Genomic DNA, 144,179 nt, shown 5'->3' with positions numbered 1-144,179 from the left:
TTTTTACCAACCGCAAGTCTGATTATGTGGTCTATTTGTTAAAGTGTAAAGTGACAAGTTTTGGCTTTCTCTTTCTATTTCTGTTCGAAATTTTTCTGGTTGTCTTTAATTTTGCAAGAATCTTAAGACTTATTTGTTTAAGTGATTTGTGTCTTAAATTATTTGTTTAGTTTATTTTTGTTATGTATATCATAAGTTGCATTTTCTACTTTTTATTTGTTGTAAACCACTTTGAACCACTGATTCAGTGGGAGTTGGCGGGATTCCATGAGCTGTATTACATCACATCACAAATTATATATATATATATATATTTTTTTTTTTGTTACATTTGTACCCCTTGCTTTCCCACTCATGGCAGGCTCAATGCGGCTTACATGGGGCAATGGAGGGTTAAGTGACTTGCCCAGAGTCACAAGGAGCTGCCTGTGCCTGAAGTGGGAATCGAACTCAGTTCCTCAGTTCCCCAGAAACAAAGTCCACCACCCTAACCACTAGGCCACTCTATTCTATTTTTGGTATTTATATCCTGCTTATGTCAACAAGGAATCCAAGCTGGTTACAATAAGCTATGAAATACAAAGATCATTTGGTAAATTATCAGATCATATTTTAAAATGCATATAAAAATATCTTTTCAGAGCTGTACGAAATGAGAGATACTCCAGAAGAGTACAAATTTGTTCAGGAATAGAGTTCCAAAGTTTACTAGAATGATACACAGTTTATAGTTTATTAAAAACGTAATATACCGCTTATACAATGAGTTGGCTGAAGCAGTTTACAGCATAAAAACAATAATAAAAGAAATTGAAAAGAACACCATTAAAAAGATAGGAAAGTATTCAAACACACAAAGAAAAGGGTAGGAAATATACATATGGTGTCAACCTCTGTAGGAACAGGACATAATGGAGAAGTGCCCACCTGAAATATTGATGTCAGAGTGTCCAAAATGCTGCTAGAAAAAAAATAAGTTTTTAAGAGTTGTTTAAATTTTGAAAATGAAGGTTCTGCTCAAATAGAGGCTGGGAGACCATTCCACAGTTTTGAGACTAGATAGAAAAAAATGCAGCACAGCGCGTTGAATCATAATGAGCTAACTTGAGTGATGGTATAGACAAGCGATTAGCATCCAATGACCTCAGAGGACAATTGGGGGTGTAAGGAATGATTAGAGAAGAAAGATATGAGGGTACTCCTAAGTGCAAAGCTTTGTGGGTAAGGAAAAGGGTTTTAAAAAGAGGATGATAATGGAAAGGTAACCATTGTAATTTTGCTAGGAGGGGAGTAGCATGATCAGACTGACGGGCTCTACATAACAATCTAACGACTGAGTTCTGAAAGTTCTGGAGTCTGCAGGCTAACAATTTAGATATTCTGCAATAGACAGTGTTACAATACTCTATCCATGATATTAGAAAAGTATGCATCAGTATTTGTAAAGCTTTGGCATCAACAAAACTGTGAATAGATCTTAATCTTCGAAGAATAAAGAAACCTGAATCTTTTATATTGAACCTTCTTAATAGTTGGAAATCCAAGTAACAATGTAGAATGAAAACGAGAAGTTCTCTGAAAAACCAGAAAAATAATTGATTAGGTATGCAAATAGGGACAGTAACCATGCAGGATTTTAAATACTAAACAAGCAACTTTAAATTCTACTAATGCATGAATTGACAGCCAATATAAATTTCTCAACAATGGAGTCACATGATCAAATCTAAGGCATCCAAATATTAATTTTGCTGCAGCATTTTGTAAAAGCTGTAACCTGTTAAAAGTTTTGCATGCAGTCCCACATATACAACATTAGAGTTATCTAATCCTGCACCAACACTTAAACATGTTCAGGAAAAAAAAGCAGGTCTAATTACTTTCAATTGACGTAATTTATGAAATATCTTCTTACTTAAGGGGTCCTTTTTCTAAGCCACAATAAAAAGTGGATTGCAGTAGTGTAGGCGCGTGTTTTGGGCACACGCAGAAATATTTTTCAGCACACGTACCAAAAATGCCTTTAAAATTTTTTTTCCAAAAATGGACGTGCGGCAAAATCAAAATTGCCCCATGTCCATTTTGGGTGTCTGACCTTACCACGAGCCATAGACCTAGCAGTAAAGAATCTGTGCGGTAATGACCTACGTACGTCAGATGCCACTTGGTGTGCATCCACTACGTGCATCTGAAAATAAAAAATATTTTTTCAGAAGCGTAAGTACATAAGTAATGCCATACTGGGAAAAGACCAAAGGTCCATCAAGCCCAGCATCCTGTCCCCGACAGCGGCCAATCCAGGTCAAGGGCACCTGGCAAGCTACCCTAAACTTACAAATATTTTATACATGTTATTCCTGAAATTGTGGATTTTTCCCAAGTCCATTTAGTAGCGGTCTATGGACTTGTCCTTTAGGAAACCGTCCAACCACTTTTTAAACTCTGCCAAGCTAACCACCTTCACTACGTTCTCCGGCAACGAATTCCAGAATTTAATTATGCGTTGGGTGAAGAAACATTTTCTCCTATTTGTTTTAAATTTACTACACTGTAGTTTCATCGCATGCCCCCTAGTCCTAGACGCTTCACATCCACCTGTTCCACTCCACTCATTATTTTATATACCTCTATCATGTCTACTACTACTACTACTCAGCCGTCTCTTCTCCAAGCTGAAAAGCCCTAGCCTCCTTAGTCTTTCTTCATAGGGAAGTCGTCCCATCCCCGCTATCATTTTAGTCACCCTTCGCTGCACCTTTTCCAGTTCTACTATATCTTTCTTGAGATGCGGCGACCAGAATTGAACACAATACTCAAGGTGCGGTCGCACCATGGAGCGATACAACGGCATTATAACATCCTCACACCTGTTACCTTTCCTAATAATACCCAACATTCTATTTGCTTTCCTAGCCGCAGCAGCACACTGAGCAGAAGGTTTCAGTGAATTATCAATGACGAAACCCAGATCCCTTTCTTGGTCCGTAACTCCTAACGTGGAACCTTGCATGACGTAGCTATAATTCGGGTTCTTTTTTCCCACATGCATCACCTTACACTTGCTCACATTAAACGTCATCTGCCATTTAGCCTCCCAGTCTCGTAAGGTCCTTGTGTAATTTTTCACAATCCTGTCGCGAGATAACGACTTTGAATAACTTTGTGTCATCAGCAAATTTAATTACTTTGCTGGTTACTCCCATCTCTAAATCATTTATAAATATATTAAAAAGCAGTGGTCCTAGCACTGACCCCTGAGGAACCCCACTAACTACCCTTCTCCATTGTGAATACTGCCCATTTAACCCCACTCTCTGTTTCCTATCCTTCAATCAGCAGACGTGCACCAAAAATGAAATTACCGTAAGAGACATGCGGTAAGTTTATTTTGGTGCGCATTGAGTGCGTGTAGACGCTTACATGGCTTAGTAAAAGGGGCCCTAAATGATTTATCTGTGGTTCCAATGTCAATTGAGTATCCAAAATAACTCCCAAAACTCTGGAAGTTTTTTTCTATTTGTAATTGCTCACCAGAATACAATGCGACATAAGATGGAACGCTCAATAAATCATTACTAAAAAATAAAAACTTTGTCTTACATGCATTAAGCTTTTTGTTGACTTGCCCATGAATGAATCATAGACATGCAGTCTGAAATTGAGGTTTGCAAAGTCATAAAATCTGAAGTTGAAGGAATCAATACAAATATATCATTTGCATAAGATTAACCAGAAAAACCTTGGCAGATCCAAAACCAAACTCAGAGAATTCAGAAAATATTAAATAAAATCATAAAGAGTGGCAAACCCTGTGGAACACTGTATTTCAGACTCCAACTAAATGAAAAAGAATTGTCTTTTTTAACACAATATTGCCTATTTTTTTTTAGGAAACTCTCATTCTGACAATGAATTTCCTCAAAAGTATATCATGGTCAACTGTGTCGAATATGCCTGTGGTGATTAAATTCGCAGAAGACACAAAAACTATTCAAAGGTGTCAAAACACATGCAGATTGTGAAGACTTACAGGAAGACCTTAGGAAACTGGAATACTAGGCATCCAAATTGCAGATGAAATTTAATGTGGACAAATGCAAAGTGATGCACACTGGGAAGAATAATCCGAATTACAGTTATCTGATGCTAGGGTCCACCTTAGGAGTCAGCACTCAAGAAAAAGATCTAGGTGTCATTGTAGACAATATACTGAAATCTTCTGCCCAGTGTGTGGCGGCAGCCAAAACAGCACGCAGGATGTTAGGAATTATTAGGACAGGAATGCAAAATATGTTCAACAATATTTTAATGCCTCTGTATCGCTCCATACTGCGATCTCACCTTGAGTATTGTGTGCAATTCTGGTCACTGTATCTCAAAAAAGATATAGTGAAATTAGAAAAGGTACAGAGAAGGGCAACGAAAATGATTAAGGGGATGGGACGACTTCCCTATGAGGAAAGGCTGAAGTGTCTAGGGCTCTTCAACTTGGAGAAGAGATGGCTGAGAGGAGTTATAATAGATGTCTATAAAATACTGAGTAGAGTGGAATGGGTAGAGGTAAATCACTTGTTTACCTTTTCCAAAAATACTAGGACTAGAGGGTACACAATGAAGCTACTAAGTAGTAAATTTAAAACAAACTGTAAAAAAAAAGATTTCTTCACTCAACGTGTAATTAAACTCTGGAATTTGTTGCCAGAGAATGTGATAAAAGCAGTTAGCTTAGCAGGGTTTAAAAAAAGTTTGGACAGTTTCTTAAAAGTCCATAAGCCATTATTAAGATGAACATGAAATTCTACTGCTTATTTCTAGGATACGCAGCATGAAATCTGTTTTACAGTTCTGGGATCTTGCCATGTACTTGTGTCCTGGATTGGCCAGTGTTGGAAACAAGATACTGGGCTTGATGGACCCTCAGTCTGTCCCAGTATGACAATGCTTATGTTCTGATGAGATTAAGAGACAGAATCAGAGACAGATCAGAATATGGTTAGAAAGAGATGGGTTCTGAGGAGAGTCTTAAAATTGGTGTATGAGGTTTCTGTTCTGAGTGAAAGTGGGAGAGAGTTCCAAAGTTTGGGGCCTATATAGCTGAATGCAGTTCCACTGGAAATTTGTAAGCGCAGAGCAGAGGGAGATGGAAGATGAAGCAGCGACCCATTAAATCGTCAGCACTTATAATATTATTGTCCAATCAGTAAGCCGATACCATCTTTACGTAGTAGGAAGTGGATGGCACCGTAACACACAAGTGTAATGATTGACCTATTTAGCGTTGGCGTTTTTGACAAGTATTATCTCTCTCTCTGTTTTTGACAAGTATTGTCTCTCTCTGTGTCAGGTGTTCAGCGCTGCGTGCGTCTGGTAGCGCTATACAAATGCTAATAATAATTAGCACCATGTTGATCTGGGCATTCAGATGGGAAGAGCTGCTTTGAACTGTATGTGTAAGTTTACTAGCTTAGCTATTTTTGAGCATATTGCTTGTGTATATAATTAATTATTTCTATTTTTAGATTTAAATGAGCATGAATTGAAAATAAAAATCTTTTTGTACCTCGAAGAAGCTGGAGGGTGAAACAGTTGGCCTCTACTGGGACAACGTAAGAGCTTGTTTCATTGTATTTTTTAATATTGCACATAGAAGGGCTGTAATCACAGCAATAAAAATAAGGTTTTTCAGACCAATGAAAGATATGGGAGTCTAAATAACAGCAAGTACAGTTAATCACAGTGATTACATTGTGGTTGGATATATTGCATGCCATTGACTACTGAGGTCTTTTCCTCTTGAAAAATAGCTTTGCTAAGCCCGGGGTTTTCTTTTGGGCTTAGCAAAGCTATTTTTCAAGAGGAAAAGACAGGTTTGGGAATCACTGCCTTAGGCCCAAGCTACAGCAACACAATAACATAGTAAATGACCAGTTACCTCAACAAATCTGTCTACTTGAGGTTGTTTATCTTTGGCTATTGACCACCCTGGGGAGACAAGCACCTTAATTCCCATAACTAAGACAACACCAGCACATGACTACCACTTACTCCCCCAACCCTGCCTCCTGCACCTCCTAGCATCTATCCAAAGCATGTGCAAATGCTACCACTGCACTGCCCTCCATTGCCTCCACTGCCAGGGTCAGGGCAACAGTATAGGGCACTGTAGGCAAAACGTCAACCTGATGCCCTGCCTTTCAATTAACTTTTAGGCCCCCTGGATACCTCCCCCACTCAAGAACAGTCTTATAAAATACATAATTGGACCTCATATTTTATATTATACATTGTTTATTGTTATCTACAAACTGATTTCCTGGGTAAATGGGTATTTGAAAATTGCCAGTGCTCATCTTTCCTACAGATAAACATATGCTTTAATCTTGTGTGGCTGACAGGACCTTCCACCCCCCCCCTCCCCCACAAGAAGCTGCCACCCTAGGTCACCACCTAGTTTGCCTGATTGCAAAACTAGCCCCTGTCCCAGGCCTTCTCTTCCTCTTTGAGTCCCACAAGACCAACACCTGATCAAACACCACCCCCACCCCCACCCCCACCCCACCCCTTTTCCATACCCAGGGCTGGTTCTTTAATTAGGCAGATTATGCAATTCCAGGTGCTTTGCGTGCATTGTCAAACATGAGGCAGGCCCTATGTCTATACTAGTCAGTGTCCTGAATCTCAGGCAGCAGAAAACAGCCTCCTGTTTTGTGCTTCATCTTCTCCTCTGGTTCCTACTCTTGTCCTTTAAGGTCAAAGATATTGTCTTTTAGTAGAAAAACAGATGCTGCAATTTGGAGGTTAAAGGTTACTTTAGTTTCCTTGCATGGTGTTGAGGGAAATGGTTAGGGACTCTGAGGGAAACCCTGGTCCCCTAGAACAGCCATTGCCAACCCAGTTCTTGGGGCACACCTAATCCCATCGGGTTTTCAGGATATCTACAATGAATATGCATGAGTTACATTTGCATGCAATTGAGGTAGTACATACAAATCTCATGCATATTCATTGTACATATCCTGAAAACCCGATGAGACTAGGTGTGTCCTGAGGATTGGGGTTGGGAATGGTTGTCCTAGCATTTAGGTGCTGTGGCAGAGGATCCGAACCAAAGATGATACTCTCCTCCAGGGCTAGGTATTTAGAGGATCAGCAATAGTTCTTTCTGGAAACTGCAGGGGCTTTCCAAGTCAAAAGGTCACACACCTTACTGTAATAGGGGCACAGAGATTGGCTCTGAAACAGAATCTATATTCCCTTTACATGTATATGTAATCTCCTGTTAGGTTGGGATTACTTGGAGAGTATTTCCTTGTAGAGAGTCACTGTGGGGAGTACATAAGTACATAAGTACATAAGTAGTGCCATACTGGGAAAGACCAAAGGTCCATCTAGCCCAGCATCCTGTCACCGACAGTGGCCAATCCAGGTCAAGGGCACCTGGCACGCTCCCCAAACGTAAAAACATTCCAGACAAGTTATACCTAAAAATGCGGAATTTTTCTAAGTCCATTTAATAGCGGTCTATGGACTTGTCCTTTAGGAATCTATCTAACCCCTTTTTAAACTCCGTCAAGCTAACCGCCCGTACCACGTTCTCCGGCAACGAATTCCAGAGTCTAATTACACGTTGGGTGAAGAAAAAATTTTCTCCGATTCGTTTTAAATTTACCACACTGTAGCTTCAACTCATGCCCTCTAGTCCTAGTATTTTTGGATAGCGTGAACAGTCGCTTCACATCCACCCGATCCATTCCACTCATTATTTTATACACTTCTATCATATCTCCCCTCAGCCGTCTCTTCTCCAAGCTGAAAAGCCCTAGCCTTCTCAGCCTCTCTTCATAGGAAAGTCGTCCCATCCCCACTATCATTTTCGTCGCCCTTCGCTGTACCTTTTCCAATTCTACTATATCTTTTTTGAGATACGGAGACCAGTACTGAACACAATACTCCAGGTGCGGTCGCACCATGGAGCGATACAACGGCATTATAACATCCGCACACCTGGACTCCATACCCTTCCTAATAACACCCAACATTCTATTCGCTTTCCTAGCCGCAGCAGCACACTGAGCAGAAGGTTTCAGCGTATCATCGACGACGACACCCAGATCCTTTTCTTGATCCGTAACTCCTAATGCGGAACCTTGCAAGACGTAGCTATAATTCGGGCTCCTCTTACCCACATGCATCACTTTGCACTTGTCAACATTGAACTTCATCTGCCACTTGCACGCCCATTCTCCCAGTCTCGCAAGGTCCTCCTGTAATCGTTCACATTCCTCCTGCAACTTGACGACCCTGAATAATTTTGTGTCATCGGCGAATTTAATTACCTCACTAGTTATTCCCATCTCTAGGTCATTTATAAATACATTAAAAAGCAACGGACCCAGCCCAGACCCCTGCGGGACCCCACTAACTACCCTCCTCCACTGAGAATACTGGCCACGCAATCCTACTCTCTGCTTCCTATCTTTCAACCAGTTCTTAATCCATAATAATACCCTACCTCCGATTCCATGACTCTGCAATTTCTTCAGGAGTCTTTCGTGCGGCACTTTGTCAAACGCCTTCTGAAAATCCAGATATACAATGTCAACCGGCTCCCCATTGTCCACATGTTTGCTTACCCCCTCAAAAAAATGCATTAGATTGGTGAGGCAAGACTTCCCTTCACTAAATCCGTGCTGACTTTGTCTCATCAGTCCATGTTTTTGTATATGCTCTGCAATTTTATTCTTAATAATAGCCTCCACCATCTTGCCCGGCACCGACGTCAGACTCACCGGTCTATAATTTCCCGGATCTCCTCTGGAACCCTTCTTAAAAATCGGAGTAACATTGGCTACCCTCCAGTCTTCCGGTACTACACTCGATTTTAGGGACAGATTGCATATTTCTAACAGTAGCTCCGCAAGTTCATTTTTTAGTTCTATTAATACTCTGGGATGAATACCATCAGGTCCCGGTGATTTACTACTCTTCAGCTTGCTGAACTGACCCATTACATCCTCCAAGGTTACAGAGAATTTGTTTAGTTTCTCCGACTCCCCCGCTTCAAATATTCTTTCCGGCACCGGTGTCCCCCCCAAATCCTCCTCGGTGAAGACCGAAGCAAAGAATTAATTTAATTTCTCCGCTACGGCTTTGTCCTCCTTGATCGCCCCTTTAACACCATTTTCGTCCAGCGGCCCAACCGACTCTTTGGCCGGTTTCCTGCTTTTAATGTATCTAAAAAAATTTTTACTATGTATTTTTGCTTCCAACGCTAATTTCTTCTCAAAGTCCTTTTTTGCCCTCCTTATCTCCGCTTTGCATTTGGCTTGGCATTCCTTATGATCTATCCTGTTACTTTCAGTTGGTTCTCTTCTCCACTTTCTGAAGGATTGTTTTTTGGCTCTAATGATTTCCTTTATCTTACTGTTTAGCCACGCCGGCTGACGTTTAGTCTTTTTTCCCTTTTTTCTAATACGTGGAATATATTTGTCCTGAACCTCCAGGATGGTGTTTTTAAACAGCATCCACGCCTGATGCAAGTTTTTTACTCTGCGAGCTGCTCCTTTCAGTCTTTTTTTCACCATTTTTCTCATTTTGTCGTAATCACCTTTTCTATAGTTAAACGCTAGCGTACTTGATTTCCTAGTTTCACTTCCTTCAATGCCAATATCAAAACCGATCATATTATGATCACTGTTATCAAGCGGCCCTCGTATCGTTACCCCCTGCACTAGATCATGAGCACCACTAAGGACTAAGTCTAGTATTTTTCCTTCTCTTGTCGGCTCTTGAACTAGCTGTTCCATGAAGCTGTCCTTGATTTCATCAAGAAATCTTATGTCCCTTGCGTGTACAGATGTTACATTAACCCAGTCTATATGCGGGTAATTGAAATCCCCCATTATTATTGTGTTGCCCAGTTTGTTTGCGTCCCTGATTTCCTTTAACATTTCCGCATCCGTCTGTTCGTCCTGGCCAGGCGGACGGTAGTACACTCCTATCACTATCCTTTTCCCCTTTGCACATGGAATTTCAATCCACAGTGATTCCAAGGAGTGTTTTGTTTCCTGCAGAATTTTCAATCTATTTGATTCAAGGCTCTCGTTAATATACAATGCTACCCCTCCACCAATCCGATTCACCCTATCACTACGATATAATTTGTACCCCGGTATGACAGTGTCCCACTGGTTATCCTCCTTCCACCAGGTCTCAGAGATGCCTATTATATCTAATTTTTCATTTAGTGCAATATATTCCAACTCCCCCATCTTATTTCTTAGGCTCCTGGCATTCGCATATAGACATTTCAAACTATGTTTGTTGTTCCTAAGTACATCATGCTTAGTACTTGACAGTATTAATTGGCAATCTTTTGTCTGATTTTTATTGTTATTTAAAGATACCCGATCTACTACAATCTCTTTTGCAACCTCACTATCAGGATACTCTATCTTCCCTGTTATGGTGATATCTTTGAAAGATACCTTATCCCGAACCATGCTCTTTTGAGCGACTGTCGGCCTTCCCCCCATTTCTAGTTTAAAAGCTGCTCTATCTCCTTCTTAAACGCCGATGCCAGCAGCCTGGTCCCACTCTGGTTAAGATGGAGCCCATCCTTTCGGAATAGGCTCCCCCTTCCCCAGAATGTTGCCCAGTTCCTAACAAATCTAAAGCCCTCCTCCCTGTGACTGGGAGGTCCATGATTGGAAGGAAACCCAACCTAAGGGGAACAGTTTGGAATAAAATGCAGAGAAATAGTGCCCTAAGACTGAAGAGTGACGGGGGGGGGGGGGGGGGTCTAATGAATGTATTAACTGTGGGAACAGGCTGCACAAACCCCATAAATTTCTATGTAGAGATCATGGGGTCTTGCTTTAAGAGTATCCAAAGAGACACCCATTGGCTGTCCTAAGGAAAAATATAGTCCCTTAATTTTACCATGATATCACTTGTTGCAAGAGAGAAGGAGCTTCCACAGAGTGGAGTACAGGTATTATAATGAGGGCACCCAAATTTCTGTCATTGGCTCTTGCCTCCCTGGCTAAATGATGTGAGGGGGTTTATAGAACACTGCCCCTCACCCTTAAGGAAAGTCCCTCTCTAAGCTGCCTGAGCCACCTTAAGAGCACTGGTCCCGCCCTGGGAGGAAGTGTGCCAGGAGGGGTGTAGCCCATACCTCCATGTTTAAAAGACAGGGTCAGGCTGAGGTTAAGGAGGCCCAGGGAGGGAAGACTTGAATCCCCACTGTAAGCTGCTGTTCCAGTATCGCAACTGGCTGAGGTAAGCCATTGTTACTGTTGGACTGAATCTTGCAAATGTTGCTTTCAGGTCTGGCTGGAGCCAGACCTGGACCTCGGAGGCAACCTGAGAACTTATAGGCTATGTGTGGGGCATGGCAACCCCGGCAGTCACAGACTGTGTTAGGCCTGCCACTGGAGACCTGCTTAATACCGTGTTCTTCTGAACTGCAGAGATATTCCTGCCCTATATCTCAGCCCTGTGAAGGAACAGACTTGGGGATTCCTTTAAATAAATACTTACTTTTGTGTTCATCCCTTTTGTCCGGTTGTGTTATTCCACTGGCCCATTCCCAACCCTCGCTTGGTGTCACAATGACCTTCATGATAGGGGAGGGCGCTAGCAATCTAGTCACAAACAAGTGTGGAGAAGTAGTCTAATGGTTAGTGCATTGGACTGAGATCCTGGGGAGCTGGATTCAATTCCCATTGTAGCTCCTTGTAACCCTGGGCAAGTCACCCAACCCTCCATTATCCCAGGTACAAAATTTAGATTGGGAGCCCACTAGGGACAGAGAAAGTTCCTGCATATAATGTGTACAGTGCTGCATACATCTAGTAGTGCTATAGAAATGATTAGTAGATAGAGATACCCGGTAACCCTAGTCAGGACAATCTAAAAGGAAAAGTCTAGGAGCATTTACAGTGACTGAAGCTGGGACCGTGGGAACAGGGAATCTACTTCACCCACATGGAGTAGAGGAGAAGCTTGGTTAGGTTGTGTATTTCCAGCAGGGCAACCAGGACCCCCTATCATCTACACCACTTCCTGGAACAGCTCCAGAGGCTGAAGAAGAAACTACAAATCACTTGCAGCTATAGGTTTCCTGGGGACCATCAAGCATCTGACTAGGACCAAGCAATGTAAAACACAGCTTAGGAGCATTTGAATCTCTCAGCACCTCTAACAACTACTGTAACTGACCATCTTCTTTGAAACACACTTACACCACTTGCTACACTGTTATTAAGGAAAGTAAGAAGATAATATTACATTACATTACGTTCTGTTTTATATCCCACTATTACCACTAAGTTCTAAGCGGGTTACATATAACAAGAGAAGGCATTCTCCTAGGATATTATTAGCAAAAGATCATAATCAAGAGGTAAATTTTCTAAACAAAATAGTCTTTAGGTTTTTTTTTTCTAACAGAGAGATATGAATGAGAAAAAGAAAGTTGTACTACAAGATCCTTCCATAGATGTGCTACTTGAACGGCCAACAGTCTATCAAAAATTGAAAATCTCCTTATCCAGCTAGTTGATGAAAAAGTAAAAGAAAAACATTAATATAATATCACCTCTCTTGGCTCTTTGAAATGAGACAAAACAGAAACGAGTTAAGAGATAGCTAGGAAGTTGACCAATGCTTTATAAAGAAAACACAATTTACCCGAGCCTCTATAGGCTACCTTAAGAGCACACTGGCAACTGGAGCATCCTGCTGGCTTTCTCACTGCTCAGGTGGCACGGAGTGGGGGGGGGGGGGGGCTCTGGTGGTGAATCTCTTTGGCTGGCGTGGCTTCAGCATCCCCGCCAGCCAGGCATTCAGTGCTGCAATTTTGGAGGGCGCGTGAGTCCAAAGTGGAGAGCTCAGGACCCCAAGGCACCTCTTGGCTACACCCTTGATAGTCACGTATTCTCACAAGGAGGAGACATTAAAAGGAAACTAAAGAGACTTTGTAAATACTGTTTAATTATTGTCTCTGCAGAGTGTACTGCCTATGCTAATATGATTTACAGGACTGTTCTCAAGGTAGTGATGATGGGGTCATTTTGATTGTTGAGTTTAATTATCAAAATCTTGAGGCAGGGGAAGCGAAACATCTTTTTGGTTGCAGGTGCCAAATCAACCAATCTCTAGCCTAATCCCCAGCTCTTTTTTTTCCTACAATAACTTTTTATTAACATTTTACAAAGTACAATCATCACAAATCCTCCCCTGCCCACCAAACCATCCCTAATACATAGACAATGTTTAACAATAGGTTAGGCTTAAGACCTAAAAACAAAGAGAAAAACAATAGCAATAATTATAATAGCTACCTGACTGCATAAGTTACATTGCCCAGTGAGTAACCAAGCTGGCTGGGATGACAGCTGAAGACGTCAACAGGGAATGTCCTGCATGTGGGTGTCTCCTGTGCCCTAAATGTCCTTTGTGATTTTATCAAATCTCCTCAGCTCCCAGGTGGCCTGGTACCAGCCTGCCCAAGTAGGGGCATTACAGTCTTTTCAAGACCTGGCGATGGTCATCTTAGCATCCAGGATCAGCAAGTGTGAGACTCCCCCCTTCATTTCATCCCCCGGGGTCCAAGGGATCCCAATGCCCAAGAAACAGGTCAACTTATCATCCTCCACTGTGATATGTGCTTCCAAACCTTGGCCCAGAACTGTTGTATCACTGGACATTCCCACCGTAAATGTTCCAATGTCCTCTGTAACCCACATCTCCAATATACAGAAGAGCCGCCCCCCCCCCCCCCCACCCATCATCCCACTCTGTGAAGGAGTCCAGTAGGTAGGAGCTGGAACTGAAGTTGGTTATACTGAGTGATGTGAGAGATGCTTGTTCCCACCCCTTAGGACTAATCAGGATTCCCAACCATGCCTCCCACTTCCTTTCCACCGCTCTGCTTCGAGAGGGAAGAACAGACAATAGCTCCTTATAAATACAAGAAAGAAGTTTGCATCTAGAACCCGTTTTAAACAACACTATTTCAGTTTTGGTGGGCTCACAATGAAAATTCGCTCTGGCAGAAAAACCCTACCTTGAAAGTATTGGTAAAACGGGACCCCCAGCTCTTCAACTGCTGATGCAGTATTAGGCAAAATGTTAGTGGCGCTATGGCTCCTGTGTGGCCCATCCCATTCCACTGCCTATAGAGTTTACAGTTTATTTTTTTATTTTTTTATTTTTTGAAATATTTTTATTATTGTATGGTGCCATTAACATTACAACTTGTTCCATTTACATAAACATAACACTTTCATGGAAACAACATCTTCAAATACAGCTTGCCCCCTTCCCAGATAAAACCACAATGACCTCCACAACAATTTTATGTTTATATCCCCTCCCATCCCACCCCCCCTCTCCTCCCGCCCCCTATCCTCCCCTTTTCCCCCCCAAATGGATGTTTCTCTTATTTACAGGCTTACTCTAGGGACCTAAACCAGGACTCTTCTGGCAGAGCAGGGTACACGTTCTCCCCCACAGATCTCGATATTGACGATTCCTCAAGGAAACAGCAAATTTAAGTGATATGCCTACCCAATAACACATATCTAACATGCAGTTCTTCCACATTGCTAGGTCCGGGGGCTCCTCATCAACCCATTTTTTTTAATATGCATTTCTTCAGTATGATCATGGCCAACAGTACAAATTGGGACTGAGCACTTCCCAACCCTTGTTCTCGAAGAGATTCCCCACAGCCCATCAAAGTAACCGAATACTTCCACTCCACTGTACGTTGCAAAATTTCTTCTACCAATCCCAGCACCCCGACCCACAGAGCATGCAGTGAAGGACATTCCATAAATGAGTGCAGAAAAGTGCCCGCACTCCCCTTACACTTATTACACATGTCATCTTGCCACAACCCCAACACCCTCCCTCTGGATTTAGTAATGTGTACCCTATGGAGGATTCTATACTGTATATCCTGAAGGGAAGCGTTCGGGGTGATCCTTCTCAAGTTATTAAAGACTGCTCCCAGACGTTCCACTGTGATGTCTTCTACTACCTCCCTGCTCCATGTCTCCGCTAAATGTGTCATATGTGATGCTTTCTGATGATCTCTAATCATGTGATGCCACCTTGCCAGCCCATTACATGGCGAACTTATTTGTAGGAAAAGGTGATCTAGTTTAGTAAACCGAGCTACCGTCTGACTCCTGCGCTCCTCACTCAGCACATAGTCTCGCACCTGTAGGTATGCAAAGAATTGGGAGCCAGCAAGCTGCAGTTCAGTTTTAACTGTTTCAAACGTTTGGAAAACTCCATCCTCCTCTCTCCTAAGTTGGCCTATAAATCTACAGCCTTTTTCCCACCACCTGGTAAATACCGACATTCCCATTCCTGCCGGGAAGTCCATGTTCCCCACTAATGGCATAAATGGGCTAATCCCCTTGTCTGCATCCCCATGTCCTCTCCACCATCGCCAAGCCCGCTGTAACGCAGCCACATATGGGTTTTCTACTAACTTCCTCGCCCCCCGCAACGCCCAAGATTCTAAGACCGCAAAAGGATCGTTCGGCCTACACCAACTCTCCCAGAAACCTTGCAAGGCATAGTGTCCCTCTCCCGACATCAGTTCATGTATCCACCGCATTAACGCTGCTACGTTATATCTCCTCAAATCCGGAAGTCTAAGTCCTCCTTGTGCTCTGCCCTGTATCAACTTAGCAAAGGCAATCCTAGGACATTTGGCATGCCAGATAAAAGTACCAACAATACTGCGATACTTTTTTTCCTCTCCCCTTCGCACCCACAGCGGGAGCATTTGTAATGGGTATAAAAGCTTAGGCAATAGCACCATCTTAACCAGCGCTATCCTTCCCATGAAATTTAAAGGCAAGTCTCTCCATTTTTGACATAATTTTCCTATTTCTTCCAGCCGGCTTACCAGGTTTCTTTTGTACACCCAGGCCTGGTCCGCACTAAGATATACCCCTAAATATTTAATACCATCCGTGGCCCAGCATAATGGGAAGTTCTGCGAGGTTTGATATACTGTTATTAGTAAAAAAAAAAAAAAAAAAAGAAGTCGTTTCTTCTCTCTTTGTTTGCTTTATTTCACCCTAGTTCTCTTTCAGGCTCATTTTCAAAAGAGATGGACGTCCATCTTCCGACATAAATCGGCACTTGGACGTCCATATCTCAGAGACATCTAAATCGGTATAATCGAAACCCGATTTTGGACGTCTCTAGCGAATGTCCGTCGCAAGGACGTCCAAATCTGAGGGGGGGGGGGGGCGTATCAGAGGCATGGTGAAGGTGGGACTTGGGCGTTCCTAAGACTTGGACATCTTTGAGCCATAATGGAAAAAAAGCAGAGACGTCCAAGACTAAAACTTGGACGTTTTCACCCGGAAATGTTTTTATTGCAAATAAGGCAAAAAGAGGTGCCTGAAATGACCAGATGACCACCGGAGGGAATCGGGGATGACCTCCCCTTGCTCCCTCAGTGGTCACTAACCCCCTCCCATCCTCAAAAAACATCATTAAAAATATTGATTGCCAGCCTCAGATGTCATACTCAGGTCCATGACAGCGCATGCAGGTCCCTGGAGCAGTTTTAGTGGGTGCAGTGCACTTCGGACAGGTGGACCCAAGCCCATACCCCCCCTACCTGTTACATTTGTGGAGGAAACAGTGAGCCTTCCAGAAACCCTCTGTACCCATATATAGGTGCCCCCCTTCACCCGTAAGGACTATGATAGTGGTGTACAGTTGAGGGTAGTGGGGGGTTTTGGGGGGGGGGGTTGGGGGGCTCAGCACACAAGGTAAGGGAGCTATGTACCTGGTAGCATTTTATGAAGTCCACTGCAGTGCCCCCAAGGGTGCCCCATTGCTGTCCTGGTACGTCAGGGGGACCAGTGTACTACAAATGCTGGCTCCTCCCACATCCAAATGGCTTGCATTTGGACGTTTTAGACTTGGATGTCTTTGGTTTCGAAAATCACCGAAAATCCAAGATGTCTAAATCTAAGGATGTCCAAATCACAGGATGTCCTTGGTATTTTCGAAATGAAAGAGGGACGTCCATCTTTTTTTGAAAATGACCTTGTCCCCGCCTCCGAATTTGGACGTTTTACAAAGACGTCCAAATTCCAACTTAGACGTTTCTTTCAAAAATGCCCCTCTTTGTCTATCATGCAATGTATAATACATTGCAAACTGCTATTCCGGTCATTCCAATCATCTTTAGTAGAGAATAGAGTCAGAGTATTAAAATGTATAGGGCGCCATCTTGTGGTGTATTGCATTAAATGGATATTGATTTTATATTTTATATTATTTTATAATATTTAAAACGATTTAAACGGCCAGGAGAGGCTCCTGGCCGTTTAAATCACTGGTCTGGGGCTAACAGGGCATATTCAGTGGCACTTAACTGGAGAGTGCTGCTGAAAATGCCCTGTTAGCACCCAACATGGAAACCAGCTATTTTGGGAGGACTTCCAGGGGTTGGGGTGGGGTGGGGTGGTGGAGTCAGCACTTGACTGATTACGTGCCGATATTCAGCACTTAACCAGCTATGGTGAACCACATAAAGATAGGACTGACTTTTATGCGGGCTTATTTATACTGTTACTTTGGCTGGTTAAGTGCTGAACATTGCACTTAAGGTAAAATTATGTATAATCATACCTGATAATTTTCTTTCCATTAATCATAGCTGATCAATCCATAGACTGGTGGGTTGTGTCCATCTACCAGCAGGTGGAGATAGAGAGCAAACTTTTGCCTCCCTATATGTGGTCATGTGCTGCCGGAAACTCCTCAGTATGTCGATATCAAAGCTCCATCCGCAGGACTCAGCACTTAGAGAATTACACCCACGAAGGGACACTCTACCCAGCTCACCACCGCCGAAACGGGGGAGGGGAATTAACCCAGCTCATCCCCACACAAGTGGGGGAGGGGAATCCGTCCAGCTCATCCCCGCGGAGCGGGGGAGGGACACCACACCCGCCGATGCGGGGGGATCTGGCTTATCCTGCAACCGCAACCGCGGGAGGAGCTGACTGACCCTAACACCGCCGAAGCGAGAGGGGTACAAAGCTGCCCTACAGCTGCACGAAGCGGGAGGGAGTGCCGGCAGAATTTTAAGTCTCAATCCAGCCCCGTAAAACGGAGGGGAGAGGAATGCAGCAGCTCACTGTAACACAAACTCGTCTTAACTCTTGAAGAATCCAAGTGAAAAAACTTGAACACGAAGTCTTTCTGAAGTAACTGAAGACTAAACTTGAACCTGAAATGCAACCAGAATAAAAACAGTACAGATATCTGGGAGGGGCTATGGATTGATCAGCTATGATTAATGGAAAGAAAATTATCAGGTATGATTATACATAATTTTACCTTCCATATCATCAAGCTGATCAATCCATAGACTGGTGGGATGTACCGAAGCAGTACTCACCCAGGGCGGGACATAGAAATCCCTGACCTCAACACTGAAGCTCCAAACCGGGCCTCCGCCCGTGCAGCCACAGTCAACCGGTAATGCTTGGAGAATGTATGAGCCGAAGCCCAAGTTGCCGCCTTGCATATCTCTTCCAAGGAGACGGATCCGGCCTCTGCCATCGAGGCCGCCTGAGCTCTCGTGGAGTGAGCCTTCAGCTGGATAGGCGGCACCTTCCCCGCGGCCACATAAGCCGCTGCAATGGCTTCCTTGACCCATCTTGCCACTGTAGGCTTAGCAGCCTGCAGACCCTTACGAGGACCTGCAAACAGGACAAACAGATGATCCGATTTCTGGAAATCATTGGTCACTTCCAAGTATCTGATGATGACTGCTCTTAAATATCTGGATGTGAGACGAGAGTACTCCTCTGGGTAGTCCTCCCTACGAAAGGAAGGGAGACAGAGCTGCTGATTCACATGGAAGCGAGAAACAATCTTGGGCAGGAAGGAAGGCACTGTGCGGATAGTCACTCCTGCCTCAGTGAACTGCAGAAAAGGCTCTCGACATGAGAGCGCCTGGAGCTCGGAAACTCTTCTGGCTGAAGTGATAGCCACCAAAAAGACTGCTTTCAACGTCAGGTCCTTCAGAGATGCCCTTGACAAGGGTTCAAAAGGCGGCTTCTGCAATGCTCTTAGTACCAGGTTGAGATTCCACGCAGGCACCACTGAGTGCAGAGGAGGGCGCAGGTGATTAACTCCCTTGAGAAAGCGCACCACATCTGGCTGCGAAGCCAGGGAAGCACCCTTCAGGCGGCCCCTGAAGCAAGCCAGAGCCGCTACCTGGACTTTAAGGGAACTGAGCGACAGGCCTTTCTCCAGACCTTCTTGCAGGAACGCCAACACTGAAGAAATTGGAGCAGAGAAGGGAGAAAGTGAGCCTGCTTCACACCACGCTGCAAAGATACGCCAAACCCTGGCGTAAGCAGTAGAAGTAGAGCGCTTCCTCGCTCTCAGCATAGTGGCGATGACCTTGTCTGAGAAGCCCTTCTTCCTCAGACGCTGCCGCTCAATAGCCAGGCCATAAGACCAAAGGGGGAGGGATCCTCCATCACCACGGGACCCTGATGTAACAGGCCCTGCTCCACTGACAGCCGCAGAGGATCGTCGACTGAGAGCCTGATCAAGTCCGCATACCAGGGACGCCTGGGCCAAACCGGACCCACCAGGATTACCCTGCCGGGATGCTTTGCCACCCGGTCTAGCACCCTGCCCAACATGGGCCAGGGCGGGAACACATAGAGAAGCTCTTGTGTCGGCCACTGTTGGAGAAGAGCATCTACTCCCAGGGATCGAGGGTCCCGTCCTCTGCTGAAAAAGCGCGGCACTTGGCAATTGGCCGATGACGCCATCAGATCTAGGCTCGGCTGGCCCCAGCGCTTCGTGATGTCCAAGAACGCCTGAGCAGATAGCTGCCACTCTCCGGGCTCCAAGGTATGGCGACTGAGAAAGTCCGCCTTGACATTCATGACTCCGGCAATGTGGGCCGCTGAAAGCTGCTCCAGGTTCACTTCCGCCCACTGGCAAAGATTCATAGCCTCCTTGGCTAGAGGGGCGCTCTTGGTACCTCCCTGGCGGTTGACATAGGCCACAGCCGTGGCATTGTCCGACAGGACCCGTACAGGCTTCAACACCAGTACCGGGATGAACCCCAAAAGCGCCAACCGAATGGCTCTGAGTTCCAGGAGGTTGATAGACCACTTTGCCTCTGCAGGAGACCAGAGCCCCTGCGCTGTCCTTCCCAAGCAGTGGGCTCCCCAGCCCGACAACGAGGCGTCCGTCGTGACGACAATCCACTCTGGGGTCACCAGAGGCATTCCCGCAGACAACTTGTCTGTCTGCATCCACCAGCTCAGCGCCTTGCGCACTGCTGGGTCCAAGGGAAGGCGCACAGCATAATCCTCCGACATCGGAGTCCAGCGCTGCAGCAAAGAGTGTTGAAGCGGTCTCATATGAGCCCTGGCCCAGGGCACAACTTCCATCGTGGCCGTCATAGAGCCCAACAGCTGCACATAGTCCCAAGCCCGAAGGGGAGAGGCTACTAGGAACTGGTCCACCTGAGCCTGAAGTTTGACAATCCGATTGTCTGGCAGGAACACTCTGCCCACTTGGGTGTCGAATCGAACTCCCAGGTACTCCAGGGACTGAGTCGGGCGCAGCTGGCTTTTCTCCCAGTTGATGATCCATCCCAGGGAGCTCAAAAGAGCAACTACCCGGTCCACAGCTTTGCCGCACTCTGCATAAGAGGGGGCTCGGATCAACCAGTCGTCCAGATAAGGATGGACTTGTACCCCTTCCTTTCGTAGGAAGGCCGCGATGACCACCATTACTTTGGAAAAGGTCCGCGGAGCAGTAGCCAACCCGAAAGGGAGGGCTCTGAACTGGAAGTGTCGTCCCAGGACTGCAAAACACAGAAAGCGTTGATGAGGAGGCCAGATGGGAATATGCAGGTACGCTTCCTTGATGTCCAAGGATGCCAGGAACTCTCCTGCCTTCACTGCCGCTATAACAGAGCGGAGAGTCTCCATGCGAAAGTGCCGCACTTTCAAGGCCCGATTGACCCCTTTGAGGTCGAGGATAGGCCGGACAGAACCTCCTTTCTTTGGTACCACAAAGTAAATGGAGTAACGTCCCTTGCCAAGCTGACTTTCTGGCACCGGAACGACCGCGCCCAGGCGGATCAGATTGTACAAGGTCTGCTGCACTGCCACAGCTTTGACCGGAGACTTGCAGGGAGAGAGTACAAACCCGTCTTTTAAGGGTCGGCAGAACTCTAGTTTGTAGCCGTCTCTGATGACTTCCAGCACCCACGCGTCTGAAGTTATTGTGGTCCACTCGCCCAGAAACGAGGACAGCCGTCCTCCAATCTGCACTGGGGCGTGGACCAAGACCCCGTCATTGGGTACGAGACCCTGGGGGAGGACCGGAGGGAGCACCTCCGGGACGGCGGTCTCTGCGAAAGGAATGCTGCTTGGGGGAGAAATTCCTCTTGAAGGAAGAGGGGGCAGAGGAACCCGACTTGCCCGGGCGGTACCGACGGGCTTCCTGCAACCGTCCTCTGGAGGTACCGGGACGAGTACTAGCCCGAGCCCTGACCTCTGGTAATTTCTTGCCCTTAGACGTGCCGAGATCGGTCACGATTTTGTCCAGCTCGACCCCAAAGAGCAGCTTGCCTTTAAAAGGCAACCTAGCCAGGCGGGATTTAGAGGCGTGGTCAGCAGACCAATGTTTCAGCCAAAGCCACCGCCGCGCAGAGATTGTCTGAGCCATGCCTTTCGCTGAGGCCCTCAAGACATCATACAGCAAGTCTGCCAAATAGGCTAAGCCCGATTCCAGGGCCGGCCAATCAGCCCTCAAGGAATGATCCGAGGGGGAAGCCCGCTGCACCATAGTCAGGCACGCCCTGGCCACATAGGAGCCGCAAACTGAGGCCTGCAAACTTAAAGCAGCCGCCTCAAAGGACGACCTTAAGGCCGCCTCCAATCTTCTGTCTTGGGCGTCCTTTAGGGCCGTGCCACCTTCCACCGGCAACGCCGTTTTCTTAGTCACCGCAGTGATTAAAGAATCCACGGTAGGCCACAGATAGGCCTCACGTTCACTCACAGCCAAAGGATAGAGGCGGGACATAGCCCTAGCCACTTTAAGGCTCGCTTCTGGGACATCCCATTGAGCCGAAATTAAGGTGTGCATGGCATCATGCACGTGGAAGGTTCTAGGCGGGCGCTTCGTCCCCAGCATAATGGCAGAGCCAACAGGGGCTGAGGGAGAGACGTCCTCCGGAGAGGAAATCTTCAAAGTGTCCATGGCCTGTAACAACAGGTTGGGCAAATCCTCTGGGCTAAAAAGCCGCGCTGCAGAGGGGTCATCCGCTCCATCCGAGCGGGGATCCGTCTCCACCAAGGAATCCGCAAAGGACCGTTGGGAGACCTCAGACACGCTGCCCTCATCTACATCGGAGGAGACAAATTCCTCCAAGGCCTGGGAATCAACCCGAGGGCGTTTACCTCTGGGAACCTCAACCTCTTTACCAGACGAGGGAGCAGGGGCAGCGTTGTGCATGAGGAAGGCCTGATGCAGCAGCAAAACAAACTCGGGGGAGAAACCCCCCAGACTGTGCACTTCCGCAGTCTGGGCTACAGCCCTAGACGCACCCTCAACCGGCGCTCGCAACAGCGGGGGAGAGACATGCTGCGCATCCAAAATGGCGTCCGGCGCAAAACTCCGCGAAGGAGCCGCGCGGGAAGAACGGCTCTTAACTTTAGCCGCTTCTGTGCCGTCGCCCAAATTAAGGGCGTTCATGGCATTAATGTCTCCAACCTCAAGGGCGGCCCAAGAAGAAGCCGTCCGAGCCGCGTGGCCGGCCAAGATGGCGGAGGCGAGGAGCGGGGGATGGGCGTTTATGGCGGGAAAAACCGCCACGCCGGAGGAAGGACCGGGACATTCATCGGTCACGAAACTGTCACCCAACAAGGGCGAATCAGGCTTGAAGACCCCCGCATCCCCTCTAGAAGCGCTCAAGCGACCCGGGGAGCGACCCTTTGCGCCCTCGCCCTCCGACGCCATATGCCACGAGGAGAAGAATCGGGGAACCCCCTGCCCGCTATAAAAAGGTAAAAATTACCTGCTGTCCGCTCCGAGTTGTAACGACCTGGTGTCCCAGTGAGTAGCTGCAATAGACGCTTAAATAAACGTCGAAATAAACGCCATTAAGGACGTTCAAAATTTTTTTTTTTTTTTTTTTTAACGGAGCCAGCGGGAGGGGGGAGAAAAGGAGGGACCTGGCACCACCAGGTTTGCACTTGCTCAAAAGAGCCCTCAACCCCAGGCACTCAACAAAACCTAAAAATTAGGCTTGGAGGCCTAGCCAGAGCTGCTGCTGTGTGTGACCACCACCTGCTGAGATAGAGAACATACTGAGGAGTTTCCGGCAGCACATGACCACATATAGGGAGGCAAAAGTTTGCTCTCTATCTCCACCTGCTGGTAGATGGACACAACCCACCAGTCTATGGATTGATCAGCTTGATGATATGGAATTGGCTATGTTTTTGCCACCCCTGGAAATTCAATACAGGAGCCTGGACATGCTTAGCATTGAATTTCCAGGGATAACGCCAGAGGCGGGCAGAAAAATGCTAACCACTGCTGGATGAATATCGAATCCGATGATATTTTATTGTTTATGTCCTTTCAGGTTGATGATGTGTGGTCTTTAGGACTTTTGAAGCTATACTAAAAAGGTTATCGGGAAATGAGATGCGATTAATTGGCAGAACACTGAGGCTTTAATTGTGTATAGTGACCCCCTTCTGGATCAATTATTAAGGGATAAAGAGAGATTAATTATCTTGGGATGATTTTAGATTCTGCTCTTAGTATGTGCCCGCAGGTTGCAAGGGGGGGGGGGGGGGGAGGTGAAGGATTGTTTTTTAAGTGATGCTTGGTTGGTAGATTGAAAACTTTTCTGGAGACCCTGACTTTTAGGGCTCTGGTTCTAGCATGTATTCTACCTGTCTTGGACCACTGTAATATGTTGAACAAGGGTCTTCTGGTGTAGTTATACAGCCCCTTACTACTGGCACAGAACACGGCTGCTCATCTTACTAGTGGAAGGCAGAAATTTGGCCCTAGTACTCCAGTTTTGATGGATATTCACTGTTTGCCAGTGAAGTCCTGCCTTCAATTCACGTGTCTGTGTCTGGTTTTTAAGATTCTGCTGGGTTTATTGTTGTCACAATTATCACCTAATGATTTGATATCAGGACCATGGGCGATGCCTACGGCTTCCGTAATTGAGCTCCTACATTCATAGTGAATGGCTCTTCCCTTTGGAATTTGCTTCCAGAAAATGCAGTGAGAACAGGATTAGATGTTGTTTGAAAAAAATTAAAGACCTTTCTGTTTTCATTGGCATTTAGTGGGGCCCAGTGAGAAGATGAGATTTTGATATATTGTTGGGTTGCACTGTTTTGTTTAGTTCCGTTAAAAATATTAATAATAAAGTAAAATAAAAATACTTAGCTCATAATGTTGTGCCATTATGTCAATCACCCTGTCTTTGATCCATATGTATCCTTTAAACCACACCAATCAAACCAGATATTCTTGGGTTATGTCCACCAAACTGGGCATCTATAATGTTATCCACTCTCTTGTCCATTATTCACGCTATTGTGTAACTTAGTACAATGTTTTGAACCAAGGTTCTGCTTCATGGACAGTCCTCAACATACAGTTCCAACGTGCACTCCTCAGTATCTTCTACTACTGTGAAAAGGGAATGCAGCAACCACTCCATTTAACTTGAGTTGCATGATACCGCTCTACCAATGGATGGCACTGTTTCCTATGATTGGCTAAATCAGTCATGGTTCATGGGTACACAGAAAAGAAGGCTGAGCAGGCAAGAAAACCTAGCATGGATTAATGATCCTCAGGAAAAGATGGTGGTGGTGGTGGTGGTAGGGGGGAACTAGTACAAACTCTTACTTTAGAAGCCTCATTGTCTTGTTCCTGGAAACCATGTTTCTAACATTAGAAGAAACCCTGGGGGAAGGGCAGTAGAGAGTAAGACCCAAAGAGAGCTACCTACACAGGCTGTGTGGAAGCCAAGCCTGCTGCGAGTTGTAGGAACAACCACTTTCTATGCAGGAAAGCAGAGTATCTCATTAGTCACCATAAAAGTTGAGCTGAAAGTGTTCCCAAACGGAGTAGAGCAGAGCAATTCATTATCAGCCCTCACCAGCTGCGGAAAGGGGGAGGGGCTGAAACCTTGGGTTGGATATTGTATTCAGGACACTCTTCAAGTGGAGGTCACAGGTACCAAAGCAGTGGCAGAATTCAATTGTGCATGAAAGAAACACAAAGGGTCTTTAGAGGCAGGGGGAGGGGAAAGAGAGGAAGGGTGAGGGAAAGCTCCGTTACTGCACAGATTCTAATCAGTTTGCTTTAATAGATAAACACAGGGCTTTTTTTGAGGGGGTACTTGGGGGTATTGAGTACCGGCACCTTTTCCATTGTCTGCTAAAATTGACCCATGGTCCTCAAGTTTTAATGAAAGAGCTCAGGCTCCACACATCAATTCTGCCTTCTCATAGATTTTGTGACTGGTTGCAGGGGGCCTGGCTGCTATGGGGTGGGTCTCCCAGTGATCACCCCACCCCTGAAGGATGGCCTGGCATTAGAGTACCAGCACCTTTTTCACTAGAAAAAATGCACTGGATAAACATGTTCCAGAACCTCTAGTTTGTTCTGCATTGGTGCCTTGACTAGACTGCAAGCTCCACAAAGCAGGGATTGGCTATCTATACACTGCTGTGTACATCTTAATAGCACTAGAGAACATGGTAGATGGGATTGATTAACAGAAGGAAGACTCAGTGGGACACATGGTCCATATCTGCTGGCATTTTCCATGTATCTGTGAAAGAAGATGCATCTGCACATATTGATTATAAAAAGCTAAGGTTTATTATACAAAGCACTTTATAAATGTTTATTAGTACCATTCTGCTATACTCAGGTTGGTTAAATACAGGCTGGAGAGGGGAGGTTAGCTGTGCACGCCTACAATATGGCTAGCCGCTAATAGTCCTAGCTTGGTGAGAGTGTTGCTACTACTTGGGTTTCTGCCAGATACTTGTGACCTGGATTGGTCACTGTTCGAAGCAGGATACTGGGCTAGATTGACCACTGGTCTGATCCAGTAGGGCTATTCTTATGTTCTTAGTGTCTATTGCTAGAGATACAGGTGTTTGTTCATATTAGATGCTAATTTGCATTTTTACACTGTTAAAGATAACTGGAAGAGCCCTTGAGTTGGGTCTTCTGCATCCTGAGTTGGCTGGAAATTCTGTGGAGGCAGGGGAGAGGGAGTTATGATCATCTTTAAGGACAGTGCCTGGTGGCTGGGTCTAGATCCCATTATCCACCCCAGTGCTGATGCTCCAATAGTCTCAGCAGAGAATGCTGGGTGTGGATATTGTCTGGGCTACCAAATCGTAGTTCTGAGTAGATGCAACAACAGAAATTACAGAACTTTCATCGGGGAAGAGTGACCGGGGGTGGGGGGAGGTTGTGACACTGCTGACTTCAGGCATTCATACTAGCCATCATGGCAATCTCCTATGGCTATGGACTGAGATGTGAGGGAAATCTCAGAAAGAACGAAGTCAGACACAGAAAACCAAGAACTGAATGTGGAAATCCCTCATTCACGAGAAAAATGCAACTGTGCCGTGGCAGGTGCAGGAGTCATACAGTAACCTCACTCGAATGCATGCACACACATGCATGCATGCAAGCACATACATTAACACATGCATATACACTTATATTCTTCTGTATCCATTGCTAGCGCATTTGACGTTTGAAGAGTCTGAAATTCTGGAATTTTCCTTGATGTGACTCTCCCATGCCTTTTCTTTTAGGTATGTGCACAGGGAAAAATAATTCAGTTCATTTGGCCTTTTCCTCAATTTTCAAACTTTTTTTGGTTCATATTATATGTTTAAAGAAAAAACATTTTTACACATGTAAAACTTACTAACACATGTAATTGACTTAATGCTTATTAATTTGTAGGTTAACGCACATTAAATCAAAGTAGGGTGAACAAAATTTTTAAAGCACACTAACAAACCAAATACACATTAAAGAATGCACATCTCTACGCCCTTTCATTCTGTTCCCTTTAATTCCTTTGATCCCTTCTTCTTACTCATCCTTTCTTCTCTCACATCCTCGTTCCTTCTCTTTCTGGTCCCCATTCTCTGTTGTGGAAGGACATGACCGCTAGACCACAGTAGTGGATAAAACCTGGGGGCTGCCTGTCCATTCTGAGATTGATCTGAAGCCGCTGACTGCCATACTGCCCCAAGTCCTGCTGCATCCAAACAAGTTTTGGCCAAGGCTAGGTGTCAAATCCCTGCTGTGATCGGCTAGTGTGTGTGTGTGTGTGTGTTCATGCATGTGTGCGTATGCATTTCGGCAGTGCCTGCTTTTGCCAAAACAGGATGGTCATTCCTCAGAGGTCCAAGGAGACTAGGGTCATGTTGGAGGATCTTCAGCATTTTCTGTAAACACAAAGAAGAATTTATAATTCTGCTGCCTAACAGACTGAGTAAATAAAATTCTGTTTCTAGGGTTTTTTTCTATGTCCCTCGTTTGACAGAAGTTAATGCTTGTTTCAAACGTCAAGCTGTTCTAGGTACATTCCCAGTCACCCCATTGTCTATTTATTTAATTTACATGATCTTCCTATACTGCCAATCATGCAAGCACATCAAGGGAGTTTACCATAAAAAACAAAATCACAAGGATCAAATAAGGAAAAAAGTAACATAAGGGAAATTAACAGGAAAGAAAGGAGAAGGGAAACAAACAAAGGAAACGTCACTCAGGCTTAAAAATAAGTAAGAGGGGAAGAGGAACAAACACAGGAGTCAGAAAGAAAGTAAAATAAATAAGAGAATCAACTAAAAACTTGATTTAAAAGACAAGTTTTCACTGCCTTTTAAAAGTTTTTGTGTGAAGATTCAAGGTGAAGGTCTAATGGTAGTGAAATCAATACAGAAGGATCTAAATGACAAAGGGCTGAATCCTCAGTTGTATTGCAGTATGTACAAGACAGAGAGGGGAGAATGCGATGAATAGAGGAAGGGAGTGGGAGTATATGGGATCAAATGATTAGCTAAGTAATCATTTCTGTATGAGCATAAGTAATTTACAGTTGGTATGAACTGAAACGGGCAGCCTACGCTCTCCTCTCAGGGGGTCTTTTACTAAGCCGTGGTAGTGTTTTTAGCTCACAGTAGAAAGCAGCTGGCGGTAAACGCTGAGACGCCCATAGGAATATAATGGGCATTTCGGAGTTTACCGCCAGCTGATTTCTACTGCAAGCTAAAAATGCTACCGTGGCTCAGTAAAAGACTCTCTCAAAAAGGAGAAACATGATATCTCTGGCCCTTATGTCACAACTTAACTACAGTAGCTTGAATCATTTGAAGACACTTAACTGAGTATTGTGGAAGTCCATTTTATATAAGGCATTGCAGTAATCAATTTTTGAATTTACTAAAGCTAATAAAACTGATCAAATCATAGAAAAGGGCAAGCAAAATTTAACTGCTTGAATACGATGTAAAGCACAAAAAGATGACTTTACAGCAGCCCCAATCTGTTGTTTAAAAGACCATTTTAAGTCACGATTATACCACAAACACATACAGCCTCTTTGAAGAGCAATGAAAGTGCTTTAATAGTATGATCAGAGGACCTAAGAGAGTGAACACTAAGAAAATGGACAGTTTCACACTCTTTTTTTTTTAATTGTGCTTAATACATTAAGTATCAAACTTGAGAGTGAAAATACAATTCACCAACATAGGACAAGCATAGAAGAAAAATGATATAATATGATCTAATAAGTTCAGTGAAAGATATATAAACCATATTAAAGAAGAAAAATAAGGAAAATAGGGGAGGGGCACAAGGGAAAACAAGTCAGGAAAACAAAATAAGGAAAATTATTTCAAATGGAACTTCAGTTAGAAAATACAGCGAGGTATATTTACACATCTGATCTTACTGCCATTACAGGGGAAGAGATAGCTATTGGGACAAGTGGAGACCTTGTATCCAGAAAATTCCTGAAATGGTCCAGATCTGAGAAAAAAATTACCCTCAAACTTTACATGACACTTTCACGAAAATTGTAGGAAAATGATTTATAGGCCAAAAAGGCCTTACATCTCAATTGCATTGCTCTGGAGAAGTCAGAAAAAACTAAAACATTGTGACTCAGAAAAGATTTAGCTATACATTGAAAATATATCCTAAGGATCCATGATCAATCATGTTCCAAGACAAAGTTGCAATAAGGATTGCCATGGTCACCACTTCTCCAGAACTCTCTAGAAATCCAGAGAGATTTAAGCTATCTGATGATATTGGACCCTTTTTCAACTGTATTGGTCCAGTTAACATAGTGCGCTCTGGTGATACAAGGCATTGATTCCATTGGAACTTGAAACACTTCATTAAAGTATTTCTTGAGTGCATCCAGTGATGACAGGACTGGCAATTTATGGAAATTCATAAAACATACATTCAAACAACATTCAAAGTTCTCAAGAACTTCAGTCTTCCTCTGCATTAACAAATGTATTTATATTTGGACTGGCTGAGGGCAGAGCTGGGGCTAGCAAAGCTGGAGAGCCAGCTGATGGTCTATTCACTTGTCACACTTTGCTCAGTCAATAAAGCAGTCCACACACTCTGACATACACCACACTGTAAATGGTTTATTTCAACTCGGATAGTCAAATAACAGGCTTTAGGGGTAGTGAGTTGATTTGATGTGTTAAATAAAGCTCATGGTTGATTGTAGTTCCAGTGATGTGGAGACTCATTTTCAAAGAACTTAGTCTCGCAAAGTTACACAGGTTCCTATTAGGCTCATTTTCAAAAGAGAAAAACGTCCAAAAGGTGTCATAAAGCACCACTTGGACGGATTTCTTCTCAAAATGGCCAAACCAGTATTTTCAAAACCTGTTTTTCAGAAGTCTCTCTACGCATTCGTCTGCAATGCGTCCAAGTCACAAGGGGGCGTGTTGGGGCATTTCAAAGGCAAGATTAGGGTGTGCCTAACACTTGAACGTTTTGTAGCCATAATGGAACAAAATCAAAATGTCTGTGGTGAAAACTTCAACGTTATGGTCTAGACTTGTTGTTTAACGAATAAGACACAAAAAGTTGCCCTAAATGACCAGATGACACTTATTCATTGTGAAAATCCTGAAAACCAGGCTGGGGTGTGGACCTTGAGGACTGGATTTGAGGACCCCTACTGTAGGGAATGGTTCAGGAGTACTGGGTGTGGAGAGCTCATATTTCCTGCAGTCCCAGCAAGAGTCACTGTAGAAAATGCTGCAGGAGTGCTGGATGTGAAGGGGAGCTCACAACTCCTGCAATTCCAGCCTCTCCCAGAAGGAGTCACTGTAGCGAATGATGATACAAAAGCACTGGGTATGGGGGGGGGGGGGGGGGGGGGGGGGGAGGGGGAGTTCACAGCTCCTGCAGTTCCAGTCTCTCCAGCATGAGTCACTCTAAAGCAGTGTTTCCCAAGTCCAGTCCTGGAGTACCCTTTGCCGGTCAGGTTTTCAGGATATCCACAATGAAAACGGATGAACTTGATTTGCATACACTGTCTCCATTATATGCAAATCTCTTTCATGCATATTCATTGTGGATATCCTGAAAACCTGACTGGCAAGGGGTACTCCAGGACTGGACTTGGGAAACTGCTATAAAGAATAGTGTCATAATTTAATAAAAGTATCAGTTGTTGTAACATTACATAATGGGGCTCATTTACTCTAGCGTCTGTCACCGTAAGCTGATTAATGTTCAGGAATAAGTTGCTGCTGCACACGGTCACTAATTCTACAGAACCACTTTGTCACAGATTTCCAAAGTTTTGCCTCTCCAGGGTCTGATTCGTACCTGACGTTGCTTTAGTCCCTCCAGTGTCTGGTACTGTAAGCTTCACTTCTCCTGTATCTGAGGTTAAAGAGTACCTGGATCTGGAGCAGCGATCACCGGAGCGTGTCCGACGCAGCACAGGCTGAGAGACAGGGAGATGCTCTGTTACTATCACAGGCCAGTGAAAAGGCGAGACAAACATACCCCATTACTAAGTCAGGGCCGGTATTAGGGAAACAGGGTGACCCCCTCTTACTAACACATGGACAATGATAAGTTGTCCCTCCATCTCTCTGTCACCCCGCTACCAAATACAAGGCAACCGTCTTAAGTGCTGACTTCTGCTCATGGATCACCCACAAAGTAGCCAGTTCCGGTTTAGGTGCTAAACAGGCAATTTCTATGGCACTGTCCAGTTAAGCTGAATCAGGGGCGTAGCTACATGGGGCCACGGGGGCATGGGCCCCCGTAGATTTGACCCTGCCCCCCCTGTCGCCAACCCCTTCGATCTCCCCCTCCCGCTGCCAACCCTCCCCTGCCGCCGCTGTCAGGTACCTTTGCTGGCGGGGGTCCCCAACCCCCGCCAGCTGAGGTCCTCCAGCGCAGCCGCGTTGCTGATCTGCAAGGGCAGGCTTCTGTTTCTGTGAGTCTGACGTGGAGGACGTCAGACTCACAGAAACAGAAGCCTGCCCTTGCAGATCAGCAATGCGGCCGCGCCAGAGAAGAGGGCTTCTGCTGGTGGGGGTTGGGGACCCCTGCCAGCAAAGGTACCCAACAGCGGTGGTGGGTTGGTGGCAGCGGGAAGAGGTAGTCGAAAGGGTTGTCGCCGGCATGGTCAAAGGTGGTGGTGGCGGCAGGAGTGGTCAAAAATGGCAGGGGGGGGGTTAAAAATGGCGGGGCGGGGTGGCAGCACTGGGGGGGGGGAGGTTCAAATGTGCCCCCTCACCTCGGGATCTGTGCAAGAAGTTTTTGAAAGGCGCAAAAGAACAGGTGCCAATGTATGTTGGCACTTCCGGTTTCCTCTGGACATGCACACAAAGAAGTTGCGATTACTGGCACGCTCCCCCAAATTGCCACAAGTTTTCTACACATATAATTTGAATAAATTTAGTTTGAATATGGTTGCAGCAGTTCATCAACCATGTGATGAAACCTTCAGGTGAAAAAATGTCCGGGGTGATGAAGTGTCGTGTGATGAAAAGCCAGGTTTTTTATCTGAGTCAGTGATGAACTGCTGCAGGATGAAGTGACGTGGTAACGAAGTGGCTTGGAGATGAAGTGACATGGTGATGAACTGCTGTGTGATGAAGCGGCTCAGTGATAAAGTGATGTGGCGAAGAAATGGCTCGGTGATGAACTGTTGCATGATGAAGTGACATGGTGACAAACTGATCGTTATGCATCAGTTTGTCACCATGTCACTTCATCACGCAAGTGTAGAAAACTTGTGGCAATTTGGGGGAGCGTGCCAGTAATCGCAACTTCTTTGTGTGCATGTCCAGAGGAAACCGGAAGTGCCAACATACATTGGCACCTGTTCTTTTGCGCCTTTCAAAAACTTCTTGCACACAATGTTTTGTGAGGCTCATACTTAGACATAGAATGGCATTCTTCTACCTAAACCTAGGAGCTTCCTTCAAGAATTATTATCTTAGGGGTAATGTTATAAGGATTTTTCAAAAGCACAAACACTGTTTTATGCGCATAAAAGACCTAAAATAATTCCCCCTAGGGTTACATGAATAAAACTGAGCACTGTAACATGAAGGATCTTTGTTATGCAAGTGACATGGTGATGAACAGTCACATGAGGAAGTGGCTCGGTGATGAATTGTTGGTAATTAACTGCTATGTGATTACGTGATGTGGTGATGAACTGTTGTATGATGAAGTGGATTGGTGATGAACTGTTGGTGATGAACTACTGTGTGATGAACCGATGTGGTGATGAACTGTCGTGTGATGAAGTGGCTCAGAGATGAACTGTTGGTAATGAATTGCTGCGTGAAGTGACGTGGAGGGGCATAATCGAACGCGAATGCCCATCTCCATGGGTGTCTATCTCCAAGAACGGGTACGTGAAGGGGCGGGACAAACTGTATTTTCAAAAAAAAAATGGGCGTCCATCTTTGTTCCGATAATACGGTTTGTGCCAGCCAAATGCATCGGATTTGTGCGGATTTGAGCTGAGCGGTATCATTTTTCAGCGATAATGGAAACCGAAAGCGCCCAGCTCAAAAATGAACAAATCCAAGGCATTGGGTCGTGGGAGGGGCCAGGATTCGTAGTGCACGGGTCTCCCTGACATGCCAGGACACCAACCGGGCACCGTAGGGGGCACTTGTAACAAGTAAAAAAAAGTTAACTACCTCTGAAGTCCATAGCTCCCTTCCCTTGGGTGCTGTCCCCCAAATCCCCCCCCCCCAAAACCCACTGCCCACAACTCTACACCATTACCATAGCACTTATGGCTGAAGGGGGGCACCTAGATGTGGGTACAGTGGGTTTTGGGGGCGGTTTGGAGGGCTCCCATTTACCACCACAAGTGTAACAGGTAGAGGGGGTGGGCCTGGGTCCACCTGGCTGACGTCCACTGCACCCACTAACAACTGCTCCAGGGACCTGCATACTGCTGTGATGGAGCTGGGTATGACATTTGAGACTGGCATACAAGCTGCAAAAAAAAATTTTTTAAGTTGTTTTTTTTTGGGTGGGAGGGGGTTAGTGACCACTGGGGGAGTCAGGGGTGGTCATCCCCGATTCCCTCCGGTGGTCATCTGGTCATTTAGGGCACTTTTTTGGGACTTGTTTGGGGGAAAAAAGGGTCCAAAAAAAGGGACCCAACTTCTCGCTAAAAACGCCTTTCTTTTTTCGATTATTGGCCGAGGACGCCCATCTCTCCTCGGCCGATAACCACGCCCCAGTCCCGCCTTCACCACGCCTCCGAGACGCCCCCGTCAACTTTGGCCGTTTCCGCAACAGATTGCAGTTGAAGACGCCCAAAATCGGCTTTCGATTATACCGATTTGGGCGCCCACGGGAGAAAGACGCCCATCTCCCGATTTGGGTCGAAATATGGGCGTCTTTCTCTTTTGAAAATAAGGCGGATGGTGATGAACTGCTGCATGATGGAACTGCTATGTGATGTGAAATGTCTGTACACCGTAAGGGCAGTTTGGGAGCACTGTCTGGGTGGAGCTGGTTGTATCTGAAGACCAATGATAATCAGAGCCAGTATTCAGCAAAAATTCTGTCCTAAGTTATTTGGATAGTTCTCCAGATAATGGCACTATTGGCACTATCTAGGTAACGGTGGTAGTTTGCCACCATATCCAGATATTCAGCACTGTATATTTTTAAAAGCTGCAACTGGCGTATAAATATTGCACTTGTTACTAAGGGGGTCTTTTACTAAAGATTAGCTTGAGTTATCTGCAAAAGAGCCCATTTTATTCCTATGGACCCTACTGCAGATAACTCTAGCTAATCTTTAGTAAAAGACTCCCTCAGACAGGGCAAACATTAGGGCTATTACAGACATCTGTTAGTCTGCATTAGAATGTCAGAGACAGAGGGACCCTCTTAATTATCAGTGATAAAAATAAGTCCTAGGGGAAATGTTTCCAGAATGCTTCCTTGGGGTCCACCTTACTCTCCCCTTTTAAATGCTGTCTCTTAATCCCACCCCTCTGATGCTCACCTTCATGGGCAAGGGACTGCTGGGGGCTGAGGCACTGCTATACAGACTTAGGCTGGAGCTGGACCTGCTGGGAGGCATCACTTTGGGCTGGTTACCAGCACCTCTCAGTGTTGTTCTGGCAAAGGATTCAGGGGACAGGTATTTCTCATTAATCTTCAGGTTGGTTCTTCCTTTCACTGTTCAGAGACAGAACACAGACTTCAATCAATCAGCTTGACATGTATATCGGTCAATATTTATTCCAGGCAGTTAGCATTATTTTTAAATGCCAGCCACAGCATTTGAAGACCACGGGACCAATATTCAGCAGGAGATAACCAGGTAAGAGAACCTCCTACCCAGTTATTTCTGGCTTACTGAGGAGCTGATGAAGAAAGCTTCCCACATGGTTACCATGGGTTTAACTCAGTTTTAGCATGGGATAGCAATGCAGATAGGGTTTCAGCATGAAAACCCTACCGTAATTGCATTTTTTTTAAAGTTTACTTTCTTTTATTGATTTTCAATACCTTTGAGCTGGCAACCTAATGACAAGCAACAATTTACAATACAAGGCAAAGTAGGAGCTCACAGTCAAGAAACAGGAAACAATTCCAAAATTAGGATAGAGAAAGGAGGGAAGGAAAAAGGAGGAGAGGAAGAGGAAAGAAAAAAAGGAGGATAAACAACAGAACATGAAGCATGCATAAGCCATAAGATACACCAAGTTTAGTAATCATCACTTTATATCGTTAAAATAAGATACAAGTGGAAGCCATTTTTCCCTATACAAGGCAATACGAAATGATTTCTTTGCAAGGTATGTTTCGTATTTATAAGTCTGAAACAATAAGTTCCACCATTCTTGGTAAGTGACTTGATATAAGGACTTCCAATGCGAAAAGTTTACTTTCAGAGCTAAAGATATCATGGTGTTAACAAGGATACGTTGATTGGGATTCAGTAAGCTTTTAAAGCACTGATCTTTAAGTATCACAAATTTAAAAGTTATTGAGTCAGGAAGGTGGAAAATGTCTACCAGTTGTGACCAAATTTCTTTCCAATAATCTTGAATTCACACACAGTCAAATATAAGGTGCTTACCTATTTGAGATTGACAAGACCAACATAAGCTAGAGTTAGAGGGAACAATAACATGCATCCTATAAGGCGTCCACAAAGTTCTACGCATAAAGAACTACAAAGACTGTATCGTTGAAGAAGAGTTAGAGCATCTAAAGAGGGAATTCCATAACTGCTCCCATAGTTTATCTGAAATAGGCTGCTGAATGTCTTCCTCCCAACATTTACGTAAACCTGTACATTTAGTAGGGGATTTACTTAGTAAATATTTATAAGTGTGGGAAGCAGCATGGCCAGAATGTTGAAGCCACAAATTAAAATCAATAAGCTCTGGGGTTTGAGACAGTAGCTGAATTTGTAATTAATTTTTTTTTTTTTTTTAACATGGAGCTAATCTGTAGCCATTGATAAAATTGAGTATCTGGTAGCAAACATTCCACTTTCAAATCTGAGAAAGATTTCCATGTCTGGCTACTCAAATGAATCAAATCTTTCAGGGCCCAAATTCCAATACGTTGCCACTGAGACCAAGAGACTTATTTTTTATCAATTTTAAAGTTGGGATTATTCTATATAGGCACAGATGACGTAATGGTCCTACCGTAATTGCATTTAAATGAAAGCAAATGCAGTGCATTTGCTATCCTGCGGCATGCAAAATAATAATAAAAAAAGCTTTGCCCATGCAACTAATGTGATAATCTTTACATCAGGGTTTGGGGAACCATAGTAGGGTTGGTTGAGAGGAGTGAGTATCTACTGGCACCCTCTTTCTCACCCTAACCCAACTGCCTCAGATACCTGCATCAGCCCCCCCTCTCCTCTCCAACGACCTAACCTGAACCAAACACCCACCACCACCACCACAGTTCACAAGATGATTTCCCTGGTTGTCCTTCCTTCCATTTCCCTGGTAGTCTAGAGACTCAAACCCCTTTCCTCAAATAAAAAAAAATTGCTGTCTAGTGGCACCTTCCCACACCTGATCCCTCTCCTATACCACTCAAGCCCACTCGATGTACCTAACAGAAGAGGCAGGAGTGATCCCACTCACTCCTGCCTCCAGCACCACCATCCTGAAAAATGGTGCACTTAGCCCTGCATGGTGCATCCTGGGGATACATTATAAAGGGCCTGATGCCATATAAGATGGTGCCGGAGGCAGAAGCAAATGGGTATTACTCCTGCATCTCCTGTTAAGTACATTGTATGGGCCCAGATGGAATGGGGGGAGGGATCATGGGTGGGAGGGTGCCACTAGAAACCATGGGTTTAAATTTTTAATCTGAGGAAACGGGTTTGGGTCCGGGGTGGGGAAGGGCGCTAGACTACCAGGGAAATCTTTTAATTGTGGGTGGAGGTTGGAATGGGGAAGGAGGGTGGCCTCTACAAAGGACTGTAGGGTCAAGGAAGGGAGGGAGATGTCAGTATGGGTTCTTTTTGTTGTTTTTTTATGTCAACTTTCCTGTTTGTGCCTGAGCCAATCACCGCTCAGGCACTGACAGGAAAGGTGACATTTATAACTGAGCTGCGATTTTAATGCAGCAGCAATTTGCATGGTCACTGATTATAGAATGCCTCAGTATTTTTTTGTATGGTATTTTGTGGTACAGCCATGGCTCACTGCATCTCCTTAAGTGATCCCAAGATTTTTAGCAGCACAAAACTGGATAATGGCACTGAAAATCCGAGGAGACCGCCGTGGCACTATTCAGTTAGTGCTTGGTTGGTCCAAGAGTAGAGTCTGGTTGGAGCTGGGAGTTAACTGGCTTTCAGTCCGCTAATCATGTAACAACCCGGATAAAGTTAAGACAGCAAAATGTTTGTTCCTTCCTGAAAGGCAGAGTTGGGGCAGAGCGTGGGAGGTTATGCCAGCTATACATACAGCAGTCCTAAAGTAAACCGTATAGCTATATGAATATGGACAGGTCTATAACCTATACCCTTGCATTTATGCGTTCCTTAGGCACACAAATTAATATACCAGCAATTTTACGTGTATATGGACATTTATGCATGTAAGTGTTAGCATGGTGTCAACATAACAACAACATAAAAGTTGCCATACTGGGTCAGACTGAAGGTCCATCTTGCCCAGTAATCTGCTTCACAGCTCTTGCAGTCCCAGCCTTTCCCAGCAGGAGTCACTATAGGGAATGGAGAAGGAGTTTTGGGTATAGGGTATAGGGTACCAGGCGGAATCCCAAAGAGTAGCAAGATTCCATGCTACCGATTCCAGGGATAAGTAGTGGCTTTCCCCATGTCTATCTTAATAACAGATTATGAACTTTTCTTCGAGGAGCTTGTCCACACTAGAGTTGAATTTTGATTAAAATTTTAATCGCAATTAATCAAGCAGTTAAAGGTATTTTATTTATTTTTCTCCTACTGCAGCTTCCTTGTGACTCCATAGCCCAGAGTCACAAGGAACTACAATTGGGAAAAAATTAAATAAATAACGTACCTTTATTTGCGTGATTAATCGTGATTACAAATTTTAATTGAAATGCAGTCCTAAAAAAAAAAATTAAAGAAAACAAAGTAATGAAAAAATAAGAATTACAAAATACAAATTGAAAATTACAAATTAAAGAATCTAAAACAGCATGCAGAATAGCTATAAAGCAGATACTTACCTGTAGCAAGTATTCTCCGAGGACATCAGGCCATTAATTCTCACATGTGGGTGACATCATCCATGCCGCCCAGGGCAGAACGCTTTTATATCACATATATATTTAAGAGCCACACTCTAGCATCCCCACTGTTCATGGCCACCACGAGAGTGCAGGACCACCAGTACAGTATCACAGCAATGCACAAACAACTCCAAGGGGAAGTGGAAGGGTATGTAAGAATTAATGGCCTGCTGTTCTCGGAGAATACCTGCTACAGGTAAGTATCTGTGCTTTCTCCGAGGACAAGCAGGCCAGCACATGTGGGAATCCCTAGCTACCATGCTCACTGAAAACAACAATAATAGGACTATTGGAACTTGCAATGGGAAGTTCAAAATACTAATCAACTTGAAACTATATACAGACTGTGAGAGTGCAGCCTGAAACAGAACAAAATGGGCCTAGGAGGGTGCAGTTGAATTCTAGAACCCAAACAAATTCTGCAGAACTGCCTATTCAAACTGATCATTGCGTTAGGTATTTTGCTCAAGGCAATAGTGAGATGTTGAACGTGTGGATTGAAGACCACATTGCAGCCTTGCAATATTTCTTCTATAGAGGTTAACCCCATGTAGGATACCGATGGCTCTGACATTATGAGCCTTGACCCTCAAGAGTCAGACCAGCCTGGGCATAAGCAAGAGAAATGCAATCTACCAGCCAACTGGAGTTTGTGCGTTTACATAAGAACATAAGAGTAACCATACTGGGTCAGACCAATGGTTCATCTAGCCCAGTATCCTGTTTTCCAAACAGTGGCCAAACCAGGTCACAAGTACCTGGCAGAAACCCAAATCATGGCAAGCAGTTGCTTTTCCATGTTTGTCTCAATAACAGACTATGGAATTTTCCTCCAGGAATTTGTCCAAACCTTTTTAAAACCCAAATACACTAATCTTTTGAGGACTCCTAAAGAAGGCTGTTTTGCTGAAACACGGCCCGTGTAGGGTCTATCTGTAGACTGTACAGTCAGTTTGCCAAGACTGTGCCTACATTGGATTATTAAGCACTGCTTTTATTTTTGAGATTTCATGTTTGGAATAAAACTTTTTTTGATCTGATATCTTGGTATAGATTGACTGGTCATTTCCACCCTTTTTGATTTTTGTTTTGTTTGGACTATCTGTGTGAAATAAGCTAAAAACATTTTTATTTAAAAATTCTTGCTAGCTTATTTTTCCTTTTGGTATGTAAGTGTTAACACACACTTCACAAAATTACCCTATACATGCAAAAACACGTATAATAAACCAGCAAACTCATGCATGCCTGAGAACTGTTGCAAATGTGTGCGGGACTTTCCAAGTGGTAATTTTAAAAAGGGGAATAATTTGCATACTTTCCCTTTTAAAACTGGGGTAACTCATGCAGGTTCCTTTTATACAAAATGATCAGACACACACAGAGCACATCTCAGTATATCGTTTCCTGTCTGTATTACACCTTATTTATTCCAGAAGGAGGTTCTCTTTGGAGCAATGCAAGGATTAAAGCAAACAGCAGTTAATTTGAGAGACCAGTTATCTGTAACATACCCTGGAACAGGAGTGAGGGTCATTTCTGTCATAGTATGTGTAAAATTAGCTCATTTGGAAGCATTACCCTGAGGCATGGCCAATTTTCACTCACAGAGAACAGTATAATATTGCCACCTACTGCTAATTCTCAATCACAGAAGAGATTTGACCCAGCATTTCAGAGCACTGCAATTGTGTGCTCAAATCTGATGCTATTTACGTAGAGTGCATTGCAGTATGTAACACAACATTCAAGTCTGCAGTGAGGTACCAGAAGAATGCAGTTTTCAATAGAATGAGAAGCTCAAAGACCACAAATGTGAAATAAATGTGAGGAGAGGCACCAAAGGAAAGGAGAAATCAGGGTTTACCTGCTAATTTTCTTTCCTTTAGGCCCTCCAGACTGGTCCAGACGCTGATGCTTGGGTTATACTCACCTATCAGCAGATGGAGACTGAGAACACTAGAATTCTGAGACCTGTATAATAGCACTGTACCAACCCTCAGCAAACCAGTATTTGTCTAACAAAGCATATGGCCAAAAAAACAATATTCCCCCCCCGCCAATGGCTTTTTTCCCAATACACACACCGACCCAAATTACAAAGTGTGTGAGAGGTATGGACATCTGTTGGTTTTTTTTTTAAGCACATCCAACAGCAATCATAAGAAAGGGCAATACAACTGAACTATGTACAAATTTTCTGCTGTATAAATAAAGGCCTCCATATCCTGACTTTAGACTGTGAAATCATCTCTGGCACTCGCAACAATGTTCACAGGTGGGTTCTGAAATGGTCTGGAGGGCATAAAGGAAAGAAAATTAACAAGTAAGTTCTAATTTATCCTTCCTTGTCAGCGCTATAGACCAGTCTAGATGCTGATGCTTGAGAGTACCAGAGCAGTAAGGAACTATGGGCAGGAACCACATAAGCCTGAAGAAAACACTTCCATACCAAATGCCATGTCCTGTCTCGCATGTACATCAATCCGATACTGTGCAATAAAGGAATGCATGGATGACCAGACTTTTGCCTTGCAAATATCCAGAGGCAGAATCAAACTGCTTTTGGCTCAAGAAGCCACCATCCCCCTCGTAGAACATGCCTTAAGCAGTTGAGACACTGGGCAGCCTTTGAGACTATAGGCCAATGTTATTTTTTCCTTGAGCCAGTGGGCTTTAGACACCTTGGATGCCGCGGCTCCTTTGTTGTGCCCAATGACAAGGAGAAACAAATGGTCCAAACTCCAAAGTTCTCTTCAAGTGCATCAACAATACTTTCCGCACATCCAGATGAAAAAGATTCCTCTGGTCCTTATCTCCCTTGGGATCTCCCAAGACAGGAAGAGAAATGGATTGATTCACATGAAAAACTGAAACAACCTTAGGTATAAAGGAGGGTATCGAACGTAGCACCGCCTTCTCTTTCGACATCTGTAGGAAAGGCTCCCTACAGGACAGAGCCTGCAACTCTATTCGGTGTGTGGATGAAATAGCAACCAGGAACACTGCCTTTAGAGTGAGATCTTTCAGAGTACAGTCTGCCAGAGGCACAAAGGGCACAGAGATCAAGGCCAACAAAGCCAAATTGAGATCTCACTGCAGAACGATTGCCCTACAAGGAGGATACAGAATCTTCACCCCTCGAAGGAAGTGTCCCACATCAGGGAGAGAAGGCAAGGCCTTACCCCAAATAGGACCCTGAAAACAAACTAGGGCCACCATCTGAACCTTCAGTGATGCCAAGGCCAAGCCTTTCTCCAGACCTCCCTGCAGAAAGTGCAAAATCACCCAAAGAGGAGAAATCCTCTTCTCCTGGCACCAAGCTTTGAAACTTCTCCACACTCTCACATAGGCCAGACATAGATCTATTATGAGACTTCAGCATAGTGGATTACTCCCGAAGAGTACCCTCTCTTTTGCAACTGTGCCCTCTCAAAAGCCAAGCCATAAGTGAGAATGGAGACTGGTCTGACATGACAACTAAATCCTGAACCAACAGCCTGTTCATTCCCATGAGAGGCAGTCCCATCACCAGATGAATCAGATCTCCATACCACTGGTGCTGAGGCCAATTCAGAGCTATGAGAATCACCCATTATATCAGCGGTCAAGGGGGAAACATACAAGAGACCTTCCGAGGCCACGGCTGAATCAATGCATCTATCCCTACTGCTAGCAGCTCTCTTCTGCAACTAAAGAGCTGGACCACCTTCAAATTGACCACTGTTACCATCAAGTCCATCACTAGGTGTCCCCACATGTGAAGTATGACATTGAAGGCCTCCTACCCCAGACTCCATTCTGTGGGGTCCAGCATGTGTCTGTTCAAGAAATCCGCCTGCTAACTGTCAACCCCTGCTACATGCACCACTGACAGTTCTAGAAGGAAATCCTCCACCCAGACTACCAGAGTTGAGGCCTCCAATGCCACTTGATGGACTATTGTCCCTCCTCCACTGATCAGAAGCACTGTGCAACCTGATCATGGCAGTGGGCCCCCTAGCCCGACAAGGGGCCTGACAAACTGGCATTCGTGGTAACCACTGTTTAATCCAGGACTTCCGGATTTGTGCTTTGAACCAATTTGTTGGAGACTAGCCACTGTAGACTGCACCATGCTGCCCCTTTCAGGTCCTGACACTGAGGTGACCAACACGAAAGAAGGACCTGCTGAAGAGGACGCATGTGTGCCCTGGCCCACTGTACTACTTCTAGCAAAGCCGCAATTCAGCCAAGCACCTGCAAATAATTGCATGCCCACAGAGCTCTGAAGGACAGAAGATTTCAAATTTGACTCTGCAACTTTATGATCCTTGAAGGAGGAAGGAATACTCTCCCTATCCGAGTGTTGAAGTGGACTCCCAAATATTTGAGGCATTACATCAGAAAAAGGTAACTCTTGGATGGGTTGACTATCCATCCCAAATGATCCAACAATTGCACTACCCTGGCAGTGCCCACTCACTCTCCTGAGGGGACTTGGCCCAAATCAACCAATCATCCAGATAGGGATGAACCAGGATGCCCTCCTTCTGCAACACTGAGGCCACCACTACCATCACTTTGGAGAAGATACAAAGAACTGTAGCCAAACTGAAGGGGAACGCGCACAATTGAAAATGCTGCCCTAAAACAGTAAAATGTAAGAAACGCTGGTGGTTCTGATAGATAGAAATATGAGATCCAAGGTTGTGAGAAACTCACTGCATTGAACCGCCACTATGACTGACCAAAGCATCTCCATGCAGAAGTGAGGCACTTTCGAAGCTCTGTTCACCCGCATTAGATCCAGAATGGGACAAAAGGTAACCTCCTTTTTGGGAACCATGAAATGGATAGAATAAGTGCTGGAACTGCATTCCTGCTGAGACACCGGAACCACCACCCATAGCAACAGAAGTCTCTGCAAAGTGTCCTTGATGGCAGTGATCTTCCAGCAAGCCTGACAAGAGGACTCTAAAATCAGAAGACATTCGAACTCCAAGGAATAACTGTTCTGTACAATTTCGAGAACCCCACTGTCTGTAGTAATCTGGGCCCATCTCTGGTAGAAATGACTCAGCCTTGCTCACAAAGTGAGCGGAGAGGGCCCAGAACACCTTCATTGGGAGGAATGGGACTGACCTGCATTAAGGGAACTGGAGTCAAGTTCTCCCTGATGACCATCCTGAAAGAAATGATTCTACTAGAAAAAACTACCACGCTGAAAATCACCAGACCCGCATGACCTATAGCGTTGCACATCTCAAACCTACCCTGCGCCAACAGACATCCCATTCCCTTGGGTCTCTCCTCCATCCATGGCTTCCCCTAAACCTTTAAACTAGCTTATCCAGCTCCTCACCAAACAGCATGGAGCATCGAAAAGGTAAGCTTAGAGTTAGAGGTCATATCTGCTGCCCAATCACAAAGCCAAAGAGCCCTCTGGGCAGCAACAAATGAGGCCACATTCTTGGTTGAAGCCCTAAGAAAATCATAAAGCACATTAGCCAAGAAGGAAGAGTCCATCTCTAATCCATCTTGCAATCCAGAGGTGGCCGGTTCAAATCCCGCTGCTGCTCCTTGTGATCTTGGGCAAGTCACTTAACCCTCCATTGCCTCAGATACAAACTTAGATTGTGAGCCCGCCTGGGACAGAGAAATATCCAGTGTACCTGAATGTAACTCACCTTGAGCTACTACTGAAAAAGGCGTGAGCAAAATCTAAATAAATAAATAAATGGCTTCACCACTTCCTGGTCCACCAAAGCTCTTTCTCCAGAGAGGTTATGAAGCACATTATCTGACCAATAGAAACACATCCTAGCCACAAGACTGCCACACAAGACTGCCGGCAGAGCTAGCACCGAGAGATCAAAACTCTTCTTCAACAGAGACTCCATGTTTCTATCTTTAGGGTCTTACGAGCCTTGCCACACTCCACTGGATTAGTGGTCTTCTTGGTGACCACCGTTACCAAGGTGTCCACAGTAGGAGGCTGCAAGGACCCCCTATCTTCCGGAGGAATAGGGTAAAGTTTAGTCATTGCCTGAACCACCTTACATTGTGTGTAAGGCGAGTCCCACTCAGCATGAACCGTCTCTCAGAAATCTTGATTCATGGAGAATGTGTTAGACAGCCCCAATCCCCTTAACCAAAGGATCCACCTTTCGAGGGTTGCCTTCCACAAGAGGCTGATCTTCAAACTTAAGAACCAAGGTAACTTAAGAATAAGTGCTGCGAGTTCTTCTCTATGGAAAATATGGACCACAGAGGGATCCTCCCCAAGGCGAAATTGCTTTCCCCCAAAATCCAGAAGAGCAAGACCCTACCCTTCATTATCACTGAAATCCTCCTCAGATAGTTTGGAAACAAAGTCCTCCATATCCTCCTTTCTCCAGTCCAACCTGGATCTCTTAGGAGGCTCAGGAGAAGGTTCAGAGACAGACAACTTTTGCTGGCAAAGAGGCCTCTCTGGGGCTCCATGACCTCCAAGCTTGGTACAGGGCCCAAATAAAGTCTGGAGGAAAACCTGTGGCCCCAACACCTGCCTGAACTCCATAGCCAAAGCCGACCCTAAGAGGGATTTTCCAGGCTCAAATGTGGAGGTTGGTCTGAGGTGTACAACAGCCTGACAATGGCGGTAGTTCCTGCCAAAAAAGAAACTCCATCCTCAGCTCCTGGGAGGGAAACAGAGCCACCAGAGCAATCCTTTGATGAGCTCTCTGACTCCTGTGGAACTGGTTGATTTGGAGTTCCCATAAAGCTTGTACCTTGCACTTGGAGTCTCCAGACCCTGGCATCTACATGCCCAACACTAGTGCAATCAGGAAGACACTATCAACCGCGAGGAGCTCCGGTGCACAAATGCTCCTTGAACTGCCTCAAAAGGGAAGGTGGACATGGAGGACCCACCGCACAGCAAAGGAGCAGCAGCACTCACAGAATAAAGGTGCCCTTTAAGCTGCTTGTTCCTATTATTTATTTATTATTATTTGTTAAGAAACCGTTGTTGCTAACTAAGTGCAGGAAGTCTCTCAAGGCTCCTGGCTAGAACTGGGGCTGAGGCACCAAGGTCCTCCCAGCAGAGGAGAATACAGGGGGAGGAAGTTGGCCACCCAGGTGTACATTGTAGGGGTAACCGTGGCCCCCACAGACCAATAACCCCAAAACAAATACTACATAAGTACATAAGTATTGCCATACTGGGACAGACCGAAGGTCCATCAAGCCCAGCATCCTGTTTCCAACAGTGGCAAATCCAGGACACAAGTACCTGGCAAGATCCCAAAACAGTACATACATTTTATGCTGCTATCCTAGAAATAAGCAGTACATAAGTATTGCCATACTGGGAAAGACCAAAGGTCCATCAAGCCCAGCATCCTGTTTCCAACAGTGGCCAATCCAGGTCACAAATACCTGGCAAGATCCCAAAATAGTACAAACATTTTATACTGCTTATCCCAGAAATAGTGGATAATAAGGCAGAGAACAGCCAGGCAAGAAAGTACTAAATGCCATTGGTTTTATTTATTTATTTATTTATTTTTGCAATGCCACACTAAACTAAAGGTTAGGACCTTTCAATCACTCTTCAGACCTACCAGATTGGTTGCAGACTGTTCGACCACCATCTTCTGGAGTCTGAGAATATACGGCTGGCTGAAGGTTGGCACAGTGCTATTATACAGGTCTCATAATTCTAATGTTCTCAGTCTCCATCTGCTGGTAGGCGAGCATAACCCAAGCATCAGTGTCTGAACCAATCTGGATGGCTGACAAGGAAGTGAGAAGATTTTATTACTGAGAAGATGGTGGACACCTGGAATAGCCTTCCAGTGGAGGTTATAGGAACCAAAACTGCGGCAGAGTTCAAGTATGTGTGAGAGTGATATAAAGGGAGCTCTGTGGGAGGAGAGGGAAGGGATCAGACCACAGATGGAGTAAGAGTTTTCAAAAAAGACACAAAGGGACCTTTGTGGCAGGAGGAAGAGGAGGGAGCAGACAACAGGAGAAGTAAGAGGTGTCACAACAGTGCAGATTGTAAGCTCTGTCGAGCAGGGACTGTCTCTTCATGTTCAAGTGTACAGTGCTGCGTATGTCTAGTGGCGCTATAGAAATGATAAGTAGTAGTAGTAGATATAGTCTCAGTTTCTTTTCAGAAAAAGGTGGCAGACATTTTTAAAAATTATTAGATATCACATGCTAAGGGGAAGTACACAATCTCTACATAGGAAACAGGGAACAACAGCCTATAGGAAGACAAACAATTCAGTTGTTTTTCATTTGGTTTGTGTCAGGGGCAATTTCTCCAAAAGGGTTAGTTTTGTGCATACCATGACAGGAATGAAACTCACTCTTAAGCTAGGGTATGTGGAGTATGATCTCAGTCTCTCAAATTTACTGCTAACACTCTTTGCATTGCGCTAAAGAGATCTTCTTTCTGGAGTTCATAAGATGTAACACGTATAGGCAACTTATCCAGGTGCAGTTGGAAGTTCTTTTTGATCAAGCCTGTGGCTAAAACGATGGGAAATATGTCTGTATCTTTCTGTCATTGGTTCTTTTAGGAAAAACTTACGTTTTACTAGGAAAAGATTTATTAGTTGTGCTGCTAAATATATTTTTGTAATGAATTGCTGCTAAGATTTATTGCTATTCACTTTGTTTGCTATATATATATATATATATATATATAATTTTATTCTAATACATTACATTATATTCCCAGAATCTGGCACTTTCATTCTCCTTATTGCCACTGATATGAACAGAATTTAGCCCAGGTGCTTATTACCCTTAGACAAGAGTAATTACCTCACCTTTTACACATTCAGAGGTAGCTTCATTCACCTACCTCTGCAAGGGTCGTTCTTCACCAAGAACTCGTCCAGGGCAATCCAGCCTCCCCCAACCCTCACCATCAGTGTACTTCGCAAGATACGGACCATTCGCAGCTGCTGTGACTCACCAAACTGCAGGAAGGAAGGGTATGTCATGAAAAATACTATCTGCAAGCCAAGACCTTGCTCTAGATTCAAGAATACAGCCATGGCAGAAGAGATCCAAGCAGTGGCGTAGCCAGACTGCCAATTTGGGTGGGCCTGAACCCAAAGTGGGTGGGCACAAATTTTTCTCTCTACCCCCAGTAAAATTTAGTCACACTTTTCAGTGAGCTTTCAGAGGCCAAAACCTCCTGCCTCAGGTCAGTATAATGCTGATACGGTATCCTCTCCTGACCTAAGGAAGGAAGTATTGGTCTCTGAAACTTTATTAACACAGGTACCATATTACTTTATCCTAAATTAAATTAAAAATAAAATTATTTTCTTTACCTTTGTTGTATGGCCATTTACTTTTTCTCATTGTGTTGCTCCCAGTCTCTAGATTCTGCTTTCCTTCGTCTTTCTCTTGCCAGGGTTTCCTGTCCATTCATCACCTATGGCTTTTCATGTTTTCCTCAACCTTGTTCGCCACATGCCCCTTCCTCTTATTCTCCAGTCTTTCCCTACTCTGTCCTCTCCCTCTTTCCATCCAGCAGCTCCCCTCTTTCTCTCCCCATCCTTCCAGTGTCTCCCCTCTTTCTTTTGCATCCAGCGTCTCCTTTTTCTCCCTACCCTTCCATCCAGTCTTCCCTCTTTCTCTCCTTATCCTTCCACTCATCTACCCTCTCTCCTGATCCTTCCATCTAGTGTCTCTACCTCCCCTCTCCTTCTATCCAGTGTCTATCTCTCTACCCTTTTCTGTTCAGTCTCCTCCCTCTCTCCACATCCTTCTAGTTTCTCCCCTTTCTCTCTGCATCCTTTCATCCATCTTCCCTCTTTCTCTCCCTATCCTCCAATGTCCAGCAGCTCTCTTCCCTCTAGTCCCTTCTTCCTCTTTATTCCTTGTCCAGCAGCTCTCCAGCCCCTTCCTCCTCTCCCTCCCATGTCCAGCAGCTCTCTCCCTTCCATCCAATCCCCTCCTCCTCTCCATCCCTGTCCAGCAGCTCTCTCCCTTCCCTCTAGTCCCTTCTTCCTCTTCCTCCTTGTCCAGCAGCTCTCCAGCCCCTTCCTCCTCTCCCTCCCATATCCAGTAGCTCTCTCCCTTCCCGCCAGTCCCTCCCATGTCCCAGCAGCTCTCCCTTCTCGTCAGTCCCTTCTTCCTCTCCCTCCCATGTCCCAGACGCTCGCTCCCTTTCCTCCAGTCCCTTCTTCCTCTCCCTCCCATGTCCCAGCAGCTCTCTCCCTTCCCTCCAGTCCCTTCTTCCTCTCCCTCCCATGTCCAATAGCTCTCTCCCTTCCCTCAAGTCCCTTCCTCCTCTCCCTCCCATGTCCCAGTAGCTCTCTCCCTTCCCTCCAGTCCCTTCTTCCTCTCCCTCCCATGTCCCAGTAGCTCTCTCCCTTCCCTCCAGTCCCTTCTTCCTCTCCCTCCCATGTCCAGTAGCTCTCTCCCTTCCCTCGTCCCTTCCTCCTCTCCCTCCCATACACACAGGCAGCTTCGCTCTCCCCCACCGCGTTCATCCGGCCCTAACAGGAAGTGCATCAGAGAGGACCAGAATGGACGCAGCAGGGAAGAGCGAAGCTGCCTGTGTGAATGGCAGCGCAGCGCGACGGCCAAAAAGGAGAAGGATTCCACTTGCAGGGACGATGCAGCGGAGCTTGGGGAAAAGACAGGGCAGGAAGGAAACGCTGAACGCTGCCTCCGCGGGACAAAAAGGCAGCGACAGCGTGCGAAGGATGGGCGGGCCTGGAGGGAAAATGGGTGGGCCTAGGCCCACCCGTGGCTACGCCCCTGGATCCAAGTCTGGTCTCAGAGATCCCCTCAACCCCAGCTTCACAGAACCAGCCTCCTAACACAGAGAACAAGCCCCGACCTCAGAGAAAATGCCCCAGATGCAAACCCAGACATAGAGAACCATTATCTGATGAAAGGATCTATTGCGTGAAAGAGAAAAGCTCCTCCATTCTCCAGGAACGTACCCAAGCCTCAGTGAATCTACCCTGGTAACCTGCTCCTGTCTCAAAGACCTCCACATGCACAGATGGATGGACAGGACATACTGGAGACGGGTGCAAGCATGGATCGACAGTGCACACTGTCGATCCACCGGCACCGGCAGTGAAGAGCTCAGTGACAATGTACTATGACATAGAGTGCAAGGAGGGATGGACAGGGAAGCAGGGCTGCCGAGAGACTGAGCCAGGCCCAGGGCAAGGCCGCCCCTGGGGCCCGCCGCCGTCCCCCCAATCACTACTAAGGCCGCCAGCGCCACAGTCCCCGGTCTCCACCCGCCCACTCCCAACCCCGTCGACAGCCCTCCTCTGTCCGCCACCGGGCCCCCTGCATTCAAATTGGCAGCACTCACCTCCGTGTGAAAGCATAGCGGCAGATCACCTCCCTTCGGGCCTTCCCTCCCTGTGTCCAGCCCTCACGGAAACAGGAAGTTACATCAGACAAGGGCGGGACACAGGGAGGGAAGGCCCAAAGAGAGGCGATCTGCCGCTGCACTTTCACACGGAGGTGAGTACTGCTGATTTGAATGCAGGGGCCTGGTGGCGGACGGAGAGGGGCTGTCGACAGAGCTGAGGGCAGGTGGGTGAGATCAGGGACTGCGGCGCTGGGAACCCCTTGGAGGCCCGGGACCAGGGAAGTTTGTCCCCCCTGCCCCCCCCCCCCTCTCGGCAGCCCTGCAGGGAAGGCTGGTAGAGAGTGTGGGAATGGATGAACAGGGTGGGGTATTTCAGAATACAGAGTGCAGATAATGGATTAACTGAGCACAGTGGCATAGGGTGCAGGGGATAGATGTACAGGACAGACTGGTAGAGAGTGTGGGGATGAATTACAGTGAGTGCAAGTGAAGGAGCGTAGGCCACCCTGGTACTGATTCTACTTACCCGATACCTGTTGGCACTGATCTGTTCCACCTGAAAGCGCTTGGTGCAGCTACATTGAGCCACCTGCCTGTTTACCTGTAATACAAGCAGACAGCCCCTGAGACAGAATAATGGCACATGCCAAGGTGAGCATGAACTTAGCCAAGCAGATGACAGTGACCTCTGTGCAGAGAATGAAGAAATAACACAGCCCTTTCCCTCCAACCAAAGAACCTTTCCATGTCTTAGGACACCTGATCTAGAGGAGGAGGACGCTTTTTTCCCCATAATTACAGAGTGTGTCTACTGGCTGTTTTGCTAGAGCACCTGATGCAGCATCACTAATGCTGCCCATTGCTCCTCAGAAGCAGAAATCGCTCTCACATGTCTTAGAACTGGAAGAAAGTATTTTTAAGAAAGGAACTCAAAGTAACAAATGCCTCAGAGGAACCTTTATTCTGACCTTGATCTTGGGACTCAGTTATAATCCCATCTCTGCCACTGATTCTCTATGTGACTCTAAATAAGTCACTTAAATCTCAGTTCCAATCCCAGCTGTGCCACCAACTCTTTATGTGTCATCCTGAGAGAGTTATTTTATCTCCCTGTGCCTCAGTTTCTAATTCCAGCTCTGCCACTGACTCTCTGTATATCATTCTGAGTCACGTTATCTTTCTGTGCCTCAATTCTAATCCTAACTCTTGTCACTGACCCTCTTTGTGACTCTGGGCAAGACACTATCTGGCCGATATTCTGGCTTGAGTTAACCGGCAAGGACTGGCCACCGACCAAGCTAACTCACGTCTCGGCAGATAACCAGTAATTTTCAGTGGCATTTAACTGGTATTGCCGCTCCTTAGCACCAAAACAAAGCTGGCAATGTTGGGAGCGTTTTGGGAGTGTGACCGGTTAAGTCTCAATATTCGGAATTTAACTGGCCAGGCTTAGCGGCCAGATAAGGACGCATAAAAACCAGGCATATCTTTGCCTGCTAAGCCACAGCAGTTAAGTCCAAATATCGACTTAACTGGTTGTGCACTAGCCAGCGTTGAAAAATGTGGACAGTCAATGCAGGTTGCCAGAAATGGACTGCATTGAATATCCAGGTTGAACACCGGCAGTGGGCAGTCAAAGCATTGCCTTCCCCTGGCTGAATATCGGGCAGTATCTTCCTGTGCCTAAGTTCTAATTCTAGCTCTATCACTATTTGTGTGACTCTGGATGAGTCATTTTCTCTCCCTGTGGCTCAAATCTAATCCCAGCTCTGCAAATGACTCTATGTGTGCCCCTGAGCAAGTCACTATCTCCCTCTGCCTCCATTCTAATCACAGCTCTGTCATGGACTCTCTGTGTGACCCTAGGTGAGTCACTTTGTTTCCCTGAGGCTCAGTTTACCCTGCTGTAAATCAGTATGAAAATATCATTATTCCTTTCCTCTCTCTTCTTTGGAATCTACTGTGCATAAGGCATTAGATCTCCCCAGAGGTGAATTTGTGAGTACTCTGAAGTGCTGAGATTGTAAAGGTGCTGTAGAAATCCAGTTTAGTACTCCTTTGCCCCCACTTACCTCATCCTGAATCTGATCTGCATCAAGACTCTTCCTTAGGGTGTCCCTGCTCGGATGCAGAGCACTGACAAATTCATAATAATCAATGAAGCCATCACCGTTAAAATCAAAGATGCTGGCCACCGCATTCATCTCCAGGGAATTAGTCGGGAATTCTGGAAGAGAGAATTAATTGATTCTTTAGTAGTTATAGAGAAAACCCTGACTTCCTCTCCTCATCCATAACTGATTGGGACATTGCTTGTGATATGTCTCAGACTCCTGTTCTGCCTTCCATGCCAAGTTGCACAGTTATAATGGACTGGGAAAGTAAATGGTGCTAAAGGTGCCAGTTCACGTATGGCCTCCATAGATTATTCTCCTTTAAAACTATGAGGTTAACTGTGACAGCCCAACGCTATCCGTGAGAAACATGTCAACTCCATTTATTTTTCTTCCTTCTAATTTTTTTTACTTGGTGTTATAATCGACCGTAACCTTACTCTTGAGAGCCAAGTAAACTCCACAACAAAGAAAATGTTCTACTCAATGTGGAAACTTAAACGTATAAAACCTTTCTTCCCGAGGGAAATATTTCGCAATTTAATACAATCGATGGTAGTAAGCCATGCAGACTACTGCAACGGAATCTATGCGGGATGTAAAGAACAACTCACAAAGAAACTCCAGACCGCTCAAAACACAGCAGCCAGGCTGATATTCGGTAAAACACGATTCGAAAGTGCCAAACCCCTCCAAGAAAAACTGCACTGGCTCCTAATCAAAGAACGTATCACCTTCAAAATCTGCACCCTGGTCCACAAAATTATTTACGGCAAAGTCCCAGGTTACATGATAGACCTAATAGATCTACCAACCAGAAACAGAACCAGATCATCATGAATTTGCCTAAACGTCCACTACCCAAATTGCAAAGGACTCAAATACAAAGCAACCTATGCATCCAGCTTCTGCTATATAAGCACATAACTATGGAACGCACTGCCAAAAACTGTGAAAATAATCTACGACCACCTAGATTTCAGGAAATCACTAAAGACCAACCTGTTCAAAAAGGCATACACTGCCGACCCAACATAAATGCCTAAACTCTGCAACACAGCAAAACCAAAGATCGTACAGGACACTATCCACCTTATAATTGAAAGAGAAAAACGCCTAGATTTCGACCCAAATCGGGAGATAGACGTTTATCTCACAAAAACGAATAAATCGGTATAATGGAAAACCGATTTTGGACGTTTTCAACTGCACTCCATCGTGGAAGCGTACAAAGTTGACGGGGGCGTGTCGGAGGCGTGGCGAAGGTGGAACTGGGGCATGGTTATCGGCCGAGGAGAGATGGGCGCCTTTCGCCGATAATGGAAAAAAAGTATGTGTTTGTAGCTAGAATTTAGGGCACTTTTCCTGGACCCTGTTTTTTCACGAATAAGGCCTCAAAAAAGTGCCCTAAATGACCTGATTACCACCAGAGGGAATCGGGGATGACCTCCCCTGACTCCCCCAGTGGTCACTAACCCCCTCCCACCACAAAACATGATGTTTCACAACTTTTTATTTTCACCCTCAAATGTCATACCCACCTCCCTGGCAGCAGTATGCAGGTCCCTGGAGCAGTTGTTAGGGGGTGCAGTGGACTTCAGGCAGGTGACCCAGGCCCATCCCCCCCCCACCTGTTACAATTGTGCTGCTTAATGCTTATTAGTCGTCCAACCCCCCCAAACCCACTGTACCCACATGTAGGTGCCCCCCTTCACCCCTTAGGGCTATAGTAATGGTGTAGACTTGTGGGCAGTGGGGTTTTGAGGGGGATTTGGGGGGCTCAACACACAAGGGAAGGGTGCTATGCACCTGGGAGCTCTTTTACCTTTTTTTTTGTTTTTGTAAAAGTGCCCCTAGGGTGCCCGGTTGGTGTCCTGGCATGTGAGGGGGACCAGTGCACTACGAATCCTGGCCCCTCCCACGAACAATGCCTTGGATTTATTCGTTTTTGAGCTGGGGCGCTTTCATTTTCCATTATCGCTGAAAAACAAAACGCCCAGCTCACAAATTGTCGAATAAAACATGGACGTCTATTTTTTGAGAAAATACGGTTCGGTCCCGCCCCTTCACGGACCCGTTCTCCGGAGATAAACGCCCATGGAGATAGACGTTTCGTTCAATTATGCCCCTCCACATAACCTTCCCTCTCCCCAACCCCATTGCGCCTGAAACACACATACCTTATTCGACCACTACATCACTTGTATCTGTCTCCCTACCGGCCTTGGCAAACGCCTTAACAGTACTATGTAAGCCACATTGAGCCTGCAAATAGGTGGGAAAATGTGGGATACAATTGTAATAAATAAATAAATAAATCTCGTCTCTTTTTGAGTAAGATCAAGTATTAGGTTTGAGTCATGAGCTGAGGATGGTCCTTTCTTGGCCCTTTGGTAGAGAATAAACATCTGTACAATGTGGGGTGGAACCCCCACTGGGTATAGAGGTGTATTTCTCTAGTTTGGCCAGCAGGTAGTGCCTGTTTTATGTTTAGAGCTGTTACAGAGAAATGACAGTTTCTTCTTTAGTTTAACACAAAGAGGAAATAACCTTCAGTGATCTGGCCAGCTACTTAAAAAAAATGTTTTTCTGGGCTCTGATTGGCCCAGAAGCTCAAATTCAGTCTGGAAATACTGAACTTTTCTCCAATCTCAGTTTGGAAGTAGAGAGAGAAAGACCTCTTTACTGAGACCCTGTGAGCAGTTATATTATCTCAAAATGAACAACAAATTCCACACAATTCAAAATGGCTCAATGTTCAGGGGAAAAAGCCTCAAAGAGCTCTGAGACTAGAACTTGATCTCATGGAGCTATAATGGACCAAACGGTCCTTTCTTCATCATAGGCAAAAACACCCCGATACCACAGATCTAAAAACTTTACATGCCTGTGGTAATTGTGCTAAATACCATCTTGTTTTTTATTTATTTTTTCTTTATAATATACCAAAACACATACTTATCTGTGCTTAGAACATTGTAGCTTAAACACACTATCCGATTGCACTACTTATCTTTAATCGAGTAGTGTTTACTGGATGCTGCTCTCCGCTATGTGGTCCTCCACTTGCTGCCCTGAGCTGACGGTGGCCAGCGTTTCACTGCTTCTTCAGGGTCTCAGGCTGCAAATGGGGCTCTCTATGTAACCTGTGAGCAGCTCTATTTCTGTACTTCCCAGGCACTATCCAGGTAGTGATAAAATGTTTAGATAGTTTTATAATTGATCCTTATTCAGTTACCTGTTATTTTCCATCTGTTTTTATAATTCACTGTTCAATAATTTTTATGACAATAAACCTTTTTTTTAGTTTATTAACTCTGTCTGTCTGGCCTGACTAAGAATCCTGGTGGTTTGTGTGTTGGGTCTATGAGTGCTTTCTAGTGTTGCCCCTGCAACCTAGAAATCATTGGGAATAACTTGAGAGCGGGAGACTTGCCCAGAGGCGGTTGGGACCCAACTGGTGGAAGGAGGGGGTAGTGTAGAGCACATGCCCAGGTGCAGGTGCAGGTGGACCTGAGCTGTGCAGGGGATAGACCCTCTAAGTGGCCACAGGGTTAGCCTCAGGTAAGTGGCTAGGCGTTTTGTGACAGTAATGTTATGGGTATAGCCAACATAAGAGGATCAAATCTCCTATAAAACAAAGATGCATCCCTGTCCTCTGCTCAGGGATGCTTCTAACTCCTGCTGATGCTCATCAATGTCTGTCAAAAGTGATTGCCTTCCATCAAAACTGCTTGAGTATGCTGGGAGATAGAAAGCAGATCCTAGCAAAGAGAGTACAGTAGCCATGCTTGGGAACTGGCTGGGCAATCTTAAAGATATTTTGATGCAGAAGCTGGCATCTTGGGCAGCATCAGGATATCTTTGTATGATTACCTACCTAGACAAGCCCCACTAAGGGGCATGACCAGGGGATGCCCCCTTGGTATACCCCTTACTATGCACTGATGATAAACAAGAATGTTGGGTGGACACTGATTTTAGAAACACATAGGGAGAGGTTTCTATGAAGGAATGAAATGATGTTTGTATTATGAGAAGGTATATATGGAGACTTCTAAGACTTCTAAGGTTCTGCTCTAAGTAGATAGCAGACATCTTTAGTGGATCTACTAAAATACTAGACTTTGAGTTGTGAATATCCTTGCATCTTCCACAACAAGGGGAAGGCACTCCTGACCAGTGAGGTAAAAGTAGGAAGAGCCCCATTTTGGAGAGAAGTTACTATTGGTATAAAACCCAGTCCTCTTTGAATCCTTTGTCTTTGGCTCCTGCTTCCCTAGCCATCATACTGCAGAGTGAGGTGAAGGATCTCTGATGCCCAGCCATTGTGCCATGCTTTAGAGGGGATCAAGGACTTTGGCAAGCCCAGCCATCGTGCCAAGAGAAGTAAATAAGTGATGAGCAGCGACAGGTTTGCTTAGGCTTCTGCTGGAACGAGGAGTCTCTAAGGAATGGAGAGTCTGAAGAAACTACTATGTGACTGTAAATGTTGCTGTCATTTTTTCCCTCTGCCTATACTATTGTTTTATTTTGTCTCCTTTGCTTAAATATCTGATTTCAGAACCCAACCCTGGCCTGACTGAGTTATTGTGTGCCAGTGGAAAGTGGGGATAGTTATGCCATTGGCCCCCAAGTCATTACTGGTCCTAATTTGGACCCACCAATGAACAATATATTTTATGTAAATTACCCTACTTAAAACTGCTGATCTGGGCAGGAAGGGGTTACATATAGGATAAGGGATTTGTATAGTCTAATACTATTGAGGGATATGAGGTATATGAATGGATATAATAATGCAGGGCTACTCAGTTGGGGTCCTCAAGGTCTACAGGCAGGCCAGGTTTTCAGGATATCCACAATGAATATGCATGAGAGAGATCTGCATACCAAGGAGGCAATGCATGCAAATCTCTCTCATTCATATTCATTGTGGATATCCTGAAAACCTGGCCTGCACGTGGACCTTTTGAGCAACTTGATTCCTGTCATCTGAAGTACTTGACCTGGAAGGTCTTATTTTTTCTGGCTGTTACTTCAGCTCGCAGGGTCAGTGAGTTTCAGGCCTTAGTGGTGGATACATATTATACGAAGTTTCACCATAACACAGTAGCCATCCGCACGCACTCTAAGTTTGTACCTCAGGTTGTGTCGGAGTTCCATCTGAACTAGTCTAATGTCTTGCCAACATTCTTCCCGTGACCTCATGCCCACCTGGTGAAAGCACACTACACACCTTGGACTGGAAGTGAGCATTGACCTTTTACTTGGAGCAGACTAAGCCCTACAAACAGTCCACCCAATTTTTTGTTTCTTTTGATCCCAATAGGATGGGGGTCGCCATTGGGAAATGCACCATTTCCAATTTGCTCGCAGATTGCATTTCTTTCACTTATGCCCTTGAGGGTCACATCAGGACGCAAAATGTCAGAGCCATGGCTGCGTTGGTAGCCCACTTGAGGTCAGCCTCCGTTGAAGAAATTTGAAAGGCTGCGATGTGGTCTTCAGTCCACACATTCACATCTCATTACTGCCTTGAGCAGAATACCTGATGTGACAGACGGTTTGGACAGACAATGCTGCAGAATTTGTTTGAGGGTCTAGAGTCCAACTCCATCCTCCTAGACCCATTTGTTCTGATCCAGGCTGCACGCTTACTCAGATTGCATATAGTTTCAGGTTAATTACTTTTTTGCCCTTGAGAGGTCCAATTGACTACTGGTTGTTGTTTTTGGTGAGCCTGGTAGCTAGGGATTCCCATCTTCCACCCAAAAGAATCTGGGGTTCTAGCTTCTCTGACAGGGGTCACCGAAGCATAGTCCCTAGAACTCCTGGCCCTCTTGAATGTGGATTCTACCACTAGGGAATGATGAGGCAACTGGAGTCTATCAAACCCAGGGGAAGACGGAATCCGGTACATAGTGTCAATCTTCTTAGGGAGGAGAGGGGCTGATAGAGGGGACTCCCAGTTCTTTACTTGAGCCAAGTCACTATCAAACCAATCCCTAAACCCATATATCTATGCCGATGATGTCACAATATATATTCCATTCAAAAATGACCTATCAACAATCCTAGATAAAATCAATTATAGTCTCCAAGTAATGAACTCATGGGCGGATGCATTCCAACTGAAACTCAATGCAGAAAAAACTCAATGCCTAATCCTTTCATCGCAGTTTAACAAAATGAATTATACTAATATAAAAACAATAAACCACATCCTTCCAGTTGCGGACACATTAAAACTCTTGGGAGTCTTAATAGACCGGAATCTTACCCTTGATTGCCATGTGAGAAATGTAACAAAGATGATGTTCCATGCAATTTGGAAACTTAAAAGAGTGGAACCTTTTTTCCCCAAGAGAGGTATTCTGCACTCTGGAGCAATCACTGGTACTAAGCCATCTGGACTATTGTAATTCCATCTATGCCAGTTGCAAAACACAAACTATTAAAAGACTCCAGACAGCCCAAAACACCGCTGCTAGACTCATATTCGGTAAAGCGAAATATGAAAGTGCCCATCCCCTCAGAGAAAAATTACACTGGCTCCCACTAAAAGACCGCATTGCATTTAAGATTTGTACCTTGACTCACAAGATCATACATGGAGATGTCCCATCATATATGTCAGACCTCCAAGACCTTCCAGCAAGAAATTCAAAAAGCTCATCACGAACTTTCTTAAACCTCCACTATCCTAAATGCAGAGGACTCAAATACAAATCGATATATGCGTCCAGCTTTCCCTACATCTGCACGCAGGTATGGAACGCGCTACCAAATGCTATAAAGATAACACACGACCTATTAACTTTCCGGAAACTTCTGAAGACCAACTTATTCAAAAAGACTTATAACACGAATACTTCACAAAAGACTTAAATCTAACATGTATCAGATCAAGCCAACATTGACTTCTCTAATCTGGATATTTTAATTTACTTTAATAATATTGAATGTTTTAATATGTCCTATTCTATTCTTATGTATCTGTTATGAATCATTTACCTATTTCTCCCAATTCATTCGATGTTTATTATCATATCTAATCTATGCGATATTTTCATGTACCTTGATTGTAACACCTTTTGTATTTATCATTCCGTTAATGGTGATCACCATTGCGGCATAATATAAGCCACATTGAGCCTGCAAATAGGTGGGAAAATGTGGGATACAAATGCAGCAAATAAATAAATAAATAATAAATGAAACATCCCATAAGATCTCATGAGTGGGACCATCACACAGCCGCTGTAGGAGAAGAGTTGTAGTCCAGGACCTTGAACTTCTTAGCCCTGGGCTTGTCCTCCACTTCCAAAGGAACTGGGACGGCAGCCACCATCTCCTTTACAAATAAGGGGAAGGAAAGGCTCTCAGGTAGAGACTTCCTCATTTCCTGTGGGGGAGGGGGGAATCAGATGGGGTGCCTTAGGACTCCTCCTCCAAGAAGTACTGTGGATCCTCTTCTGAGTCCCAGGAGCACTCCTCATCAGTGTCAACCAAGATTTCCTCATGGGAGGGCTGAGACCAAGCCCGCCTTGACGTAGAGGTACTACGAGCCTGAAAGGGGCGTCAAAGTGTCAGCTCTGGCCTCGCCTCCAGTGAAGCTTCTTCCACTGACTTCAAGGGTGTGCCAACATGGGTGGCAATCGATGCCAAGACCACAAGTAGCATCAGCATTGGAGACCTCACCGCAGGCTGATGGCTATGCAGGACTGTAGCAAGAGACATAACTGGCATAAGCACCACAAACAATGATGCACTCTGCAAGAACCCCGGCAAAAGCTCAGGGAGCAAGGCCCAGAGGCGCTCATCGAAGGCCGATACTGGGAAAGACTGGGGTGCTGGTGTAGAAGCACGCTGCTGAATTTGCAGGGTCAAAGTGGGTGTCTAGTCCTGGCTGTGTGGAGACTCATGTATCAACACCTCTTGTATGGAGGGGGAGCAGTCCTCCTGGCACTAACGCTTCACAGGGACCAGTGAAATCCTCAGTGTCCAGGAGTTCCCGGCACCATGCATCGAGGGGGATTGATGGCAATGTTTCTTCCGATGCCTAGCATTGATATTCCCTGGTGTTGAAGAGGACGACATTGAGTCCTCTCATCACCACGGAGTTGGGTTCAACACCAATCGGTCCTGAGGGGCCTGCATAGCAGCTGACATTGAGGCAGGTGGAGACCGACTCAATGCACAGTCACTCCCAGTGTGCAAGGGTCTCGCAGCCATATGGACCAATGCATCCAATGCCAATGTCGACAATGAAGACCGACACTGACGTCGAGGCTTTGGACCTGGCTCCAAAAATCGTTTCTCTCTGAGCCTCTCTGGCCAACTGTGTTCTCTTCTTCATATGAAGACAGCGTGTCAAGCAGAAGGGGGTGATCGACAGTGTCAAAAGCAGCAGATAGATCGAGAAAGGTTGAGGATAGACTAGAGACCTTTGGATCTGGCCAAGAACAGGTCATTGGAGACTTTAGCAAGCACTGTTTCAGTTGAATGAAGAGAGCGAAAGCCAGACTGAAGTGGATCAAGAATAGCTTAAGATGAAAGAAAGTCAAGGAAACGGCGGTGGAGGTGACTTGGTTGAGAATTCAAGTTTAATCTTGTGAACCTTATCATGAAAGTACTCAGCCAGAGTCTGGGGAGAAAGTGAAGGGAGAGTTGGAGGTGAAGGCACTTTAAGGAGAGAGTTCAGTGTGGTAAAGAGACGTTGAGGGTTTGAGCCAAGAGAACTTATCAACTGGATGTAGTCCTGTTTGGCAAGTGAAAGAGCAGACTGGAAGGAGGTCAGCAAGAATTTGAAATGTATGAAGTCAGCATGGGCAAGGGATTTCTGTCAAAGGTGTTCGGCAGAGCGGGCACAGGTACGTAGGTAGCGGATTCTAGAGGTCAGCCAAGGCTGGGTTTTGGTACTCCTTACAGAACAGGGAATGGGAGGAGTGAGAGTATCCAGAGCAGAGGAGAGAGTAGTATCATAGGAAGAGACAGCCTCATTGACAGACTTGGATAACATAGTGGTTGAGAAGAGATTTGAAACACTGGAGGACAGAGTAGAAGGGTCAATAGCCTGAAGATTCCTAATGTATTGGTTGAGATTGCACAGGACTAGGGGGCAAGGTGTTTCAGTCTGAAAGTTATCAGATGATGGTCAGAGAGGGAAAGAGCTGAGGCGCGGAAACTAGAGAGTGAGCAGTTAGAGAAGAAGATAAGATCAGACAGTGGCCATTCTGGTGAGTGGGAGTAGTAGAGAACAGTTGAAGACTGAAAGAGGATGTTAAAGCGAGAAACTGAGACACATAAGAGTCAGAGGGGAGTCAGAGGGATCATTAGGATGAATGTTAAAATCCCCAGGAATGAGGGAACGTTCAAGAAAGAAGGAAAGTCAGGTGTCAAAGTCAGTAAGAAAGGAAGAAAGAGACTTATGAGGGGGTCGATAAATGACTGCTACTCAGAAAGGCAGAGGAATGAATAGATGGATGGAGTGGACTTTGAAGGAAGAAAAGCAGAGAGACTGAGGTGGAAGAAGAAAGGCAGGGAAGAAGTGTGGGGGGGGGGGGGAGGAGGAGAAGAACAGAAGTTAGATTGGAGACATCATGGTGTGACCTGCACGAATAGGATGAAAGCTGATGTAGAGGACCAGGATTGGGATTGATTATCTCCAGCGGAGAGCAGGAGAAGGATCACGAGAGTACGGAGAAGAGTAGGGAGAGGCATGACAACAGCGACAAAGGCTAGATGTACTCAGAATGGAGATGTTGAATGAAAGAAGGAAATAGAAGGTTGAGAGCTGAGATGGGAGAGGAGAGATGATGAAAGCAGAAGGTGGGCAATGTTTTCCTGCATATACAGTGGTTTCAGATGGAGAAAGAGATTGGGAACGGAAAGTAAAGGCCTTGAGGTACACGAGGAGCCCCCCCCCCTGCAATTCTGAATACAAATTGGCTGTGAGCCAGTCCCATCAGGTAGGATGTGGCACAGGGAAGGCCATGGTGGGACCAACTCACTTGCAACCTGTGTTCAGAGCTGCCTCTGCCAATGACCGCATGTGTCTGGAGGACCAGCGGAGGTAGTGGTACTGGAGGGGTGCCAGACAACAGAGGGGGAGGGGGATCGATCTGTGAGGGGGCTAGGGGAGAGATGGAAGAGAGAGAGAGAGAGAGAGAGAGACCTGGAGCAGTGAGAAGGAGAGATGATGGACCTGTGGGATACTGAAAGATAGATGAGAGAGACCTGGAGCAAAGGAGGGGAAGAAATAGTGATCTGGGGAGGGAGAAACAGAGGGAGGAGAGATGACCCGGAGCAAAGGGGGAGATGGAAGGTGGAAGAGAGGGGGAGAGATGGCTGAACTGGGGGTGTAGGGGAAAGCAAAGGGAAGAAAGAGATAGAGGGGGAAAGACTTGTGGACCAATGGAGGGGAGGGAGAGAGATGCTGGACCAAGGGGTAAGGGGTAGGGTCAGGGGTGGGGCGTGTGAAGGAGCAAGGGTAGGGAGAAGCTGGATATGGGGAGGGACAGGGAAACAGAGAAGAGATGCTGGCATGGAGGGAGCATAGGGATAGGGACACAATGGCATTGCTGGACACAAGGGAGGGATAAGGACACAGAGGGGGATGCTGAACATGGGTGGAGGATAAGGACAGGGACAGGGACACAGAAGAGACACTGGACTTCTCTTTCTATGTCCATTAATGTTAAAAGAGCAAGAGAGCCTGAAAAAGAAAAAAAAACAGAGAAAAGCAAGGACAAAAGCAATGCTCAGACAACTAAGGTAGAAAAAAGTATTTTTTCTGGAAGTATTAATTGTAATATGTCAGCTTTGGGAAGTCTGTATCTCTGATATCTTGCATTTCAGTTTCTATTTCTATTATTTATTTGGATAAACTGTGACAGGTATTTTATACAGGTCTGTTTGCAGAATTTGTTTACTGGAGCTCTGAAGGGATTCCTCCTCCCTCCCCACCCCCTGGTCCTCACCACCGTGGGAGAGATGGTGTTATAGGGGGCCCATCTTAATATTTCTGCCCAGGGCCCATTCGGTCCTACCTATGCCACTGATCTTAAGATCTCCACCTCATACCATTTCTCCATTAGACACTCATACAATATCAATCTGACTTTTAAAGACTTGACCTAATGCACAGGCCTGGTATAGTGTAAAGGCCTCGAGGTACATGAGGAGTCATCCAGTCTGCTAAAAGCAAAACAACTTGGACAATAACAACTTTTTATTGCTGTATTGTTATCAGCATAGACGTCATTACAGGGACTTTAGGCTGTCATAGTCCAGGACACCTGGCCCCAAGACTTGGGAAGAAGGTATAAAGACCCCATCCTTGAAGACGTTATTCAGTTAGCTGGCACGCGAGCTGTTATCTGTCGGAACCTTGGTAACAGCCATCAGCTGACTCTGAGCCTGCTACAGAATGAGGGCTCGTTCATCTGTGGTATTGTCTGCCTGTAGACTTTCCTGGCTGGGAAGTTCACCTGCTGCCTGTGTTCCTGAGTCCTGATTTGTTATCAGTGCTTGTATTCCTGAGTCCTGATTCGTCATCATCAGTTCCTGTGCTACCTCCTGATCCAGTGTTCATTAGTGATATTATCTGTCAGGTCTGGACTGTTATCTCCTTAGTGCATATGAGTGCTTGGGGTGTCAGGTATCTTAATATTTCAGGATTAGGGGAGTGTGCGTTATTTTGGTTATCACCTAGACTCTTTACCATCATTCTGCGTTAGCAAAATTCATTGTCTCTGTTTACATCTATTATTGTTTGCTGCCAATAGTATAGTAAACACAGCTTTACCTTTTATAATAACATCTGAGCCTTTTCTCTTATTTTCAGTATAAAGTATAAGTGTGCATAATAACTTTGGACTGTGAATTAGGATCACGAGTGTGAGATTGTGGTATGATTGGTTTGCTTATTGTTCCAGAGTGCTAAAGAAAATGATTCCTCTCATTCATTGCCAACTTCCTTTTGGATTTGGTAAATATGTAATTAGTCCCTACATTCACACACATTAATTAGCACAATGTTTATGTTTGTTTATTATGATCTTACTACACCGCCTTTTTGGTACCAGAATCAAAGCGGTGTACAATCTAAAAAGGAAATGAGAAAGCAACTACAAATAATACAAGAAAAGTGGAAAAAAAAAACCCCACACAGAAACCTAATGAGAGATTACAGGACTACAAAGAAAAAAAAGAAGTCAACAGCCCATTCCCCCCAGCATTCTCTTCCCAAGTCAACATACTATATCATCCTACTTCACACAACTCTCCACAGCATCTCAAGGCCACCCACACTCTTGCCAGACATCCCTACAGATATATCCGTACATTCACTTTATAAACATACCTATTGTCACGAAACGCTTAGCACCCGCCTGGGGTTAACCCTGCGGCTACCTGGAGGGTCTGCCCTCAGCACTGCTCAGGCCTGTCTGTACCTGGGCATGTGCTCTATACTAGCACCCTCCACCCCACTGACTGGGTCCACTTGCCTCTGGGCGAGTCTCCCACTATCAAGTTATTCCTCAGTGATTTATAGGTTACTGGGGCCACACTCTCAGGGGTCCCACAGTTCCTGGAAAGCACCCACAGACCCAACACACAAACCACCAGGATTCTTAGTCAGTCCAGGACAACAGAGCCAATCAACTAACAAGGTTTAGTGTCACAGAATTAGAACAGTGAACCATATAAAACAGATGGAAAAGTAACAGGCAATAACAGTAATCGAATAAGGATCAATATTAAAACTGTCTAAACACTTAGGGGCCCTTTTACCAAACTGCAGGAAAAAGGGCCCTGCGCTGGTGGCAGGGGCTGTTTTTCCCATGTGCCAGGGCCCTTTTTACTGCAGCAGGTAAAAAAGCTCCCAGCACACATGGTCATGCAGTAACAGAACTCTTACCGCATGGCCAAGCGATGGAGACCCCTTACCGCCTGGTTACTGCCGCGCAAGCCATTTCTATGGGTTTTCTTCCCCCCCCCCCCCCCCCCGGAAATGGTGCACTCTCAGGGCGGAACTACCGCCGGTGGCCGCGTTGGGCCAGCAGCAGTCCTGAAAGAGTGAGCAGTAAGCCCGTGTTGGGCTTACTGCCGCTCTGTAAAAGGATCTCTTAGTCACTACCTGGGTAGCACCTGGGGAAGTTCAGGAACTTAACAGTTCACAGGTCCTGAACAGGGTCTCAGGACAGAGATGTTTACCTCTCTGCTCTCATACTAAGACTAAAGAATACCTCACAGCTCAGGTGGGAAAAAACAGTCACTAGTTCTGTAACAGCTTTACAAAAAAAGAGACAGTCACCATCTGCTGGCCAAAGAAGGGAAATATACTAGGGAACAAATATGTCACACATTCACATAAGAAATCACAGACATAAGTCCCCTGTTTCGTCACACCTACCATACACAATTCACAGACGCTGCTAGTCACAACATAAAGAAACCATGGGTTTCCTCACCTCACCCCCTCTAATCAACCCAGTCCGTAGTGTTCTGAGACGTGTCTCACCACTAAGTCCTCCGTGCAGACATGCCTGAGTCTGCGAATGGAAGAAACATGCTATTGTGTGATAGTGTATGAGTGCACTTTTCAGCTTCTATTCCCTGCTTTTTTTTTGGCACAGCATGGGTGCCAGGAACACAGTTTTTAAATTTATTCTAATCAAATAAAAATAACTTTTTTGAGTTTTGTATTTCTATTTCTGTTTTGCTTGCCATTGTTTTGGGGCATACCTTGTTTATAGATTGGCATTGTTTTTTTTTAATGTTTGTTTATGATGAGTTCACATGTTATTTCCTAATCATGATTGCTTTGCACCATAACTAGGTGGCTGAGCATGGATTGCAATGTGCTTTGTGTGTATGGAGGGTTTCAGTTTTTTAGGGGGGGGGGGGCGGTATAGTTTAAATAAGCTGTATAATTTTGTGCACTCACCTTTTCATGGTTTTAAGTGTATAAGACTTACAGCTGGAAAATGTCCTTAGTGGAGTAAGAGATAAAGACAAGAGAGGATGATGGCCACATCTAGAGTTGTGTAGGCAATCAAGCTTGTGAAACTGACAATTGGAAGATATCCTCAACAGAAGTAAGTACATGGAGCAATCTGATAGATAGGATGGGTCCAGTGGCGTAGCAAGGGGGGAGCGGGAGGGGTGGTCCGCCCCGGGTGTCAGCTCGGGGGGGGGGGGGGTGCTCCCTGCCAGCTCCCCCCCCTTGGCGAATCGACACCCCCCCCCCCCAACCTTTAAAAAGAATATCGGGAGTCACGCCTGCCCTGCACGTATAAGAAATGTGGACCGTCGGCTCTTCCCTCGCTCTGTCTGTCCCGCCCTCCGCTGACGAAACCTCCTATTTCCGCAAGGGCAGGACAGACAGAGCGAGGGAAGAGCCGACGGTCCACATTTCTTGTATGTGCAGGGCAGGCGCGACTCCCGGTATTCTTTTTAAAGGTAGGGTGCGGGAGCTGGTCATCGAGGGGGGGGGGGTGTCATCATGCTGCACCCAGGGGGGGGGGTGCAACGGCGAACCGCCCCGGGTGGAAGCCCCCCCTGCTACGCCACTGGATGGGTCAAATGCTTGTTATTGTCTGACATCTGCTAGGATTCTATATAAAAATCAGGATTACTGTGTTGTAAAGACAGTATAGTTCCTGCTTGTGAAGTACAGGACTGTACTGGAAACATTAGAATCCAGGAGGAGCAAGAAATAACTTCCATTTTCAACCACCTGGCAAACTTGGTGGCACCATATCTAGAAGTGAATATATCTTTTAGACTTTATGCAGAATAGGTCCTGGAGAGAGGAACTATAGGAAGCAATGTGGGCAGTAAGCACTGTGCTGTGGTTCACTATCTGTCTGTGAGTGTGGAAGGAACAGGGGGCCTTATGTGTTAGTTCAGGGATCCAGAGATCATCAGTGATGATTCTATACTCACTGGAGGACAGGACACTCTCGATAAACTCCTGCTGGCTTATTCTTCCATCCTGATCCCTGTCGATGCTTCGGAAAATGTCCAAGATACGAGACTTCATGCGACTGATCCACTTCATGTAACGCTTCCGCCAGACACCAAAGTCAAAGTGAGCAAAATCCTGAAGCTGTGTAAAATACAAGGTGAGGAGGGTAAGGTGTCTCGTCTCTGTAGACAGTTACGAAAGACAGAACGCCTGATTCTCCTCCATTGAGTATATCTGTATGGTGCATAAGAGCTCATGTTAGATAGTACACCCCATACTGTAGAAAAACCTATGCCAGAGCTTATGAAAGAAGTATTACCATCAGGAAAAAAAATTTAAAAATCAGGAAAGCTGCCTTTGTATACATCTCTTGGGTATTCTGTTCAGTTCTGAAAGGTGAAATGCTCAGTGGTAGAGAATAGGGAACATAGAAAAAGTGTGCCTGGTGGTGATGCTTGTGTACAGTTGGAAGAGTAATAATGGGGAATGAGAGGAGAGATGGCAGGGAATGGGGTATGAGAGGAGAGATGATGGGGAATGAGGTACGAGAGGAGCAATGGTAGGGAATAGGCTATGGATAGAGAGATGGCGTACAAGGGAAGCAATAGCAGGGAATGGGATATGGAAGGAGAGATGGCAGGATTTGGGGTATGAGAGGAGCAATGATCAGGATCGGGGTATAGGATAAGTGATAGAATGGGGTATGAGAGGAGCAATAGCAGGGAATGGGGTATGGTGGAAGGATCAACGGCAAGGAATGGGGTACTACTACTACTACTACTATTATTACTACTATTTAGCATTTCTATAGCGCTACAAGGCATACGCAGGCATACGAGAGGAGTGATGGTGGACAGTGGATTATAAGAAATGATGGGGAATGGAATATGGAAGGAGTAATGGCAGGGAGAAGTGTATGGGGAAGAGATAATAGAGAATGACGTAGGGAGGAAAAGATAGTAGAGAATGAGATGTGTAACAGCAATGGTACTGTAGAGAATGGGGATGTAAGAGCAGCAACAGTGAGATGTGCTTCCCTGTGTCCTCTTACCTCTTGCAGCCGTTGCTGGGCAGTTTGTAACTGGCATTGCCTATCCAGGGCTAGAAACCAGAGCTGTTGCCAGCGGTTCAGGAGCTGAGCTATGAGCGGAGTCTGGGGCTCCAGGTTCATCAAGGATATTGCAGGTGTGGTCTGGGATGATTTTGCAGAACTTTGACTTTCTGTATCAATTACAATAAAAAGTTACTAAAGGTTACTGAAGGACAGCCAAGCAGGACAACAAGGACAATGAAAGGACAAACAGGCAGCGATCTGCAAACTGTAGTCAGCACACAAACAGAGCAGACCAGTAGGTGTAGGAGTTTGAAGTTTATTAAGCACACACACCCGGCATGGCTATATTTTGCTTTAAAAAGGCTGTGTCAGGGGTTAGACTGTCAATTCAGACATACACAACAAATTAAAAGAAGAAACAATACATAAATCAAACCAAAGTGCATAAAAACAGTGCATAAAAAAAGTTATATAATTTATCAAGTCATGATAAAATCATAGAACAATAAGAAATGATTTATATGCACAAAGTCACCACGCTTATAATTAAATAAAACATGCACATATGCAGTTTCTCATTTGCAATAGAGGGTGAAATGTTGACTAAAGAGGACACATACCTACAGGAGTTTTAAAACACACCTTCCGCTTGTAACATAGAAATATGACGGCAGATAAGGGTCAAGTGGCCCATCCAGTCTGCCCATCCTCAGTAACCACTAAGTCTTCCTTTCCTAAGGGATCCCACGTGTGGCCTGTCCCACACTTTCTTAAATTCTGACACAGTCCTTGTCTCCACCCCACCAGGAGGCCATTCCACGCTTCCACCACCCTTTCCATGAAAGAGATTCCTCCTAAGCTTATTTCCTCTTAACTTCTTCATATGCCCTTTCATTCCAGAGTTTTCCTTCATTTGAAAAAGGCTCACCTCCTGTACATTAATGCCACTGAGATATTTAAATGTCTCTATCATATCCCCTCTTGCCCGCCTCGCTTCCAGTGTATACTGTACATGTTGAGGTTCCTAAGCCTGTCCCTATATATTTTATGACTAAAATCGCTTACCAATGTTGTAGCCGCCCTCTGGACCGACTCCATCCTGTTTATATCCTTCTGTAGGTGTGGTCTCCAGAATTGCACACAGTACTCTAAGTGTGGTCTCACCAGAGACTTATACAAGGGCACTATCACCTCTTTTTTCCTGCTGGTCATCCCTCTCCTTAAGCAGCCAAGCATCCTTCTGGCTTTGACCATTGCTTTTTCTACCTGTTTGGAGACCTTAAGGTCATCAGACACAATCACCCCCAAATCCCGTTCTTCTTTAGTACACAGAAGCAGTTTATCCCCTATATTGTACCGCTCCCCTGGATTCTTGTAACCCAAGTGCATGACCCTGCATTTTTTGTTAGCATTAAATCTTAGTTGCCAATCATTGGACCATTTTTCAAGCTTCAACAGATCCTTCCTCATGTCATCCACACCCTCCGGGATGTCCACCCTATTACAGAGTTTGATATCATCCGTAAAGAGACACACCTTACCAGACAGCCCTTCCGCAATATTACTCACAAAGATTTTAAAAACAGCTGGCCCAAGGACCAACCCCTGCCGTACACCACTGATAACCTTTTCCTCAGAACAAGCTCCATTTACCACTACCCTCTCGCTCCTTCCATTTAACCAATTTTTAACCCAGTCAGTTACTTTAGGTCCCATACTGAGGGTACTCAGTTTATTTATCAATCCCCTGTGCGGAACCTTGTCAAAGGCTTTGCTAAAATCCAAATAAACCACATCTAGCACACCCCCCAAGTCCAACTGTTTGGTCACCCAGTCAAAGAAATCAATCAGATTAATCTGACACGGCCTGCCTCTAGTGAAGCCATGCTGCCTCGGGTCCTGCAGTCCTCCGATTTAGAAGCGTTTCTATTAGTTTGCTCACCACCAAGGTCAGACTGACAGGTCTGTAATTTCCAACCTCCTCCATACTTCTGCTCTTGTGCAGAGGGACCACATCCACCCTTCTCCAGTCCTCTGGGACCACTCCAGACTCTAAGGAAGCACTGAAGATGTCAGACAGCAGAACCGCCAGAACCTCTCCGACTTCCTTGAAAACCCTTGGATGCACCCCATCAGACCCCATAGCTTTGTATACTTTATTTTAGCTAGCTCCTCAAGAACACAGTCTTCTGAGAATCAGTCCCAGATTACCATCCATCCATCCCCATTAGCATTTGTTTTCTGCAGTCCTACCCCCAGCTTTTCTTCCATGAACACAAAACAGAAACAACTGTTGAGCAGTTCAGTTTTATCCTTATCAGCTTCTACATATTCCTCTCCCTCAGCTTTGAGCCTCACAATGGTATTATGGCACTTCCTCCTTTCATTTATACATCTGAAAAATGTCTTGTTTCCCAATTTTACCGTATCAGCTATCTTTTCTTCCATTTGCCTCTTCACATTCCTGACAGCTTTTTTTCTCCCCCACTTTCCCACTTCCAAGAACGTGCCAGCACCCTGCTCCTTGCATCAATAATTCAGAACCCTCCCAGCCCCACTGATGGGAAATGACAACTGTATACAGTTATATGGTGATACTGGTAAGACCGGATAGTGCTGAAGGGGGCACAGCCCCAGTATATCTGATGAGATGAGAAAGTTTAATGTCAATGGGTAAGAAGCAGCACAAGTGAGCCACTCTGATGTGAGAAGCAGTGATGAGACTCTGTGTCAGATTTATGAATCTGCCACTACACCTCAGTCCTGATGTGCAGCACCCCCTCTCTTCTAGAACAGAGACACCCACAGCTTTCTCAATGCACTTCAATCTTCCAGAACTGGGAATCTCACTCAGCTGTCCTAGTTCGGTGTTAGTGTCGTTCTGAACTGCTACATTAAAGGCAGTAACAGTGCAGCCGCCCACACCGCTTCCGCCAGCTACAGGATAGACAGAAGAACAAGGATAAGTACAGCCAGCGCTCTTTGCAGAACCTAGCACAGCCCCCTCTGCTGGGAAAGCCATCAGCTGAGGTGGGGGAAATTCTGCCTGATGTAGGCTCTGGAGTGGATGTCAGCCTGGAATATGAATCTACCCACAAGCCTAAAAATAATTTTAAAAACTGTTTTTCAAAACAAGCTCACTTTTTATAAAAGAAAAGATGTTTTAAAACCCCTGTAGGTGGAGGTCACGTGACTCTATGCTCGGGTGCAGACGCTGAACACTTGTGCGCCTGGGAACAACACACCAACCCCCCCATCTATGACTTAAATATCCAGTACTTTTTACAGTGTTCGTTGCTGCATGACTGCTTCAAATGGTGTCCAAAGGCATCCAAAGGGATAAAGACTGCATTAAGTTGCAGAAAAGTAAGACAGCAGATTTACCTAACCCATCCACACCTTATCACTGAAACTGTGATGGAGGTCTAGGCGGCTGTGGACACTGCACTGGAGCAAAGGCTGCAGACTATTTCAACTAAGTTGGATGCAGTGATCAAGTGATTAGACGATATTCACTGAGATTTTCCTGCAACCCAGCAATGGGTGGAGGCCCTGGAATCTTCAGTACAGAAGTTGGAAACATCAGATCAGTCTCTCACCACCTGGGTGGCCTCCATCGAGGATAAGCTCGACGATCTTGAAAATCGTTTGAGACGCTTAGGCTGGTTGGGCTGCCTGAAGCAATTAAGGATGGAGACTTGTGTAGCTTTCTGAAACAATGACTGTCTTCCTCTCTACAACTACAAAGCCAAGCTGGACTCCTACACATCGAATGAGCCTATCGTGTGGGCCCTAAGAAGGGTGAGAATATGAGTCCTTAAGTGATTTTTCATGTGTTAAACTTTCACCATAAACAAGAAATCCTGAGGATGATCCGGACTGGTAAGCCTCTCATTTATGAGGGCGCAAAGTGCTTTGTTTCCAAGACTATTTGTCTTGGGTGACCATGCAGAGAAAAAATTTTAGCCCTACCTGTACATGTCTGTTTGAACGAAAAATAAAATTTTCAGTACTCTTCCCTGCTCGACTGTGAGTAGACCATGGAGATACTACTGTAATGCAGGAAACAGTACAAGAGGCCAAGGACTTTTTGGCATGCCTCAATGTAAATTGCATTAAGTCATGATGAGAATAAATTTTTGTCACTTTTGAACATGCTTTCAACATGGGTTAGGGTGCTTTTATATTGTAATTTGATGTGTGATTAGACCCTTTCACCATTGAAGGATCTCCATTGGGAATCTTAGTTCCTCTGATGGAACATGTTGCTGGAGAGATATTTCTTTGCCCTCAGGGATTTTGCAGACTGGATCCTGGCGACAAACTTTACAAGATTCACACGGCATCAATAGTTTATTTCTCTGCTGAATCATGCCAACCCGCTCAATCTCTCTATTGTGCTTGGGTGATCACACCAGATTTGCTTTACAGGGAAGCACATGCCTGGCTTCATAGGCAGAACAAATGCTGAGACTCTATGAAATTTACAATACTTGCTTATAACTTTATTTCCACCCACTTGCCTGTGCTCTGGAGCTCTGTGCTTAACTTGATTTGGGTTGCATCAGCCAAATATATGAGGAGTTGAAGACTTTATCGAGACTTTGTTGTTATATCTGCACCTTGCACCATGAAGTAATGAGTGCATGAACTTTCAGACAATTTTTTTTTTTATATAATTACACATACAAAGTAGTACTGTCTTCCTGCTTTGGTTACATGGTGTGTTTATTAACACTTTCTGATTTTTCCACCAAGTATATTCAGGGGCGTAGCCAGACTTAAGTGGGTGGGGGGTCAGAGCCCGAGATGAGGGGGCACATTTTAGCTCCCCCCCCGCCATTTTTAGACCCCGCCCCCGCCACCACCACCTTTGACCCCCCGATGCCAACCCTTTCGACCCCCCCTTTCCCCCCGCCGCCAACCCTCCCCCACTGCCGGGTACCTTTACCGGCGGGGGTCCCTAACCCCTGCCAGCCGAAGTCCTCTTCTCCGGCACGGCCGCGTTGCTCATCTGCAAGGGTAGGCTTCTGTTTCTGTGAGTCTGACGTCCTGCACGTACGTGCAGGATGTCAGACTCACAGAAACAGAAGCCTGCCCTTGCAGATCAACAACATGGATGCGCCGGAGAATAGGATTTCGACTAACAGGGGTTGGGGAGCCCCGCTGGCAAAGATACCTGCCACCGGGGGTGGTGGGGGGAGGGGGTGGGTCGAAGGGCCAAATCTACGTGGCCCCACGCCCCCATGTAGCTACGCCCCTGAGTATATTACATGCACGATTTAATGTGTGCATGTTCCTCATGCACAGACCTGTTGGATCCAGCACTTGACAAGTCCTCAATGTGATCTTAATAAGTGCCTTGAATGAATGTGTGCGGGCCCTTGTTGCAGGGGTCTCTAATAAGTTTCATACTTTTTGATGTGATCATTACCTGCATTGCCTTTGCTGGTTACATGGGACCTTCACCTGGTATAGGTTTTGACGTTTTTGTCAAATTATTCTCTTCTCTCAGGTAGCAATGAGTGCAAGCTTTTGTTACACAGTACTTTAATGGGAAGTGCTTTTTTTTTTTTTTCTTTCAGGTCACCTATACTCCAAGACAGTTTACTCCATGCTTTCCCTATCTGAGGAGAAATATTATATGTGTGGAGTTTTGCTCACCTTCATAAATACTTAGATTGATTGTTTTTCTAAACGCTGTTCCATTCTTTTGAATAGCTCTTTGATTATGTTTATCTATACTCTGGAGTGAGGCAACTCAGTGGGCCTTGCTCGTTTATTTGTTGTTTGTATCATGGGTTTCTTAAATATTTGTTGTTTTTTTTAACTACATACAATTATACTTCCCAGTACTTCCTAATATAGTTTTGACCTGTTTCAATGGTATGAAGTGCATGTTCGTGTTCTATTTGCTATCTTGATTTGGGTGGGGTTGAATGGAGGCTGGGATCTAGCTGTTTCACATCTGTGACTTTTACTACTATTACTAGGCCTTTTAGAATAATACTGGGGAACAGGGGACAAGCTAGTTGAGGTTTGTTCAATTTTGCTTTAGGACTTCACTAGATAGACTTTTCATTAATTAATTACAGATAGGTAGATGGAGGGTGGGAGTAGGAGGTTAGGTGTTATGACTGATCCCTTATTAGGGATCAGAGAGGGAATTGAAAATGACTGGAGGTGGGGTCTTTCCTTCATAGGCATATGAGGGATGGGTTGGGTCAGGAAGGTTAGATTAGTTTATGGGATGTGGGGTTGGAGGGGGGTAGTACTCAATGGGGATCTGGACTGTTTACAAAATAGCTGAGGAGGGGAGCTTACTGGGACATCTCTCCTTGTCTCTTGCACAGGATCTACTACATTAGATTTGTCAATGTCCATCTATAATATAATAAGGTGCAGATCTTTTCCTGGAATGTGGGAGAAATTTCCTCTCCCATAAAAAGAATGAAACTCCTTTAAGTTTTACAAAGGAAAAAAGGAAGACATGGTTTTCATGCAGGAAACACACCTCTCAGCAGCAGAACATGATAAACTTAAAAGATGGTGGGTGGGCTCCCTCTATGGTACGCCAGCTGTCTCCAAGAAAACTGGGGTAGTGATTCTCTTTAGGAAAGGTGCTTCCCATCAATTACATAAGCTGATAACAGACGATATGGGAAGATTTGTGATTACACATATTACCCTGAAAGACAGCTGTTAGTACTGTGTAATATTTATGCCCCTGACAGCAACTGTGGGATAGGAGGTAGTATTGAATTGTGGATTAAAAACTGGTTAAAAGACAGAAAACAGAGAGTAGGGTTAAATGGCCAGTATTGTCAATGGAGAAGGGTAGAAAGTGGGGTTCCACAGGGGTCTGTGCTGGGACCATTGCTTTTTAACATATTTATAAATAATCTAGAGTTGGGAGTAACTAGTGAAGTAATTAAATTTGATGACGACACAAAGTTATTCAAAGTTGTTAAATCGCAAGAGGATTGTGAAAAATTACAAGAGGACCTTAAGAGACTGGGAGACTGGGTGTCCAGATTGCAGATGATGTTTAATGTGAGCAAGTGCAAAGTGATACATGTGGGAAAAAGGAACCCAAACTTTAGCTATGTGATGCAAGGTTCCACATTAGGAGTCACCGACCAGGAAAGGGATCTAGGTTTCATCATTGATGATACATTGAAACCCTCTGCTCAGTATGTGGCAGTGGCTACGAAAGCAAATAGAAAGTTAGGTATTATTAGCAAAGGAATGGAAAACAAAAATGAGGATGTTATAATGCCTTTATATAGCTCCACGGTGTGACCGCACCTTGAATAGTGTGCAATTCTGGTCACACTTCTCAAAAAAGATATAGTGGAATTAGAAAAGGCGCAGAGAAGGGTGATGAAAATTATAAAGGGGATGGGATGACTTCCCTATGAGGAAAGGCTGAAATGGCTAGGGCTCTTCAGCTTGGAGAAAAGACAGCAGAGGGGAGATATGATAGAGATCTATAAAATAATGAGTGGAGTGGAATGGGTAGATGTGAATCTCTTGTTTACTTTTTCCAAAAATAGTAGGACTAGGAGGAACGCAATGAAGCTACAAAGTAGTAAATTTAAATCAAATTGGAGAAAATATTTCTTCACTCAATATGTAATTAAACTCTGGAATTCCCTGCCAGAAAATGTGGTAAAAGCTTAGTGGGCTTTAAAAAAAGGTTTGGATAACTTCTTCCTAAAAGAAAAGTCCATAAGCCACTATTAAGATGGACTTGGGGAAAATTCACTGCTTATTTCTAGGATAAGCAATATAAAAGCTATTATACTGTTTTGGGATCTTGGCAGGTACTTGTAATCTGGATTGGCCATTGCTGGAAACAGGATGCTGGGCTTAATGGACCTTCGGTCTGTCCCATTATTTTATTTATTTATTTGTTGCATTTGTACCCCACATTTTCCCACCTATTTGCAGGCTCAATGTGGCTTACATAGCACTATGAGGCGTAAGCCGAGAATGAGATGTATGGTAACACTTATGTTCTTATGTACCTTACTCAATCATTTGATAAGCTTTTATGGTATTCCTATCATTTTAGGAGGTGATTTTAATATATTGGCGGACCCAGTTATAGATAGACGGGAAGTCCCTATTCCCACTAAAGGAATATCTTTAATGAGTACTCTTTTTGGATCTATTGGACATATGGAGGCTTCTTCACCCCATGGATTGAGATTACACCCATCTGTCTAGAGCTCAGTCTACCCAATCTAGAACAGATTATCTGTTAGTGTCATAGGAGCTTATGGGTAAAATAGATGCAGCTGAAATTGGTCCTTATGAGATCTCTGATCATGCTAAAGTCTCGCCACACCTCACTGCTGCAAATACCTTGTCTGGTGGGGGTCCCCAACCCCTGCCATCTGAAGCCTGCGTCCAGTGCTGGTCTCCGGCGCCGCCACGTTGTCTGACCCGCTCGCTCTTCCCCTCATGTCCTGCACACTCCTTTTAGTAAAATTGAGCATGCTTAGTTTTGCTAAAAGGAGTGTGCTGGACGTGAGGGGGAGAGCAGGGAAAGCAACGCGGTGGCGCTGGAGACCGGTGCTGGATGAAGGCTTCAGTTGGCGGGGGTTGGGCACCCCTGCCAGCAAAACCAGAAGCCCAGAAGAAATTTGAGGGGGCCCAGGCCCCCTTGGCTCCACCTAGCTAAGCCACTACATTAACTCTGTTACTATGTTAGAAGACAGCTTGCTGCTTGACACTCTATAGGGTTCAGAGGCCCATAGTTATGTCCTTATAGAAGGAAGAGAGGGAGGGGATAGGAGTTACATAAGTACATAAGTATTGCCATACTGGGAAAGACCAAAGGTCCACCAAGCCCAGCATCCTGTTTCCAACAGTGGCCAATCCAGGTCACAAATACTTGGCAAGATCCCCCCCCAAAAAGTACAAAACATTTTATACTGCTTATCCCAGCTATTACTGTCTGACATGAGATTGTGGGAGTGGTTTCTGTAACTCTTTCCCTGTAATGGGAAGGAGAAAGAAGGAGAGCTCTTACTGATATGAGGCAGGAGATGGAGCTCCATAGCTGTAGATGGGGGAGGGAAGGGCAGAAGAGCTCTTACTGTATGAGCTTCGGCAGGAGGTGGGAGTCCGTAGCTCTGTCCCCAACTTCCGTTTGCAGTTCTTCGTCACTTTTTCTACTTCAGGCTGTTTCTTGTCCAGTTCATCCAGGAACACCTTGAGGTATTAGGAGACAAGAGTGAGTGAGGCCTGTCTTACAATGATCTTTAATATTTTGTATAAAACAGAAGGGTTTAAGGAAGTGCCTGGAGGAGCAGCCTAGTGGTTATGGTGGTGGACTTGGGTCCTGAGGAACTAAGTTCAATTCCCAATTCAGGCACAGGCATCCTTGTGACTCTGGGCAAGTCACTTAACCCTCCATTGCCCCATGTAAGTTGCATTGAGCCTGCCATGAGTGGGAAAGCACAGGGTACAAATGTAACAAAAATAAAATCTTGCTTAGCTGTTTTCTGTATACAATATTATGCTGGAAACTTTGGTTCTCCCAGGGCCAATTCAACCCACTGTGCAAGCCATGCACTTGCATAGGGCAGCAGCTCTGGTGGGGCAGCAGCAGGAGAGACAGTAACAAAAAAAAAAAAAATCTGATGACTGAATAAGAACCAGAGCAAAATCCTTCCCAGGTCATAGCAGTGGTCATGCTGCTGTTAGTAAATACTTCACTTCAGGGGCACAGCTTTTGTCAGAAGACTGCCCCTGAAGTAAAGTGTTTAATAAGAGCTGCATTCAGCTGCTCCAATTTGGGAAGGATCTCTAGGTAAGAAAAAAAAAAAAGCAGGGGTTTGTGCTGCTACCGCAAGCCCTTTTAGGAATGTATTGGACTTGGGGAAGGGGGACAGAAGGATAGGGGAAAGGATCTGAAGAAGGAAAGTATTGCCTTTGAAAGCTAATCAAAAAATGTATGGTTATTCCAATAAAAAGGTATCATCTTCTTTTCTTTTCTTTTGTTCTGTTTTATTTCTATTTATAACTAAATTCCTACATTTTGTTTGCCTTTTTGGCTGCTACCACACAATGAATAGAAGATTTCAATGTGTTGTCCATGATAACAACTAGATCCTTTTCCTGGGTGGTGTTGCTATAACTTAGGTTATTCTTTCCCATGTACATCACTTTGCAGTTCTCCAGACTGAATTTCATCTTCCCAGTCTTCCAGCTTCCCAACATCCTTCTGCAAATTCTCACAATCCATATTCAATTTAATAACTGAGAGGCCCGGTGCCTATGCGCGTCAATTTTTGAACTACCACCAGGCTACCATGTGGCCCGGGCAGTAATTTAATTTTTTACGCGCGTCCACTAAGTGCACCCAGAAAATTTCCGGTAATCGGAATTGTACGCGCATAGACCATTACCACCCAGTTAACGCATGAGACTTTACCACTAGGTCAATGGGTGGTGGTAAGGTCTCAGGCCCAAAATGGACGCGCGCCAATTTTTATTTTACTGCACGTCCATTTTCAGCCAAAAAAAAGGCCTTTTTTGCAGGTGCATAGAAAAATGGACCTGCATGCATCCAATATACGTGTCTACACCAGCGCAGGCACACCTTAGTAAAAGGACCCCTAGATAATTTTCTGTCATCTGCAAGTTTGATCACTTCATTCATTGTTCCCAATTCCAGATCATTTCTAATGATCAATGTGCATATATTTGTTATTTTCAAAAGCCTATGTGCTGTTTCAGTGTAAAACTGCATTTGTACAAAAAGGAGGTGGAAGAATGTGCAGGCATGCTTTCCTGAGGTTTTTAAAATTATTACAAGCAACACAAAATTGCTGTAAAGAAATACAAGCAATACAAAAAATAAAGGAAAAAGAGGAAAATCCAGTTAAATTTGAGTTAGTCCATTAAGTTGGTTTATTAAGTGGAGAAATTAAAGGTAAATATCAGCTAACACAATAGCAGTCAGAATAACTCGGGGCATAGAAAGGTGTACTGTTGGCTGGGAAGGAGAAAACATCAGTCTTTGTAGAAACAAACATAGCTCAGATGGCTGTAGAAAACATATCTAGTCCCTGGAGATATCATCATGCACTTGCAAAGGAAGTGGAAACAAAGGGGCATCTCGGCATTTACTGCCAGCTGATTTCTACCGCGAGCTAAAATCGCTACCACGGCTTAGTAAAAGATCCCCTAAAGGCAATTCCCAGTTGCTGAACCTTAGGCCTCAGAACCAAAAATAGTTTCATCTTCTTTGAGTCCAAGGCAATTGACCTATCAAACAAGGAGGGTGTAACAGTCTTATCCACTGATATGTCAAAGAAATCGTTATCTCCAGGCCAGCAAAGGTTTATTTTAGGATAACTGCTCAGTAACCATAGGTCCCTCCACCTGAGGCCAATAATACATGTTAGAAATAGGGAGAGATAAGAAGCTTCCGGCATCTTTACCACTTTCAGAAGATATCTTTTAAAGCACAACATGCAGTGATACAGTCAGTAGTCTGGGAAGATTTACAAAGGGCAATTCTATAACCGGGTGATGGCATTCATGTGCCACTCATGTTCCTGGCCCTCTTAGTATATACCCTTTAATATCCAGGCAGTATAACCTTGCACATCAGCACACCCAAGAAGTCTCTTTTCCTTTTCTGAAATTTACTTTATTGAATAAACATAGCTAATTTACTCAAAGTTTGTAGTAAAGAATTCAGGTGGTTGCCTCCCTGGGGCAAAAGATTGTGTGGAGTTTTAAACTTGAAGAGTTTTATAGCAGAGGTAGGAAAGTTTATCCGAACAAATCAAATAGGAATCCCCTTCACTGTGAGTACCAATACAGAGTCCATTAACAACCTTGACAATATTGAAACATTTTTAAGGGAGGAAAAAGCCTCAACAGACTTCACACAAGCAAACAGGTTTTAATGTACTGGAGTTCTCATCATCATCACTGACATAAAAAAAACCCCTGTCCCTAAACTCTTTGTTTGGCATTTGTTGACTCCTTCGAGTTTGTTGGAAGCGTCATTTGTGTACACCACTCCTTCAGTTGTCTTCCTACGCTCATAGTGCCTCTTGCTCCTCCTCCTTGGTGGTTGATCTTCATAATAAAGATATAAACATACAGGATGGATAGAAAGAATGAATTCACACCTCACCCTTTTAGAGAACTCATTTACTATGTTACTCTTTGGGGTTCTACATGGAATGTTGCTACTAATTAGGATTACGGAATCTTGTAATTCTTTAGGATTCCAGAATCTTCAGAATTTTTAGTACAAGAACAGTGCTGGGCAGACTTCTACGGTCTGTGCCCTGAGAATGGCAAGGACAAATTAAACTCGGGTATACATATAAAGTATCACATACCATGTAAAATGAGTTTATCTTGTTGGGCAGACTGGATGGACCATACAGGTCTTTATCTGCCGTCATTTACTATGTTACTATGTATTTATAAATATATTAAAGAGCAGCTGTCCCAGCACAGTAATTGTGAATACTGACAATTTAACCCTACTCTCTGTTTTCTATCCTTTAACCAGTTTTTAATCCACAATAGAACACTACCTTCTATCCCATGATCTAAAACAGATTAAATTAATAACAGCATTCAAAGAGATATCTTTAACATCTTGCGAAACTTCAAATAATTTCTCTCAATTCTAATACGCCTTGGAAGAGAATTCCATAAAGGAACAGCAATGACCAAAAAAAACTGTATTAAATAACTTTCGGAATCGTATCTTACATAGAAATACTGGGGGAATAATCAATTGATTAAACAATCTTGAAGAAGAACAGAGGAATTTGAAACTGTACTTATCAAAAGACAGGAAGTAATGCCATAAAGAATTTGATACAGTATACATAGCACTTTAAAGAAAATACGCTCTTGTACCGGTAACCAATGTAACTTCATCATGTAGCCTGAAACACTACGTAGTATATATATTTATTTTGAAAATTAGTCATGCAACAGTATTTTGAATAAGCTGTAATTTATGTAGATATTTGGAGCATATCACCAGATATAATACATTACAATATGTGTCACAGTCTGAACTAGAAGAGCAAATATTTCCTCAGTAAAGAATGATCTTATCAACTTCAATTGCCTTAATTTAAACATTGTCTTCTTCCAAAGAGAATTAACATCTGGGCCATATGTCAGAGAGGAATCTAAAATCACTCCGAGTACCCACGATTTGGTTTCTATTAGTAATGTTCTGTCTTCTGATAACCTGACAGAAGAAGATATTACCATATCAGATTTGTTAAATCATAAGACTTTTGTCTTATTAGGATTCAGTTTCAATCTATTTGACGAGGCCCATTCTTGGATCCTATTTATCCCTGAGGTAATAATCTAGGGCAAATCAGAAATAATGGGAGGTACAGGTAGTAAAAATAGTAGTGGTGGGTTTTTTTTCAATGACAGTTTGTATTATTAAAATATATTGGAAGGTTTTTTTATGCCCATGATGATGATGAGAACTACAGTACACTAAAACTTGTTTGCTTTTGTGACGTCTGTTGAGGTTTTTTCCTCCCTTTAAAATTTGTCAATATTCTCAAAGTTGTTAATGGGCTCTATATTTGTACTCATAGTGAAGGGGATTCCTATTTGATTTGTTCGGATACATTTATATGAATTCCTATATTATCCCTACATTGCAGTAGAGGTAGGAAAGTTGGCAGGTAGATGGAAGTAGTTTCAGAGGTGAGATGCTGAGTTGTGCAGTAGCAGGTAAAAAGACAAGTTCACTTTGGGGGAGCAGAGGGAGAGTACATGCTCCCGAGACAAGATGGAAGCATCTGTCTTGCAAGGTCAGAAAAGGGCAAGAAAGACACCTATAAGACCAGAAGGCGAGGCGAAGGGGCCAATAGGAACAGTGTCTGAGGCCAGGTCAAGAGGTCATACCCGGCTGACCCATCAGAGTAAAGATAGTAAAGACCAAGGAGGTTTGATTGACAGAAGATGGTATCCTGTGACAAGGCTGAAGCCATCTACGCCCAACGAAATTTAAGTGCTTTCCTATGCAGCAGCCACCATCTTGATACACTCAAAATACATTACTTTGTATGGTGGCAAGCTCCGCCTACTAGCATCAGGCCAGATAATGGGCCAAGTAAGTCCCCGCCATCTCCCACTGTCAATTAAACCTCCTTGGTAAAGACACTCAGGAAATGATAGAAGGTAGACAAAAGATTCAAGCTTGGCTGAGAGAGCGAGGAGGTCTTTGCAGGGGAAAAACCACTAGGGGTAAAGCTAATACACTAAGCAGGAGTGGCTGCAGTACATATGGGACTCAATTACGCACAATGCACTGCTCACATACCATGACAGAAGTAACTGCAGCACTAAAAGTCCTAAGAAATGAGAATAACATTAAACACATTTTAGAGCAGCATTATAAAGACTATTGCAAGGCTGCTGGGGGCAGAACAACTTTCACATGTAAATAGACAGAATATCGGCACTTTCGCAGATAGAATCTGCCTATGTGTACGCTCACCTGTAAAATACGTGCTACGTAAGATATACATGACTTTATAGAATCAGGCATGTACATGTTTCTATGCTAGTATTCTAAATGTGTAACCAGCACATAACTGTTAGCATCTACTTTATAGAGTTACCCCATAGTGTCTGGTTTGACTGGGAGTGTGATCAGGATGCTTCTGATGGAAAGGAGGGAGCCTTAGAGGACGTGTGCAGAGATGTTGTGGTGCCTGGATACAGGGAATCTGCTGCTTACTGTGTGCTGTGAAATCAGGTCCTCCAGCAGTTCCATCTCCTGTGGTAGTGGATCCTGGTCTCGTAAGCTCAAGGATTCCTCTGCGGCAGTGATCCAGTCTATCAGCCGGGCTATTTCCTCTCGTTCAGTGGCTAGTGAAACATTCTGTGCTTGGATGCGCTCTCCCTGCTGTTCAGCCCAGTTTAGGACCTGTAAACATAGGCATAGAGGGAAAATAACTGGAATCCAGATAGTCCCCAAGTCTGTGGAATGTGATACCTGTAATGAGCTCTGATGTAACTTCCTGTTTCTGGGTCCAGCAAAGCCAGCGGCAGCACACACAGGGGAATGTATCCGTGCCTACCTTCTGCTTGTCGCTGACGCCGTTCAGACCCGGAGAAGATGCAGGTCCGGCACAGGAGCAGGAGAGTAGATAAATGAGTGAGACAGTGGGAAGGGGAGAAGAAAGGGAGACAGACAGGGCAAAACAAGATGGGGGGGGGGGGGGGGGGGAAATACGGAGCAATGCAGAATATGGGAGGATGGGGAGAAATGGAGCAATGCAGAATATGGGGGGAGAAGAGATGGAGCAATAAAGGATATAAGGGGACAAGGACTAGAGACTGAAACGGATATTGAAAAGTGCTTTAACATGGAATATGATAAAAATTGCCAATCAACTTGTAATTCATCCTACTCTAAAACAGCTTTGGAATTGTAGACTAGCCTGAAAGATCTTGAAAATTCCTCCATACCCATGAGGTAATCTACAAGAAATATTATCTAGTATTATATATATACCTATATCTATATTTATCTATATATATCTATTAGGACTGTCTATTGATTAAATTTTTTAATCGTATGATTAATCACATAAAGCGCTCTCTCCCATTTCCTCCTGTACAGTGCAATATATAGACAGCAGATGTGAATTCTCAAAACTGACATATTTCAATCACTAAATTACAAATAAAATAATTTATCTTACCTTTATTGTCTGGTGATTTTATCTTTCAAATTATTTTGTTCACTGTCTCTGGTTCTGCTTTCTTCTGCTCTGAACTCTGTTTCCTGGACCTACTGTCTATTCATTATTTCTTTTTTTTCTCTTCCTTCACTTCCTGCCCTATATCCATCTTTCACACTCAACTTTCTTCCATTTTTCTTCTTCTTGCTCATATCTATCTAGTTTCCATCTCTTCCCTTCCCTCCATGGGCAATACAGACAGAGAGGGCAATACAGTACACAGTCAGACAAACCAAAAGAAAAAAGCAACACTGGGCCTTCAGAACTAGGACAACAGGAGTACTTTAGTAATCAATGACCCGACACGGGCCGTGTTTCGGCGCCAACAAAGGCGCCTGCCTCAGAGGTCGATGTACTGATGCAATGACGTGCAGATGACAAAACACGAGTGCCGGGTCACTGCTAGAAGACTGTTGTCATCTCTCTCTCTTTCTCTCTTTCCACCGGTCAGTCTGCCATCTTAGAGCCCTCAGCAGACACCTGAGGTGTCTGCTGAGGGCTCTAAGATGGGAGACTGACCGGTGGAAAGAGAGAAAGAGGTGTCTGCTGAGGGCTCTAAGATGGGAGACTGACCGGTGGAAAGAGAGAGAGATGACGACAGTCTTCTAGCAGTGACCCGGCACTCGTGTTTTGTCATCTGCACGTCATTGCATCAGTACATCGACCCCTGAGGCAGGCGCCTTTGTTGGCGCCGAAACACGGCCCGTGTCGGGTCATTGATTAATAAAGTACTCCTGTTGTCCTAGTTCTGAATGCCCAGTGTTGCTTTTTTCTTTTGGCTTCCCTCCATGGGCACCATCTCCTTCTTCCTCTCTTCCCTTTCATGGACACCATCTCCTACAGTCTCTCTTCTCTCCCCTTCCCCTTCTCTCCATGGGCACTATGTCCTCCCATTTTTCTTCCCTCCTCCCCAGGGGCACCATGTCCTCCCCTCCCCGGGCATCATCTCCTCTCCTCTCCTCCCCTCCATGGGTACCATCTCCTGTCTCTCTTCTCTCCTTCCCTCCCCTCCATGGGCACCATCTCATCCTCTCTCTCTTCTCTTTCCTTCCCCTCTCTCCATGGATACCATCTCCTCCTACCTCTCTTATCTCCCCTTCACCTTCTCTCCACAGGCACCCTGTCCTCCCATCTTCCTCCTCTCCCCTCCCTGGGCACCATCTCTTCTCCTCCTCTCGCCTCCCCATCTCCATTTTTGTTTTTTGGTTTTTTTTTCCATTTCTTATATCCAGGATCTCTCACTAATGCTGCTTCTGCCTGCCTCCTCCAACCCTGCGTTTAACGCCGACAGCAGGCTGCGTCTATGTTGCCTGAAGTCTCTCTCGCTCTGTAGCGCCCTGCCTCCGCTGACAGAAGGAGCAATTAGATCTTTCCTGCTAATTGGCTTTCCTTTAGTCCCTCTAGCACACAAAACTGATAATGCCTCCCCAAAATGGCATTATATGGGCTGAATCCAGTATAGGTGGAGATTGCCACCACACTGGTTCACCCAAAACAATAGCAAACGCTATTGAAAACAATAGTAAAAAGATTATGGGCAAGATAGGCTCACCTCATCTCCTGTTTTATCTAGCCTCCTTGCCTCGAGCCCAACTTCTCTCACACTCTCTCCCCCCACCCACCCAGCAAGCCAGCATCTCCCTCCCTCAACTCTCTTCGCCTGAATCTACCTTTAATTTGTTTCAAAATTTGCCAGGCAGTGGCAGCAATTCACAGGCACTGCCCTGCAGCTGGCCCAACATCTTCTCTCTCTGTAGCCCACCCCAGCGGAAACAGGAAGTTACTTCAGAGAGGGTGTGCCACCTAGTAGAGAGAGAATGTGGGGTTGGCGGAAGGCAGCACCTGTGAATTGCTGCCACTGCCCGACAAGTTTTGAAACAAATTAAAGGTAGCCCTTGGGGGAAGAGGGCTGAGGCAGGGAAGGAAAAGAGGAGATGCCGGTCCAGGTGGAAGCAGCGGCGAATAGAAGGGAAAGATGCCGGAGGAAGAGAGTGGCAGAGTGCCTCATTATAGGACCGCCCCTGTCAGCGGGAGACTTTCCCACTTTGGTTGGAGTGCAGATGCCAAAGCGGGAGTCTCTCGCTCAATGCGAGAGACTTGGCAGGTCTGGGGTGACAAGAAGGGGGAAGAGATGGCGGACCGCGGGAACCCCCTGGAGCTGTGGGGCCTAGGGCAACTGCCCTGTTTGCCCCCACTAACGCCAGCCCTGACTGTAGGGAGAGAATCTAGGAGGGGAAGTAGTGGACAGCGGGAGAAGGGAATTAGAGGGGGAAAGAAGATAGCAGCTCTCACCTCCTGGTAACGGCTTTTGGTGATATTGAGCCAGGATTTGATGGTAATGATGGATTTAGGGTGGCAGCAGGACAAGATTTCCTCACCAAGAGATCGTATGCAGTCCAGTGCCAACTTCTGACACTGCAGGACACTCATCAATTCCTGGACATAAAAAGAGGGGAACACAGAAAACTCTTATTGCAAAGAACTAACTGGAAATCAGTGCCATCTGACAACTTACATTGAATAAGTGAGCTAGTGCTACCTGATCCACTACACTGACACATAAAACTCTCCACAAGCTAGTGCTATCCAACTCTCTGCATTAGATTCTGGAGAGCTGTCACGATGGTGACTGTTTCCTTGTCTGTGCTCACCTCGCCCTCTGGTGGCCAGTACCAGTGGCTGCTATGGACTGTCACACGTTCCAGACTTCAGCCCAGTCCGGTCCGGATCTTCCAGGCTGCCAGACTTGCTTTTCTTGTTTGTGCCTGAACAGCACCCGTAGCTGCCTTGTGCACGGTTTACCTAGCCTTGTTCTGTGGGCTCTTGCCCTTCTGCTTTGTCTTGCTGTTGTCTGTGGGCTTCCAGTTCTCCTGTTTGCCTTGTTCACTGTCTGTGGTCCCTGTTTGTGGTGGCTTGTCAGCCTACAGTCTTGGTTCTGTTCTGTTGCCTGTGTGTGGAGCTCTGGTCTGTCATTTTGAGTGTCTGCAGTAGCTAGCATTGTCCCTAATTAGCTCTCTGCTGTGCAGGTGGTCTGCTCCTGTTCTACCCTGTCTGCTTTCAGCTTTCTTCCCCCTGTTTGGGACCCCTGCTTCTGCCAAGCTTGTATGTATATCCTAACCCCTGCTTCTGCCAAGCTTGTGTGAATATCCTAAAACCCTGCTTCTGCCAAGCTTGTGTGAATATCCTAAACCCCTGCTTCCGCCAAGCTTGTGTGTATATCCTGAACCCTGCTTCTGCCTAGCTTGTGTGTATATCCTGAACCCTGCTTCGGTCCAGCTTGTGTGTATATCTTGAACCCTGCTTCTGCCAAGCTTGTATGTACGCCCTGTCTGCCTAGTCTGTCTGTGAATCCTGATCCCGTCCAGCTCCATCCTGTAAGTCCTGCAGGTCGCCCGCACCCAGGGGCTCAACCTCTGGGGAACGGCGGTCAGCGCAGGTGAAACCCGGAGCTGCTCCAGTCCTGTTTGTCTCCTGTTATCCCAGTCCTGTGGTTCCAGCATTTATCTGCCTACAGCCGCAGTTCCAGTCCTGTCATTCTGGCCAAGTCCATTCCAGATTCCAGCTCCAGCCTCGCTTGTTTGCCCAGTCCCAGCTGGGGTTCTTGCCTGCGTCCAAGGGCTCACGTTCTAGTGACTGTTTGTTTTGAACCTGAGATTGTAACAAGAGCTCTCTAGGTAAGTGTTACCGAAACCCATATATTGACCCCCAGAAAGTTCTCTAAGATCTGGTGCTACCAAACCCACACACTGATCCATAGAGATCTCCAGGGGCCAGTGCTACCAAACCCGTACACTAATCCAGAGAATTCTCCAGGAACTAGTGTTACCCAAACCCATAATCTAGAAAGCTCTCCAGGAGCTAGTGCTATCCAACTCTTTACATTAGATCCTGGAGAGCTTTCTGGTAAGTGTTACTCAAAACCATATATCGATCCCACAGAGATCTCTCCATCTAGTTTTACCTATTTCTCCTATAGCTCTCCAGGAGTTAGTGCTACCCAAACCCATACATTGATCCAGCGAGGAGCTAGTGCTATCCAAACCCCTATATTCACTGATCCAGAGAACACTCCAGGAGTTAGTGCTTTTGTTTATCGGCAGGTGAAAAGGTCCATTCAGGTGGGTACAATGCTCTCAGGCAGCATGGCAGCTCTTAAAAAACCTCTATCAGAGGTTCAGAGCACATGCGTGCCACCCGTTGGATACTAAGCAGTCTGTGAATAAGACAAGAGTGTCAGAGAACTCATGCCAGAATTAGAAAAACTGGAAGCACAAACTAAAAGTAAAGAGAATTCACATGAAGGGGCTAAGCAAAGTTCATAGTCTATCTTTACAAACAAAATCGAGTTAAATTCAGAGGTTCATATTCAAAGAAGGGTCAAGTACCTAAATACACTGATCCAGAAATCTCTCCAAGAGCTAGTGGTACCCGGCCGAACCCATACACTAATTCAGAGAGCTCTTCATGAATTAGTGCTACCTGAACACCCACCCACAGAACTTTCCAGGAGCAGCAACCAGAATTGCACACAATACTCAAAATGTGGTTTAACCATGGAGAGATAGAGAAGCATTAAGATATTCTTTGATTTATTCTCTATTCCTTTCCTAATAATTCTGAACCTTCTGTTTGATTTTTTGGCCACTGCTGCATACTGAGCAGAAGATTTCAACATATTGTCCACGATGATGCCTAGATCCTTTTCCTGGCTAGTAACTCATAATGTGGAACCTAGTATTATATAGCTATAATTTGGGTTATTCTTCCTAGTATGCATCACTTTGCAGTTGTCCACATTAAATTTCATAAGCCATTTGGATGCCCAATCTCGCAAACTCCCCCTGAAAGTTTTCACAATCTTTTTGTGATTTAACAATTTTGATGCTGCAAGCTGGGGCAGATGACTTGCAGCCACCTTGCTAACACACAGTGAGCTCTCCCAAAACTAGGACAGATACCCTTTTCTGACAGCACTGAATAAAACTGATGGAGTTTCAATATTCTTCCTGCCATTATTTCTGTTACTCACTTGCTGCTGTTTCTGGCACTCCTGCAAAGTCTCCTCTTCCTCAGGGATTACACCATACTTCAGGGTCCTCTCAGCCTCGGATAGGTGCTCCAGGAAAGAGCGCACCAGAGAATGAAACTCTTCTGCCTGAAAAACAGAAAAAGAGGGAAATAGACATAGAGAGCAGGACCACAAACTGTGCAGTACAGGATGAATATATCCACTGAGCACAGTGACAGGGACATTTCTGAATACCCTGAGAAGCTAATCCTGGAAAACACAGGAGGTGTGTTAGTTCTGAGCAATGTATGGGGACTAGAGGTGAACCTTCTGTAAAGAAAATGTACAAATAATACAGGGCACTAGCTAGGAATAAGCACAAAAGGGCCGATATTTTGACCACGTGAGTTGGTCCGGCTTACTCCCGCAATGCTGAGCCCGGATATTCAATGCCAGGCCGTTTCCGGTGACCGGCCCTGAATACCCAGTTTCTTTTGGGCAGGTTCAAACTTAACCGGCCAAGCCGATATTCAGCACTGGCCGGTTAAGTTTAAACCGGACAAAGATAGACCTGGTATTCATGTCAGGGACGTAGCCAGACCTCGGCGGGAGGGGGGGGGGGCCAGAGCCTGAGGTGGGGGGGCACCGCCACTTTGGACCTCTGCCGCAACCGCAAAACCCGTCGTCACCCGCCCGCCCCCTGCCACCGCATCAGGTACCTTGTTTGCTGGCGGGGGTCCCCAATCCCCGCCAGCCAAAGAGTCCTCTTCAGCGCCAGTCGACTCTGGCGCCTTCGTTGTGGGCTCATCTGTTTCTGACGCCTTACGTCCTGCACGGGGCTACATGCATGGTGCAGGACGTAAGGCGTCAGAAACAGATGATCCCACAACGAAGGCGCCGGAGTCGACCGGCGCTGAAGAAAACTCTTCAGCTGGCGGGGTTTGGGGACCCCCGCTAGCAAACAAGGTACCTGATGTGGCGGCGGGACGGGCGGCGACCGCAGGTGAGGGGTCAAATGTAGCGGGGGCCATGCCCCTGTGGCCCCACGTAGCTACGCCCCTGATTCACATAGCAAAATATGGCTGCCAAACTTAGCCAGTAATGGGCTGAAAATCAGCAGATAGCCAGTTATATTCACTAGCCGCTAACCGCAAATTTTCAGTGTCAAGGAGCATTGTCAATTTACCTCACCAGAACAGCATCACCACTGTTATTGTGATGAAAAGTACAGGGCCGGTCTTAGGCAGAGGCGACCGAGGCGGCCGCATAGGGCCCCGCGCTTAAGGGGGCCCCGCGCGGCGCACCTCAACTCTGCCTCTCTGGCCGACCCCCGCTTGGACCGCACCGCCGCATCATGATTTGATTCCGCTCTGCTTCTGCCTCCGGTCCGGTGCCCTGCCCACCCACCGCTGAGCCTGCTGTCAGCTCCCGCCTCTCCCCGGACCCGACAGACAATTGCAGGCTTGCAGCGACGCCCCGAACCCCGACAGTCAGAGTTGCAGGCAGCGACAGCTCACCCACCCAGCATTTCCCTTCCTGCCCAATGTCCCGCCTTCCTTCTGATGACGTATTTCCTGAGCGGGAAGGGAAAAGAGGTGAGCCTGATGATGCCAGTGAGTCGACTTCAAATAAAGTGAAGTGGAATGGAGCTGATCAGCTGGAGCAAGTTTTTGCGCCTCCTGCACTGCCATTCAAAGGCAAGCCAGCCAGGTATTTATGATTATTAGCTTTTCTTCCAGCTCTGGAGCACAGCAGTCTCTTCCCCCTCCCCCCTCCAGGGCAATTAAACTGTAGATCACGATCACTGTGTGGCAGAAGAACATCGTCCACTGAAAAATGCCTGTTGAAGAATTAAAAACAAAACGACCCCCCCCCCCCCCCCCAGCATATTTACATCGACATAACTATACATTTATTTATTCACCTTTTCAGTTAAGGCATCATTGCTGTTAGGGAATATGTTAATCCTTCTTCTTGGTCAGGTGGATTTGCAATTAAAGTAAAAGGCGGGACTGCAAGTGTCCCGGGGGGGGGGGGGGGGGGGGGAAACTGACAGTAGCTCATTAAACAAAAGAGATTCTTGGTGGCAGAGGTGTTTTTGATCCAGGACTACCTGATTTTCACTGACTTTGCATGCACAAAGCAGGCAGGATGGCCTGCCTAAACTGTTTGATCTTTAACTCCAGGCAGCCTTTCTGAAAGACTAATTTAATAGAACCTCCTAACAATGAACTACAGATAATAGAGAAAGGGGAAGCCCTGATGACCCCCCAGTGTGGTCAGTGCAGTGCACACAGAGCTACACAGGACATGCACTTGAAATTATGAGCACTTAGGGGCAGATGCACTAAAGCTAAATGAGCCTTTAATGACTCTCCAACGAGGAAAATTTGATCCGTTGCATGCATCAAAGGGCTTTTACCGAGGAAGCCAGCAGCTAATGAAAACGGAATAGAGATGAGCAATTAGTGTGAAAACCCCATTGAAACGACATGCACTAACCTTTTCCGATTGCCTTTACGCAGGAAAAAGGCAGGAAATCTAACGAGAGGTCTGGACCACTCGTTAGGACAGCTCTGTGCCAGGAAAAATCATTAAGTAAAAAAATAAACAAACTTTGAGCCAATCCCAGCGCATTAGCAGAGCTAAAAGCGCTGTGATTGGTCCAAAGGACGTCAGAAAAACATAAATAAATAAAAATAAAAAAAGGATCGGGAGGGGGCAAGGGCGCTCATCAGGAGCGTCCTGTACGGACGGCCTTGCCCCCCCCCCCCCCCCCCCCGCTGCTCCCCACTTTCCGCCGCTCCCCCCACCCCGAAAAAGCAAAATTTGAGCAGCCCCTGCCCCCCTCCCTTCCTCACTACTCTCTCACCTCAGCTCCGCCTCCCGACATCCTCCGTCCTGTGCCCCGCCCCCTTTTGGGGTCGTCGCCGCCATTCCCCTCCTCCATCGGGCCCCCCTCCCTCTTACCGGGCCCGTGCAGCGCCTCTCTCCTCTGTCCGAAGGCGCTGCACGGGCAAGAAGACAGCTGATGCCTGCCTTCGCCCAGCTTCGATGGCGCGTCTTTCTCCTGCTGGGGTCACCCCTGTCTGACGTCAGTAACCTACGTAGGTTACTGACATCAGACAGGGGCGGGCCCAGCAGGAGAAAGACGCGCCATCGAAGCTGGGCGAAGGCAGGCATCAGCTGTCTTCTTGCCCGTGCAGCGCCTTCGGACAGAGGAGAGAGGCGCTGCACGGGCCCGGTAAGAGGGAGGGGGGCCCGATGGAGGAGGGGAATGGCGGCGACGACCCCAAAAGGGGGCGGGGCACAGGACGGAGGATGTCGGGAGGCGGAGCTGAGGTGAGAGAGTAGTGAGGAAGGAAGGGGGGCAGGGGCTGCTTGAATTTTGCTTTTTCGGGGTGGGGGGAGCGGCGGAAAGTGGGGAGCAGCGGGGGGGGGGGGGGCAAGGCCGTCCGTACAGGACGCTCCTGATGAGCGCCCTTGCCCCCTCCCGACCCTTTTTTTTTATTTTTGTTTTGATTTGGGAGCCATGTGCTTGTGATTTGACTGTGTTTTGACTGTTTGTGGCATGCGCAGAGCAGCTAACATAACGCTTGGCTGCTCTGCGCATGATTTGGGGGCCGATTAACGATGTGTATTGTGATTCTTTGATACATTGTACGTTTCTATACCGATCTGAGCATGTGTGACTTTTTTTTTTGGTGCATTCTTCGTTTTTTTAAAAATCGTTAGGGCCTTTAACGATTTTGATTTTTTTACGTTTGCTTGATGCATCTACCCCTTAGTTAGCAGAAGTCCTTCACACTGTTCTTTTTAGCTGCACTTGGTTCACTGAAACAAAACTGGCTAGTGCTGTGTAATTACCACTGATCCTATGCCCACCAGTCATACCATAGTTATAATTTGCTGTTAGCCTATTGACTTTTCTGTTTCTTCAAATGTTTTGATTTGCAATTTTTTGGTGTTGCTTTCTTTTTACCTTTTTTTTATTGGTGGACTCTTGAAAGTTAAAAAAAAATTAGACTTTCAGACTGGTGGAATATACACTTTTAGAAATCTAGAATAAATGAGATGCTTACATTTGGCTTTTTCTTTTTTTACCTACAGTGTGACGAACTGCCTTGTTACTGGGAATTTTTTTTTTCAGATAGGTGCATAGGCTTGAGAAGGTATAGTTATGTTTGCACCTTTTGCTCCTAGATGCCCTTATAAGATTGGGAGACTGGGCATCCAAATGGCAGATGACATTTAATGTGAGCAAGTGCAACGTGATGCATGTGGGAAAGAGGAACCCAAACCATAGTTATGTGATGCAAGGTTCCACACTAGGAGTCACCGCCCAGGAAAAGCATCTACTACTACTACTTACCATTTCTATAGCACTATTATATGTAAGCAGCGCTATACACTGGACATGAAGAGTTAGTCCCTGCTCGACAAAGCTTACAATGTAATTAGGATAGACAAATAAGGGAATTACTAAGGTGGGAATGATAAAACATGGGTTCTGAACAAGTGAATAAGGGTTAGGAGTTAAAAGCAGCAGCATCAAAAACGTGGGCTTTTAGCCTAGATTTGAAGACGGCCAGAGATGGAGCTTGATGTACCGGCTTAGGAAGTCTATTCCAAGCATATAGCACAGCAAAATAAAAGGAACGGAATCTGTAGTTAGCAGTGGAGGAGAAGGGTGCAGATAAGAGAGATTTACCCAGTGAATAGAATTCCAGGTAGGAGTGTAGGGAGAGATAGGAGTGGAAAGATACTGAGGAGCTGCAGATTGAATGCACTTGTAAGTCAATAAGAAGAGTTTTAACTGTATGCAGAAATGGATAGGAAGCCAATGAAGTGACTTGAGAAGAGGGCTAATATGAGCATAGCAAGCAACACTGGAGGAATATAAGTCGTGCAGCAGAATTTTGAACAGATTGAAGAGGAGAGAGATGGCTTAGTGGAAGACTTGTGAGAAGCAAGTTGCAATAGTCTACATCAGAGGTGCTAAGAGTGTGGATAAGGGTTCTTGTAGTGTGCTCAGAAAGGAAAGTATGAATTTTGTTGATATTATAGAGAAAGAAACAACAGATTTTATTAGTCTGCTGAATATGTGCAGAGAAGGAGATTGTGTGTCCGCACCTCTGACCCCCCGGGGTTATGAGAATTGGAACTACTAATTGTAGTGGACTTGAACTGAATAATTTCTGGGGAGGTGGGGGTTCATGATAGCATTGTGCTTATTATTTCAATCAGTTTTTCTATACAAGTTTAGCTTCATTTGTCTTAATTTGAAATTTCATAAATAAAAAATTTTCTAAAAATTGAAAAATCTTATCAATGGGGTGGAGCTGGGGTGGGGGCGGGGCTAGGGCAGGGGCAGGGCTAGGATGGGGCCCCACCAAATTGGTCTGCACAGGGCCCCGCACTTGCTAAGACCGGCCCTGGAAAAGTATATCCTACTATACCCAGATTTATATCTCAGATATACTTAATCAAAACGGAGGTAAGAGCCCAAATATTGTCACTTACAATGTCAACAAAATACTTAATAGAACATTTTAATTTATAGTGAAGGGTAAAGCAAAGATGGAACATATAGATAGGTAAGAGAGTAAGAAGAGTTAGAAAGTAAGGTGACTAATTTAAAGAAAGTTGCACATAGGGTCAGATAGATGGTTAAATATTATCTCAGCTAGGGTAGGAGTGGATGATTGTTGTTGAACACTTTTTGTTCTTTGCTAAATTCTGAGGTACTAGAGGGTTTATCACAGGGCACAGAGAGCATCTGTCATGTCTGATACCAGTCATCCACAGTCTATTAGGCACAAGTCCTAGAAAGCGTCCTAAATCTAAAATCAAATGCCTTTTATTGATTCTCTACCTTTGTAGTTTCCAAGCTATGTTTATATACATCAAAGTAGAACCATGCACACAAAGCCATCTCTACATTCAGAACACATTAACCAATCCCGTTGAGCATCGCGCTGGTGAATTTGCTCTTTTCCTGTGCGGCAAAACTGCTGTAAAATATATGAGTAAATTCAGCACCTTCCTGAAATCTTCATGACCATATCAAGTGGACTGCCAGTTCTGTGAATTTATATAAACATCATATATGTACACACTCACACCCATGTAGATATACCTACTGTGTACACACACACACACACATATATATATATATATATATATATATATATATATATATATATATATATATAGTCACACTCAAGGACCTCAGTCACTCCAGCACTCACACCTATATTTTATTAATAACACTACTTATCATAAGTACCAAAGCAGCCTACAACATATTTTCAGCAGCACAGAACTGACAGAGCTGCTGAAAAACCAGGGAGACTGCTGTGGTGCCATCTAGATCGTATCGGGGAGGTCCAGGGCGCAGACGGGAGTTACCAGGTACCACTGATATTCAGCAGCAGTGCTTGCATAATTTGTCCACTTAACATATAGCAGGACAGCAAAATGGTTTGTTTAATTATACTACGCCATACTTTGTATTGTTATTTGAATATTTTTACTGCTGTAATTGCTCATTTGATTTATTCTTACTGTACACCGCCTTGAGTGAACTCCTTCAAAAAGGTGGTAAATAAATCTTAATAAATAAATAAATAAATAATAACCACATAGCTATCCAGTAGCACTGTTGAATACTGGCAATACCAGAAAATTCTGGGCAGCCACTTTGTGCCAAGATATTCAGTGCCAGTGCCCAGATAGAGGCCAACACTGAATATCCATATGTAATTTAATCTGTGGCAGTCAGCATTTAAACAAACGTTAACCACTGCCAACTGAATATCATCTTCAATGTATTATCCTTCAGTTCTCTTCCTACCCCTATATAAACCTGATCTGACCTGTTGTAGTGAGGCCTCCAGCCGTGCTTGCTTGCCAACCGAGAGTTTGCAGACCACTTCCCAGCGATGGTTCAGCTCCTCCATCTGCTTCTGCAGCCACTGTGAGTCAGCGCTTATGCTGCCACGGGTCAGGTCCCTCATGGAGCGCTTCAGGGTCTTTACACAACTGGCTCTTTTCCCCAGCTCCTTCTGGAATACCTGAAAGAGGAGAACAGAGAAAGGGGAACACAACACATTGTATGATGCTGAAGTGTCTCTCCAGGTTGTATTATTCTGATTTCCCTGGGTGAAGAGGGATCTGATAGAGCTTGACAAAGTCCTATAATAGCAATAGTATGGGATCAGAGCCTGGGGCGTTACTACATGATAAAGGAGAAGGGACTCTGTAGGAGAGGACATGGAGGGGTGATCGGATCACTGTATAGACTCCAAAAGAAGAGAAAAGGAAGGGGCAATAGAATCACCAGATGGACCCAAAGAAAGGAAGAGATGAATGGGTAATAGGAACTAAAAGAAAAAAAAAAAGGAAGGAGACGAAGAGGTAATAGGATCACTGTACAGACCTCAAGAGCAAAAGAAATGCAGAAGAAAAGGGTAAGAGGATCACTATATAGACCCTGTGAGGGAGTGCCTGGAACAAGCCCAAGTTTCCTTAACTGTACTCCTTCACTCAGCCACTTTAATTAAACAGAGCTAGTTGGCTTAGCCAGGAGAGCTGGGCACAGTCAGAAAAAGTTAAAGCTGCAGAGTGAGAACAGAACAAGGAGCCCCAAATAAGGAATCCTGCAAGGTTACTCCAAGCTGGGATGCAGTATCTGAAGCAAGGACCTAGAAGAGAAAAGCAGTCCTCCAGCATATGCCTTTACCAAAAAGTTGTAAGTAGCAGAAGCTTAATTCAGGTAGGCCAAATGTATCTTAGAATTTGAAAATCATTAACCCTTTCAGGCCTGGTCAGCACTAGGCCTATTTTTGCTTACATATGGAGACTAGTGAACACTGAGACTGTGGAGCCTGTTAGCACAGGCTACAGGAAGATTGAATTCCTAAGAAAATTTTGACTCTCAAGTTACTATTATGCCTGTAAAAGGAACAGGTTTCATATATCTGTTTTGTTTTACCTTCAAACCCCTATGCAGCAGTGTTTGTTAAGGCTACAGGCCTGGCTGCCACCCACCCATATTGTGGCAGTGGTGGAATTTGAGCTTCTTCATTTAATACGTTAACCTCTGGGGTTTGGAGCCTCAACACAGTGTAGGGACTTGTATGTGGACTAAAAGGGAATAGCCCTGCCCTAGAGAGGAACTTCAAAACGTTTAGTCAGAGCTGAACAGGCAGGAGCTTTTCTTCTGTTTGCAGTGCTAGAGAGTAACAGAGAAAGCCTGGCCTGGAATGGCCAGTGAAATCTGATTGGCTTCAATATAACCCTCATGCAGCTAGAGGAGCAGACAAATTCAAGATATAAGCAATTGACAAACTGGAGCTCCCTACTTAGAGCACAAAATAGAAGCAGCTTCTGTGTAAAGGGTGTCCATTGTGGAATTATAAGCCCTAAAGAAACTGAAGCTTCAGCTGCAGCAGTTAGGAAATCTGGTCTGGAGTAACAACTGGAGTTGGAACTGGAACTAGAGCCACTGCTTATCCTATTGAAAGGTCAGCTCTTGTATGTATAGAAGGCCAACTCCACTCTGGTGGGCAGAGATAAAAGCTACTGCATTTTACATAAGTGCATAAGTATTGCCATACTGGGACAGACCGAAGATCCATCCAGCCCAGCATTCTGTTTCTAACAGTGGCCAATCCAGGTCAGAAATACCTGGTAAGATCCCAAAAAAGTACAATACATTTTATGTTGCTTATCCTAGAAATAAACAGTGGATTTTCCCCAAGACTGCCACTGAAAACTCTGGAGTGGAGTAGCTGTTTAAAGCTAGTGCGCCTGTAAGTACTGGAGGAAGGCCAGTTGGTGTACACATAGAAAGCTGAAGGAAGCAAGAATTAGATGGGAATCTGGGAGCAAGCATAGCAGGAAGCCTTATAGCCCTGCAGCAGGGCCCTGAGAATAAAGGGGACTACTGACCCTGGGGGTAGGGCACACCTGAGGAAAGGAGAAGCAAGCCCAAAAGGAGGAGCATAAGGCAGTCACAAGGGTTGGCTGGTAAGCAACTCAATGGGCAAACAAAGGGAGCAAGTTAAGTGACCTAGGTTTTTTAATTAAGGTCTTGCATTGAAGCTAATTAATTTATTTGTTTTTTTGGACACAAGTTATTTTGGCACAAGTTTGTTATTGACCTTTAACCCCAGCTTGGGTGTATGTGCTGCTGGTTCACTAATGTTTCTTTTTCCAGTTGCACTGCTATGTGTTTGTGAGCACACTGCCATCTCCTGGAGAGCATCCTACCTCTTCAAACCTACATCTTCCAAAATCTATGGACAACCTCTTCAAACCTATGTCTTCTAAACTCCATAGACAACTACATAAACTACTGATGCCCTTCACAAGTCATAACTATTAAAAAAAACTTACTGTAGTCTCACCAAAATGTAAATTGCAAGCCACTTTGAATAGAAACTTGTGGGATTAACTGTGGGATTAACAAAAATGCATAAATAAATAAATATAAATAAATAAAAATACAACTTTTTAACTGTTGGTTTGTTTTTATTTTGTACATATATTGCCATCTTCTGGAGAGCAGTCTCTATAAACATATTGACTGATTTTCTTTGTCATTTTGGTTTTCAGATTTGATAGATGTATAATCAACTTGCCAGTTTTTCATTTGTTGTCAAACAGGTTATTGAGTGAGTATTGAGCTGGTTTATGTTGCTTCCTATTTATATATTCTACATTTTCTTTTGAATGTATTACTTTATTTAATACTTTTTTTGTTTTATTGTAGTATAATATTATTGTATGTTATACTTGATTGCTTCACCTACTGTCACCAATGAACTCTAACACAATTCCACTTTATTTCACACTCCGGATTTGAACTCTCTCTACTTAACTGATTAACTCACTTGTCACTTATGAACTTTAATGCAATACCACTTTGAGCCTGCAAATAGGTTTGAAAATGTGGGATACAAATAAATAATTTTGGTGGTGAATAGTTTTATATACACCAAATAGGTATGTGTCCTGTTTCTATTAAAATGTTTATGTATTACATTATGGCATGTACTATGTTCCACTGTTTCAATGGTCTACAGCTAGGATGTTGCTTGTTTGATTTGCATAGACAACTGTTTGTGTTTACTGTAAATGTATATACTTTATGATTCTGTCTCTTTGAAGCATTATGTATGTCATATTTGGTGCTCTATAATCATATTATATTTATTTAGTAATTATGGTTTACAATCCCAATATTTATGCATGTCATGGTTTTTATTTTTGTTCGGTTTTATATTAGTTTTATATCATGAAAAAATATATAGTTTATTTATTATTCTTTTATTAATTTGTAATTTTGATTATTTATTATTTTGTAGCCCCTGACACAGCCCTTATGTGGGCGAAACATGGCCTGTGTCGGGCACTATTTTGGTTTGTGTTTCACCAACAAAGATTCGTTTGTATCTTCTACCTATCTGCTTTGTTTGTTTTCACGGTACAGTCACAGAGCAGTGATTATTATTTCCATAAGAATATAAGAATAGCCATATTGGGTCAGACCAATCATTCATCTAGCCCAGTATCCTGCTTACAACAGTGGTCAATCTAGGTCACAAGTACCTGACAGAAACCCAATTAATAGCAAAATTCTAGGCTACCAATCCCAGGGCAAGCAGTGGCTTCCTCCATGTCCATCTCAATAACAGACTATGGACTTTTCCTCCAGGAACTTGTCCAAATCTTTTTTAAATCCAGATACGCTAACCACCATTACCACATCCTCCAGTAGCGAGTTCCAGAGCTTAACCATTCTTTGAGTGGAAAAATATTTCCTCCTATTTCTTTTAAAAGCATTTCCATGAAATTTCATCGAGCATCCCCAGTCTTTGTACTTGTTCAAAGAGTGAAAAATCGATTCATTTCTACCCATTCTACACCACTCAGGATTTTATAGACCTCAATCATATCCCCCCTCAGCCATCTCTTTTCCAAGCTGAAGAGCTCTAACCTCTTTAGCCTTTCCTCATTTGGGAGGAGTTCCATCCCCTTTATCATTTTGGTTGCTCTTGTTTGAACCTTTTCTAATTCCACTGTATCTTTTTTGAGATATGGCAACCAGAATTAAACGCAATACTCAAGGTGAGGTCACATCATGGAACAATACAGAGGCATTATAATATCCCTTTCCTAATAATCCCTAGCATCCTGTTTGCTTTTTGGCCGCCGCCACACACTGGGCAAAATATTTCAGCGTATTGTCTACAAAGACACCTAAATCTTTTTCTTGAGTGCTGACTCCTAAGGTGGATCCTAGCATCAGGTAACTATGATTCGGATTATTCTTCCTAATGTGAATCACTTTGCATTTGTCCACATTAAACTTCATTTACCATTTGAATGCCCTGTCTTCCAGTTTCCTAAGGTCTTCTGCAATTTTTCCTAATCCGCATGCGTTTGGACAACTTTGAATAGTTTTGTGTCAACTGCAAATTTAATCACCTCACTCAACGTTTCAATTTTCAGATCATTTATAAACATGTTAAATAGCACAGGTCCCAGTACAGATCCCTGTGGCACGCCACTATTCATCCTTCTCCATTGAGAAAAATGGCCATTTAACCCTACCCTCTGTTTTCTATCCAATAACCAATTCCTAATTCACAGAAGGACATTTACCCCATCCCATGACTTTTCTCATGAGTCTCTCATGAAGCTTTCTGAAAATTTAGATACACTATCAGGCTCATTTTCAAAAGAGAAGGACGCCCGTCTTTTGACACAAATCGGAAGATGGGCATCCTTCTTCCAGGGTCATCGAAATCGGTATAATCAAAAGCTGATTTTGGATGTCCCCAACTGCTTTCCGTCACAGGGAAGGCCAAAGTTCAAGGGGGTGTATTGGAGGTGTAGCGAAGGCGTGACTTGGGCGTGACTAACACATGGCTGTCCTCGACCCATAATGGAAAAAAAGGGCGTCCCTGACGAGCACTTGGATGACTTTACCTGGTCCTGTTTTTTCTTACAACCAAGGCACAAAAAGGTGGCCGACATGACCAGATGACCACCGGAGAGAATCAGGGATGACCTCCCCTTACTCCCCCAGTGGTCACTAACCTCCTCCCACCCTCAAAAAATATCTTTTAAAATATTTTTTGCCAGCCTCAGATGTCATACTCATCTCCAACACAGCAGTATGCAGGTCCCTGGAGCACTGGGTGCAGTGCATTTCAGGCAGATGGACCTAGGCCCCTCCACCTGTTACGCCATTTTGCAGCGTCAAAGGAAGAGGAGGGAGGCAGGCTGCGTCCCTCCTCCAACCAAGGTAGGGGGGCGAGCAGAGAGGGAGGGTGAGCGTCGGATCGGATGGCAGAGCAGACCCTTGCCAATGCTGGGGGTTGGGTGGGGGGGGGCGGCGGTCCAGTGGACCGCCAGCCCCCCTGTCGCTGGGGGGGGGGGGGCGGCGGCCACTGGACCACCAGGCAGGGACCATTTTTGGGGGGGGGTTGGGGGGCTGGAGACCCACCAGATCTCCAGCCTTCCCTGAACCTGGGGGGGTGGGATCGTCGGGGGGGACCGGAGGTCCGCTGGACCTCCAGCCCCCGTTTTGCCTTGCTCGGGGCAGAGGTAGTCAGGGCCTGGTGGTCCCATGGACCTCCAGCCCCTGTGTTTGACAGGTTTGAGATTTTGACAGCCCAGACCTGTCAAACAAGTGCGGGAGGATTGTGCTGAGCGCATGCTCGGCACAATTCGCCCGCACTTCTATCCCATGATCAGAGATAATTGCGCTGCTTAAATTTGCATGCATTATTTATTTATTTATTTGTAGCATTTGTATCCCACATTTTCCCACCAATTTGCAGGCTCAATGTGGCTTACATTTGCCGTAATGGCGGTTGCCATTTCTGGGTAGCAGAATTACAAATGGACTTGCGTTAAGGTACATACATACATGGTAACATACATGGAATATAATATATATGGGACAGATCATAGTATATATATATATACCATGTGTACACATACATGGTGAAGAAGAATACATTATGGTAATGCTTAAAGGTTCCTGAGTAATAAATTGCATTGTAACATACATTAGGTCTTCGACTATAAAGAGATCCTATTCGACATAAGGTTTATGGTGGTAGTGCTTGATCATTGAAAGCAAAGAGGTTAATCAGTCATGCTATAAAAGTTCGGTTTTGTAAGGATCGTGTATAATGTTGTTGTTTAGTGTTTAAGATGGATGTTTATTGTATGCCTTCTTGAAAAGATCTGTTTTCAATACCCTTCGGAAGATGGTTAGGTCTTTCGTCGTCTTTATGGTCTTCAGTAGTGCATTCCATAGTTGCGTGCAGATGTATGAGAAGCTAGTTGCGTATGTGGATTTATATTTTAGCCCTTTACAGTTAGGGTAGTGGAGATTGAGGAATGTTCGTGGTGATCTTTTTGCGTTCCTAATAGGTAAGTCTATGAGGTCCGACATGTAGGTTGGTGCTTCCCCATAGACGATTTTGTGGACCAGGGTGCAAATTTAGAACGCAATTCGTTCTTTTAGTGGGAGCCAGTGTAGTTTTTCTCTTAGGGGTTTGGCGCTTTCGTATTTCACTTTCCCAAACATGAGTCTGGCTGCTGTGTTTTGTGCGGTTTGAAGCTTCTTAATGATTTGTTCTTTGCATTCAGCGTATATGGCATTGCAGTAGTCTAGATGACTTAGTACCATTGATTGTACTAGGCTGCAGAATATTTTTCTTGGGAAGAAAGGTTTGATTCTTTTAAGTTTCCACATTGAATAGAACATTTTCTTTGCTGTATTTTTCGCATGGTCTTCAAGTGTGAGATTTCAGTCAATAGTGACTCCCAGTATTTTCAGGCTGTTTGAGACCGGAAGTGTGTAGTCTGGGGCAGCGGCGTACCAAGGAGGGGGCAGTGGGGGCGGTCCACCCTGGGTGCACGCCACTGGGGGGGTGCCACGCGCTGGTCAGCGTCGTTGGTTTCCATGCTCCCTCTGCCCTGGAACAGGAAGTAACCTGTTCCGGGGCAGAGGGAGCATGGAAACCAACGACGCTGACTGGTGCGCGGCACCCCCCCCCCAGCGGCGTGCACCCGGGGGGTTCTTTCACCGGGGTGGGGGGTGTCCCTTCGCCGGGGGGGGGTCGCTCTGCACGGAGGGGGGGGGGGGCAGGGCGCATCGGCGATCCGCCCCGGGTGTCAGCGCCCCTCGGAATGCCACTGGTCTGGGGTGTTTATGGTAGTGGATTTGTTTGTATTGTATGGTGAGGACAGGATGAGACATTGTGTTTTTTCTGCGTTTAGCTTGTTGGAATGCGTCCACCCATGAGTTCATTATTTGGAGGCTGTGTGTGATTTCATTTGTGATTTCAGTTATGTCTCTGATCATCGGTGTGGTAAAGCCCCGCGCTGTTCCAGCGCTATTTTTAGAGCGCTGTTTGGAACAGCACGGGGCTTTGATCATCTGCCCCTATGAGATCTGTGTGCTTGTCCCATGCTTTCTTAAATTCAGACACAGTCCTTGTCTCCATCACCTCCTTTGGAAGGCTATTCCACGTGTCCACCACCCTTTCTATGAAAAGTATTTTCTTAGATTACTCCTGAGCCTATAACCACTTTACCTCATTCTGTGCCCTCTCATTCCAGAATTTTCCTTCATTTGAAAAAGACTCACCTCCTGTACATTAATGTCACGGAGGTATTTAAACATCTCTATCATATCCTCTTTCTCCCCCCTTTCTTCCACAGTATACATATTGAGGTCTAAGTCTGTCCCCATACGCTTTATGACAGAGACCACTGACGAATTTTGTAGCCACCCTCTGGACCGACTCCATCCTGTTTATATCATTTTGTAGGTGAAGTCTTCAGAATCGGATACACAGTATTCTAAATGAAGCCTCTTATACAAGGGCAATATCACCTCTTTTTTTCCTGCTGGCCATTCCTCTCCCTATGCACCAGAGCATCCTTCTGGCTTTGACCGCCTTTTCTACCTGTTTGGCCACCGTAAGATCATCAGATACAATAACCCCAAAGTCCTACTCTTCTTTCATACACAGAAGTGCAGGGCCATGCACTTGAGTTACAAAAATCCAAGGGAATCCCTTGGATTTTTGTAACTCAATTGCATGACCCTGCATTTTTTTAGCATTAAATCTTAGTTGCCTATTACTGGACCATTCTTCAAGCTTTGCTAGATCTCTCCTAAACATCCACCAATGGTACAGTACCAGTACCAGAGCAGTGATTATTTATAAAGTTCCATCAGTGTACACAGCACTGTATAGTCACAAAGTGGTGATTATTATTTATAAATCTTCATCGGAGTTGTTTCAAGCTTTTATTTCACTTGCTATACCGCATCATGAGCAATGCCAACTGAGCAATTTACAAACATCAAAACTAAGGAAACAGGAAAAGAACTACAATGTCAGATAGAGTACATAACATTGTACAGTGAGAATGGTGATTATTATTTATAAAACTCCATTGTATAGTCACGGAGAACTGGTATAGAGAAAAAGCTAAATTTTAAAAAGCCTTACTATCTATTTATTTAATTTATTTATTTGCTGCATTTATATCCCACATTTTCCCACCTATTTGCAGGCTCAATGTGGTTTACATTGTTCCGTCATGGTGATCGCCATTCTCTGAGAACTTTTCCTCCCTTTTTATAATAATTATTTTGAAAATTGTGGTGCCACTGACTTACAGTAACAATACAGATATTTAGGAAACAATTTAGCCTGCAGAGAAAGTGTTTTTTTAAACACTGGCCACCATTCCTATTCTGTACCTGATGTTTGGTGCTGGGCTGTACCTAGACACCAATGCTGAAAATCATATTCCACCAATGCTCAGTGCCAGTATACAGATAGCTATCTGAGTGAATTATGACAGCAATTGCAGTGGCCTCTTTGCTAGATAGTTATCCCCGTCCCGGCACTGAACATTGGCAGTACCAGTATAATGTCTAGCGTATACCCTGGTAGCTTATGTTACAGCTAAGGAGTGAGTGTATACCTAAGTAATGCAATGTTACACAGGTAAAGAGCAAGTATATACATAGGTAATGTAATGCTACAGGTAAAGCAAGAGTGTATACCCAGGTAGCCTAAAGGGCGAGTGTATACCCAGGTAGCTTATGTTACAGATAGGAGTACAATGTATCCAGATGAGTTCATTTTACACATATCAAGACAGTAATTAACCTGTGTCCTAAGCCAAGATATGCCGAATATGATCTCAGTTTCTCAAATTTACTGTGAATTCTTGCTTTAATACTTGCATTGTACTAGAGAGAGCTCTGTTCTGGAGTTTACTAGATAAGTGATATGAATTGGCTGTATTCCCAAGTGACGCTGAGTTAAACATAAAGCATATTACAAGTAAGCCCGGAAGTACATTCTATTTAATTCTAGAGAATCTTCAAGTGTATAATTAAGAGAGAGGCCTGGCCCTACCAGACTAGAGAGAGACGGATTAGGGGATGTAAAGGTGAGAGTAGAAGTCTAACCTTGTGATTGTCCATGAGGTCACTGACCAAGTCCTTGTCCCCCCTGATGGGCACATCTTCAGACAACTGAGGCTCAGCCCAGTATAGCCAGTCCATGAGGGCCTGGAGAGCATCAGTAAACTTTCCTGAGAAAAGCAACAACTCTTCCAGCTTGTGCTGCCTGAAAGAAGGAGAAAGAGAGAGCAGCACTGTTCATTAATATAGCAGGTAGATGATTCCAGCTCTGGAGACAGGAAGAGGAAGATGCCAGTTTTGGTGGTTGTGAAATTCTTTACAAATGGAGCAGTAGCCTAGTGACTAGAGCACAGTCTAAGAATGGAGAATCAGGTTTCAAATCCCACTTCTCTTACTGGTACTCTTTGAGACCTTAGGAAGTCTCATCACCCTCCACTGCCTCAGATACAAACTTAGGGTTCTATATGCTAAGCTGTGTTACCTGGTTAATGCTCATTAATGCCATTTTACACATGTTAATTATCACAAGCCCCATTATTCTCAGCAGGAACTTTTGCTAAAGCTGAATTAACTGGTTAACACATGTTGATGCATTAAAAACAATGGGGCAATTCTTTAAGTGGGCACCTCCATTTTGGCATGCCAAGGCTGCATGGTAAATGTCTATTTTATAAAGGAACCTTGGCACCTAGGTTCCATTATAGAATACTAGCATAAGCTGGTATTGACGTACCTAGCATTTAGGTGTCCGTAGTTACACCAGCAATAGAGCTGGCATGAGTGAGGGCACCTAAATACAGCAGGGATGCATGTAACTTACAATATTCTCTCAGTTACCCACATAAGTGTGAGCCTGCCTACATCCCGCCCAGGCTCCTCTCCTGTAATGCACCACCCTTCCAAATGTGCACTATGTATGTTAAACAGTGTGGTAAACTTACTAGCAGATAGACCTGGTCTCTTCATAAATATAGCTGCACAGAGGTGAAAGGAAAATATTTATTTACATGGAGAGAAATGTATAGCCTGTTCTCTCCACAGGTCGGAGATAAATAAACATACAAAATCACTTCTTACAATCACAAGCTCTCTCTGCTGTGGCCTGCTCCAGTAGGCCCACTGCACACACATGGTTGCCCCCGCCACCGGGCAACCCAACCATCTTGTCTCTTCCTGGATTTCCCAGCATTCCAATTTCAATATTTCACACTGGGCACTGCTTGGGCCCTGACTACCCAAGTCACACTGTCTACCAGATTGTAAGACAAATTTGTCCTACCCCAAATCCACTTCCCCTCTGTCACTTACAGGGTAGCACTCTCTGCTAAGGCCACTATTCTTCTCTGGTACTGCAGTCCTACTTGCAACACCTTTGGAGTCCTCTTCACTCGGTGGCTCCCTGATCAGTTCAAGCTCAGAGCATTTAATCCAGTTTAGTCTGAGCCTCACCCCTCTGACTCTGACTCAGTGGACTAGCGCCACCTGCTGTAAGGGAGTGCTCTTCACTATACCATCCACTCCCTCACAAGCAGGTATTTGCAGAATAGCACTTAGGCACCCTGCTAGCACTTATGTGGATAAGTGTACACGTACATATTTAAGTGCCGGTATTCTAAATATTTACCTGCATAACACAGGTGTAAATGTGGGTGCCTAGGTTATAGAATCATCTTCAGCTACTGAAAAAACTGTAAGCCTTCTGGGGCAGGAGATACTTACTAAACCTGAATGTAACTTGCCTTGAGGCTGGATTTGGAAATACACGAGTTAAATTCCTCAAAATAATATTGTTGAGCAAGAAGCTAACAATATGAAGAAGAGGAGGCAGAACAGAATGAATGGGCCCCCACCCTACAACACACTCTAACAATAAATGATGGGGGAGACTGCACACACCAAGCTTAACTCCGTCCAGCCCATCCTACAACACACTTGAACAATACATGATGGGGGAGACCACACATACCAACCTGAGCTCCGTCTATCCCATTCTGCAACACACTCTAACAATACCCGATGAGGAAGACAGTACACACCAAGCTTAGCTCCATCCATCCAATCTTACAACACACTTTAACAATTCATGATGGGGAGAGACTGCACATACCAAGCATAGCTCCATCCATCCCATTATCTGTCACAATCCAAACAATACACAATGGGGGAGACTGCACACATCAAGAACAGCCCAGTGCATCCCACCCTGTTATAAAAACCATCCACAAAGAGTGAAGCCTTGTGAGTACTTTCCAGTCCTGAGGGTCAGTGATTGCTCTGAAAGGATGGGCCAAACCCTGCTAAACATTTCTGCTAAAAAGTTGTTCTCCTAGACTGTTTTTATGAGTCTCTTAAGTTCCGTGTAGAAGGCAAAGGTTACCACCTTTTGTTCCTCTTCTTAATACTTTACCCTCATCACATAAGAAACATGCTGTACCCACATTATCTGTTTCTGTAAGGGGGAGTCATCAGACAACTCTAAGATAATACTTGAGTGTTGGCCAAATTTCAACCATGACCTTTGTGCTGGGATTGATACTCAGGGTATTCTTGAATTCCTCTCCTATGTCACCAATGGAGAAATTAAAGCTTAGCTGATAATGTTCTTCCCTTTAGTCCGTCAGACTATTCCAGAACTTGTGGGCAATGTTATGTCCATTGATCAGCAGGTGGAGATAGAGAATGCAGAACTGTGCTCCGCTCTATAAGTCATGTGTGCAGCTTCAGTGGTTCAGTATTTACATAATCAGTCATGTGTGCAGCTTCAGTGGTTCAGTATTTACATAATCAAGCAGTATGGAAGAGAAACCTAAAAAAACACAACTTTTATCCTTCATCATGAAACTTCAACATAGAAATCGAAGAACTTGAAGAACATAACCCTATAAGCAACCTTTGAAAAGAAAGCATGGAAGCACTGAGGAATGTCAACAGCAGCATAAGTTTGTCCTCTAGATCCAAACTGGCACTATTAAATTGAGCCAGGGCTTCTGGAATAGTCTGAAGGACTAAAGAACAGATATTTATCAAGTAAGCTAATTCTCCTTTCTTGTCATCCTTCTAGAACTTCTGGGATGTCTAAAAGCAATCCCTATGAAGGGTGGGGTGCGGCCACTGCCACTTCAAGAACTGAAACTCCAAATACTGCATCAACAAAAGTATGCATGGAGGGGCATAATCGACCAGAAACGCCCATCTCCATGGGCGTTAATGTCCGAGAACGGGTCCGTGAAGGGGCGGAGTGAACCGTATTTTTTAAAAAAAATAGACGCCCATGTTTTATTCGCCAAGGTGTGAGCTGGGCGTTTTTGCTTTTCACCGATAATGGAAAATGAAATCGCCCAGCTCAAAAACGAATAAATGCAAGGCATTTGTTCGTGGGAGGGGCCAGGATTCATAGTGCACTGGTCCCCCTCACATGCCAGGACACCAACCGGGCACCCTAGGGGGCACTTTTACAAAAACAAAAAAAAGGGAAAAGAGCTCCCAGGTGCATAGCACCCTTCCCTTGGGTGTTGAGCCCCCCAAATCCCCCTCAAAACCCACTGCCCACAAATCTACACCATTACTATAGCCCTAAGAGGTGAAGGGGGGCACCTACATGTGGGTACAGTGGGTTTGGGGGGGTTGGACGACTAGTAGCATTAAGCAGCACAATTGTAACAGGTAGGGGGGGGATGGGCCTGGGTCCACCTGCCTGACGTCCACTGCACCCCCTAACAACTGCTCCAGGGACCTGCATACTGCTGCTTGGGAGGAGGGTATGACATTTGAGGGTGAAAGTAAAAAGTTGTGAAACATCATTTTTTTGTGGTGGGAGGGGGTTAGTGACCACTGGGGGAGTCAGGGGAGGTCATCCCCGACTCCCTCTGGGGGTCATCTGGTCATTTAGGGCACTTTTTGGGGCCTTATTCGTCAAAAAACAGGGTCCAGGAAAAGTGTCCTAAATTCTAGCTACAAACGCATCCATTATCGGCGAAGGGCGCCCATCTCTGTTCGCCCGATAACCACGCCCCAGTTCCGCCTTCACCACGCCTCCGACACTCCCCCGTCAACTTTGTCCGCATCCGCGACGGAGTGCAGTTGAAAGCGTCCAAAGTTCGGCTTTCGATTATGCCGCTTTATTTGTTTTTGTGAGAAGAACGCCCATCTCCCGATTTAGGTCGGAACTTGGGCGTTATTCTCGTTCGATTATAAGCTGGATAGTCAACCATGTTGGCACCCTACAGATATTCACTGGCAAATCTGAAGTGGTCGCTGCCCAGGAAGTGGCAGCCTGTCTCATGGAGTGAGCTCACAAGCCTGAGAGTAACTCTTTACATGATAACATGTAAGCAGAAGAAATAGCTTCCTTCAATTACCCCGCAATTGTGGGCTTAGAAGCCACATGACCCTTCCGTGTTTGCCAAAAAGAACAAAGAGCCAATCAGACCTCCGAAACTCATTGGTTTCTTTCACATCCAACAAAATCCTCCTTGTGGAAGGAGGGAAGGTCAATCAACTGACTAACATGGAAGGTGGAAACCACCTTGGGTAGAAAGGAAGGAACCAGTAGCAGAGAAACCCCTGCCTCCGTAAAATGTAAGAAGCAGTCTTGACAAGAGACAGCCTGAATTTTCGAAATGCGCCTAGCTAAGGTGATTGCCACCTGAAACATGGTCTTAAAAGAAATGTCCTTGGGATGCCTTTCACATGGGCTTTGAAGAGCCAGAGCCCTGAAGACTAAATTGAGATTCCATTCAACACTGACCAGATAAATGGGAGGTCTAAGGCAGCTAACTCCCTTCAAGAAGTGAACATCTGGATGAGCTGTCAAAGAAAAGTTTTGCAACTGGCCCCTGAAGCATGCTAGGGCCACAACCTGTACCTTCAGGGAACTAAGAGCCAGATCCCTTTGAAGACCACACTGAAGAAATGCCAAGATGTGGGCAATAGAGGAAGAGAAAGGCAAAATAGCTCTCTCGGAACACCAACCTTCAAATGTCCATAAAATTCTGGAATATGCCGTGGAGGTAGAGTGCTTTCATGTTTGAAGCAATGTCATAACTACAGACTCAGAATAACCTTTGCACCTTACTCTTGATCTTTCAATGGCCAAGCCATAATACCAAAGGAGGTTGGATTCTCCATTAGAACCAGACCCTGAAGGAACAATCCCAGGATTGAGGGAGCTTGAGTAGCCAATCAAGAGGCAGATCAGGTCTGCATACCACGGTCATCTTTGCCAATCTGGAGCCACCAGGATCACCTGATCGGGATATGATATCTCCCTCAGTCTACCATGGGCCAAATTTGAAGTAGAGCATCAAGACACTGTGAGGCCACCTCTCTCTCTCTCTCTGGTGGCTGAAGAAGTTGGCAATCTTGGCATTCTATCTGGTGGCTATCTAGTCCAGGACTGGAGGGCCCCGCCAATTTACGATGAGCTGGAAAGCATTGTCAGATAAATCCCATGCTCCTGGATACTGTCAATTCCTGCTGAAGAAATCTGTTTACACGTTCAGATTTCTGGCAATATGGGGCTACTAAGAGACTGATCAGATACTTCTTCTCCACCCAGCAAAACAGCATGCTGGATTCCTCAGCAACTTGCCGACTGAGTTCCCCCATTTGCTGACATAGTTCACTGCCATGGCACTGTCTGAGAATACTCTTACCAAACGACTGATCAGATGAAGAACAAAATCCAGCAAGGCCTGTCAAATTGCCCTGAGTTCGAGGAGATTTCTGGACCAGCTTGACTCTGCTCTCAACCACATTCCTGAGCTAGATGAGACTGGAAATGTGCTCCCCAGCCAGACAGACTGGCTCTGTGGTGACAATCTCCCAATTCACAATCAGAAATTGAACCCTCTTGTACAGATTCTCTAAAGAAAACCAGCATACCATGCTGCATCTGGTTGACGGTATCCATGGCAAGCACCAGTTATAATTGTGTTAGACTGGGATCCTGCAACTGAGAAGAGAATCCTGGAGAAGGCAAATATGTGTTCTTGCCCAAGGAACTACTTCTAAGGTCATTTTCATCAAGCCTAGCACTTGAACATAGTCCCAAGCATTGGGACTGCTCTGCCAAAGGAGAAGCTGTATTTGCAATTGTAGTTTCAACTGATCTTCTCTTGCTTTGTATCAAAGAGGATTTGGACATACTCCAGAGTCTGTGACAGAACCAGCTTGCTCTTCCCCAAAGTTTATCACCCAGCCCAACAACTGGAACAGGCCAATGACTACGGAAGTTGTCTTCTCACTGTCTTAGAAGGAAGATGCTCTGATAAGCCAATTGTCCAGGTAAGGATGCCCTCTAATGCCTTGATGCCAAAGGTAAGCTGCTACCTCTACCATGACTTTGGAAAAGGTTTCTGGTGCTATAGCTAAACCAAAAGGCATTGCCTTGAACTAAAAGTGGTGTCCCAGAACTGCAAATCTTAAGAATTTTTGATGAAGAAGCCAAATCAGAATGTGAAAATATGCATCTTTGAGGTCCACAGCAGTCAGATATACTGCCACTCATACAGAAGCAATGACCAAGTGCAAGGTTTCCATTTGAAAGTGGGACACGTGTTGGCATAGATTGAGCTTCTTGAGGTCAAGAACTAGTCAAAATGAGCCCTCTTTCTTGGGTACTATGAAGTAGATAGAGTACCTTCCTGCCTTTGCTCTACCCAAGGGACAGGTGCTATAGCCTTCAGAGGTAGAAGGGAATCTAAAGTGGATTGCACCGCGGCCCATTTGGCTATCAACAGAGGGGTTCCAAGAAGAGATGAATACTGGGCAGCAAAATTCTAGTTTATAACCATCTTTTATAACGTCCAAGACTACTGGTTTGACATGACTCTGGTTCACTCCCTGAGAAACCTGTGAAGATGACCTCCCACAGCTACTGCCACAGAGTGAACCTGTGGGAGCTACAGGCAGTATTGAATACCTGTCCTGTTTGGGAATCTGACTTTCTGTCAGAACAAAAGGAGGGCTGCCTGTCCTGAAACTGAGGTTATTGACTATATTGCTGGCACTCTAGATGATAACATTTGCAGTCTCAGAATTTTTTTTTTACTTTCTCTTTATCAAACATTTCAACAAATTTATAAGCAAAAAATACTTGCATTAGAAAATATGGATAACATCCCTAGCAACATCATTAAAGAAAACATTCTGCAGGGGTGTCCCATGTATCACCTTTTGTGTACTGAGGCCTTTGAACCAAACTCTGACTAGGCCAGGAACCATCTTTTTAGGACAATACTGCCTGCCAACAAGACACTGGCATTACAGAGAGCATCTGCACTTCATCTTTGGGTGTGAAGTTGGTAACAAGACAAATTTACACTGAAACAAGTATGAGATAATCCAGAGGTCAATATTCCATCCTCATTCTTCTTGATCTTTCCGCTGCTTTTGACACTGTCGATCACAGCATACTTCTTGATACCCTGTCCTCACTTGGATTCCAGGGCTCTGTCCTTTCCTGGTTCTCTTCCTACCTCTCCCTCCGCACCTTTAGTGTTCACTCTGGTGGATCCTCTTCTACTTCTATCCCTCTGCCTGTCGGCGTACCTCAGGGTTCTGTTCTTGGTCCCCTCCTCTTTTCTATCTACACTTCTTCCCTTGGTTCATTAATCTCATCCCATGGCTTTTCCTACCATCTCTATGCTGATGACTCCCAAATCTACCTTTCTACCCCTGATATCTCACCTTGCATCCAAACCAAAGTTTCAGCGTGCTTGTCTGACATTGCTGCCTGGATGTCTCAACGCCACCTGAAATTAAATATGACCAAAACCGAGCTTCTCATTTTCCCCCCCAAACCCACCTCCCCGCTCCCCCCGTTTCTATTTCTGTTGATGGCTCTCTCATTCTCCCTGTCTCCTCAGCTCGAAACCTTGGGGTCATCTTTGACTCTTCTCTCTCCTTCTCTGCTCATATCCAGCAGACCGCCAAGACCTGTCGTTTCTTTCTTTACAACATCAGTAAAATCCGCCCCTTTCTTTCCGAGCACTCTACCAAAACCCTCATCCACACCCTTGTCACCTCTCGTTTAGACTACTGCAATCTGCTTCTTGCTGGCCTCCCACTTAGTCACCTCTCCCCTCTCCAGTCGGTTCAAACCTCTGCTGCCCGTCTCATCTTCCGCCAGTGTCACTTTACTCATACTACCCCTCTCCTCAAGACCCTTCACTGGCTCCCTATCCGTTTTCGCATCCTGTTCAAACTTCTTCTACTAACCTATAAATGTATTCACTCTGCTGCTCCCCAGTATCTCTCCACACTCGTCCTTCCCTACACCCCTTCCCGTGCACTCCGCTCCATGGATAAAGCCTTCTTATCTGTTCCCTTCTCCACTACTGCCAACTCCAGACTTCGCGCCTTCTGTCTCGCTGCACCCCACGCCTGGAATAAACTTCCTGAGCCCCTACGTCTTGCCCCATCCTTGGCCACCTTTAAATCTAAACTGAAAGCCCACCTCTTTAACATTGCTTTTGACTCGTAACCACTCGCCTCCACCTACCCTCCTCTCTTCCTTCCCGTTCACATTAATTGATTTGATTTGCTTACTTTATTTATTTTTTGTCTATTAGATTGTAAGCTCTTTGAGCAGGGACTGTCTTTCTTCTATGTTTGTGCAGCGCTGCGTATGCCTTGTAGCGCTATAGAAATGCTAAATAGTAGTAGTAGTAGTAGTTGTAGGCCTCCTTGGTCGGTGCCAGCACTTGCAGGAAGTCTGTCTGAATCAACTATGGACATCATTGTTCTCCATTTCGTCTGGTGGACAGAAGGAATGCATGACCTTATTGGGCCAAAACAGTCACCTAAGGACAGTGGACAGATGTTTGTCTATTAAAATTTGTAATATGCTGCCACTTCTATAAGAAGATTGCAGCAGTTCACAGTAAAATAAAAACTGAAACAGAAAAGAACTCCATAAACCAATAGGACAGAAACATTCATACTAGAGCAAACACACAATCAAATAGCCCAACTGAATAAGCAACCGGTGGCTAGCAACCCGCACTAAGTGATTGGCGGTGAAAAACCAAAAGCAAGAGAGAAAAAGTGGGTTTTCAAAAGAACTTTAAAGCGCAAAAAAGGATACTTCCGAGTGCAGAACCAAAGGAAGATTGTTCCAGAGTTTAGGTGCCAGAAAGTAAATGTAGTGTGACAAGTAGTATCTCTGTGCCTTCTAAGTACTGAGCCTCTCTGTATAACATCATTATAGAGAAGTGTAAGCTTATAATTACAGCTTCTAACCTTATGCAAGAGACCAGCTATCAGTGCTGGCATGATCTGTAACTGTTATTCCTGCACTAACAGATGTTTACTGGTAGGCTAACTGTAAGCAGCTGGAGCCAAAGGAAAGAATCCGGCCTTTCATCCAAAGAGATCCTGCTACAAAAGCAAGTGACTTGTCATGGTGAGAAATCGGGGTTCATTCCTATAGTTTGGGGTATAGATAGTTACTATTTCTAGTCTGCCAAAGGCTGTGTTAGTTCAGGGGTATGGTTTACTAGCTGGACATATTTGGTTTTTAGTATTCTCTTCTCAGGAATAATTCTTAGTACTGTACCAGAATATATATATGCAGATTTCTATTATTGTGTAATTCTTAGGCATATTTGTGTATTCCTAGCAGTATTTATTTATGTGCTTGCCATTGCGCTAATTATTATTATTATATAATAAACATATTCACTTATTGCATTGACATTGTAAGTAGTATACTATACCACACTTTGTATTGTTTTTTTGAGTATTTTTACTGTTGTAATTGTCCATTGCTCATGTTTGACCTATTCTTAATGTACACCACCTTGAATGAATTCCTTCAAAAAGGTGGTACAGTGCAATCCGCTTAAGTGCAAGGGTCTGAGACCAAAGAAATACATGCAGTTAACCGGAGTGTGCACTTAACCGTTGTGATCCAAAGAAGCTTGACATCTGATAAACATATGTACAGTACTGTTTATTATACGTACAGTATACAGTCTCCGTTAACTGACGTTATACAGTCTCCGTTAACTGATGTTAGGCTTACTTGAAGTAATCAGTCATAGTCCTTTGTACACTCTTGTGTCTGTGTTGGAGGCAAAAACACATAGTAAAAGAAGTTTTAGGTATATTAAAAGCAAGAAAATGTCAAAAGCATCGGTTGGATTGCTAGATGGGTAAAAGAGGCACTTGGGGAAGATAAAGCCATAGCGGAGAGATTAAATGAATTCTTTGCTTCGGTCTTCACCAAGAAAGATTTGAGAGAGATACCGGTACCAGAAATGTTATTCAAAGCTGATGAATCAGAGAAACTGAATGAAATCTCCATAAACCGGGAAGATGTAATGGTGCAATTTGACAAATTGAGGAGTAGCAAATCTCCTGGACCGGAAGGTATTCATCCCAGAGTACTGATAGAACTGAAAGTTGTACTTGCGGAACTATTGTTAGTAATAAGTAATTTATCTTTAAAATCAAGCACGGTACCAGAAGATTGGAGGGTGGTTAATGTAACACTGATTTTTAAGAAAAGGTTCCAGAGGTGATCAGGGAAATTATAGACTGGTGAGTCTGACATTGGTGCCGGGCAAAATGGTGGCGACTATTATAAAGAACAAAATTACAGAGCATATTCAAAAGCATGGATTAATGACACAAAACCAACATGGATTCAGTGAAGGGAAATCTTGTCTCACCAATCTATTACATTTCTTTGAAGGGGTGAACAAACATGTGGATAAAAGTGAGCCGGTCGATATTGTGTATCTAGATTTTCAGAAGGCGTTTGACAAAGTACCTCATGAAAGACTCCAGAGGAAATTGGAGAGTCATGGGATAAGAGGTAGTGTCTTATTGTGGATTAAAAACTAGTTAAAAGATAGAAAACAGAGAGTAGGGTTAAATGGTTAGTATTCTCAATAGAGAAGGGTAGATAGTGGGGTTTCCCAGGGGTCTGTGCTGGGTTCGTTGCTTTTTAACATATTTATAAATGATCTAGACATGGGAGTAACTAGTCAGGTAATTAAATTTGCTGACCACACAAAGTTATTCAGAGTTGTTCAATCACAAGAGGATTGTGAAAACTTACAAGAGGACCTTATGAGATTGGGCATCTAAATGGTAGATGATGTTTAATGTGAGTAAGTGCAAAGTGATGAAAGAGGAATCCGAATTATAGCTACATAATGCAAGGTTCCACATTAGGAGTCACTGACCAGGAAAGGGATCTAGGCGTCATCGTTGATGATACGTTCAAACCATCTGTTCAGTGTCCGCTGGCGGCTAAGAAAGCACATAGAATGTTAGGTATTATTAGGAAATGAATGGAAAACAAAAATGAGGATGTTATAATGCCTTTGTATTGCTCCATGGTGCAACAACACCTCGAATAGTGTTCAATTCTGGTCACCATATCTCAAAAAAGATATAGTGGAATTAGGAAAGGTACAGAGAAGGATGACAAAAATGAAAAAGTGGATGGGACATCTTCCTTATGAGGAAAGGCTAAAGTGGCTAGGGCTCTTCAGCTTGGAGAAAAGACGGCTGAGGGGAGATATGATAGAGGTCTATAAAACAATGAGTGGAGTGGAATGGGTAGACATGAATCGCTTGTTTACTCTTTCCAAAAATACTAGGACTAGGAGGCACACAACGAAGCTACAAAGTAGTAAATTTAAAATGAATCAGAGAAAATATCTGTTCACTCAACGTGTAATTAAACTCTGGAATTTGTTGCCAGAGAATGTAGTAAAAGCAATTAGCTTAGTTGAGTTTAAAAAAGATTTGAATGGCTTCCTAAAGGAAAAGTCCATAGACCATTATTAAAATGGACTTGGGGAAAATCCACTGCTTATTTCTAGGATGAGCAGCATAAAATGTATTGTACTGTTTTGGGATCTTGCCAGGTACTTATGACCTGGATTGGCCACTGCTGGAAACAGGATGCTGGGCTTGATGGACCTTTGATCTGTCCCAGTATGGCAATACTTATGTAATTACTTATGTAAACCATTCTGCCTCGCCTCACCCTATGCCTGGAACAACCTTCCTGAGCCCCTATGTCAAGCCCCCTCCCTGCCCATCTTCAAGTCTCTGCTTAAAGCACACCTCTTCAATGCTGCCTTCGGCACCTAACTCTTACCTTCAGGATATCCGGACTGCCCCAAATTGACTGCCCCCATCGTATCATCTACTCACTTGTCCTTTAGATTATAAGCTCTTTGAGCAGGGCCTGTCCTTTTATGTTAAATTGTACAGCGCTGCGTAACCCTAGTAGCGCTTTAGAAATGTTAAGTAGTAGTAGTAAAGGCTCCTTTTACAAAGCTGCGCTAGCAATTCTGGCACAGCAAATTACATTTGCCACGTGGGAATCACTAGCGTAGCTTTGTAAAAGGAAGGGGAAGGGAAATGATATACTGCTTTTCTGTGGTATTTTGCAACTACATTCAAAGTGGTTTACATATATACAGGTACTTATTTTGTACCTGGGGCAATGGAGGGTTAAGTGACTTGCCCACAGTCACAAGAGCTGCAGTGGGAATTGACCCCAGTTCCCCAGGATCAAAGTCCACTGCACTAACCACTAAACTACTCCTCCAGCAGCCCTAAGTTTTTATCAGACTCAAACACAAATGAAACTAAGGGGTCTGTTTATTAGGCCTTGCTTGCGGCTTCCGCGCGGCATTGCTGACACAGCCCATTCAAAGTGAATGAGCTGTGTTGGCATTAACACACAGCCAGCCACTCTAGCTGCTTAGTAAACCCCAGCGTAAGAGTGTAGCATGGGACTCTACTATTTCTTAAGATGTCTCTATAAATTCGGTTATCTTCAAACTGTCTGGAGATACATGATCTAATCCTACATTAGTAACATAGTAGATGACGGCAGAAAAAGACCTGCACGGTCCATCCAGTCTGCCCAACAAGATAAACTCATATGTGCTACTTTTTGTGTATACCTTACCTTGATTTGTATCTGTCATTTTCAGGGAACAGATCGTATAAGTCTGCCCAGCACTATCCCTGCCTCCCAACCACCGGCTCTGGCACAGACCGTATAAGTCTGCCCAGCACTATCCCCGCCTCCCAACCAGGCCCGCCTCCCACCACCGGCTCTGCCACCCAATCTCGGCTAAGCTTCTGAGGATCCATTCCCTCGGAACAGGATTCCTTTATGTTTATCCCATGCATGTTTGAATTCCGTTACAGTTTTCCTCTCTTTATTATTATACATCTTCTCAATCTTTGGAATCCTTGGTCGCCCTCCCACTTTTACCTCATTGAACCCCCTTGCCAGTCAGGTCCCCAGGATATCCACAATGAATATGCATGAAGAGACCTGCATATAACAAAGGCAGTTTATGCAAATCAATGTCATGCATATTCACCGTGGATATCCCGAAAACCTGACTGGCAAGGGGGTACCCCAGGATTGACTTGGGAAACACTGCCCTATTCTATGAAGGGAACTTAGGCATCTACTTTCCTTTATAGAATACTCGCATATAAGAATAAATGCATGCATAGAAGTTGTGTGCGCACCTAAGTGCATCTATGACCTCTGAACTGTACTCTTATTCTACTGAAGAATTTGGGTACCTTCATGTTGAGATGGGATATCTAAGATCTAGAAATCAAAGTTCCCCATCTTTCCGTGACCAGACGGAATATTTCTGTCAATAGCTCCCATTCTCCTGGGTCCATTAACGCTCAAGTAATCCACCTGAATATTCAATAATCCCATAATGTGTGCTGCAAATATCTGAAGTGTTTTTATGCCTACTGAAACAACAGACAAGGCTCTATTGCCACGTTGGTGCTTTGAGTTCCTCCCTGCTTGTTTATATAGGCCACTGTCATGACATTGTCCAACAGGATCTGCACCAGCTTCCCTGTCAGAATGGACTGAAAGGCTTGTAGCGCCTTGCGGACTGTCCTAAATTACTAACAACTGATTGACCAAAGAGATTCCGTCTTGCTTCCAAAACCCTCAAACATTAGATGTCACATCTGTAGATATCATAGTTTGCTGTTTTTTTTAATGGTAGCTTGTAGATCTTATTTATTGGAGGTAAGGAGTCATGGGACATCTGTAGTACTTCAATCAAATATTTTTTTTATATAATTCAACAAATCAACCTTAGGAAAATTCAAAAACCTAAGGTTGAAAGCCCTTACATGATTTCTACTTGCTCCAATTTGTATCGAGTGTCTATAGAGGTCTTAATTTAACTTGAACTTCCTTATTCTCCGTTATACTACCCTCAATTCCCTTGATCTTCCTCAAATTCTCTTCTACAGTGGTTTCAACTTTTAAAACTCGTGCAGACACAGACGCAAGGGTGATCTCAGAACCAGTCTCCACACCTCCAATGGCATAAAGGTCCAAGTATCCACTAGGACCTCCGGCTGTAATGAGCCTCCCACCAGTTTGTCTCCTCTCAGATCCCGTCTGGCTAGGAACACTGCCTTCACCTTCCCTCGGGGCTTCGAATGCTCCAGAACAGTTTGCTCCATTATTATCCACAGACACCACCTTTGCTTCAGTCGCACCCACAGGAGTAGGAGAACTAAGCTCCAAAGGTTGGGGAGGCATTCGGGCAGGCAGCTGAGTGAAACACTCTCCTTGAGTCCCACCGACACTGTGTGTCTCGTTCCTGAAAAGTAACTCCATAGCGTAAAATCAATGCTTCACCAGGCAGGGGAGTAGTAGGTAAGGTTGCCATTACATTCCCTATTCTTTTCAGCATCTAGGCAATAGTTATGCGGCAAGACTTGGAACACAAGCAAGGAGTAGCCGGCCTTAGGTCATACACCGTTGGCCATCTTGGATCCTTCCCCACCGATTTGGAGTCTCAGAACTTTGAACAGAGAGTATAGCAGAAGAACAGGAGGAAGGTTTAGGCTTTTCTTCTGGCAGTGACAAAGGTCCTTAACTAAGTTTGCTGAGATCTTCCTTAAACAGTTACTTGCCTCTAAATGGCAGTCTAACTAGCTAAGATTTGGAGGCTGAATCCATGGACCAATTCCTTAGCCACAGTTGTGCTGTAAAATCTAATGACATACATTTAGCCAGTGTGCAAACCAAATCATAAAAGGGAGTAGGATTAGCATATTTGGCAGATGCCAAGTATAAGACATGCAAGTGCTGGAACCTTCTGTTCTAACGCCTGAGAAATGGGACTTCTGATGCCACATAAGACATGTCCTTGCCAGAAAGGAACTATAAATAGTCACTTCAAGACCATGTGATGCCACCTGAAAGATTGCTTTAATGCATTTTCAGCCTAATGGCCGTGGAGATCTTTAATTCCTCCTTCCACCAGAAAAGTATTTTTCTTGGTCACTGCTGTAACTAGGGAATCCACCCTGGGAAACTGGAGCTTCTCCTTTTTTCAGGCACTAAAGGATAAAGGCGCTCCTATAGCTCCTCCAACTTTAAATTCCACATCTGAGGAAAGCCATTCTGCTGAAATCTGATCTTGGATATCTGGATGCATGGGGATCACTTTAAAGGGGTCCCTGAGTCTCCCATAATTGAAGTGCTCTGGGACATATTAGAGGAGACTGAAGGGTCTGCAATAGAGAGAACCTTCAGGGTCACAGAAACTGGCATAGCCATTTCCTCCTTATGAAACAAGCAAAGCACCTTTGGGTCATCCCTGTCCTCAAAAGGAAGTTCACCCTCCTCTAGTGCTTCCTGCAGAGAAGGTGCTTGAGAAGCCACTGGGGCCCGGCCTGAGAAGACTGGAGACTGAACAGAATCAGAATCCAGCAGCTCTGTGGGATCCAAACAGACCTGTTTAGATGCAATGAGATTTAGAGGGAGGGGGACTTCTTGATATGATTCCAAATTATGCTACTCCCCTCCCTTTTTTTTTGCTCAACTGGGAGCCAGTTGACCAACTGACCAGGATCAAATTCCAAAACCTGGAGCTGCAAAGCAGATACACCCACCTGCTGGAGATAGAAAAATATTGAATTGCCTGGAGCTGTACATAGGACTTAAAGAGCACAGCACAATTCTGTATTCTCTATCTCCACTTGCTGATCAATGGACATAGTATTACACACAAGTTCTGGAATAGTCAGAAGGATGACGAGGAAAAAAAGATTTTAAATAGAACTGGCCCCACCTAGCCCTATAAAACCACACTGAGGGAAGAGTGTGAGGGTTGGAGGGTGGAGATTATGGAAAAGACAGGGGAATGAGAGAGCAGAGGGGGTTGAGAACTGGTAGATGGGGAATGGATTCAAAAGCAGAGACAACAGATGGGGAGAGAGAGGGAGGGGCTCACCTTTCTGTAGATTTCCAGCAGACCAGGTCCCATTTCTCCTTCAGTTCTCCCAGTAATTCATCCAGTTTTTGTACATCCTCAGAAAGTTGGGCCTTCTCGCGCAGTGAGCGTCCATTTCGCAGAGTGGCTTCATATACAGGCCATTTGGAGCGCAGCACTTTTTGAAACTCCTAAAAGGATGGACAGAGAAATGAGAAAGGAGGATGAAAATGGAGAAGAGAAATTCGACTAGCTATTGTGGCTTTTCAGGCCATATTGACCAGACACATCATACATGTTCAGACAGACAATCAAGTAGCCATGTATTATGTAAACAAGAAGGGAGGTATGGACTCTCACCTTCTTTATCACGAAGCAGTCCAACTGTGGAACCTTGTACTAATTCTACAGCCCACTGTGGAAGCTTCTTATCTACCAGGACATCTGAATACTCTCGCAGACTCTTTAAGCAGAAAGTTATGTCCACACAAATTGTTACATAGTCAAACAGACCACCAACCAACATTCCATGGTACTTGATCTTGAACAGAAACTGAATAAGGGAAACGTTAAATTCTAAATGGTTATGTAACATGTCTAACCGAATGTAACTGTAAGCCTCATTGAACCAACAACTAGATTGGAAAATGTGGGGTACAAATGCAGAAATTAATTACAAAATTAAAAAAGATAAAAAATAAATGAATCAAGACCACAATTATACAATCTCTGTTCAAAAAGTGGGGTCATCCTTGCATAGACCTCTTCACGTCCCCACTGAATGCAAAGTGTCGCAAATACTGCTCACAGTGGCCCAGTCAGAAAAGGGTAGCGTCGGACGCATTCCATTTGCAGAGAGATTAGGGTCTTCTATATGGATATCCTCCAATTCCTCTCATTGCAAAGTCTCTTCACAAGATTATCAAGGACTCGGCACACATGATTCTCATTACCCCATATTGGCCGCGTCAAGCGTGGTTCCCAATAGTTCTCTCTCTGTCTCAGTGTCCTGTAATCCACTTGACAACAGTACCAGATCCAATTACTCAGGACCATGGAAATCTGCAACATCCTGATCTAAGTACACTCAACCTCACAGCGTGGCTCATCAAACAGACCTCAAGATGACTACCATCTTCTCTCTGGAAGTGCTTACCATCCCTATAGTGGCACAAAAAGATTCCACGAAGTGATCTTATGTTTCTAAATGGCACTGTTTTTCTTCCTGATGTAAAGCACATAGTTACAACCTGTCACTTGTACCATCTCTCAGCTTTTAGACTATTTATGACATCTCTCGAATTCTGGATTGGCATTTTATCAGTAAAGGTTCATTTGGCTGCTCCCTCTCTATTTCATGACACCATTGATGATCTCACCATTGTTCAACATCCTATCATCAAATGCTTTACGCAAGGCTCTCTTCATTTATATCCTCCTGTTCGCCCTCCAGTGGTGGCTTGGGATCTTGATCTTGTCTTAAATGCATTGATGTCCACTCCCTTGGAGACAGTTGACTTAAATGACATTGCTTTTGCTCCCTATTGCTTCAGATTGCTGTATTGGTGAGATTCAGGCTCTTGCCTATTATTCTTTTTACACTCAAATATTGCATGACAAGGTGCTTCTATATACCCATCCCAAATTCTTGCCTAAAATGGTCTCACCTTTCCACCTCAACCAGACAATTATGCTACCAGTCTTCTACCCTCCTCCTCATTATTATGAAGACCAAGTGGAATTATCATAGTGCTTCAGATTTACTTACAATGCACCCACCTTTCTGACCGCCCATCACAATTATTTATTTCATTACATAGCACACATCATCCACAATCAGTCATGAAGTGTACTGGATTGCAAATTGTATATGTTTTTTGCTATGAACAATCAGGAATTTTAGATCCTAGTAGCATTCTCCATGTCATAACTAATCGTCTCAGGGCGATGTCAACCACCAAAGCTCAGCTACAGCGAACTGCTCCACTTGACATCTGCAAAGCAGCTACTTGGACAACTTTGCATACATTTACAAAGCATTACTGCATCGATGCTGCATCATCAATTGATTCAGCTTTTGGGAGAGCTCTTGTGAGGCATCAACTCACCTCCTCCTCCAACTCCAGGTAACAGTCCTTTTTTCATTATATCCATTCTGTTTATCTAATATATATTTTGGACTGTTCCCTGTCATAGCTTGGGAGTCTTCAGCTGTGTGGCAAGATGATCATATTGTCCATGGAGAAAAGTAGTTGCTTACCTATATCGATAGTTCTCCTTGGACAGTTGATCATCTAGCCATACAGACCTGCTCTCCCACCCAAAGTTGCCACCATCTTTCTGATCAACTGAAGCGGGAGGGGTGAGTGAACAGTATATACAGTAGCTATCAGTGGTGGGAATACAGGGACATGCGCAGAAAGCTCTTTAGAGTTTTTCTGTGCTTTAGAAAGGCCATGTCAGCAATAGCGGCATGATGTCACTTCAGCTGTGTGGTTAGACAATCAACTGTCCAAGGAGAACTACCATTACAGGGAAGCAACTATTTTTTTCTACTTCCTTGAACTCTGCACTTTATTTATAGCCCTGCAAGGGGGTGCTGACTGATGACTTCACATCCTGCCTAGGTATATAAGGAAGCTCTTGACTCTCAACCAGTGCCTAGGCAACAGGCTTCCTGGTATCTTGCAGACTTCAGTGTGCATTGCCATATTCCAGTGTTCCTGCCTTGTCTGTTCCAGCATTCCTGCCTTACCCTGCTCTAACATTCCAGCCAACTTGTGCCGGCTCTGCCTTGTTCCTTCCTTGCCCTGTTCTGTTGTTCCTGCCTTGCCTTGTTCTAGTTTTCCTTCCTGTCTGTTACTGCCATGCCTTGCTCCATTCTGCTGCTTTCCACTATGCAAGGGCTCTTGTAAGAGCCACCTGCTGACCTCTGGCCTGTTCCTGATCTCGTCTGCTTGCTGCCTGTCTTGACCGTTGGTATGCTCCTGACCTTACCTGTTTAGACCCAGGTCCTGTTCCAGTTTGTGTCTCCCTGTGGTCTATCCTGGATTTTGTCTGGCATTGTACCAACCTCACTACTGCCAAAGGGTTCACGTCCCTCAAACCGTGACAGGAAAGAGAAAGAGGGGATCTAGGGGAATGGCTGTATAAGTTGAACATTTGTACTTGGGTATTGTACAAGTTGCCTGTTCCACTCTATCTCAATAAAAATATTTGTACATAGTTAGGAAGGAGGAAAGAACTGAAACTACATGTTTCCAATCAATTTTCAGGTAAACATTGGTAACCCAGATGAGGTGTAAGAAGCAGCCTCCATTTTCTCAGGGAATAAGGCGGGGTGGGGTGGGGCTGGGACTCTTCCTTACCTTGTGATCCGCAAGCTGATGTTTGATATCCTCCTGGCTCTGAGATGAGTCCACATGTTTCTCCACGGTCAGTCCTACCTCCTCTATCCAATCCAAGAGGAGTCGCTGCGACTCACTGAACTAGAACACAGAATCAGAGAATATGATGACAGAAAAGGACCATAAAACCATCTGCTTGATCAACTTAGTTCTTGTTCCAAAACTTGTGACCTCAATTGATCTATGGCTTCCATTTCACTCACTCCACAGCTAAGGATCCTCTGTGCTTATCCTAGGCTTTATCCCTCCTTCCCCCACAGCTAAGGATCCTCTGTGCTTATCCCAAGCTTTATGCCTCACTCCCCTGCAAATAAGGATCCTCTGTGCTTATAACATAAAATAATAGTAGTATTTGTATACTGCTATAATCACAAAGTTCTAAGCAGTTCACAGCACTGCTTAGTGGAGGAGTGGCCTAGTGGTTAGGGTGATGGACTTTGGTCTTGGGGAACTGAGGAACTGAGTTTGATTCCCACTTCAGGCACAGGCAGCTCCTTGTGACTCTGGGCAAGTCACTTAACCCTCCAGTGCCCCATGTAAGCTGCATTGAGCCTGCCATGAGTGGGAAAGCACAGGGTACAAATGTAACAAAAAAAATTAAGACAGGACAATCTCCCAGGAATTACAATAAAACATAATACGCATAGACCCAATAATTTTTTTAAACAAAACAAACTTCTGGAAAAGATATGTTTTAAGTTTCCTCCTACATGATGCATACGAATCAGCTTGAGAAAAACAAGAAGAAAGTTGTTGCCACAGCTTAGGAGCCTGGTATGCCAACAATTAACCTCTTGCATCCTTTAACAGAAGGAAAACTAAAAGGAGAGCTATTGTTAATTTGCCGAGACCTAGACAAAGATGAGAACTGCACATTATCCAGCATATAATTTGGAACTGTACCATCTAAAATTTTAAATAAAATAACATGTAAACTTAAACCAGATCCTTGCTTCAATCTGTAGCCAATGCAATTTAAGGTACCTCTGTGCTTTTCCCAGGTTTTAGCCCTACTACTACTACTATTAAACATTTCTATAGCGCTACTATACTTGCGCAGCGCTGTACAAATGAACATGAAAAGACAGTCCCTGCTCGACAGAGCTTACAATCTAAATTGGACAGATGAACAGACAGCTAGGGGTGGGGAAATTGCAGTGGTAGGGGTGATAAGTGAGGGTGTTGAGTAAGAGAGTCATGGTTAGGAGTCAAAAGCAGTAGCAAAGAGGTGGGCTTTAAGCCTAGACTTGAAGACGGCCAGAGACTGAGCCTGACGTACTGGCTCAGGGAGTCTATTCCAGGCTTAGGGAGCAGCGAGATAGAAGGAACGGAGCCGGGAGTTAGCAGTGGGGGAGAAGGGGGACAACAGGAGACATTTACCCAGCGAACGGAGTTCACGGGAAGGAGTGTAGGGAGAGATGAGAGCGGAAAGGTACTGAGGAGCTGCAGAGTGGATGCACTTGTAGGTCAAAAGGAGAAGTTTGAACCGTATGCGGAAGCGGATAGGGAGCCAGTGAAGCAACTTGAGGAGAGGGCTAACGTGAGTGTAGCCCTCACAGCTAAGGATCCTTTGTGTTTATCCCAGGCTTTACCTCTCACTCTCCCACAGTTAAGGATCTTCTGTGATTATAGTAAGCTTTCTTGCATTTTTACTCTCTTTTGTTTCCAAAGTCTTTGGTAGGAGGATGTTACATATCTACCATCATTACATGAAGAAATATGATATGATTATAATGGATTAAATTTGACTAAATAACTTGAGAAAAACACTGTGGAAGACTACTGCACTACCATTTAACTTTCCAAAGGAAGAGTATTTTAAAATAAGGAAAATTTGAAAAAGAAAAATCTTAAAGGGGAAGTTGCAAAGGCTTGGGCATTGTTTGAAAATACCATTTTGTAAGCCCAAACCAGATATATTCCACACAGAATGGAGGAGTGGCCTAGTGGTTAGAGCACCTCTTGCAATCCAGAGGTGGCCGGTTCAAATCCCACTGCTGCTCCTTGTGATCTTGGGCAAGTCACTTAACCCTCCATTGCCTCAGATACAAACTTAGATTGTGAGCCCTCCTGGGACAGAGAAATATCCAGAGTACCTGTATGTAACTCACCTTGAGCTACTACTGAAAAAGGTGTGAGCAAAATCTAAATAAATTATGAAGGGCAGAAAGAAAGCCAAAGAACTGCTAGCTATGGTTAAAAGAATTTTTTTTTTTTTTCAAAACATGGAAAACTAGTCCAAATGAAGAAAATAGGAAAAAGCATAAGGACTGTCAAGTTAGGTGCAAAACATTAATCATGTAGATAAGAATAATAGAGTTTGGAAAGAAGCTTGCTGTAAAAGCAAAAACTCATAATAAAAAAACTTTTTAAAGTACATCCGAAGCAAGAAACTTATGAGGGAGTCAGCTGGACCATCATATGATCATCATATTACATTGCATTCTGGTCTTATATTCCGCCAATACCTTGTCAGTTCTAGGTGGATTACAACATTAAGAAGCTAGATCCACATTTCTAGAAATAACAATATTATAGAGCAAATAACTATAAAACTATAAAATTGCAACTGCAGTAGTTGGAACATAAGGACAGAGCCGGACGGACTTCTATAGTCTACGTCCCAGAAACAACAAAGACAGACTATAATCAAGTCTATAATATCACGTTCATTGTTGATTGAATCTAAAATTCAATGTGACTGTAGGGCAGACTAGTGGCGTTCCGAGGGGCGCTGACACCCAGGCGGATTGCTGATGCGCCCACCCCCCCCCCCCCCCGGGTGCAGCACCCCCCCCCCCCCCCGGGGAAGAGACACCTCCCAGTGAAAGAACCCCCCCCCCCCGGGTGCACGCCGCTGGGGGGGGGGGGTGCCGCGTGCCGGTCAGCATCATTGGTTTCCATGCTTCCTCTGCCCCGGAACAGGTTACTTCCTGTTCCAGGGCAGAGGGAGCATGGAAACCAATGACGCTGGCAGGCGCGCGGCACCCCCCCCCCCCCCACCGCCCCCCCCCCCCCCCCTTGGTACGCCACTGGGGCAGTCTGGATGGATCAGTCAGGTCTTTATCTGCTGTCACTTACTATGTTACTATAAGTTTAAATAAAAAAAGCATCAAGCATCACTAGATAAGCCAAATTTCTACAGAATCTTATAGCAGTGGGTAAGGACTTCCGAATTGCCACCATCTGATATGACAAAGAAGCAGGAAACTGTTTCACAGACTTCAACTTATAAACTAAAGGCTAGTGGTTTGAAATATTTCCTCACAGTTCTAAGCGTCTTGAGAAAATAAAAAGACTTCTTCACAAAAACCTGAGTATAGCTTATGCATAGACAACTGGATATCAAGTTCTGCTTCAAATATTTTTGACTGTAGTTCAACTGGAAGTTAATCAGATCCTCCTACCTTAAGAGTTTGGTGGAATTTAGGATCATTGGTAGGTCCTATCCATAAGAAGTTTGTTTTTTTTCTCGTACAGTGCATGTTCTGGGAGAGGCCACTACAGCAGAAACATGGAGAGGCTACTCCAGGCCCTAGTGGAAGGCCAGCAGCAGTTGCAGCAAGCAGTACAAAGTCAATGGGAGCACCAGCAAACCTCCCAAAGATCTCTGAAAGCCCAGCAGAGCTCCCTGACCCAGGTGACACAAGCCTTGCAATCTGCCAGGTTGCACCCTCCGGTTCCGGTTTTACCGAAGATGGTACCGGAGGATGACCAGGACTATTTCTTGACCAATTTCAAAAGACCTGCCCACCTTGCTGGTTGATCAGAAGTGTCATGGACAGCTTATCTAGGGAATGTACTGACCAGTAGCAGCCAGATGGCATTCCAAGATGTCAATCCTGGTGGGACGGCCACCTATGCAGAAGTAAACATCACCATTTTGGAAAGGGCGGGCTCTACCTAAGAGACCTACTAGCAGCACTTCCAGAAGGGTCCCTGCAAGTTAAAGAAAACCCCGAGAGTTTCTTTTGCCAACTCAAGGAGGTGGCTTGGAGATGGCTGCAACCAGAAGGAAAGACGGGCCAGAGATCACAAGAGTCATCTTCCTGGAAAGTTCCTTGAATGGTTACCCCCGCCTATGAAAGAGTGGGTGAGGCAGCACCCTAAATTGACCCCAGAGAGTGATTTAGAAGTAGACAAAGCCTTCTACCAAGTACAACCCCATAATGCTTGGCAAAGGTATGCCTCACCGACCATGTCACCACCTTGCAAATATCCGCCAGAGACAGTAAGGTAGTCTCCGCCCAGAATGTCACTGTACGCCTCGTAGAATGAGCACACAAAGCCTAAAGAGCCAACTTCCCCACAAGCAAATAAGTTGTCGTGATAGCCTCTTTCAGCCATCTAGCAATTGTAGGCTTGGAAGCCATGAGGTCACTTCTCTGTTTACCAAAAAGCACAGTCTGATTTGTGAAACTCATTCGTGACTTCCAGATATTAAAAGAGGACTCTAAGAGGCATATTTTCAAAGCACTTTGGGAGGCTAAGTTCCATAGGTTTCTATGGAACTTTGGGAGGCTAAGTGCTTTGAAAATGAGCCTCTAAGTACACTTAGAAGCTTTGAGCCTCCTCGTCCTCTCTGAGAAAGGACAGAAGCATCCAACACCAATCCTTTCTGAAGACCTGCTTGGAGAAACACTAGGATGTGCGCGATCTGAGCAGAGAAGGGAGAAAGTCCGCATTCAGAACACCAGCAACCTTTTCATCTCAACCAAGCCTTTCAATGGCCAAGCCATAAGGGAAAGAGAATGGTACTTGATATACCGCCTTTCTGTGGTTTTTGCAACTACGTTCAAAGTGGTTTACATTGTATATACAGGTACATATTTGTGCCTGGGGCAATGGAGGGTTAGGTGACTTGCTCCAGGCCAATGGGGCATGGATTCTCCATGAACTTTGAACCTTGCTTCAGTAGGCTGTGTACCCGTGGAAGACATCCATTCCAGACCAAAAGTGCATGGATTCTCCATGAGCGCTGAACCTTGCTTCAGTAGGCTGTGTACCTGTGGAATACGTAGAGGACGCCCATCTAGCAGTCGAATCAGGTCCATGTACCAAGGCCTCCGCGGCCAATCTGGGGCTATGAGAATTATTCGACACCTGCTGAAGATAGAAAATACTGAAGAGCTGGGCTGGATGCCAAGAGAGATATGTCTCAGCTCAGTTTTCAGTTCTCTATCTCCACCTGCTGGTTGATGGAAACAACTATCCCACAGGTTCTGGAATAGTGGGAAGCTACGTAATGGAAATGTACATTTACACCTGCTTTAGACCTGGTCTAAATTTGTGCAATCAAAGCTTCCCAAAATTTGTTTGTTTGGGACCCCATTTTAAAATGGAAAATATTCATACAGCCCTGACCCTCCACTTTCTATTTGTGCTTCACACCATGACAAGTTCTTGCATGGCTGCTGTAGGCCCCATGTCCCCGTAGAGCCTGCACAGACTCAATTACAGTAAGCTGTAGATCTGCATGGCGGGATGAGGTGGCTCTACCCTTATTTTTTTGGCTGTCATGGTTGTAAATTCCAAACAAGGATTTTGGGACCCCATTTAGGGTTGTGACTCATTATTTGTGAACTACTGCACTAAAGGCTTTTCAGCAAGAGTTTTAGGGAACATGGAGAACCAGTGTGCTCCACCTATCTTGAACCCACCCCTTAATTCAACTAGCCAGGCAGAAAAAAGGTTGCATATATACGATTTTTCTGAAAACTCTGGGGTTTTCCTATGCTGCACTCTCTTATAGCCTCTCTGTGTTTTATACCTTTTTGCACCTCTAGGAACCCTTCAGGCTGCAGTGATACGTAAGCTGAGGCAACAGCCCTGACTCACCTGCTTGGCACGTTTGCGGGTCTCTTCCAACACTCTGGCCCTCTCAACAGTGCGCTGCTGGACCTTTGAAAGTCGCTCTTGTGCTGTCAACACCAGGTTCTGAATCACAGCACAGTCCTGTTTGCTGCTATAGTCCTTCAGGCGGTAGGCGGATCGCTCCAAGCTGGCCAGCTTCTCCCTACGGCTATTCACCTCGGTCAGCAGGACCTGGGAAAAGGATCAGCACCGGGAAAAAAAGAAGACTAGGTGAAGTCTGGACCATGTTCTCTAGGTCAAAGAGAAGGAAGCTATCATACACAATAACTTGCTGTTTTTAAAAAATATATTTTATTGTTGTCATTCCCAGCTTAAATTTGGCTGTAATCCGCTTCAAACTAATACTGGTATGAGCGGAATACAAATCCTTGGTAATGTAATATATCTAGAGGAGTCCCCTATTGGCTAATTATAATAATTTATAATGACACTAGTGCATCCCATACAACATTCAAACACTTACTTGCACCAATGTTTAAAGCTTGACCTATTTTTTATAGAGGTAATGGACCATCAGTAGTGATTTTCATCAACAATTAGATTTTACTGGTTATTGGAACCAATCACTTTGTTGTCATCGGTCCATATTTAACTTTTGTACTTATATGTGTGTTTCTTCAGACACTATTTTATCACTTAGAAACTTTTTCTTAAAAAATACTTGACTTATCTCATCTGAGTATTCTTCATAATGGGGATAGAATACCTTGACACAAATTCATGTATTGCCAGTTGCTGTTTCAAGGCTCAGTCCCCTTAACACGAGCATACAGCTTCTTCTATTCTTAACAAAAATAGGTGAAGGGTTAAACTCTGGTACAAGTAAGTGTTTGTATGATGTATCTAGAGACGACGTGTCACCATATTTGAGTTTAACAGCCTCTCTTCTCATAAATACTGTGCACTCAGTCAGAGTGGTAAGCAAGCTCATGGAGGATGGAGGTCCTAGAACTGAGAGCTTCTCCACAGTGGCAGGACTCAAAACATCCCAAAGAGGAGGAGATAATATGCTAGCCACCAGCTTTAGAGCAGAGAGCTTCTCCACAGTGACAGGACTCAAAACATCTCAAAGAGGATGAGGATAATGTGACGGCCACCAACTCTAGAGCGGAGAGCTTCTTCCCCAGTGACAGGACCCAAAACATCCCAAAGAGGACAACATAATATGACAGCCACCAGCTCTACATCTGAGAGTTTCTCCCACAGTTACAAGACCCAAAACATCCCAAAGAGAAGAAAATGTGACAGCCACCAGCTCTAGAGCTCAGAGCTTCTTCCCAGTAAAAGGTCCCAAAACATCTCAAAGAGGATGAGGATAATGCGACAGTCATCGGCTTTAGATCTCAAAGCTTCTCCACAGTGACAGGACCAAAAACATCCTAAAGAGGAGGAGTAATGTGACAGCCACCATCTCTAGAGCTAAGAAGTGGAGGAGTAGCCTAGTGGTTAGTGCAGTGGACTTTGATCCTGGGGACCTGGGTTTGATTCCCACTGCAGCTCTTAACCCTCCATTACCCCAAGTACAAATAAGTACCTGTATATACTATGTAAACTGCTTTGAATGTAGTTACAAAACCCACTGAAAGGTGGTATATCAAGTCCCATTCCCTTATCATGGTGATAAGGGACTTAGATCAGACAGGCATAACAGTATGCAAAGGATCTAGTGAGTTTACAAAAACCATGGAGTCTGCTAATCTAATGTGTGCATTACTGAGAGAACAAAAACCTCAGCTCACAAGAGCCATTTGTGGAACAAACCTGTCATGTGTCTCTAAGGACATATAAGCAGCTCTACATAATGTAATTTACTAAGAGACAAGTATGGGAAGAGATGTATGCAGTGCTGTACACATTATATGCAGGTACTTTCTCCATCCCTAGAGGGCTCGCAATCTAATTTTTTGTACCTGTGGCAGTGGAGGGTTAAGTGACTTGCCCAAGGTCACAAGAAGCTACAGTGGGAAATGAACCCAGGTTGCCAAAGCCCGCTGCACTAACCATTAGGCTACTCCTCTACCCACAGAGAGCAGAGCAAGTCTGATTTGCTACCTATCTGACTTCCTTGTTACTTGTGCAAAATGCCTTACATCCAGTTAGGTCATATTTATTCCATCCTTAAAGAAGAGAGCTTTCTCAATAATTGCTCTTAGTTATGGGATCAATTGCCAAATGATTGGTATAGTCTTTCTGACAGAATAATTTTTTTAAGCTGTTTAAAGCGCTCTAGCTACACAAACTTTCAGTTGATATCTTTATGTTATTGTAATGTGTTTTTGTTATTTTATGTTTCAGTGATTTACTTTGTTATTTTATTGTTTGTGCTTACTACAAAACTACTGTGAACCACAGCAGTTTGTCAGGATACAAGATTGTTAAATCACTTTGAATGGGCTGTATTGGCATTGCCACACAGCTTAGTAAACAGAGGGGTAAGAATAATGGACCTGGTGTGTGACAGTATAAGACAGCACTCTAAGGTTAGTGGACCTGGTATGTGACAGCTGAACAGAGCACACTAAGGGTAGTGGACTTGGTGTATAATGCCAGAGCAGATTAAAGTAGTGGATCTGGTGTGTGATAGCAAGCCAGAGAATGCTAAGGGTCCTGCACCTGTGTGTGACAGCTGAACTGTATAATATCTGTAGGTTTCTGAGGGGTTTCCCCATACCCTCACTAACCTTGTGCTCCTGAATCTGGTTGATTACTGTCTCCAGCACCAGGCTGGGTGCAGACAGAGTAAGGAGGGCATCCTCTGTCCTGCTGATCCATTTTAGCAGTTCTTGAACTGAGCTGTGAAATTCAGTAGTCACTGTCAGCCCTTCTGTTAGACACTCCTGGATGGGAAAAAAGAAGGTGACTAACTTAGCAACCACATTTCTTTATGTGCATGTGCAAAAACATAATCATATAGCCAGGCACAGTTCGTGGACTTGGAACAGGGCCGCCGAGAGGGGGAGGACAGGGGGGACAAAATTCCCTGGGCCCGGGCCTCCAAGGGGGGCCCGGAGCTGCCGTCCCACCCACCCCCCTCCGTCCGCCACCGGGCCGGGCCCCCTGCATTGAAATCACAGTGCCTCTCACCTCCGTGTGAAAGTGCTGCATGCGGCAGCAGCAGATCGCCTCCCCGTTCAAGCCTCTCTCCCTCCCTGTGTCCCACCCTCGCGGAAGTAACGTCAGACGAGGGCGGGACACAGGGAGGGAAGGAGGCCCGAACAGTGAGGCGATCTACTGATGCCTGCAGCGCTTTCACACGGAGGTCAGAGGCGCTGTGATTTAAATGCAGGGGGCCCAGCCCAGTGGCGGGTGGCGTGTGGAGGGGGGGGGGCAGCGGCGACCTCGAGGACAGCGGGGGTGGGGGGCCTCGGGGGCGGCGGCCTCACCCCGGCCCAGTCTCTCGGCGGCCCTGACCTGGAAGGCCAAACGTACAGCTCACCTTCCTGTCTTGAACCTTGGTGTAGACAGATTCCCACTTCTGCTCCAGGACATGGAGGCTGTGCTCAGTGATGGAACCCCGTGAGAGGGGGCAGGAGGCCAGCAACCGCTGCAAGCGGTCCCTCGCACTGTTATACACATGCTGCTTGCACTCCATCTCCTTCCATAACTCCTGGAAAGGAATGAGAGAGAAAAGGGGGAAGGGTCAAGCACCTTACAAAATCTATATGCGAGAGCAGAGAAAATTATGACCAGTGCATAAAGGAAACAAAGGAAGCAAAGACGTCAATTCACCCAAAATCATGAATTTCCAGCAGAAAATTACTTAGGGGTCATATTTAAAACAATTTATCCAGAAAGCACCAGTTGCTACCCAGGTTAATGCTGCTTACAGATATATTTAGCTGCAGTATCTGGATAGTACATCTGAATAACTTTACAGACTGCCTCAGAACTAACTGGATTGTACTGCTGAATAACTTTACAGACTGCCTCTGTACTAAATGGATAGTACCGCTGAATAACTTTACAGACTGCCTCGGCACTTTCAGGATAGTACTGCTGAATACTACTACTACTTAACATTTCTAAAGCGCTACTAGGGTTACACAGCGCTGTACAGTTTAACAAAGAAGGACAGTCCCTGCTCAAAGGAGCTTACAATCTAAAGGACAACATGTGCAGTCAGCTTACAATCTAATGGACAACATGTGCAGACAGTCACTTGGGGCAGTCTAAATTTCCTGGATAGAGGTAAAATGATTAGGTGCCGAAGGTGACATTGAAGAGATGGGCTTTGAGTAAGGATTTGAAGATGGGCAGGGAGGGGGCTCTGTGTATGGGCTCAGGGAGTGTGTTCCAAGCATAGGAAGAGGCAAGGCAGAAAGGGCGGAGCCTGGAGTTGGCGATGGTGGAGAAGGGAGCAGAGAGAAGGGATTTGTCCTGTGAGCGGAGGTTTCGGGTAGGAGTGGGGGGAGAGGAGATGTGGGTTTGGGTGGAAAGATAATAAGCTCTGTCTTGGACATGTTCAGTTTCAGGTGGCGGTTGGACATCCAGGCAGCAATGTCTGATAAGCAGGCCGATACTTTGGCCTGGGTTTCCGCAGTGATGTCTGGTGTGGACAGACTGCTTCAGCACTATCACGAAATGCCTAGCCAACCACCTGGGGCTAACCCTGCGGCCACTTAGAGGGTCTATCTGCAGACCAGCTCAAGTCCACCTGCACCTGGGCATGTGCTCCACTCTAGCACTCTCCTCCCACCAACTGGGTCCAAACCGCCTCTTGGCAAGTCTCCTGCATTCAAGGTGTTCCCTGATGATCTCTAGGTTACTGGGACCACACTCACAGTGGCCCCACAGTTCCTAGAAAGCACTCACAGACCCAATATATACTATATTGTTATTTTTTATATTTAGATGGTGTTCAATCCCAGACATGACTGGCTTCTTAATCAGTAATCTGCTCTGAAGTTGAAAGGGGATATAGTGAAGTCCAAGGCTCAGATAACAGAGCATAAGATAACAACATAACCTTCAGATGACGAAGTGGGTATGTATACTTCCTTTTCATTCCTATCATATTTCAATTATAAAATCAGCTTACTCAGATTTGGTCAAGATGCTATACAACAGAATAACCACATGAAGGTAGTCAGCAAGACTTGAGAAAATGTATTCTTTCCCCTTCAGAGATACACAGCAATTCACACACTTCTGTTGTGCTCTCCTATGACTAGGGTTACCATATTTGCCTTAAGGAAAAACAGGACTCCTGCCCCATCTCCTGACGCACTACCCCACCCTGTCACACCCTGGCCCACACCTGTCACATCTCCACCCCATCCACTGCCACACCTCGCCCCCTGTCACTCTGAGCCCCCCAAAAAGAGGACATGTCCGGGTAAAACCGGACGTATGGTAACCCTACCTATGACCCCTCTATGTTCGATGCCTAGTATTGAAAATCCCCTCACTCTAACACTGCCCCCACAGTCACTCATTATTTTTTGGAACCTTTATTTGGGCTCTGGATGAAAATAAGCCACTAAATATAGGTGCTCAACCCTAGTCTACCATCTACCCAACACATATCCAGGAGACAACGACATTGACCCAGACTATATCTCCCACCTTACTCCCTTCTCCATTGCCTATCTCTACCTACTTATCTATTCTACTATTCTGTTATACTTAATTTTTACTTTCTCTTAAATATTCTGTATTCCCTATTATTATGTAAGCCGCATTGAACCTGCTTTGAGTGGGAAAGCGCGGGATACAAATGTAATAATAAATAAATAGTCAGTTTTCAAAGCAAAGCTCCTAAACCTTATAGATACCTATGTTCAAAAAACTAAAACAGTCTCCCTGGGGAGACAAGTAAGGCTGAGACCAGTGTGCTGCCACTTACTAGGTGCAGGGAGAGCTTCTCCTTTGTGCTTTCAGGCTGACCCCATGCAGGTTTGGAGAAAGAAAGTCTGAGCTCTACATTTTCCAGCCACTGGAGAAGGTGTGTGACTTCCAGAGTGACGTCTTGTACCTGTGGAGAATACAAACACCTGACATGGCACACAATGCCTAAATGTTACCCTCCTCTAATGCTAATTACACTGCTTGTCCTATGAGAATCATCAAAATTACTTACACAGAGATTTCCTCTGTTAGTTACTACACATTTCTGGACTTCAATGAACATGCTCAGTCGGTTACTACATCTATGTGTATACTAAAGAGGTTATTACACATATCTGTATACAAAAAGCATGCTCAGTCAATTACTATACATATCTATAGTCCAATGAGCACGCCCTATCAGTTATTACACACACCTGTACAAAGGGGAAAGGGGATGGGATTTGATATACAATCTTTCTGTAGTTACAATCAAAGCAGTTTACATACATTATATGCAGGTACTGATTTTTGTACCTGGGGCAATGGAAAGTTAAGTGACTTGCCCAGAGTCACAAGAAGCTGAAGCTGGAATTGAACCCAGTTCTCCTAGTTCTCAAGGCCACTGCACTAACCATTAGGTTACTCCTCCATTCCGAAGGAACATGCTCAGTAAGTTATTACACATGTCTATATACTAAGGAGTATGCGCAGTCAACTAATATACAAATCAGTACACCAAGGAACATGCTCAGTCAGTTACTACACATATCTGTACTCCAAGTAACATGCTCAGTAGTTACTACACATATCTGTAGTCCATTGAATATGCTCTATCAATTATTACACATACCAGTACACAAACGATACACAAAGGAGCATGCTCAGTCAGTTACTACTCATATCAGTACTCCAATGAACATACTTCATCAGTCATTACACATATCTGTATACTAAGGAGCATGTTCCGTCAATTACTATGCATGTCTGTACTCCAATGAAAATGCTCTGATAGCTACTACACATATCTGTATACCAAGAAGCATCCTCAGTAAGTTACTACACATATCTGTACTTGAATGAACATGCTCTATCAGTTATTACATATACCTGTACACAAAGCATGTTTAGTCAGTTACTACATATACAAAACTGTATTCCAAGGAGTGTGCTTTGTCAGTTATTACACATAACTGTATACAATGCAGCATACTCAGGGGCTCATTTTCAAAGCACTTAGACTTACAAAGTTCTATAGGTTACTATTGGGCTCATTTTCAAATGAGAGAAACATCCAAAAAATAGCCTAAAAAGCAGATGGACGAATATGTCTCAGAAAAACATCCAAAGCGTATAATCAAACAAAAGAAAAAAGAAAGTCTAAATCACTAGTACATTTAGAGTAAGACATCTCCAGAGGGTGCGTTTCAGAGGTGTGACTTGGGTGGTCTTACAGAATGAACGTCTCCAGCACATAACGGATTGCAAAGTGGTATTCCCGCAGTGGGGGGAAAAAAAGGAGCTAGACCTTAAATAAAAGCATGTGGGGTATGAGCAAAGCTGTCTTTAGATCCATTTGCAAATTTGTGGAGTTGGAGAGCGGAGGAAGTGCTAGTTTGAGAGAAAGTTGAGAGATGCTGAGTGCTGTGTTGCTGTTTGTCTGTTTGCCATAGTCTGAACCTTGTCACATTCCCTTACTTGCCTCTATCTATCTATCTATCTATCTATCTATCTACTTATCATTTCTATAGCGCTACAAGGCATACACAGCACTGTACACCATCCTCAGTGTCTCACCTTCTCAGCTCCTTGCCCACCTCTGCTAGCCCCCACAGCCACAACTACCCCTTCCTCTGTAACTCTCCCTCCCCCAACACTCATTGTCCCCAGCCCACACACCTTTCATTATACCCCCTTACCTGTTTGGTGTCTCTCTATTCTTGTTGCTCTGTTTGTCCCATGTGCTGCTGCTATGTGTGGGTGAGGACTGTTGGTTGCTTGTGTGTGAGGACTGTTGGTTGCTGTTGGGAGAATGAGTGCTCAGAGGGTGTGGCATGAGTGTTTGCTGTGGTTGAGTGATTGCTGTTTGTTGTGTGTGCATTGTTGATTGGTGGTGAGAGAGTGAATGTCAGGTGATGTTTGTTGGTGATGGTTTTCCACTAGGTTGGTAGGAAGAAGAGTGCACAGTGGTGTGTCTGGTGTTAGTGGGTTGCACCTGTGGTGGTGGGATATGGATGCACTGAATGCACAGGAGGATCACATGTTGCAGAAAGAGAAGAGTTTGGAGGAGAGGCCCCGCAGGTGATACCCACAAGCCAGAGTTTTCAGGCCCCGTACCTGTTTCCTGGACCTTACTGACCGGCAGTGTCTCAATAGGTACTGCTTTGCAGGGCTGCCATTCAGTTCCTTTGTGACCAGTTTTAATCCTTCTGCAGGCTAGGACCTGTAGGACCAATGCCATCCTTGACCATCTCAAGGTCACCGCCTCCCTCTCTTTTCTGGTGACTGGTAGATTCTAGTCTGTGCTAGCTGTGAACATGGGCCTAATCTAGCCCGCCATTTCAAACTGCTTCACCCAGTTCCTTGATAACTTTCTTTTTTTTTTTTTTTTTTTTTTTTTATTGTCGCCAACACAATGTATAAACACTTGTCACAGAGAACAAAATGATATTATTAAATACAAGCACATGACATTCCTGATAACAATATCAAGTAAGCACGAAATCCCACAACATAATCATTCCATCACCATATTTGCATCGGCTTTTCAAGTATCCCTCATCTATTCATCTCATGCATACCTTTCATATCCACACCTTTACACACCAGCCATTTGCCCATGCACTCCTATCCCCCCCTCTACCCTTACCCAGCCCTCCCCCCCCTCCCTTAACTGAGCCTCTGTAAGCAGTCTGTCCACACCATCGAGTATTGCTTGTTGCCTGCTTTTAGAGATTTGGCATAGATCCTGCTCTCATATTTACCCACTTCACTCATTCGTGCCTTCCAAGCTCCACTTGGTATACTCTCAGAGGATGTCCAAAATTGTAAAATAGTCTTTTTAACTAACAATAAGGTCATATATATAAATCGCCTGTACGGTTGCAATACCCTCTGTGCTTTCAAAAGGGTTTGATCTCCAAGGAGCAGTGTTGCGTAGTCCCATTCTAGCTGTTTTTGAGTAACTCCCTGTATTAATTGGAAGGCCTCATTCCACACTGAGAGGCTCGGACATTCCAGGAAAGAGTGAAGAAAGGTTCCTCCTCCCTGATGACATCGGGGACACTGTCCATCTCCCCATAAGCCCATAATTGCCCCTTTAGCCCTAGTGATGTATGCTCTGTGCATTATCTTATATTGTGTTTCCTGCAGATCTGCTACTTTAACCATGTCATATAATGTGGAGAAAAGCTTGTTAAACATTTGGAGTGTATAGGTCGTACCTAGTTCTGTGTTCCAATGTCCCACCAGCCTCTCCATGCCCCCTTCTGGGCTATGCATTTGCAAGATCTTATACCATGTAGAGAGACTATTGACTTTATAGGGGGTCCGGAGCAACACCTTATCCAACAGGCCCCACCTCCACTTATCCCCATATTTCCCCTGTAAAGCAGAATAATAATGCCTCACTTGAATGTATTGCAGTAGATTCTTATTAGGGACACCCCATCTCTCTTTGATTTGGTCAAAAGATTCCAGCGTATCCCCCCCCTCCACTAGGAGATGGCCTAAAATCCTGCACCCCTCCTGCTGCCACTGGGTAAACACCGAGTACCCCATGCCTGCTGGAAACTCCGCATTGCCCACCATGCCCAAAAAGGGGGACGCATTGGGTGTCTTCTGTTGTTTCTCTCTCCACCAAATCCACGCCCTCCGCATGGGTTTCAGGAATGCCAGCTTGCCCACCATCTGAGAGTCAGTGCCAGCTCGCGTGTGTATTAAATTTATAAACGACCATGGGCGACTCCAGTCCTCCAGCCCTCCAGTTGGCAAAAACTTATAATGATCTGCCAACCCCTCAAAAATAAAGCGCATAAGCGCTGCAACATTGTACATGCGTAAATCGGGTAACCCCAGGCCTCCCGCCCCCTTATTATGGGATAGTTTCTGATGCCCTATTCGTGCCCCTTTCCCATGCCAAATAAAAGAGCGGATAATGGAACGAAACAAACGTTCCTCTCTCCGTAAGACCCAGATAGGTGCCACCTGTAGAGGGTAGAGAATCTTAGGCAGTAGAACCATTTTTACAAGAGCTATTCTCCCCATCAAAGAAAGTGGCAAGTCTTTCCATCGCGCACACAACTGCCCAATTTTCTCCACTGACTCCATCACGTTCTTCCTGTAGAACGTCCCACCACTAGTACTAAGGAAAATACCCAAATATCGCATTGCGCCCTTAGCATATGGGATCGGCAGTTCTACTGTTCCCGGGTCCCCACTGCGTCCCGACAAAGGAAGCACTTCCGATTTAGAGCAATTTACTCGCAACCCCGACAGATCCCCAAATCCAGCCACCAGATCCAACGCCCTGGGCAAATCCGTAGGGGCGTGCGCCACATACATTAGGATGTCGTCGGCAAATAGATTAAGTTTAAATTCTCTATGCCCCACCCGCAGACCTCGGATCGATCCACTGCTTCTAATCTTTATAGCTAGCGGTTCTATGGCCAGTAAAAATAGGGGTGGCGACAAAGGGCAACCCTGGCGGGTGCCTCTGTGCAGCGAGAAACTCTCTGTGAGCTTTCCATTAACTAACAGCCTAGCCAGTGGCATCGCGTAAAGGGCCTTGATCCAGGATAAAAAAGTCCCAGTTATACCGAACTTTTCTAGGGTCCAAAATAGGTATTGCCATGATATACTGTCAAAAGCTTTCTCCATGTCCAATCCTATTATGGCTTCTTTTCCCCCACTCCCTCCGTATTCCTGAATTGTTAGCATAGCCCTCATAATGTTCATGGAAGCGTATCGCCCCGGGACAAATCCGACCTGGTCTTCATGCACTAAAAAGGGCAATAACGTATTCATCCGCTTGGCCATTATGGCCGCCAACAACTTTATGTCCTGATTTAAAAGCGAAATGGGGCGGTATGATCCCACCTGTGTTACATCCTTACCCGGTTTTGGCAATAATACCACATGGGCCATGTTGCGCTGGATTCCCAGTCCCTCTTCTGCAATCCCATTAAACCACGCCCCCAGGGGTTCCACTATTAGATCCACTAAAATACGGTAATATTCCGGGCCAAAACCATCGGGCCCCGGGGCCTTGGTTAACTTGAGGGATTTAATACCCTTTTTTATCTCCTCTCCTGAGATAGGTGCATTCAAAACAAGCAGCTGATCCTCTGTAGGCTGTGGCAGCTGCATCGTTTGAAAGAACCGCTCACACGCCTCTAAGTCAAACTCCTTAGCCTTATACAAAGAGCTATAAAAATTTACAAATTGCTGCATTATCTGTGTCTCCTCCGTGTACTCCCTCCCTTTTGGATCTTTAATTGTGGTAACGACCTGTCTTTTGCGTGGTGGCCTAACCAGGTTAGCTAAGAGCTTCCCTGCCCTATTGCCCCATTTGAACAGTTTAAAGCGCTGAAAGTAAATATCACTTACAGCTCTCTGGGTCAGGATATCATCTATTTGTTTCCGAACATGTAACAGCTGAGCTTTACAGTCTGCATTCAAGGAGCTCATATGTGTCCTCCGCAACTGGTGGAATTCTCTAGACAACCGTAAAAGATCTGCCTCCCTTTTTTTTCTCTGCCTTGCTGTGTATGCTATGATATCGCCTCTCAACACTACCTTCGAGGCCTCCCAGTATGTACCTGCATCTACGCCCTGGGTTTGATTGTACCTTTGGTATTCAAGCCACTTATTTCTCAGAAACTCATGAAATTCCTTATTGTTATACAATAGTGGTGAAAATCTCCAAATCCTCTCCTTTGTTTCTGCCGCAAATGACATGTCTAAAGTAACTGCTGAGTGGTCGCTCAACACATTATCAAGTATATGCACTTTAGTGACTCTAGATAGCCAAGAAGTGGTGACCAACATGTAATCCAGCCTAGAGTATACATTATGCGGATGGGAGTGAAATGTGTATTCTCTATCGTGGGGGTGTAACAGCCTCCACATGTCCTCAAGCCCCAGTTGAGAAGCCACGAAATTCACCCCTTTATTGTCCCAATTTCTTCCCTTGGTTTTCGGGGGCTTGCAATCCACTGAGGGGTCAGCCACCATGTTAAAATCTCCCCCCATCACTATTAAGCAATCAGGAAGGGTCAATACTTTGGCCACCAATTCAGAGAAAAATTTGGAGGAATATACATTGGGCCCATAGACATTGCAAAGAAGCATATGCTGTCCCCACAATTCACCCATAATCAGTACATATCTCCCCTCTCTGTCCTGGATCACTTTATGAGTGTTAAATGGCAATTTCTTGTGTATTAATATGGCCACTCCTCTTTGTCTAGAATTATAAGAAGAGAACCCCACCTCTCCCACCCAGCTCCGTTGTAATTTTTGATGTTCAGATGCCGAGAGGTGGGTTTCTTGCAAGAATGCTATATCTGCTCCCTCTTTGCATAGCCACGAGAGCAGCTTAGTTCTTTTAACTGGGGAGTGCACACCATCCACATTCAACGTAATTACTCTTAAATTAACCATTGTCAGGTTGTATGTTATTAATACCATAGATAAAGACACTATACATCTCGCCAGTCTCCCAGCCCAACTGGCAAGTATCTTCAATACACTCATTAAGCAAACAGACTCTCACAGTGATTTTAGCTTTCAGATCTCTGTCCTTTCCCACCCAAAAGCCCTCCTTCCCCCCTCCCCCCTCCCTCTCTTTCCACACAGACAACCACAACCACACCCCTTTCATCTCTACGCATTCATCCACCCCCCCTCCCCCTCCCCACCATTCTCCTCTCCCTCCCCCCCTCCCCTGTCCCTTCCATTCCTTGTCTTCCATCCTACTCCTACCCGAGACTCACCGGTCCGACAGGGCCTCCCCGAGAGTCCCCCCTCATCCAAGAGTTATGGAATGTCAGACGACCCACAAAGGAAGCTTGTGACTATATATCCTAAGCCCATACCCCCATCAGCCATAAAACTAACCCTTCTATAACACTTCATTTCAAACTAAAACAGCTGAAAGAACCAGACATGTTATCCCTGTTACAAACCCCTCCTCCCCCTCCCTGCTCCCGCTTTCGCTTGGAGCCTGTCCATCAATTAGCATATCCATCAACTCTAAACTCAAAGATTGTCCCAGCACTTAATAGATGCCTCCTGGCTATTTGCAAATAAAACCTTCAGCTCCCACTTCCAGGATTACTCTCCTTGGTCACGGGCTCTTTCCCAGCTCACAGGTGCCAGCCGCGGTGATTTTCTCCAGCATTGCCTTCGCCTCTCCTGGATCGCTGATATAGGACACTCGATTTTCATACCATACCCGTAGCTTCGCCGGGTAGAGAAGGGCGAACTTGATTCCTTTTTTATGCAGTTCAGTGCATGTAGGTGCCATAGCTTTCCGTAGCAGTGCCACTCTTGCAGAGTAGTCATTGAAAATAAACAACCTGTTGCTCTCGTACGATAAAGCTTTCTTTGCGCGGTAAGCCCT

At 44.8% G+C, this 144,179-nt stretch overlaps 1 protein-coding gene across 1 annotated transcript; it reads right to left on the bottom strand.

Annotated features, from left to right (window-relative positions):
* Window positions 1–26,015: 26,015 nt before the first annotated feature.
* On the bottom strand, window positions 26,016–142,243 carry LOC115460298 (microtubule-actin cross-linking factor 1-like). Its single transcript, XM_030190096.1, has 21 exons — window positions 141,653–142,243; window positions 136,575–136,703; window positions 134,166–134,336; window positions 133,411–133,566; window positions 130,694–130,900; window positions 124,817–124,936; window positions 121,470–121,639; window positions 105,238–105,397; window positions 95,588–95,785; window positions 88,731–88,856; window positions 85,994–86,137; window positions 82,693–82,881; window positions 77,030–77,144; window positions 67,920–68,089; window positions 66,847–67,009; window positions 51,847–52,001; window positions 50,301–50,375; window positions 47,282–47,399; window positions 34,682–34,857; window positions 31,003–31,123; window positions 26,016–27,572 (listed from the first exon to the last, which is right to left on the bottom strand). Exons 1-21 carry the CDS (start codon window positions 142,241–142,243, stop codon window positions 27,547–27,549), a joined length of 3,480 nt encoding a protein of 1,159 aa, XP_030045956.1. The 3' UTR covers window positions 26,016–27,546.
* Between the last annotated feature and the right edge of the window lie 1,936 nt (window positions 142,244–144,179).

Source organism: Microcaecilia unicolor, chromosome 1 (assembly GCF_901765095.1).
Source record: "Microcaecilia unicolor chromosome 1, aMicUni1.1, whole genome shotgun sequence".
In the NCBI taxonomy this organism is placed as follows: Eukaryota; Metazoa; Chordata; class Amphibia; order Gymnophiona; family Siphonopidae; genus Microcaecilia; species Microcaecilia unicolor.
This window is presented reverse-complemented; position numbering and strand designations above follow the sequence as displayed.

What these genes read in the sequence shown, in the direction of transcription:
- LOC115460298 (XM_030190096.1), bottom strand. Translation starts at nt 142,243, where the DNA reads ATGAGCTCCTTGAATGCAGACTGTAAAGCTCAGCTGTTACATGTTCGG. An exon ending in ACCTGATTTCACAGCACACA is followed by an intron (nt 77,145 to 82,692) that starts GTAAGCAGCAGA and finishes TAATACCTCAAG; the next exon opens with GTGTTCCTGGATGAACTGGA. An exon ending in CCCAGCAACGGCTGCAAGAG is followed by an intron (nt 67,010 to 67,919) that starts GTAAGAGGACAC and finishes TATTTTACACAG; the next exon opens with CTTCAGGATTTTGCTCACTT.